Below are 125,644 nucleotides of genomic sequence, written 5' to 3' on the forward strand. Positions count from 1 at the left end.
ATAGTTGATTCAGTGCTTTCTCTGGCAGCTCGAAGCGACAACTGTGTGTTAGTTCCCGTTCCCTCATGACCTTTTCATGTGTGGTTTGTGATTTTTTTAAAAACATTTAAAATTCTTTAATGATGTTGGCATGACTTATGGTTGATATTTAGTCACATCTATTCTCTATAAGCCTGGACAGAAGTCTGAATGTTGTTATTTTGTTAACTACAAAAGAGAACAGCAGGAGAAAGAGAGACAAAGGTAAGTGAGAAATGAAGTTTGTTCAATTGTCAAATTGCAACTGTGGTTCAATTGTCAAAGGTATTTAAATTGCAACAGTGTTTTTTTGGGGGGGTTGGACTAACTCGGCATCAATTCAGAAGAAGTTAAGATGGACAGAGACAGGAGAAATGGTACAGATGTAATACAGAGGACTGGACTGGGAAATCCGAAAAAGATCGCGATTGCGGCAGTGTATGAGTGTTTCAGCACCCAGTTGATTCTAAATGTAGCATTTGTGTCTTTTGCTAGTGCCTTACCAGCAGCACTGTACCAACTGCAAGCAAAAACAGACCACAGGGATAATGTCAGGAGTTCTTTCCACAGCTGAAATGTCAATAACCCCTATTTCCCTGTGAGAAAATTTCCTGCTCCCTAGTAAATAAATTAGATGGGCAATTTGTCTGCAATTTGCCCTCAGTTTGCCTGCAGGGGAATCCAGGTCCTGAACTGAAAAGGCATTTTGGCGAAGATAAAAAACACACAGTCTGCCTGGAATGTTCATTCACTCTGGCGAAGCTTCATAGCAGCACGTTATAGTTAATGATCACTTTGACAAGGAGGCAGGGCTATTTGGTGATGCTGGACCTGTAGAGCTGGTGACCCAGGATGACACACCTACCAGCAAGAATTTGGAATCAAAGTGTCCAACAAGCCTGTTACTCATTCGGCACCGTCAGTGGAATTTTCTTCCCAGAACGATTAACAACAGATGGAAAAGCAAAATGAACCCTTTACCTTTTATGCAGTGCCTGCTCACTGCAGGAGCTGGGGTACAGCTTTGCCATGCCAAACTATAATTTTGTGTGTTTCAGAAAACGGCTGATTAATAAAATCTTTTAGTTTTAGGATTTAGTATCTTTCTTATTAGCTTCCAAAAGTGACCAAACTGTATTGAAAGTTAAAAAAGCTGAATTAATTAATAGTTTAATTCAAGATTTTAGTAATTTTCTTTGCATGCTGGATTACATACAGTATAAGTAATATGAGCACTGAAAAATCCTTTTCACTTGTAGAGGTACTCATTTACTGTGATGTCTTCTTGATAAAGATTTCTTCAGTGGACATCAAGTCAGCATTTCATTTTAACAGCAAACACAATGCTTGCCAACAGTACTTTGGCATTTTCCTACTCGATGTGTATAAAACCAGACTAATATGTTGGCCTTTATTTAGAAATTCTGGAATCCTTAAATGTTGTGTGATGTTAGTGTGAAAGCTAGTAAAAAACAATGTTAGCCGCTCTTATCAGTGCTATGAACTTGGGCTCTCAATCAGAGCAGGCTGTCAACGTTGTATCTTTCAAGAACAATGCGAGTCGGTGATTAGAACCAAAACACGGCCATTTATACCTTCCTGTGCAAAATGAATACAGTGAAAGAGTGCTTTTTTCCCCCTGTTCATGCATTGTGATATATTTCTTGTCACAGAAAAATAATGTGGAACAACAGAACTGGGCATGAATGACTGGTAACATTACAAGATTAACAGGCAGTGGAATTCTGGAAAGTTGAGAGTTTGTTTAGGGCTGCTGTCTCTCTCCGCACCATGAAATCAGGGAGGTACAATCCATGTCTCCTTCCTGTACTTACATATGAGGTCTAACTGCTAATTAGCGCCCATTGACTTTACAGTAGTGTTAAAACACACAGTAAAGGTCCTGGAAAAAATAACTTCTATGCTTCTTCTTCTATTCTATGCAAATCAATTGCCATGCTTTTACAAACTAAAACCATTTACATACAGTTACAGTCTCTGAGTGTTACAAATATATACTATATGTATTTATATATATATACATAAGTCTCACATGTTCATTGGAAGTGGGTACACAGTGGCACAGAGGTTAGCATTGCAGCCAAGTAGCACTGGGGCCATGAGTTCACTTCTGGACCTGGGGTGCTATCTGTGTGGAATTTGTATGCTCTCTGTGATCACGTGCGTTTGCTCCTACACGCCTAAGACATATTTAAAGGTCAAGTGTTTTCTCGGAAAATTGGCCCTGGTGTGAGTGTGATTGTCAGTGAATGCCCAGTGATAGACTGGTGTCCTGTCCAGGGTGTATCCCGCCATGCGCCCATTACTTGCCAGGATTTGGAAGTCACTTGTAGTTCTTATAAATCCAGGACCATAGGCCTAGCCTAGGTAAACAATACTCCTTGAACTGCAGAGCATCTGCTTGTATGAGTTCTAAATCTACTGAACTTTTACTGAAATATCCATTTATGGGCACTGCTTCATCCTGAAACAATGGCACAGGCAAGAGGGCCACTCTCACTCCGGCGTGCAGGAGGGGCTGGGCCAGGGAGTGACAAGGTGTTTCCCCTCACACACTCTGAAGAGCCCCCCAGCACTCCTCCAGCTCTCTTTCCCCAAACAACCGCAGCAGCAATGGACAAAACAGCAGGCTCGGCAGGATGTGCTATAATTGGACAGCTTTGACGCTTGACCTATTTGTTTCAGACTTATGTTTACAGGTCACGTTAGGTAGGAAATTAGTTTAGAGTCAGGCAACTGTTTTTTCTTTTCTGGCAGGGACAAGAAGGCAGTAGAACAGTAAATATGTCTCTTCTATGAAAACAACTATGGACATCCTGGCCTGCTTTCACACCGGGGGAGAAAATAAACAGGCTTTTGACTCACCGCTCCATGGCAGGCATGAAGCTGCAGAGCATGAACGCACTAAATTCACCAGGGGAGCATAGCTCCAGAGCCCAAGAACTGCAGGGTCTTCTGGGTTTCGTTCAGCCAGACCTGGAAATGGTGCAACTGAACTAATTCATTGTTTAATTACTCCAATTATAGCCTTTTTAAGGGTCTAAAGGTATCAGTCTGGCCTGGTGCTCTGAATACAGTATTGTGCATGGTTGTAGTTAGGCATACAGACAGAAAGAACAAGTACAAGTAGTACAACAGATTATGGATTCCCTAAAAATATAACTTGTTATTCATTACTGATTACTCTTCAAAAAATAACCTCCTGACACAAAGTCTTTGAAAGAGAAAATAAAGTAGATTTTTGCAGCTGCAGTGCATGTTGCAAACTTAAATAGCAGCCCAAAATAAAGGCAGGTTATTCCATGTGCCAGTGCCAGCATGGACTCTGAGTGGATCAGCCAGGCTACAGAGTTTAAAACACTTCTGTATCAAACATATCCTGTAACAGTCTCTAAGCTTATGAGAGTTGTACAGGAAGGAAGGAAAAGGAAAACACAGAAAAATAGAAATTTGAGCAGAGAAAATAAAGTTGAAGCAGGCGGGAAAAGCACACCGGTTTGGCTGGATTGTCATAGAATTAAGAAAAGTGAACAGCAGAAGTGCTGGGGTCAGCTGTGGCCCTCCTTGTCTCTGAGCTCTTATCAGCTAACAATCCTCTGCAGTTTTCCTCATTAAATCCCTGCCCTTGTCAAACCCAGATGTTACCTGTGCTTGGATTCTGACAGAATTGGTCTCCTGACTCTAACTGTGGTACTCATTGATTATTCAATTCAGTAAGCTCATCAAGCTGCTCTCGACACTAGCGTGGTGAAAGCAGTATTTCTTTTCAGTTCTAAGCAGTGAGTTCAGTACTTTCAGCAGAAAACCTAATGATATCATCCAGGTTTAATCACACTTGGCATGTTTTTAAGAGCAGTGAAACCGTGCTGTTCTGAACATGTTGTCTTAAATGGACAGTAATTAGCAAAATGTCTGCTTGGACAATTAATGACAGCACAATTTCTTGAACAGTATTGATTCATCTTTACATGGAAACACCTGAAAAGAAGTAAATACAATTCTGGCTACTGTGCTCACTAATAGGAATTTTGCTAGTTTAGTAACACAAACAATCAGAGTTCATCTTCAGCTGCATTTGGAAATTATCTGAGACAAAGATGGAAGGCTATAAGTTGACATTTATCCAAAGAAACTTAAAATCACTTAATATTTATTATTACAGTATTTCAATTTTATCCTTATAGAATGAACTACTAACACAAATCAGTTTCCATTATGCACCACAGAATAAACATATGGTTAGGGACCATTTTTAATCTTAAAGACATTTTGAATATATAAACCACAGCAGCAAGACTAAAGGCAAGGGAAATTAATTTCAGAAACAACCTGGTGGCTGGGGATTCAGATCTAATCACATGCCAGTTATCCTCACAGAGACACCAGAAATCCTAATGTAACCAAAGCTACAGGCAAGATAATGGCCAAATAGTAGACACATCCAGACTTTCCACAAACATGAATGATCTCAGCTGGGTTTCAAAACTGTCATGCGATCCCTCGGTTTAGGATAGCACCTCGGTAATTACATTTTAATCTGGAGCCACTTTAGAATAAGGTCAACAAGAGTGAACCGAAAGACTCTTCTGCAAATGCAAGCAATATGCTAATCCTCAATGCTGTTAAATACACTTATTCAAAGACTCACGTTTTGGTTGTCATTGATAAAGAGCTTCACACACACTTTCTGATTGACATTTTACTTTTATTATATGTGGTGATGGACAAAAGAAATGCAAGACACAGATCTAACTTGAATAGTTTAAACATTAATCAAAGAAAGTCATAGACATTGTGATCAAAATTTCTGATCATGCAATCATGATAATCTGTATGAAACGGGACTATCTGACAAAGGCTGGCCGATCCTGATTGACTCCTGTTGGTGGCACTGGCAAGTTTGTCCAACACAGCTGGGTGCCAGCACTGAAGATGTGCCATTGTAATCCTAGCAGTGCGTGGTCTTGCATTGTCCTGCTGGAAACCATCATTACCTGAGGCTGGTATCTGATTATCTATTACTCTTCCTTAGTCAAATTTAAACCACTACTTGTGTAGTGCTTCCAGTACTACTGTGGGCCTACAAAATGTTTTTGTCTGCTTAACAGACAATATATTGATTAGTAATTGTTCATGACCATGTTCAGTGTTCTTCCTCTTGATTCAAGCTGGTCTTTATTTCAAGAAAGTGTTTGGAGAAAAAAATGATTCTTTAAATCTCACCACAATCCCCTGTCTGGATAGCATTACACGCTTCCACTGTGAGATACACTGGTACAAAATAGCAGTAACGCAATTTAATAAGACATAATAATTGCTTACACTTATATAGCGCTTTTCTGGACACTCCACTCAAAGTACTTCACAGGTAATGGGGATCCCATCCACCCCCACCAGTGTGCAGCCCCACCTGGATGATGCTCCAGTCCTCTCCCCACACACCAGCTCTCAGTGGGGAGGAGAGCAGAGTGATGAAGCCAATTCAAGAGTGATTCACACTTAAGTGAATGACATTTGATTTGAATGGGGTACAATACATTGCACCTTGGTTTCTAATTGTGAAACCCACAAAAATAATTATGTGTTCTTTACTAATCTTGCTGTACAGTGATTTCTCTAAATACTCTGTTGTGACTTCCATATTTTACAGTATAGTTCTTTGGTCTGCCTTTAAAAGGTCTCCAACTGGCAAATGTAAAACAGGTGCAGAAATACTTATTTCTAATTAGCTTCACAGAAGTGTATTTCTTTCACTTGGAACACATTTTATGAGGTATTAAAGATCCTGAAAGGCACTGACAGTGTCGTTCCAAATCCCCCCTGATGAAGACTGAGAGCAACGATCAGGGATCAAAAGTGGAAAATAACTGCAAACGTCTCCATACGAAGACATTGCTGGATTACAGAAACACGCAACGCAATCTGAACCAACGACATCCTTCAAGGAGCACGATGAGGCTCTTGGGTCAGTTGACTCGAGGGCAAGAGAGTCAGTCAGAAGCCGCCCAGCAGGTCTCTGCAGCTGATACCCTAGTGCAGCCAGTTCCAAACTGTGTAATCATTGCTGTTATCACTGAGCATGTACACTGCCTGCTCCCTGACACCCTGCAAACTCATCCCTGCACTTTATTTCATGCATCGGTAACACAGGCAGGCATGTGTGATCCAAACGACGAGCTCAGACCTCTTGGTCCTCTAGTCTGCTACAGGGAGCTGGGGCTGTGGAGAGAAACAGACAAAAGTTTAAGAAGAGGATCTGTCACTTTGGAGCGTGCAAGAAAGGGACAGCTGCGATCCAAACCAGGTACTGTGCTTCTTCCCAGGCACACGCGTTTTAAGACAGATTGTCTCTGCAAACCCAAAAAAACACGTGGCGTCGAAGCACCAGCTCTCTTGATGAACAAAGCAAAAACGTCTCGCCCGTAATTGTTTCTCCATCTGTCCTGTAGTTGCCTGGCATTGTGAGAGATGGGCCAAGGTTTAGTACAGTGCTTCCTTCTGAGTCGTTTCCTCAATCAGCAGTGGTGAAAATGCAATAATCGCTGCAGCAGACTGACTTAGTTGTTTTAACTTCACTCCTCTCCGGTTCTAATTACACTGAAAACCATAGCCGTGGGTATTCACCTCCGTTACACTTAGCTACACCCGGATGAATGATAAGAATTAGATTACAGAACTGATTGAAGTTTATTAAAAGACTGTGGACCAGTGTGTTGAAATATGAATTGAAAAAAGGCACCCTTATTAAAGGGTGATCTTTCCTTGGTTACTGCCAAATAAAAGAGTAAGACAAAGTACTTCTTCCAAGTGTCTCATTTTTATGCTGTGTGCCACAATTCTTTGTTTCATCCATTAGTTTACAGTTATACTTGAACTCTGCAAAGTCTTATCTGTTTATCCAATCACAAATGGTTTGTTATCCACATACAGTTTGTTTGTGTTGATCTGATTATGCTCTGCACTCAGTGGGAGAAAACAGCTCAGGTGGATTGAGCCAGGATCAGGACTTCAGTTCCTTACAGTCTGGTCTTGGTGAGAAAGAGACCTGAGCTGCCCATATCATTAAAAGGAAGCTCTGTCTGTTTAACCAGCCTTTGAAAAGGAACTGCTTAAGAAATGCAGAAAGAAGTAGGTCACCTTCATTTTTAAAAGCCCATTTGTAAGACATTAAAGCTGTTTTTCCTTTGGAGAACAAACAAAAAACACATTTAACAACACACCAAATGGCTGTATTGCCAATGTCAAAGACATGTGTTCCTTGAGGAGAGTATTTAATGACTGTGCAGAGCCCTGCCTGAGGAATCTCCCTTCAAACAGATAATTTGGTAAACCACGTTTCCCCACCACTCAGTACTGGAGGAAGTGGCTAGTACACGGGTGGAATAATAGATACATTAGGCTGCCATACAAAGAAACAGGGATTTGCAATGCTTAACTTCATTGAGAAGCACCTTGAAAAGAATAGTAAGGCAACTGCGAAAAATCAATATCATGCCAGGTAATGACTGCAGAACTAATTCTCTTTTACAACGACAGTATGAGACCCATTTATATAGCAGGGCGTTTACTGGAGTATGGCACTTCTTGCTGAACAGCAGTGCTACACTCAGGATCAGAGCCCAAAACCCACCAGACAGACATGCCTGATACCTCAAATAATAGCTACACGATTCATCTTGTCCTGAAAAAACACAGCAAACCCCTGTTGATCCGATGCTCTTTTGTGGAAATGGAGACTAGACAGAGTGAAGTGAAGAGCATCTCTGTGCTATACTCCTGGGCTGTTGAACTACTCACCCATGAAGTCCTGTCAAATCGTAACTCAATTTAACCGGTTTTTACACTAATGAATTCTTGGGGAAGCGGTGCAGGCAGGGAGGGATTCATGAATAATGGCATAAAAACCCAAATAAACCAGGCAGAGGGGTGAGAAAATGACACCATTCTTTGCTCCTTTGAAAGACAAACTGCAAAGCCCACAGGAGCTTCGCAGACAGAGGCAGGGCTTGTGCAGGGTTGGGTTGGCCTGAATCTCTCTTTTGATCGTGGCTTCCCAGCTGACAGGCACTGGAGGCATTTTCAGACAGCTGCGACAACCCCTTTTGATCCCTGGCAGACTTCAAAGAAAGCCGTAATTCAGCTGATGAGCTGTCACGATGCCCACAAACACACCACGCCAAGCCAACCAAGGCTGCTGTTAATTACAGCATCCTAATTACAGGTGAGCAGGAGTCTGGGGCGCCAGAAATCACCTCTCACCCTGATCCTCGGAGCAAGAGAGACACCTGGATTTTCACGACAGCCTGAAATGAGCCCACTTGAGCCTCCATTCCCCTGTATAACTATCACGCCTCTGGGGAGGGAGCTTAGCGACCTCACCTCTAAACAGCAACAAAAGCACTGTGATTTCCTGGACCTACTCCCTTAAATCCATTCCTTCCAGGCCAAAGACACAGCCGACATACCACTCAATAGAAACAGAGGACAGACGGCCACTGTATGTCTGCAATTCATATACTTACATTATCCAAGGCCATGCTGGGCATTTCCTTGAGCTTGGAGTGGTGGAAAGCTAACAGGAAAGACATTTGTTGTCTGCACTGGCAGACCCACACCGTTATACATAAGGAAGAGGGAAGAAAACACCCCTGGGGTAAAAGGGCTCTGCCCATCCTGTGATTGTGAGGCTCCACTAGAGGTGGTGCCGCTGACATGGGGCTTGTGGAAGCACCCCACAACCTTGCTCTGCCCCTACACAGGAATAGGGAACCGTACTACAAATGGGTCTCTGGTAAAAGTCAAATCTGTGTATTTAGAGTCATTATTCGCCACACTTGCTTCTTTTTATCATGCTTCAAATTCAAAAACAAGGCATGTGTTTCATGACAAAGCAGTCGGAACCTCAGGCTCAAATCTCTTGTGGTGGACAGCAGCTCCTACAGCACAGGGTCCCCAGTCTCCAGGCTACTGCTCTGCCAACACGCCTGCCGTAGTGTAGTAACCTGGTTTTCCTTAGTGCTCTCCCACCCTCTTGAACAATATTAAATATTACTGAATCAAAGCTGAATGCTGGGAGGTCTAGTGTAATATAGGGTGCCTCCCCAAACACCCTAACATACAAAAAATCAACAACTGAGCTGACGCACAACGTGAACGTATGGCTCTCTGTGCGACAGATTAAAAAAACGGCTGTATCTGCCATCAGCATTTGCATCTGATTGTGAATAGTATTGTCTTAATTGGTAAAAAGCAAATTCATTCTTTAAACTCTAAATATGCTAAAAGATACATTTATGATATGTAATGTACAATGTGTATGAATCTAGAAATGTATCACAATGAAGATAAAGTTACATGTATCTTAACATTTGCATGGATCCTTATAATTAGACACTCAAATTCTGTTTTCTTCGTTTTTTGGTGTAACGGTCTAAGTTACATGCCATTATGGTCTGCTACTGGAGCAGCAGTGTCGGGGCTCTGGGCTTGTCATGGCAAGGTTCAGGGGATTGGAAAGCCAGCTGGGACACTGCTGTTGTAACTCTGAGCAACTTGCTCAACCAGGGTTTCTCCAGTTAAAGAGGACCCTGCTTTATAAACAGGTACTCCCCTGGGCATGTGTAAGTCTCAGCTGGCTGCTCTGGTTAAAGAAGAGAAGAGAATCTCACCTCAGAGACACACATTTCACTGATTGTTTCGTAGGGATGAAGTGAAGTTCATTGCTGTTCCTCTGGAAGAGCCACTGGGCACCGAGACAAGGAGAAAAGGCTTGAGGAAGGTGGAGAGCAGAGGAGTTAATGTAACACCACCAGGGAAAGGCAAAATGGAAAAACAAAACAATGAAGAAGACTGCACTACATACAGGCCATCCCGGGGCAGGCAGGTTCTCACTGGTCGAAAGGCACACTCTGGACAGGGACAGGAGCGCCAGGAATGCTCGGGCTTTCACTTAGCCTGACTGTTCATTCAGCCCACGTTTGAGCACAGCTGCCTCCCCCTCCCTGAAGAAGGGCAGCTGGCTCTCCTGGACCTGACCGTCACAAGACTGTAGCTGTCAGAATAGAACATCTTGAAATGTTTGAATCGTGAAAGGTTGTCGACACGTGGAGGGGAGTTTTCTTTTGACAAAAGACGTCCGTGTTTCTCCCTTCCACGGGCACCCTTCGAGACGTCATCGAAAGAGCGGCTCGTTTGATCCCCGGGATTCGGGCAACTTGATTAATTCCCCTCTTTGTTTACTAGGGAGGCTGTCAGGTAAATGCAGATGAATTATTAGCGATGAACTCCCTGACCTGGGTGTGTGTGATCTTTTGGCTACTTAGTCTTCGTGTTTAAGACCTTTGTTGTTTTATGCAGCTCCCAAGGTCTCTGTCGCCCGGTCCAGGGAGTGTAGTGCTTTCCGGGTATACACTCTTTAAGACATTTCCTCCCCAAGGCTGCTTGCCAGTGATTAGTGCCCCAGGACATCCATCAGCAGCCCTCCTCCAGGGGAAAGCGCAAGGCCAAGCCATTATACACAGACCAAACAGCCTCTCTGGTCCTTGATTATCCGAACAGAGAGCGTGGACAGATAAAGTTCAAGATACAAGAAATGTAATGCCAACTTTCTCTTCATATGCTCTCCCTCCAGAGTAGCAGAATGTTGTCGTATTTGGCACACTGGACTGACCACATTACAGAGAGAGGGGCTGCAGTTTGCTTTCACACCGGACAACATCCACCATGCCAGGGAGTCAGCACACACTCCGTTTTCTGAAAAGAAACAAAAGCTTTTCAAAAAAGATACAAAAGCTTTGTATCAAATTAGACTAAATAATACACACATTGACTAAGCCCACCAGGAAAAGCCATGTAATGTAAGTTTTAAACATTTAGAAGCAGGTTGATCTGCATATGTAAAATACTGCATTCATATTCAGGATGACAGAAAAAAGTGGCTTGTGTAGAGCCAAGGTATAAGAGACTGGATATCCAGAAAGAGCACGCGTCACTCCCTGTTGATAGCCAATCATTCTGCGTTAGGACATTTCATCTTGGTGTGAATTCCCTGCGATTGTCTTCCTTTGTTATATGAATGCATTATGATGTAGTATATACTGGACAATGAGTAAACCTGTGGTCTAATGTTGGACATCTAGTACCAGACCAGTCCAACAGTGGCTGGATGGCTGCACATGGTGTGTTATTAATGTGAGGTACAGGTGGGGCTACACACTGGTGGTGGTGGAGGGGGGTTCCTGTTACCTGTAAAGCGCTTTGAGTGGAGTGTCCAGAGAAGCGCTATATAAGTGTAAGCAATTATTAATTATAATCAATACTGTGCTCAGTTACCAAATGCAATGTAAACGTGATCTGCTCTTTTGGTAAACAACGTTCATTCACAGAATTCAGCAGATGATTCCAGAATTTGAAACGGAGGGTTATTCTGCCACAAACAGTAAACTCACAAATACTGGTTACAGCTCCTTTATTGATCTTTTCCGTAAGAATAAATTAAAACGGATGATCAACCTCAAGGGTTTAAAAATCATGGGGTACCCCTGATGGAAAAGGTCTCTATTTACCCTCATTGCACTCCAAGCTTTTCCAGGCAGTGTTTAAAACTCTTTGACAATCAATTAAACTGGACTGGGGATACAACGGGTCAGTGGGAGTACTGTGTAGATACGCTGTCTAGCTGGCCAGAAGTGGTACGGTCCCGGAGGCCTGAAGCTGGGAGCAGAAGGACAAGCCCTGACCTATTCTCTCTCCACTCCCCATGTTTACCTCAGTTCGAGCTGTCATTAAACAAAATCCCGGGAATGTGAAGTTAACAATTGCTGAATACATATGCATTGCCACTGTAACAATGCATGAAAGGCATGGCATGTCTGAATGACACCTACATTTACAGGACTATCCACAGGAGCTAAAAGAAACACATCCCTGTCTGTGATCCATTAGGTTCTGAATAGCTCTGTGAAGTGGGATTCACAATGGGATCCAGGACAAGTCCGAACACAGACCTGCTTCCAAATCTGTCTGTGGTCCCATAAAGAAAACTTGCTCCAGGAACATTCTTATTGCGTTTGCTTTTGCATTCTGAAATAAATGTCTTTGCAAAGCAACAAAGTATATAAATTGTGGCATTTTTAATGATCTTTGTGTCAGTGATGAGAAACGTGCACAGTCATGTCATAGGAGAGTTAAACGATGATTTTTGAAAATTAAAAGCTTCAGTTTTATATAATTGAAAAAATCACCCTGATTTGACACCCTCATTGGAAAAAAAAAAACATACAAAATCCATCCGTTTTCTAACCACATCTTGCAATTCGGGGTCACGGGGGAGCCAGAACCCATCCTGGCAAGCAACAGGCGCAAAGCTGGGAACACCCTGGATGGGACACAGACACAAACACAGACACACACTCCAGGGCCAGCTTTCCCAGACGCCAATCAACCTGCCAGACTTTGGTGGGAGGAAACCAGAGCACCCAGAGGAAACCCCCCAAAACACACAGGGAGAACATGCAAACACCACACAGACAGCACCCCAGGTCCAGAATTGAACCCAGGGCTCCAGCACTGCAAGCAAGCGTTGCTAACCAAAGCGCCACTGTGCCACCCAAAATGCACCATAAACTGTTTATAAATGTTTCCTCCTGTGAAAAAGGAGTCTCTCAGCCCTTGTAGTATACTCCATTATGTGGTCTTATTTTCAGTTCAGCTAAAAATATCCAGTTTTCTACTTTTTAATCTTATCTGAGAGGTTCTCTCCTTTAATTTGAAGCAGGAAATTTAGATTTGTGTTTAACTGGTTGCCTCAGAGATAGAACGTATTCATCTTATCTCATATTGTGGGACAGGAAGAAACCAGGGCAAAGGGCTTTTCTTTTTGGCTGCAAACTGCAGGCCTCTGCATGACTTGTTCACAAGTTCAGTACTTCCATATCTTTGAAGGCCAAGCACAGGCTCTCACCTGTCCTCATAAAGAGCAATTACTAATCAAGAAACAATACCAAATAATAACAGTGGTTAATAAAAACAGGGGTTGACAGGGGTTGACATCCTGTTTCCAAAGTTTAATCAGATTGACAAATATAGTTGCCAGAAGAGTCAAAAGAGCTAACAAGAAATATCCTAATATAATCCTCCCCTTGATCTAAACCCTGGATACAGTATACAGTACAGTAGTTCTCAGCCTTTATAACAACTTTGAGTGTTGTTTTTACCTACATCAATTTAAATTCATTGTACTGTGCAGTTGCACAACTAGCCAGCAAAATATTGACAGCATTAACGTCTATCAAACAGCATTCCTCATATCATCATTAAATATTTTCAAACCCTATGAATTAGCTTTAAGCAAGAACCCCTTAAATATTGTCTTGGATTGTGCTAAGCACAACAATACTGTCGAATCGCAAGATGGGACCCAATAATTCTCAGACCGAATAATTTGAATAATACTCAGTTCGCTGTTAATGTGTTTTAGATTGTGGTGTTTATGCCCTTGTGTCGACTTTAGGTCAGGCTCAGTAGTAAGTGCATTACGGAGCACCTCTGCCATCTGCTAAGGTAGGTAATGTACTTATTACTGCAGTATGAGTCTTTCAGTAACTGAACACTGTTAAGAAATATATAATGCTTTAAACAGCTTGGTTAAAGAAGCCAGACAAAAGAAATGTTTTAATAAATCAGTAACAGTATTTAATGGGAGTATCCCTTGATGCAGTAACAGGCAATGTCTCAGTTTGGTTGCCGTCACTGAAGACTCTCTCTTCGATGCTCCATCTCCAGCCTGTGTGAAAGGCAGTCCAGTTTGAGACCCTGTGTTTTCCACCCTGGGCAGCATCGTTATCGACATGCCAAGCCAAGTGAGCCCTGATGACCTATCGGAGCTGTGCACAATATTGCACATCGTGTGTCCTCCCCAGTGCTGAGCCCCCGCGCCCTTCTTGCTTTGTCTAGTAAAGAGCTCATGCTGTCTAACCAGTGTGGGGCTGAATTGAATTAGAGTTCCATTTTAAGTGGAAACTTTTGCCTTCTGCATTTACTTCGCAGTGTTGCGTGCATTCTTTAAAACAGACACTGGGCTTGATGAGGATGGAAGAAAGCCAAGAACTATGAAATGAAGGCTTCACTGTTTTGCAATACTCAGAAATCCCTGTCTCTCTTAGACACTTGGGTAAATGAGACTTTTGCACTTTTCAGGAAGAACAATCATAAAATCTAATTAATCATTTCATAATGGGGCAGATGAAAACAGAATTCTGAGTATACAGTATATATACTATATGATCTGCTCCACTGAAATATCTTAGTTGATAATAACATTCTCTCCAAAAACAGAAGTCCCTTGAAAAGCTATCTTCAGTTTGATTGCATTATACTTTATAAATGAGTTTTTATAAATGAGTATACATTTAGAAATATGTTTTTAAGGCTTCTTAAGCCTGAAGCCTCTGACACTTTCACATGTGAATCATTTTCAGTTACGAACTGGGGGGAATCACGTAGGTTTGGCTGGGTTGGAAATTTCCCTGCACTTCAATGGAAGCCACAGGATTCAGCTCAGGTTCTGATGTCATAGTCCATCAGAACACATGCGCTTGGCATCAGAACCCAGTGCTTGAGACCTGTCAGTGTGCTGTAGAATTCTCCTACAGTCTGAGACCTGGTCTGGTGCAGCAGAATTTACTTCTGTCTTGGAAAGAGTTATGTGTGGCTGTAACTGAATCCCAGCAGGGCCTCTGCAAAATGTTCTTTTAAATCATTTGATGACAGTTCCCATACTTGGACTGGGCATATCTGAACTGTGTGGCCCAGTCTGTGCTCTGAACTGCATCCCATTGCAAATGAGACGCTGGGGGAACAAGTTCAAGTACATAAACACAGCAAATTCTTCATTGAGTTCGTTTCTGATGAAGATGGAACACAGCTTCTTGGAAACAATCTCTTCTGATTCTGTAACAATTAATACCCTTCATAAAAACATACCCGATCTGCCGCCTTCATCATGCTTGGATCGACATGCAGATCTTGAAAACTGAAACAAGAAATAATGCATGATAGCTTAACATCACCAATCAAATGATCAATCAGTGCAAAGGTCCTGTTTGAACTACAATGGAACATGATTCTTTTATGTATACCCTCTGAATAAAAGTTGTATAGCTTTTATTTAAAGAAACGTTTCTATTTCTCACCTCCACTGTCCTATTGTTACAGTATCTGACTGACAATGAACTGTTTGCCATGAAAAAGAGCTTCGCTAGTTTTGCTGCGATGCAATTTCTAACTTGAACGGGAGGTGGACGGGGCGCATGTCAGTGTCTTTGCAGCACAGGGCTCTCATCCCTGAGGAGCACTGCAGCCAGGTCTTCCTCGTGTGGAGCTGGCTCCGAACAGCCGGATATCGCTTCCTCCCTGGCTTCCTGCCAGTCAGGAAACGGGACAGGGCGGGACGCAGAGCAACCAGTGCACAGGGGGAACTAGCGGAGCTCCCTCTCTGGATCCATTCAGAAGCACTGAGGGGCTTCCTGAACTGAAGTTCAGGCGGGGAGGAAATGAGGTGCTGACTCCAACAGATTTGAAGCAAGACATTACCAGCAAAAACAGGGGGCTGAAGATGCGTCTCTTTCCAACTTGGCAGAAAATGAAGCTACTGTATTTAGCCCAGTTCTCATTTTAATTGTTTCACTACTGAATCAAGGTCTTCTGAACAACAGAGAGAGAGTTCCTCAAACAGTGAGGTCTCTCCGGTTCAGCCCAGCTGCTGCTAGCCTAGTTAATTTGCTGCCCTTTTAACTGAAGGCCAGCTATGCCATGAGAAAACAGATGCACACTGTGCACGAGGGTTCTCCTCAGAATTTCACACATGTCACTTTGTAACCCTTTTTTATTTAGCTACTGTACATGTTGCTAATCTTCCTGTAAGCAGGACAGAAGAATGCCAAACATTTTCAAAACAGTACTGTAAGTGTATATTTCCACAAAATACTTTAAGAAACACAAAATTCCCTCTAAAGGACTAATAGGACTGTTGCAGATGTAACAGTGCAATATGTTTAGGAGTTGGAGCAAAAGGAATTAAGAGGTTTTCTACAGTGCAAAGCTATAGAAGGAAAGAAATAACCAACTACAGTAGCTGCTCACAGTAATATAGAAATAGGACTAATTTACCAAGTATTTTGTGATCTGTACACAGTTTTGTTTTTATTGTATAAGGTAGCCCTTGCATACTTGCAAAAAGTGATGCTACTGTGAAACTGCATTGAGCCTTCTACAGTAAGAAGAATCTCATTTCTGCAAGAGCTACCACTGTTAATGGACTGATCTCATTACAAGTTGCTAACAGCACAGCAGCATTTCACAAGTTCCCCAGTCAGTAACCTTCCTGTCTATTTCTTCAAATTGAAATCTTTGTTCTTTTGCCAGGTTTTGGGACACTTCTGTAAGCACCAATCAGTGAAAAATCTTGAAAAGTGTGCATTTGTCGCTACTCTCCACATTCGACTTTATCCAGAATATATTAAAACCTTTAGGAATTCATTGCGAATTTAATAAAGTGACATCATTAATTGAAAATAAAGACTGTACAGATTGTTCTGTACTTGTGTCTTGAGGATTCTTATCTATAGAAATGAAAAAATATGCCATAGAATAACTCATATTTTCAGATGGAAAACTAATTAAGGTTTAAGAGAAAGAAAGACAGTTAATCTCTTCTGTAAGTATTGTTTTAGCAATGTTATTTCACCCTGTAATCCACCTTCCTTACTGAAGCCCATGAAAGGGCTTAAAAAGGATCAGTAAAAGGCAGACAGGCCAGAACTTAGCGCACCATTCCACAGTTTTCCGCAAGAGGTTTTACATTTGCCTTAACTCCAGGGGAATTCGAGTCTGGTCCTAGGGAGCTATTTATTTCCAGCCAAAGCTTTTCAATTAATCGAGTTCAAATAATAATTTTCACTAATGGACCTTTTTGAAAAAAACAACAAACGGAGGTCTTTTACAGCTGATGATTGAGAAGATGCTATTTTTTTTAAATCTACGCTTACCTTTCCAGCTGAGGTCTGGGTAGAGGTGTTCAGGGTTTTCCAGTTCCTCAGCTAATTACTGCAATTAATGACACTGAGCTCTCTAGTTGGAAAAGGTCCTGAAGGCATGGCGACCCTCTAGAGCTGAACTTGACCTTTCAGCTCTAGAGCTTTGATTAAACATTTTTAATAAATTATCTTAATGAATTTGACCTGCTTTGACTTACTGCCAACCAAGAGCACTGTCTCATGAGATTGCTTCCATTAAAGCTGTGTGATTTCATGGGAAAAAATGGGTATTTTAAAAGGCTAAAGTGAAGCAGAACAGACTACTAATAAACAAAGTTGAATATTAAAGACTAAACCTAAGTATTTTGTATTTAAATTACAGCAGCAATGGTATATCAACCTCAGGCAGTAAAATAAGGTTTTTTGCTTTGTGTGTTGCTTGCCATCATTTTATTTATTTATGTGAACATGGAAATACCTTGCAGAAGTATTCACTCCCGAGCACTGTTCAATCCATTTGGTATTGTAAATCTTAGCTTACAACAGACACACAGTTAGTCATGTGGCCTCTGTCTGTGAGCAATAATAGTGGTGCACATTTTTTCAGAATAAATACATTAGTCTCTGTAAGGACTTTCAGTCAAGCAGTGAAAGTTGAAAGTATGAAGACTAAGGAACTTTAAAAAGGGATAAATCAGGAGAAGAGACAGTACACGTGTGAGCAGGTCTGTGAGTCCCACTGCCCACCTCCCAGATCACTGGCCCTCCATACGGTGCAGCCAGGCAAGGAAGAACCGGGTTAGCGATGTCCCTGTGAGGGCTTAGAGAATGAGAAACAAATCACAGTCTGCAGAGGCTGAAGTGGGAGAGACTATCCAGGAATCAGAACAGGCCCTATACGGCAGAGTAGCAGGAAAGACGTCATTACTGAAAAAACTGAATCAAATCCTGCGTGGAGTTTACAACAAAGCGTTTAAATAATTTGGAACATTTTGATCTAAATGCAACTCGTTTTATCTAATGCAACCAATACAGTGCATCGCTCAGTCAGCGTGTAGTGCATTTCTACTGTCAAGCATGGGGCTGCCTCTCATCTCCAGGGATGGAAGTTTGTTATTAAGGACTGAAAACAGGGATGTCTGTTCTCCTTTCAACAGCTGACTGATCCAAATCACCAGGGCAGAACTACACCGGAGTGACTTAAGAACAAGAAAGTGAATGTCCCTGAGTGGCCTAGTCAGTCCTCCAACTTCAAGCCTATTGAAAGCGAGGGAAGTCAAACTGCTGTCCCCATGCAACCCGACATGCTCGATCAGATCTGCCAAGACAAATGGGAAACAATTGCACCAAGTCAGACTCCCCCCCGAAAAACGTGTGGCTGCAATTACTGCCAAAAATACTTTCACCAAATATTGAGCTCACAGGTCTAGCAGATCAACACATTTCAGTTAAGGCTCACACTTAGTGTGAAAAGCTTCCCCCTAGAAGCCTTCAGTTTGGATATTCAGGTTTACAATCAAATTTAATTTAAAAATGTGCATGCATCATTTTATAATAAAAAAAAAATAGGACAACACAGAAAGAGCTGAAATAGTTTTGCAAGGCCCTGCACATACACCCATATGGGGTATTCCTAACCCTGCCTCCCTGTACATTAGGCCCGCTGTTCCCACCCCAGGGTAGAGTCCAGCACAGTAGGGCTCTGCTGTCTCCAGGCGATTATTTCAGCTATGTAAACAAATCGGCTTGACAAATCTCAAACCATAATCTGATCCACCTTCTGCAGGCAGGTCCCCTGCGAGAGAAATTTCGTAATGCCTGCCGTTCCTTGGCTGGGAATGTTTGCGGATTCAGAGAAATTCCAAACTTAATGAAGTCCAGATTGCAGGGAGGTTGATATGAATCCTGAGAGGGATGACCGCTTATCTGAGAGAAAGTGCACACACACTGGAAGCCCCGTGGAGCCCCTGTGTGAGCAGACCTGTTGAGCACTCAAATTGCTATGGCAACGAGGGCAGGAACCCAGGCCAGGCCCCTGTGATTCTTAATGTGACTCTACTAAAGAACAGTGCCCAAGAGTTTTACAGCTAAATTTTCATTTCAATCCTCTGGGAGCGAACTTACGAACACAGTGAAGCTAGCAGCAGACGTGCTGAATAATGTGACAGAGAACCCAGACATGAATTTCCCAAAGCTGAAAACAATTTGTCATTAAAGGATTCAGAAAAACTCAATTAGGGGTATTCTCAGTGGTGCATCAAAGTAAAATGGCAAAATGTCTCATGAATCAGAAAAGCATTAAATGTATTATGTGTAATCAATTAAATGCTTTGTTATGCCTAATGAGTTTAGCATTGAATTGCTCCTAATTGTGTACACAATGTTTTTCAGACGTATATCCTTCACTCCTGATACCCTGAAGACCTTTAGAGTGAAATCTGTGCGGTTCTTCCTTATTTAATGATGACATAGGTCAGAAAAACAGAAGTGACATGGCTACAGCTCTTCTTGGTCAAGCAATGGCCTAGAATGGCACTCTGAGGAAGAATGAAATGGGTTCATGTGCGTCTCAGGGGTCCAAGCTGGACATTTCTAGAAGCTCTGGTTTGTTGCCTGGTCTGGTAAAGCATCATGGTCTACTACTGATACAGGCAGCGGGTCACTGGGCAGAGATCACAGGACTATCAGGAAGCACGTCAGCAGGGATGCATTCATTCTCCATCTCATTGTCTTGGGCAATGGAAAGGGTGAGGAAAGGGTGAGAAGGTGACCACATGCAGACCAGTGAAGAACACTGATCTAAAGGATGCTAAGCTCTGGTGTGAGAGAACCCAAACTTTGTTCTACACCACTGTAAAATGTTTTCTTTGCATTAACCCTACTTTACTTTAACAGGAATGAGAAACATCACAGACCTACACATTCCGTTTTGATTCTGATCCATAGAGTTCACTACATTAAAAAACTAACCGAGTCTATACTGTCAAAGTAGTGCAGATGTTCAGAGAAGACTGCAGACATGGCTTCATCATCCAGGAAACCTGCATATTAAAACTGCACTGTTGCATGGGTTTTAGGACACTATAACACTATTACATATGTGCCATTTGTCATCCTGAAATTAGGGGAGAATGTAAGCATAGCAGATGTGTGGCATGTCAAAAAAAAGGAACAAAAAATCAGAGATTGATTTAATTTAAAAGGTTTAGCCAGTCAACACTATACCCATTTAGGGGAAAAAAATGGCTTGGCACTGCTAACACTCAAGCACTATTAAGCTGACAAGCTGATATTGAGCCACCAGGTTACTACAGGATACTTCCCAGGCATCCTGGATGACAAGTCCCACCTGTAGGGAAAGAAAAAACATGCAACCTGTCGGCTTCACCGCACCCCTCAGTGGGATTTCACTGGGTTCATATGAACCATGGGTCACCATTGACTGACTATCGGCAGGGAGCAGATGATACTTTGGTAGGATATGCTTTTGATTTACAAATACTGATCTGCAAACCTTAGCATTTAACACTAATGGCTCCACTGCCGATACCAACAAAGAACCATACTGACGGATCACCAGCACTGAGGCTCCAATTCCTAGTTAACCTGGATATAAACTATAATTCCACTCTGTTGACGCCAGCTGTGGAATTTTAGCAGGCTGTGGTGAGAACACACAGCTATGTCTTACATGCCACCTCAAATCAGCCTACAGCAGAGGAGATTTCATTAGGAGGGTGAACTCCACATGGGTCAGAGAAAGCTCAGTTCATGCTTACTGAGTTCGAACCCCTAGTGCAATAGTGTGTGTGAACATGTGCACTAGTGTGTTTGTGTGTGAGGATGTTGCCTGTGGCTCACAGAGTCCCCAGGGCAGAAGCTCTAGAATTCATGAGGGGGCTGTGGAGGACAGGTCAGAAGCTGGCAGCAATTAGCCAAAGGGAAGATAAACATGTTGGCCTGAAACGTGTCCACAATGCAGCAGGGCACAGTCCTGCAGCTCAAGGATTACATGCACACCCACTTCCTGTTTTCTCAAGAAACAGACTGAAAGCTGGAAGATGGGGTTGGAGAGAGGGACCCAGCCAAGACCCAGGGGTCACCGGAGGAAAGCGCATGTGTGAAGGTGTTTAAACATGAGGTGAGGGGCTCAAGTCGGAAATAGTGATCCCGAACAGATTCTAGTGCGTCAGCACTGGAGGCAGAGCCGCACTGATGCACGAGTGTCAAACACACAGAAATTCCAACAAGTCGCAAGATTTCAGTCTGGAAAAAAGGCCAACAAGAGCCCCAGCCAGGGCGGGCGGGTGACCCTCATTCTTATTCTGACAAGGCACACTGAGCACAGCAATAAATGGAGGAGGCCCTCTCAAATGAGTGACATGTAACAGTGACTGCAAAGCTCTGCTGTGAATGCGAAATCAAAAAGATTTATTAAGATACAGTGACATGCAGTTCTAAAGCTGGAGAAAACAATGGACATTGTTGAAAACTGTTATGCTTCTGTGATATTGCCAGCAACATTGAAATACGTTTTCTACCTTAAAATGATTAAAACAAAATACAGAAGGCATTTTCTCTCACACAGGAATTTCAGTGAGAAGAAAAATCACTTTTGCTGCTGAGTCATCATCTGCTGCATCCGACAATATCTGAATTTGGCTCATACCATAGTGGTAAGACAGAAAGTAGAACAAACTATCTGGTTCACGAAGAGCTCCGTTGTGCAGTTGACAGGTCTTATGCAATGTGCCCTCAGACTATCCGCAGAGCAAGGTGATGCAGGAACAAGGGCAGCATTTCAAAGCATCTTTCCTGTAGGATGACTCTGCCAGTTTCCTTCAGAGGGAAGGAACTTGCTTTGAAAAGGAAATGAGGGAAATAGAGAAAGCTTATAATTAGTTGTAGAAAGTGGGGGAATTCATATTTGCAGAGTCTAATGGAAGTGCCACTCACATCTGTACAGCTTGCAGGAAGGTGGTGAAGACTCGGGTTGAGAAAAATGCCCAGGCAAAGTCAAGACAAAATGAAATGTGGCTGTAAATTGCCCTTCAAATGGGACAATTAAGTCTTTTCAGCACCTCTGTGGGCTGCTGCTGTCAACACGCCATGTCAACTCCCTCCATCGATGACTTCCTGTGGGCCTCCCTGCTGAGACACTGGAACTGTACTCCGTTCACAAGGAACATCACAGACAACCGTTCGGAACAGTCAGAGAAACAAGTGTCAAAGATTAGATCTTAAGTAATAGTCTGTACTATAAAAATAAGTTTATTTTTGGAGAGTCTTACATTTGGCAGGTGGAAGAGTTATCTAAAGATTTTAATTACATGACATTATCACAACTTTCAAACAACCTCTTCCTATCAATGAGCAAACCAGCACTGCCAGTATTTAATTTGGTGTTTAATTACCTGTAGTGATAAAATGATCTAAATGACTCAATGCATCTGCCACTGATGATATTCAGTAGACTATACTTGGGAGATGAGGGCTTCAGTTGCTTCCATTTCATTATGATTAGGGTTGTCTGAAGTACTAATGATTATGATGTTAATTATGTAATCAACAGGATTCACTGCATCCTGGTGTATTTAGACATGCTAAAAAAGGAGGTTGACCTTGTCTGAGCAATGTTTCTTCATCATCTTCACTCTCTTAAGCAGGATTTGATCTACAGGACGTAAGACTAGGTATGTGAATAGGTGCCTGCTCGGTTTTGCACTGGCCTGTGCAGTGCACTTAGAAAAGGCAGAGCATCAGACTTCCCGTTGATGTACTGCAAAGTGGACTTACTGTAGGTAACACCAGAGCTTCCTTGAGAATGTGTTGCAAAGATGGAGTTTCTCAATAAACAGGGAGTCGGGTTCCAGCCTGTTTTCCTCAGGGACAGCTTGGCAGGGCTCTCATTGCAAGGGAAGGCTGTCAGGAATGGTCTCATTGGGGAGGGGGGTCCGAGGCCCAGGCCTCATGCCTGACACACAGCTCACAGAAACAGGAAGGCTGTAGTTCCCTTTGTGTCAGAAGGCGAACAGCTTCATCACCCCCTTCCTCGCAAGTACTTTTTAAAACTTTTAATGACGACTTAACTTGTTGTTCTGCTGGAGGTAGGAGGCTAGGAAAATGGTGTTTCTTATTTTTGAAGCTTCAGCCTGCCCTTTCCAACAACAACTCCCATTACATCAGACCCAGTGGAGGGAAACAGCTGGAGATATTTCAACATCTGGGTTTCACACAATCTGATCAGCACAGTACAGATGGTACTGCAATGTTTATACAGAATTGTTCATCAACAGGGAGCACTGTTCACAGGTAGCATAAGACATTGGGGCTATTGTACATCCACATATGGCTTTTCCTGCTAATTATCTTTTTATTTGTTCATTTCTCTTGGGTTGTGCTTTATTCTTAGAATTTTAGCAACCACTACAAAATAGAGTCCCTCCCAGGTTTACTAGATTAATTTCAATAGTGCAAAATCTTCTTACAAAACAGTCTTCATAACTCACTTTTCACCAAAGTAATGGAAAAATCAAAGTCTTCAGCTCTTTTTTTCAGGAACTAAAAATACTATAATAGTTCAGCCATCAGACAAAGACATACATAATGCAATTTCATATATTCATATATAATAAAATTCATGAGACATAATGAAAAATGTTGCCTTTTTTACACATTGTCACTCTCTGTGCCCTAAACTACAGATACAATATTTCTGTAAACCATCTTGCTAGTTTGACCAAATTGCCAAAATTATCAGCTCCATAGAAAGTGCTACAACGGCCTAGTCTTCAGACAACCTTACCTCATTGCAAGGTTTCATAGATATATGACTTATCAGCTGCCCTGGGAGAAGGACTAGATTGATCCTAGTGCAATTAACATACTGTAGAATGAGAAGTTGCAGATAAGGGGGCTAAAATGAACTGGACACCCAACTGTACTGTGCTCTAATACAGGAAGAGAGAGCAGACCAGCGGGGTCAGAGCTACCTTCGACATTCTCACAGATCACGGCTTGCAGTCGTGCTGTGACAACATCATTCTGCACACTGCTGGTTTCCTGACACGTTCATGATCTGCCAGAGCCAAAGAAAATTGCATCCAACACAGAAAAAAGTGATCTTTCCTCACTGCAAATATAGACCAGTCGCGGTCGTCATTGGTGAATTCGTTTTGGGCCCCGTTGTAAGTGAAAACTCTCCCCAGCAAGTGAAAGACAGATGGTGCCCAACAGCCGCTCAGATGTGTAGGAAACACTACTGTGGCATAATTATATACAGCCAAGAATAATTGCCTGCACATGGAAATTCTTCAATCAAAATGGGCCACGTATTAAATCTACCGTAACAGTCTTGTGCCCTGAAGGCTCACATTGCAAACGACATTGTGCAACCAATTGTGAAAACATTGTATGGAAATCCAGCATGTATAAATGTGGCATTGAGCTTGCTGCCAAGAGGTCTCCCTGCGCGTATGTTTTTGTAATTAGTCCTATAATAGCTCTTTGGGCTGCGAAGGCCTGCTTCAGACATTGGAGACCTACACCTCAGGATGTCTCAACGTAAATAGTGTCACCTACTCACAGGTCCGCCTTTCTCCGCCCTCCGTTCCCCTCCCTGAAGACAAATGTTTTTGCCACTTCAACAATTTAGAAACCTGATCCTGGTGGCTCGTGATGATGTTGACTATAAATCTTTTTGGTTGAATTCACAGGGCTAAGGCAAGCGAAATGGGCCCTTTCATTATTTAAAACAATGGAGCTCTATTACCTTCACATGAGCATAGTCTTACATGGAGTTACATTCAGCGCGGGTTCTTATGAATACTGTTTTTTGATCAGAACAGCACATGTTGAACTTGACCTCTTAGTTAATAGTTTGAAATTCATATCGACATTGTAATGATAAACTTATTGTTGTGCTGCCTTCTAATCTGCCTTCCAGGTGGGGCTGCACACTGGTGGTGGTGGAGGGGATCCCCATTACCTGTAAAGCACTTTGGGTGGAGTGTCCAGAAAAGCGCTATATAAGTGTAAGCAATTATTATTAATAATAATACTCTGATGCTCAAGGTGAAATTCAACTAAATGTGTTCTTTTAGCACTTCATTGTTGATTTATAGTAGTTGATCTACAATCATGTACTGTTACACACCCAATATTATTAATGAACAAAGCAGTTCAGCAGAACAAGACAAATCACAGGAAATTCCTTTTACACTGTAAATCATACAAATATCCAGAATCTGCTTTTAAAAAAATTTCGGCAGGCATATAGTCTTGGGAACGCACGGATTTTTAAAGGAGAAAGCCATGGGAATGAGGAGCTGTCCGGTATACAGTACAATCATTCCAGGCTACATTCAGGGTGAACAATTAATAGCAAATAGAAAGGGGGAAATTAGATTTCAGAAGTGTAAAGTTGCAGTGCAGGACATGTAGAAAGAGTATCAAGCGCAGAGTAACAGGAACCGAGTACAGGTCCTCACTGCAGGCAGGAAGGAGAAGCAGGCTGCAGGTGCAGCTTGAAGAGGTGAGCTGTGAGGGCGAGAGACACTGCTGTCTTAGTGCTGACGGGGCAGGGCGGAGGCTCTGGGGCTCAGGATCTGCGCCTGTGGCTGGAGGGCTGCCGGTTCATATCCCACGGCCGGCAGAGCAATCCTACTCCGCTGGGCCCCTGAGCAAGGCCCTTAACCCCAGCTACTCCAGGGGCGCCATATAAATGGCTGACCCTGCACTCTGACCCCCAGCTTCTCTCTCCCTGTCTGTGTGTCTCATGGAGAGCAAACTGTATATGGCCAATAAAGTGATCTTAAAAAGTTGACCCCAAGAGGGGAGCAGTGGGTACAGGTGATTGGAGAGAAGAAACACAAATCATGACATGACCACAGATTAGAAATCAAATAATATCTTATGTGGCTCTTGACTACAGGTGCTGTCAACACATTTGTTTAAGAAACGTCTCCAGTATCCAACTGGAACTTGTGAAAAAGTAAACTGGATGTTGGTGGGGGATTGAACCTTTTATTTGAGGTCAATTGAGTTATTAATTGATGATTGTTCTTCTCACAATCAAGAATGTTCCTGTCTATGCTGCCAAAACCTGTGATTTGCCAGCTTTGATCAGTGATCCCTGCTTCCATGATACACAACTAATACAAAAGCCAGTTAATGGACCTTGCAGCATGAAAATGTTGTAACACTTACAAAGCTTCGCTGTGCTCTTGCAAGGACTTAAAGAGAGTGGCAAGGCTCAGAATGGTACTGAAGATCATTTTACCGCCCCGAGGCAATGAAAAAAGCCAAACGAATTCTCCTCTTCAAATGGTCTGTCATTATCTTTTGATAGAACTTGTCCAGGCGCTGGGTATACAGTATAGCAGAAGACACATGACGGTTTCAAAACAGAAATCACAGATCGACTAATCGCACTATGGTCAATGCTGTGTTTCCACAGGGAAATTTTCCGCAGTCTTCCACAACATGAACTCCCATTTGAAGAATGTCAGTGTCCAGCTAAAACCAGAGGCAGACATCTAAAACCACATTGACTGGCTAACTCACCATCTCCGACAGCAGCTGGATTTCAGACCAGACCTCCAGACGTAAAAGACATTACTAGAAGCCACAATGCAGCATAAACTTAATCTGAGGGGCAAGCGTATTGTTTGCAGAGCTTAATCGTTTGTCCTATGGCCCAGGTTGTGGGTGTTAGGCTATTCAAAATAAAACTGTGACGTACGCCCAATATCTTCTGGCAACACTAAGGGTTTTGTTGTTTTATTTTAAAATAAACTTTAGGACAGTCTCATTCTTCACCAAACATCTCATGGCTCCACCAGAGACAATAATTCAGCCCTTAAAGCTCCAGAGGAAACACCTTCTCCTTTATTATCTTTCCTGCTGTTATCGCTGGCTCGGCTCTGCATCCCTTCTTAATCTTCACTCCAGTGAGCCTCGTGTGACAGCAGGCAGCTCCGCTCACTTTCTCATGACTAAAGCAGGAGCCTGGCTTGAATCTCCTTAACTTTTCAGATACATGTTTTTTTGTATATTTCAGTCACAACCCCCCCAAAAAATGTGCTGGAAGATTTCTAATTTCATAGCACTCCCTCAGAATGCCAAATGTCCTTGCAGTATGGTCTTCATGTGCAGCAGATCAGCTATATCCCTGTTCTATTTCAATCCCTTCCAGATTCTCTGGGTTAGAAGCCAATACAGGTGAAAATCACAGGGTTTATGTGCAAAATCTCTAAACATTCTCCAGATCACATCTGGCAAACCCTTGTCAGAGGATTTCAGCAGTCTCTTTAATTGTGAGGTGGCTGACAGGCAAGATAACCTGCTTGTTATATACCAGACCTGTCTGTTCTTTCAGTTTGAGTTGGCTTTGTTTTTCCGTTACAGTCAAGACTGATAAGTGGGTAGATCAGATTTCTGAAGGTTTACCATAATAAATTCACATGATATTTTTGCAGTTTTCTATGGTTTTACGATGTGCAAAACATGACCTCCCTCTGCTTAGGTTTTTCATGGATCTAATTATATCCTAACATGCTTTTTACATGTTAAAAGGTTAATTTCACACATATACACAAATTACTTTTAGAACGTCTGAAAATAACCTTTTGCAAGTATGGCTCCATTGGGTTTATGTATGGTTTCAAAGTCCCTTTAAATCATTTCTGACAGCAGTGCAAAGATGGATGCAGTTTCATACAATGTTTACCTATATTATCAAATCGGTCAATTCATGATTTTACCCAGTTGCATCCGGTTGACTTGTACCCAGTAACCTGGAAGCTGCAGGACTAATCACCATGCCATTGTGCCAGATACCTGATGCACAGCCTCACAGACAGAGCTGGAAAATCTCGGTAATTTAGTAACTTTCTTCATTTCCAGTCCCCAGGACTCCTAAACCAACAGACCTTGCATGGCTCTTGAATTAAGTATCTTGATAAATTGATTCAGTTAAGAGAATTATTTCTAATTAACACTTCAGCTGGTAATTAAAAACCAGAAGATTTAGGTCCAGATCTGAAGCTACCAGCTCAGACTCAAAAACATCCTGGTTCAGTTCTGAATTCAGTCTGTCAGGGAGGAGATACCAGCGATAACAGTGATACAGTAAACATGCTGCATAATGTTAGGGGATATCAAGTGCAGTGCTGGCAGGGCACTATACAATAAAGGCTATGTGTTCTAATTTGCTATACCTCCATCCATGTTTTTTCATAAATTTTCATAAAGAACAGCTGGAACAGGCTCATATTCCTGTGGCCCTTTTTAACAGCTCTAAAAAAATATTCCCTTGGCAGGCGAAGGTTTGCTGTTCCCATATTCTAATAAAACAACTTTGTTCTTTGGCATTTTGGGAGGCTGTGAGCTGTGCTGCAGAGCAATATTTGCATTATACTATGATCCCCAGCTGTAGTGACAACACCTTTTGATACCTAAGTTCCAACATATGTTTTCCATAAAGAGCCTGTGGGTGAAGACAGGCCGTAGTAAGACTGTGGAATCTGTGTCCTCCAAGAGTGCTCAGCTGTTTGATTTATTACAGAGAGGGACTCCCAGCGGGGAATTCACTACAGTACTCTATTCCAGTGTTGCTAGAAACTGCGACCAGGTCCTCTTATTCCGCAACCTTGATGTTTTCTACGTATACCATATCCCTTGTACAAACACTCACTTATACTGTAAATTGTGCTCAGTACGGTACTGTGAAAAAGATGAAGGTAGCAATTGAGTAGAGATGAACAGATTGCTAAAAGCTTGAAAGACGATCCCTGTGAATGCTATATACTGTACAGTACATCGTTCTTTGCTGTTTTTAAACAGATTTGTATGCACATGGGTTTCTTAGATACTTCCAGAACCAATTTCTTTTCACTCCAAATGTACAGTACCAATCAATTTCATCCAGCATATCAAATTTAGCCATGGGTAAAGAGACTGTGTTGGCAAGACTTTAGCGATTCAGACTGTCAGCATCATCAGACTGTCATATAAAGACGCATAGCAAGTATGGTTCATAGATGTCAGAGTCTAATGTAAATGGGACAACGTTGCAGAACTTCCAGAGTTAAGCCACATTTACTTTGAAAGAGCAGTCTTTCATCCAACCGTTTTCCATCAAGGGGATGATGGGTGCTTAATGGGTTAAGGCAAGAGGTAAGGGCCCAGGGAGATCAGGGAAACATCAGGGGGAATATCCTGCTGTTCATCTCGGTGTGTGTCGGTGGGGGGGAGCGAGGACTATGCAGTAACAACACAATGGAAGGAACTGCTTGTTGATCTGCAGGAGATAAATGAAAACATTCTCCTCTGTAGCCAGATCTCCTCAGGGGTTCTGAACGTTGTCTCAGATAGGGGCTTGAGAAGCAGCTTCCTGTTCATGTCCAGGCTGTACCCTGCATCACATCAGAGAGCCCAGCTTTCAGTGCCACACACTCCAGTGGGTGACCAGTTATCTTTAAATTACCGGCAAGTCCTGTTTGTGGCACATTTGTTTCATGTGGAGCTAAACTTAATCTTTTTCTTATTTCAGTTCTATGCTGGTGCACACACATCTAAATGGGCTCAAAAAGATGCATCTTACAAAGTGATTGGATTGCAACACGACAAGAAGTTGACATTAGGCCTTTAAATGGAAAAATAATCTGAGAACATTCTTAAACTAGGTCGTTGTGATAGAGTCTCTGTTAGTGCCTGGTTCTATCTGGAGTATTTTGCACTCTAAAAAAGTGTTCAAAACGATGGATATCACAGAGTTGTATTAGCAACATTTTCCTGTTTTGGGAGGTAGCAATTGCATTTTCTTATCTTGTCCCTAGATTCCAAGTAGATTTCACAAACCAATTGATCTTTTCCTCTACTATTGTTACAGAAAGCATATTAATATTGGTTCAGTTCTACCCCAGTTTTATTCATCTGTATTAGTAAACACCGTAACCTCACTAATGAGCAATATTAAATGTTACACTATAATTTGTGTGCTTAAAAATTGGTGTTATCTGGGGTGCCTTATAAGTTACCAAAATACTATATAGGAAAGTACAGAAAAAGTACAATTTATTATATCAATGTAAATGAAAGCATCGGTACAACAAGATGGATACAGGTTGAGCTGGAAAAAAAACCTCAACAGCACCCTTTAGGTAAGGGTGTACAGAGCAAACTGAATCTATGTGGAGGACCTAGATAAACCTCAGAGTTTCCAATTCCCAAAGGAACCTGTTTTTTTTTTACTTTAAATGAAGTTTAAACAGTAAAAGCAACAAATACTTGCTCTATACACTGGTAAATAATGAGTTGGAACTAAAGGCAAGTGATGGTTATTGGGGAAAAAAGAAATTTTCCATTTGAACAAGAAATCAGTGAGCCAATATTCTTAAAATTACACACTTATATACTACACACCCCTTATGTTCTTTACTTAAAAAGGTACTGAAGCATAATAGTAGTAGCAGTGTTGAAAAACATTGTCTTGAAAAAATGGCTAATGGAAACTACAGGTTCAACACCTGAAAGAAAGTTGACTAATGCTGTAGTTTACACAAAGATACACTCTTTTGATAAAGTGGATATTAAAAGCATCTGTGTTACAGTTATAGCTCTGTGAGCAGTCAAGCTCTGAAGTACACATCCTTCGTCCATATGCCAAAATAAAGCCTTATTTCTCTGTTATCTGGCCAACTGTTTGCAAAACAAACAAGCACACATGCTATACACCCCCTTCCCCTCTCTCTCCCTAATAAATGCATCTGGTTGGCATTTGACCTCAACTGTTTGACCAAGTTTCCTGTCCAGTACACAGGGATATGACTTATGGAAATGTCTGTGCCAAGACCCTTTCTCACAGTAGAACAGGACATTACAGTGCAGTTCCGACTCAAGAGCTCTGCACTGAAAGTACAACTAAACAGGAGAAGGAACAAGAAGAATACCCTAAATGGTTTCAAATTCAGTCATGCAGCCTTTTTTGGAAGACTGATTATTTTCATTCTACCCATTCATTTTAAAAAACATCTATAGGTTTTGTGTCTCAGCTCACAACTTTGTTCCTCTGGAACAAAGGAACAGAGTTCATTAGTTTAACAGAGAAGATGAAGAAGAACATGCTCACCCATTGGAGTCATCTTCTAATGCGCTGCATGCTCCATAATGCCTTACAGGAGAGTTAGCACATCTCTCAGTGACATCATCGCAGGTGCTCAGAGTCACGACTTGTTCCCGGAGCTCAGTCACCTGTGTGCTGCTGGTACTGCTGTTTGGTGAATCATGGTCATAGGTGGGACATTAGTCACTTGTGATAACGCTTGCACAAACACCACCATAAATAGCAACGTTGACAGCAAGTCACCTTACATATTCCCCAAATTTTATGTGGTCTTATATGTGTATTTCACACACTCTCTGGGTTTCCTTGTGGTTTCTCTCCTTTTGGATATGTCTGCACAGTCCACTTCCTTCTCAGTTGTTCTTCAAGTGATTCTACTCAAAGTCACTAGATCTTCTCTAACCTCTTCTCCCTTGGTTTTCATTAATCAATATCACATTGATCTATTCTGGGAAACTGATTGGTCTGTTTTCATTAGTCACCAGGCCCTGCAGCATTCTGCCCGCCTGATTAACTTTGAGTTGATCAATACTTACTCTTAACTCTTCACTATTCACCAAAACAAAGCACTGTAGTACTCAGTTAGACTCACTGTCACCCAGTCACAACATTCACTAAAGTCACTCAATTCAACTCACATCTGTGCTCTTACTCTTAATCTTCACAGCCAGTGACTCTTCTCAACACTCACTATCCTGGCTGATCCTGTTTGGCCAGGAACACTTGCACCCCAGACACAGCAGCAGCAGCTGGTTTAGGGGCATTTCTTTCTTGTGTCACACCCTCCAAGACCCCATCTGTCTGCTAATGGCGAGGCTGTGGGAAGAAGAAATGGTGTTGCCTTCCCAAGTAATGACCCTCTCATCCATGTACCAACATCTGCAGTCAGCCCTATTTCAGCCTCCTAATCCTGTTCGTTGGTAGAACACTTCAACCCCATTGAGCCTTGCTAAAAAAGTACCATGCAGTCTGCCTGTCCCACACCTGTGTCACCCCTCACTACAACCTTAGCTTCAGTATATTTTCTCAAGCATCCCCCTGTGAGTCTCACGGCCATCCCAGTCTATTGCAAATGAACCCTACCTCCTGCCCAACTGAAACGTTAGATGCACTTAGCCTCATTCCATCAGCCTTTTCCCATTTAAGTGGTGGCTCAATCACAAAGCCAGCTCTCACTACCTTACATCATGCTCAGATTATTGACATTGGCGCCAGTGAGCTCAGCCTGTGCTGTGAGCACAGTGTCATTTCTTGTTGAACCATTAAAGAACCTAAAAAGAGACAGAAAAGAAATTTGTCAGAACCTGGTATTTCAATTCGTGACACCTGTGGCTTGATGAAAGACATGTTAAACAAAATAAGCTATTTTTTCCTTTTTGGAATGTTTTATGTAGAGCAACAATTGTTCTCACTATTATAATTAACAAGAATAAACGTTATTTTATAAACACAAACATATTATATTGCAGACAATGGGCGCAGGACAGTTTACACCAAATCCATAATGGGGCAGGCAGACCCAAACACAGACACGCGCAAACACACACACTGACACCAGGACCAGTTAACCCACCGGCATGTCTCTGGACTGTGGAAGGAACCCTGTGGGAACACGGGAAGAACACGCAAACTCCACACACCCCGGATGTGGGGCTGAACCCAGGGCACTAGTGCTACAAGGCAGCAATGCCCACCACTGCTCCATCATGCTGCCCTGCAATCAGTAAACCTTCCTTTTAAAGCCCTGTGTGGCGTGCCAGTGACCCCCATACACTCACACAGGCTCTGCTGCTACAGCCAGCTGCTGCCAGCAGCCAAGCAAAGCAAAAGACTGACCAAACCGGGTCTAACAGCTGCTGCTGCTGCTTGCTCAGGAGCACAGACTCAGACACGGCAAGGGCAATTAACAGTAACATATTACATGGAGCCCGTCTTCAGGCCAGTCAGTCCCAAGGCACTGTGCAATACACTGTGCAAAAACATGTCAAGAAGCATTAGCACAGCAGATGTCAGATGTTTTGTTAAAAGATCCCAGCATTGCAGATACAGGTTGGGATGGAGCTCAAGAAGCAAGCCTGCGTTTGACTGAAAGCCAAAGCAGTGAGTTCAGAATAGGAGTGATGTGTTGTGACGGCCGTTTCTCCAGGGTGCGGTTCACATCACTGTGTGTCATGAAGTCAGTCAGCAAAGCATTGTGGTACCTTAACTGGGCGATAACAAGTATGAACCAGTATCTCAGCACCTTTAACAGACAAAATGGATCTGTACATTCCACCCTGTAAGTGTAGTAATTCCTGTACGTTTATGTACAGTTCTTAAATTTCAGCGGCATATCTATTAAGTCATGACCTAATGAAAAGAGGAGACCCCCCAGACTCAACAGCCTTTGTTTTGATGTATAGAAAACCCAGTGGCACCACATGACACACAAAGTGCAGATGGCAAGATGGAGGAAGCTGTGATTTCTTGGAAGGGTTCAGTTTCCTACAAAACATGATATTTATGGACTGAACCATACAGACAGACTGGTATTACTTCTACAAAGCCCCCTCTATGCTCTGTTGCCTGCAAGAGAGAAGGGCTTTAGCTCAGAGTGGCAGGAGGTTGGGAAGTCCTGTGGAGTGGTTCGCTGTGCTGTGCATCCTGGGTAGGAGCTGGGATGAATGACGGTGTGGACAAGCAGACCTGCTGGACAGTGTCCTCCCCTACAGAGGACTGCTGAACAGTGCCCTTCTCTACAGAGGACTGCTGGACAGTGTCCTCCCCTACAGAGGACTGCTGGACAGTGTCCTCCCCTGCAGAGGACTGCTGGACAGTGCCCTTCTCTACAGAGGACTGCTCTGTAGAGAAGGGCACTGCTGGACAGTGTCCTCCCCTACAGAGGACTGCTGGACAGTGTCCTCCCCTACAGAGGACTGCCGGACAGTGTCCTTCTCTACAGAGGACTGCCGGACAGTGTCCTCCCCTACAGAGGACTGCTGGACAGTGTCCTCCCCTACAGAGGACTGCTGGACAGTGTCCTCCCCTACAGAGGACTGCTGTTTATCCCCCAGACAGGCAGATTAGATAGACCTGCTTCCCCCGTGTTCCCTTTCCATCAACACTGGGATCTAGCGGGCGAATAGAGTTACACAAAAATGACTCTGTTCTCCAAACCAAGCAGGAACGGCGCTTTAATCACCCCCGTTGGGCTGATGGACACCATCTGTGTCTGTTGCTTTTTCCTTGCCAACCACAAACCACAACAAGGCCCCAAATCCCTACTTTGTTGACTTTGGTCCTCCTGGGTTTCCATTGTCATTGCGTGTGTCCTTTTCCTACTAAACCAGCAAGGCTTCGACGACTAAAAGAAAGTTCTGTCCTTCCTTGCCCTCTGACCCACTCTTCCAACGAGGGCTGTAATTAGAGGACTCTTATAATCGTGTTCCCAAAGACACTGAAATAAATTAGAAGAAGACAAGCACTATTTTGATATAAGGGTAGAAACGAAAAGTTTCATTTTAAATGTTTTTACAGCTAAAAATGTAGGGATGTTTGATGTTAAAGATAAATACATTTTAAAAATCTATTTACTGGTTTTGGGAAGGTGGCATAATAGTTATGATTGTACTGTACACCCTTATTATTTTTGCACACATATTTCTGCTAATTCATTTTATTAATTGAATCATGAAATCTTTAAAATGCCACAAGCAGTTCCTTCAATAATAAGAACATATATAAATCATCATTATCTAAAACATGTCTACATCTTCCTGTGGACATACATTTCTTTCTTATTATGAATACGTCACCCAAACCTAACAACGCTGAAAACAAAGGACAAAAAGCACTGGTACGCTGTGCAGCTACACACATCTTTTCAGTGAGGAAACTGTAAGTGGTGGAGCAGTGGTCAGCATCGCTGCCTTGCAGGTTTGTGGCCCTGGGCTGCTGTCAGTGTGGAGTTTGTATGTGCTCCCTGTTTGCATGGGTTTCCTCCCACAGTCCAAAACAAGCTGGTGGGTTAATTGGCTTCTGGGAAAATTGGCCCCGGTGTGAGTGAGTGTTTGTATCTGTCTGCCCTGTAATGGACTGGTGTCCCACCCAGGGTGTACCCTGCCTCACATCCATGGCTTGCTGGGACAGGCTCCAACTCCTCTGAGACCCTGAACTGGATAAAGATCCAATAGGAAATGGATGGATGGATGGAGCCTGTAGGTGATAGTGCCGCTGATTTTTGTTGAATACAAAATTGTGAGTAAAGTTGCATTTACTGGCTCCCCAACTCTAGAACACCTGAAAACTTTCCAGGCTCACCTATGATCCACTGAACACAGGTGAGCCTCTCCTCACTCAAAAGAGAAAAGCCCTAGGGTCTCAGCTGCCACTGGCACTGTGGATCTGGAGAGGGTCTGCTGAATTTCAAAGAGGCCTTAATCCTCAGCCTCCCTTAGTTTTACGAGCCCAGTGAGAGAGCCAGGTGTAGGGACACCTCCCCCCAATTCAAGCCCTACCCCCTGCAGGCTCACTGCACAAGCACAATTACTGAAAGTATTTACTGTTTTCCATCTCATTGAGCTCTTGCCTTTTTCATTTCTACCTTTGGGCCAGTTCACAGTTCACAAGAGAGACAAAATATAGCTTGTGTCATAATTATAGGTCTTAGGATCATTAACCGGGTCACTCGTTGTGTCAATGTACTGTACTTGTTGAAGTGTCATCAAATTGGCATAGGAAATTGTTTCACTTCTCCCTACATGTGACCTGCAACTGCATATCTTGATACTTCAGATAAAAAAATACATATTCCAGAGCTCCGCCACTTAAAAAAGTAGATGTGTTTTCCTTTTTGTAAAGTAGTGACTTCTTGTTTCTGATGTGACGGGGCAAACTGACTCACCCTCAGAGCTGACGCAGCGCTTTGCACTTCAGCCCACATGTTGCCCTACCTTTCAGCCGGCTGTTCGCCGGCATTATCACACTGGAAGCTGGCAATCTGCTATTTCTGTTCATGGTCTGGCTCTTCTCCGTGATCATGCTGAAAAAGGGCTCCTGGAACTAGAAAAAAAGATTTTAAAAAGTGGCAACACAACGCTGCTGATGGCAGAGCATCACCTCACAGTCTGGGGTCTGGGCAGTGATCTACTGCATAGCAAACCCACCAGGCACAGGAGTCTTCAGCACAGATTCCTGTGGAAAAGGCAGATGCCTCGTAATTCTGTTTTCCTTATTTGAGACTCAAGTCAAAGGCTTGTTGGATGGTTGCTGCAGACACTAATATGCTACCACTTCCTATGTCACTTTTTGCAATGAAATGTCCAGGAATGCCACAGTCAGAAGGGAGGAACACTACTGCTAATCACAGCCAGTCCATGTATAACCAGGTAAGCCCATTCCCGTAGGCTTTCTCCAGGCACTCTGGATTCCTCCCATCTCCCAAAGACATACTGATGGCTTGATTGACTATTCCATCCCATGAGGAAGAGGACTTAAGGTATTTTATTTAGATGGACCTAGATACTTTCAGCACTGTGGCACACCAGTGCCATGAGCTGTGTTCACAACCAAAAGGCCAAAAAACGAAGACTGGAGGATAGATTGACATTACCACCTCACTCCCCTCGGTTCTCCATAACACAAGCTGAAAAGCCAGTACATACCACACCGGATTGATCTGTATGCAGCGTTGGAGCTGTGTAGTGGAAGGATATCAGCAGCTGGGAATGTGTGGGGGTTCCTGCTGAGCTCTCTTCTCTCCTGCCCTGAGCTGCACTTAAACCCAGAGCACCAGAGGTGAAGGCTCAGTGAGCACCGCTCTCTTCCCAATCCTAAACGGAATGCTGAAATCTTTAATTGCCACCCATTAGTCACCCCCGTCTTCTTTCTACACCTCGGCCACCCCCTCCTGCTGGCATTGTTTATTTTTCATTTCCAAAACAGGCTCTTTGAGGAGGCAGCTTAACGTTAGGAGTTAAAACCCCAGCATATTAAAGAACTGCCCTCGATCCATGCACTGACAGCCACAGCGCTCTGCGTTACTTTTGACTTCCATTTTATTCCACATGTGTTCTGCATCATTAACATCTGATATTGGCTGTACCTCAGCACTCCATTCTGCCCCAGATCAACGGCTGGATTGCTGTATTCTGTAAACCAATGCATTAAAAGAGACTGACCCTGTTCTCCCTGCTAGCCTGGACTTTTCCAAGGATAAAGGCAACAGCCAAACGAATACAACAAGAACAGTAATAATTATCAACAACGAAGGCTGGAAGGTTCAAGTAAAGGGAATTCAACAAACATGATGAAGAACATGGGAGAAATGAGACAATGATCATGCTAAGTACTGCACTAGTACATTCCCAAACTGCGGACAGCCAAAGTGTTTATGTTGTGATGATACGTTGATCTACAGTCATCCCACAAACCCAGATTCAAACACATTTTTCCTAAAATGACCCTCAAGAGTCCTAAAAATGCCTTTTTTCTCTTGATCTCTTTTGGGATGTTATTATTTTATTAGTCCATCCATCCGTTTCCTAACCATTTTATCCAGCACAAGGTCACAGGGAAGCTAAAGCCTATCCCAGCAAGCAGTGGGCACAGGGCAGGACACACCCTGGACAGGACGCCAGTCCATCACAGGGCAGATGCAGACAGCCACTCACATCAGGGCCGATTTTCACAGGAGCCACTTAAACTACCAGTAATATTTTTTTTTTGTGGAAGGAAACAGGAATGCCTGGGGGAAACCCATGTAAACACAGGGAGAACAAACAAACTCCACACAGACAGCACGCCAGGTCCATAATTGAACCCAGGGCCCAGCACTGCGAGGCAGGAATGCTAACTATTGCACCTCTGTGCCACCCTATATTATTAAGAGAGTATTACAATATATTATTATTTCAGCAATAAAATATTTCTTGAATTGTTAATGAGGACTATTTTTGTAGTTGAACTATTTCTTAATTTTTTGGAAGTGTGTAGTTTGAAAGTTTTTATAGATTCTGGTTCCTGTAAAAAAACAGTGACTGGACACTCTCAAACATGTGTCAAGGTTTCTATTTTCTGCAGTCCGGGTGAATCAAGAGGCAGAGTTGAAACTCCAGTCTGTTTCTGTGGTTACCAGGACTAGAACGTTTATCATCTTGGTAAAATAGTGCACATTGCTACAGCTAGACAGACTCATTTTTATGGACATGAAAGACATGAATATTCTAAAAATGTCTGAGAGTCATGAATTAGGACCACTGTCTGAAATATTCAAATCAGAACAGCTGAGTACACAAAGATACAGAGCTGTGGGCAGCGCTCTGTCAGTGTCCAGGCCATTAGCTTTAATAAGATTCATTCATGCCAGACATCACCTTGATTAAGAAGCTGCTAGAGTGACACAAAATAAAAATCAATTCTGAAATTGTTCATTTGGACTGAAGTATTTGTGTTGAGGAAGTTTTTTTTGCCACATACCAAATTCTACACATTTTCCAGGGGTGCCTTTTTTAAAGTTTATGTCAGAGCTTCCTCCACTTAGACAGCAAAGGCATGTCTATTGCACTGAATTACAGCTTCTTTGTTTATGATTGATTCATATTGAATTTTTATATAAATAGCAGGTTTTAACTTGTTCCAGTTGTAAAAGCCCCTGCTTGTCAGTGATAATCCAAGAGCTCACCGTAAGTGAGAGTCCATAATTGATGTGAAGTCTCAACACACACAAATCAAAATAATGGAAAAAATGTAAAAAAGATACAGCAAGACATAGTTTTGCCTTTTGGTTTAAATTTGAATACTGCATTAACAAATGGCAACAAAATATCTATAGATAATAAGGTGCTGTAATAATGAGCAACAATTTAAAATTCAACCCAATCAGCAATGCTTGGCAGGACCATGAATTCTGGGATAGTGAACCATTGCTTATTGAACATCCACTGCAACAGGGGTGTCTGCCTAGTTGTAAAGGGGGCACCTCAGAGGAGCCAATCTCACCTAGCTAGCTCAACTCTGGGAAAAAAAGTACCATGCCATGCTGGCAAGAATGTGCTCCTCATTCTTTTCTTCTGATATACTGCACTGCAGACATCATTACTCCACAGGATACATTCTTGGTAATGAATTTTGAAGAGGAAACTGAACAAAATGCTTTTTATACAAGACTGGCGTATCAATGATCACAGATAAACTCTCAGAGCCCTCTGCATGCATTAATTTAGGACATGTGTCATAAATGTATCCTGTGTTCAGCCAGGTGACAAACGCTAAAGAAAACAGATCCTACAAAACACAGCAACTACTATGTTCTCTTCTTCCAAGAGAATAAATACATGGAAACCGGATATCTTCCCAAAGAAAATGAATCATTTACTATCACAACTGTCTGGTTGAGGGAGGATTAAGCTGAATACCACGAGTTACTTTGGTGCTTTGAAAAAAGCATAGATTTCCGTTGAGGAGGAGATAAATCAGATCATTTCTGGGCAGGAAGGACAGAGAAAGGGACAACTTGAATGATGCCCTTTGAGATGTAAATGGTTCTGGATTGCTGAAAGGGGCCCGAAAGCAGGTGGTGGCTGGAGAGGAAGCTTTATAAACCCCTGGTCTCTCAGCCGTACTCGCCGCATCTCTCCCTCTGCCTCCCTCATCCTGCCGAGCCAACACAGCCCCGCGACCGGCAAGCTGCAGGCTGAACAGGGCTCTGGCAACTAGAAAAATGAAGATTTCCATTCAGAAATGTACAGTCCCGTCACAACACATGCCAGCATCACCCGTTTCCGAAGGGTCAGGCTGGATAGCTGTGTAGCAGAACTGTAGTGGCTACAATGAATTGGCCAGCATTAACCTGATTGCTTCCAATACTGAAAAATGTCTTTATTTCAGATTACTTAACTTTTTTTCCCATGCATTCTCTCCAATTGGTATTTCCCAGAACATAAATTACACAGAGGATCTTAATTAATCATTGTATAGGAAAGATCTGGACAACACGTATGTTCTGATTCTGATATGTAAGCTGCTAGTTTAGCAGTTTCATTCATATCGTGAGCTCCCATAGTGCTGAGTGTTCAGCCAGAGTATCAGACGCAGGACAGATGTAGGTCTTTGCAATCACGCTGCAAGCTGACAGCTGGTTTGTACTGTTGAACAGCAGACAGAGGATACCCACAGACCCAACCTGCTCCAGCAGAGCTCATTCACATGTGGGCAGTGGGAATGTGGCTCATGACCTCCACCAGAGCTGAACGAGAGACCTCTGGACAACAGATCCCACCCTGTGATCCCAACACTCTTTTTCCCAGATAAGTCACAGAAGCATCCTTGCACCTTTCAAATGACTCTCTAGGATGGTTTCAGACATTTGCATCAAATCTGAATTCCTGCTTTGCCAGCAAGTTGAAAGTACAATATTGCGTCAATCAGGTATTTTCCTAAACCTAAAGTGAAAGAACACTGTAATCATGGGAAATGTAATCATGACTACTTCTAATCATTTGTCAATTGACATACAGTATAATCATATGTCATATAATCATGACTTTCAAAACATTTTGGTTCCAGACCATCATATTTTTTCTCAAAAAATAAAGTTCAGCACTCATTTTAGAAATCCCCGTATGTGAAAAATAGAAACCAACCTTATCTCTTTCTCAGCTTAGATGTGCTTCTTTTATACTTTTACGGTCATCATTAGAAAACGGAGATTAAGGATTTCTCTTGAGCATGAGGAGATTGCAAGAACAGCCTTGTCCAGCCCTTCTGCATCATTTACTCCTCACCTTTCTGCAATGGGTAAGTACTCCAGCAAAAGTAACTACTGACAAGTTCTGATTGACAGGATCAGTCCAGCGCAATGCTCTGAAGCCCACAGCCTGACGCTTGCCAAATGCCACTCTTATACTTCCCATCAGGCGTTTTCAGATGTGTGAGCAGCAGCTGGGAGAGTCAGGTAGAAAAGCACATGATCTATCCAGAAAGTGTAAATGCATAAACAGACATGACCCACTTATATCCGCAGCAAGCAATATAATGGGAGAAAAACAACGATTAAAAATATTCCTTTTACATCATTGCAGCTGTATTCCTTGTCTTGCAGGCACTGGGATGGACACAGATAGCTAATTAGACATTCTGCAGCAGTGTGGGAGGAAATCCCATTGAAGGTGGTAGTACTGGCTTCTGAGACAGGATGCCCGTTATGGCTTCACCTGCTTTTGCTGGTCGCCTACACACCAGTGAAGAGGACGAGGAACGGGGGTTTTTCGACACAGACGCTGGATTGAAGTCGACACACAAAGCTGGTTTTATTGCTTTTCGTGGGTCTGGACCAGGAACTAGCACTGACAAGAGGGGGAGAGATTGATGTGTTCTGTCAGGACTGCAATGCCTTGCGTGTGTGGTGCTGTTGGTGGCCTTTTCCTCTCTGTCTCTACCTTCTCTCTGGATATCCACAGGAAACAGGCCTCATGTCCCTCTCTTTAAAGCCCCCCTCTTGATTTCAGACCACCTTGTAAATGACTGACCTTCTCATGTGCCTCTTCCTGCTGTCAGCAACCCGATAAATCCACTAAATTCACCTTCCTGGCTCCTGTCTCCCACCAGTCAGAGAATGAGCTTTCTCCTTTTTCCTTTGCTATGTATTTCTGGTATTTCAAGACCGTTCACACACTGTTCAAGTGTATGGAGCACCTTGGGAGCTCATGCCAGAACCTTTCAAGGCACATTAACATCACTTGGGACTTTTGTAGGTTTAAACCCTCAAGACAGAAGACTTGCTCTGGCTAACAAAATAAAAAAAGAGTTCTTCTGTGTATTCATATTTCTCTTTTTAGGGTGAATTCTGGTCACTACCGAAACCTGTATCGTAAAAACAATCCAATTTGACAGGAGATCCCAAGTGGATTGGCTGACGAAGGAATTCATTTGGAGCACAGATCATGCTTTATAATCGAGACATTGTTGTTTTCGAATCTTGGCATCTGACACAGCTAGCAAGGTAGCAGATCCACTCAGACTGTTACCAGTGACCTCCCCAGGCTGAACCCATCTGATCTGGAAAACTCTCATCATTATAAAAATGTCTTGTAATTAAGAAACCATTTGCTCAGCAGATGGATCTCTAATATTAATTTCCTGAGTTAACAGTACATTTAAAAAACTCAGAAGAATACTACGCCACAGATCACGTATTACAAAGTATGTTTCTGCCCGATTTCATCTGATTCTTGATTGGCTCCAGTGACTCCAACACACTAAACAGATGTCCTCTGGGCCTAAAGGGCAGTTTCCTGATCTATACAAACATGGCATAGGATGGAATCCCACTCCTCTTGGAAGCAACTCCAAGCATTTTCCACAATCATATATGCAGCCGATGTGATTGGTCTAATAGGCCTGCTGTAGACTATGAGCCCTGTTACACCACACTAGGCAGTCAAATATCCATCATGCATCATCTAACTGACTGACAGAAGAAATGGACCCAGCATTTTCCACAAGATTGCCCTGTTGCTGCATCTGAGCTACAGGGATCACTTCTGTCATGAGTGACACAGGGGGAAAGGAGAAACAAACCGCAGAACCTCCTTACAAAATTGGACAGACAATTGATTTTACAAAGCCTAGTGACCCAATTAAAACAGTTTTCACCACTAGGGATTCAATACTTACATACTAAATTCAAAGTAACAGACTCCTTCATCGGCCTTTAAAACTGGAAAGATTTGAAAAGCTGCTTTCATCACAATCATGGCAAAGAGCCTAACAATAAGGACAAGAAAGGATCTAAAGGTCACTGCAAAAATTGTTAGTACAGCATGTCAGAATTACAGTCTATTTTTGAAGTAATAGAGTTACTGCAGTACAGATTATGAACACTGAGTTTGCGAAGCTAATGGCATTTAGAAACACCTTCACCTCTCGTGAACTGGATATTACCACAACTATTTAAACTCATCAATCACTTGGAAAAATCATTGTAAGTTTTTACTGACAAGACAATTTACCTGTAGCCCCTGCCTGAAGGGGCATTTATATCAGCTAACCCTCCCACTCAGATTTTTCAATGAATCTTAAAGTCTGTAATTACAGGGAAAGAGAAAATAACTGTTGCCTTCCTCTCAGGGGTAGAAGTTATGCCTGAGGATCAATGAGCTGTAATTAAACTCTTGTGACTTTTACATTGCTCTGCCTTCAACAACTCATTTCCATCTCCCACCCCAGAGTGTTACAAGTGAACAATTCTTTCCTATGTTGAAAAACACAGTCCAGCACTACAGTCTCTTGTTGAGTGCGACACGACTCTTAAGTCTTCTGGCATCTCTGAAATCACAGGGCTGGACAGACAGGAAAGAGGCTGCTGTGACTTATGACATTTTTTCCAAATTTGTTGAATTACAAAATGTGAAAATCGGGAATGTTGTGATCTTTGTCCAAGTGAGCTGTGAGTGATCATGCAGTTATCATCAAATATTTGCATGTTTTCAAATGAAAATCTTTTAACTTTCCTTTCCTTTTGTCTTGGAATGTAACAGCTAATTACTGCTAAATGCTCTATTTTTTAAATGCGAGGCTTCTGGTGGTCGATGTGTTATGATGGTAACAGTGATTATAGACTGTAGGTCTTTTTACAAGGCGCTGAAGTGTATAAAATCATTCCAATTGCTCCCCCTACTGGCATATTGACTCCATCACAGTCATAATGAGCTCAAATTGACTCAATTGTGCCCTAAAAAATCTTGGCAGCTCTAGAACTTCACTTCCTCAAAACCTCACCCTTGACTGTAAAAATCAGGAGACCATGTTTCTGTATATGGTTTGCTCCACTTCCATTAGGAGACAGTGAACCGGGTTCTCTTAAAAAAAGAATGAATTCTTTGACAGCATATCCACCAATATTTGATTTGCCAATTTTGACCTTACAAGGGTCAAATTGTGGGATCAGTAAAGAAAGCACATGCAGTAAAATAATCACCAGTGGTAAACCCTGAAGCCCTTGCTTCCTTCAAGAAACAGCTGGAGGAGACCATAAAATCAATACACTAGCAGACAGGCTAGACAGTCCAAACAGCCACCTCTCACCTGTAAGCGCTCCGGGGATCTTGACCTGCTGCAGCAGTGTCTTGCACCAGCGCTCTTACCCGGGAACAGCTCCGTCATGTCATCTGAGGGTCACTGGGGCTAAGAAGGAAACATCCCATTCAATGCAACTGCGCCTCTCTGGTCCGCTGGTCCTGGGGGCTGGGAAACAGGGTGCTAAAGAACTGAGGTTCCCACAGCTATATCATGCAATATCAGTCTGCAAAAGCAGTGAACAGTGCATTGCTGATCGTGAACGATTGTCTTTGGCCATTTGACGATGCACCAGTTATTAAGTTGTGTGAATGGAAATCTGAGGTTATACTTGCATATGTAATGTGCTCAGTTATTATCCGTACGTGGTGTTTATCTGTTTTCTATCCAAACATCCATCCAGCAGCAAAACATTTTTTGCCTGATAGGACCCATCCACAAGGGAACAAATGATTTACCGCATGAAAGGCCTCTGCTTTAAATAAGACGCACGCTGCAACGACATCGTCATTAATCACCGCGATAGGGAGAAGAGAGTTAATGACATTCATGCATTCATGTTCACAAATACTTCAAAATAAGGTAGAAGCTCATTAGCACCATGGAGAAAAAAAATACTGTATTTATACAAAATTGTGTTTAAATGCAATAGTTAATTTTTTGAACAGTTACCCACAATGTTAATACCTTGCATTATATATGCAATAATATTGTCCCGTGAAAAGTAGCATTGACTTTAACAGAATAATATCGTCACACTCCTCCTTTTGGAAAAAAAAATAATGTAAAGGTGCATGTGTACCATCTTCTGTATACATGAAGTAGAGCACAGTGTCAGTGAGCATTGCTGGGTTAAATGCATCTTTGTTACCATTTCTGTGACAAGTAGAAATGACACGGCTTTCCAAACGCAAGTTATTCTGGATGTGAAACTGCAAATAATGTGCTGTACACGGGTGTTTGCCTACTCTTTAAACATTGAATGGAGTACATTTACAATGCCTTGACAGTCAGACTTACACCGACTGTTGGCTTACTGTTACCATTATTTACTAATTACATTACTTCTGTCCTGGAGTCCTTGCATTGGTTTCCAATCAGGTTTTGTGTCAACTTCAAAATCCTCACACTCACCTATAAGGCTGTACACACTTTGGCAACTCAGTACCTTTCTGACTTACTGTATCTTCCTACTCCCAACATCACAACCTTCATTCATCTGACTCTGATCTCCTGTTCATCCCGCAAGCCCATCTACATATTATGTGTTACAGAGCCTTCTCTTATGACACCTCAAAGCTCTGGAATTCCATCCCTAAGGGTATCGCAGAGTCATCTATATTGAGCACTTTCAAATCCAGAGTGAAAACCTTCTTCTTTAGAACAGCTTTTACTCAATCGGATCTGCGTTTGCCTCTTGAATCTTCTCCTGTGTTCTAAACCTTGTTTTCTATTCTATAATGACAAACATTTTTCTGTTACTGTAAAGTGCTTTGAGAAGTTATAAAGACAACATAAAAGTATTAATAATCATTATCATTATTCTAAGTATTATTAGCCCTCTACATGTGGGTATGATTTTAGCTCTTTAATAATGAGTGCAACCATCTGTTCGCTGAAATATCTCTTGGGCAACTATGCCGGCAGCCTTTGCAGCTAAAACCATCTATTTCTACTCTGCAGTCCAGCTGGCTTTTTCTTGTATCTGCAAGATAAATTGGGTGGATTTAAAAAGAATTAAGACTCATCGTAGGAGAACATAGGCAGAAGCAGTTTTTAAACGGCAACAGATGTTTGTTTCTATTCCAACCAAAAAAGAAAAATACAAAAGGCTGAGGACTGTATCAAATTTATTCCTTGTAAATGCATTTTGTGTGTACAGAAACAGCATTAAATACAAGAAATCTAATTTCTGATAAACAAAACAAATCACATTGCTATACACTCTCTCAAATATAGGCAGCAGACACAAGAAAAAAGTGTTTGGGTTCTGGAGATGTCTGAAGGAGTATACTAACAGGGAAACTCAGGTCAACTTATTAACAAGAAGGTGGATCCTCCTGAGCCATCAGACTGTCTTTCATGTGGCTGGATGGGAGGGAGTCCACTGGCAAACCCAGCGGTATAAAGATCTCTCACCTAGTTCTTGTTGAGTCAAGAATCAGTGTGATTTTTTCCCATTTTATTTGAAGGAGCTCCCTAAAAAATAACTTGCATTCTGTAACTGGGAAAAAAAACAACTGTAAAGTCAGAAAGTGCAGTAAATATAATGTCAAGCTAAGAGGACTGGGCAACCAGGTTAATACAAACAACAAACCTGCAAAGAGTGGCTGTCAATTTTAAACTTCTTGCCAGGTCAAAACATTGAAACACAGCTAAACATGGTGTAATCTCCCACTGGGAGGGTGGGAATACTAATTTCGGTCATGTCTATCAATTAACAAGATGAAAAGTTTGTAGAAACCCTTTCAGAAGTCCCACCTGAGAGCAACTGTGCGTTGTAATGTAGCAAGATTCTTCCTTTAAAAACATTAAAATAAGAAGTGGGACACAGATCTGGTACTTGACGATCCACCATAAAACTGGCGAGGGGTTTCTTCGAGAGAATCACACGCTCTGGTTTTGGCACAAACAGGATGATCGTTCACAATACACTGGAGATCAGGATCATCCTGAGCCCAATGCACTGGATCATTCCGATCAGATGTTGAAGATGCCGTTCTGATGTACAAAATGGAAGGTGGACTAAGGGATAAACTTGGACCATCTGGATTAAAGAGAGTTTAGCCTAAATTATCCAGCCAGACAGTTTTGAATCCTCACCCTAATGTACTGTCATTTCTTAACGTCTCCACAGGTCTTTGGTGCATCTGACAGAATCCCACAGTGTAAGAACAGAACCCATTCTGCAGTGGACACAGACCTTGATTATCTAAAACATGCCGGAACAAGAACACATCCGTTTTGTCTGTCACTGGCAGAAGATCACCTGCATCTTCATTAGTGGGAACGAGTTTTAGTTGCAGTGCTTTTCAACTTCAAACCCAGGAAAGCACTATAAATCCATGGTTTAGCTTCTTATTCTCCCAATTATTAGGATCTTTTGGTTACTAGCATTACACAACAATGCCTCGATGCCTTTTGATCTTGGCTCACAGAACATGTTTCAAACATTCTTATTTTACATTTACATTAAAATGCAAAGGTGAAGTTAATGTACCAATCTGCCAGTTACACTATTCAATCTTTTATAACACTTGACTGTTGTTTTTTTGTATGATAATTTAGTAAACATCATCTGATCAAACAGCAGGCAACTGAGAATCTTATTCTGATATATGAACTGCTGGCTGTATAAATTTAGTTAATAAAATTATTTTAGTCACACACTGGCCATGTCGAATCTGTGACCCACAGCTCCGCATGCATTATTAGTATTTAATTTCATAGTGTCGATTAATCAATACATCAATGTACATGGAAAATGAACAATTAACATTTGTCCAGCCTTAAATTAGTTCGAGGAAAAAAAAAAATGGGAGAGATCTGTAGGTCCCATGGAAACAGGGCTGGGGAAACACTGGTTTAGCGATGCTGCCCTGAGGGGGGCCAGCACAGAAGAGAACAGCATGGAAAGGGGCTCTCACCCAGCTACAAGTAACTGGTCTGTATCTGTGAGCCAAATCAAAAAACTGGAATACGCAAAACCTGAACAAAGGTGCAAAAGCCAAGACATTTTTCAGTTTCCCTGATGGTCCCCAGCTTGAACATACATTGATCTCAATACACGAACGTAAAACAACAGAACTCAGTCTTTCATGGAATGTGAATCTGGTATTTGGGTCCCTAATGCTTAGCCAGGGTTAGAATTCAGCACTTCACAATAAGGATCTATAACAACATGAATCTACAATCCACCCCTTGTATCGGGTTTAAAGATGGACAGCCAGCGAAACGAATAAAAGACACAGGAGTGCCATATAAATTGTTTCTGTCGTCTTTGGTCACTATGCGAATGGAAAACTGGAAAACAATGATGTCCAGCCTAAAGGCTGAGGTGAAAATGAGGTTAGAAAAGCCCTGAAGTGTAACATACAAAGACGGCAATTAAAAGAAACTTTCTCCTCACAATAACAAGAAACTTTGCATAACAGCACTGAAGACCATGAGTTTCCCCGAAATAAAAAAAACTCATACATTCCTCACAATTAATAAAAATGCTATCAACATAGAAAATATTTATTTTTGATATACCATTTTAGTGTCATTATGCTCCAAGATTAAAAAAAATATTTGCATATTATATAAGGTTATATTACAAGAGTGGAAGGTTTTACAGACTTGGAAATTGTCTTATGAAACAAAAAAATAAAACATACTGATCCCAGGTATAGGCTGTGTTTTGTTTTGGAATGCCTGCCAAACAAGCAGACGTTAGACCCCTTAAAATCTCTACCAGCGCCTACAATTTGTGACAGAAGAGAAGTGGATGGACTTGAACAGCTTCTAATCCAACACCTGTCCTGTACAGCTGAAGTGGTCTAACGAGTACAAGAGACTTGAAAATGAAAACTTTCACTAAAACGTATCACTCAGTTTTGTGACTTCCTGTGGCCACCAAAAAGGTCTTTCATTGTGCTGAGGGCTGACTTACAAAAGGACTGAATGTACCCCTGGTGAAAAATCAACACAGTCTCTTCAGGTAATATCCATACCTTTGCCTAACATTGGGTTCAATGGATCTGGCCAGTGGCAGAGCCCAATATCACTTCTTCCATATGAACATCAGAAAAATAGCACTGCTTACCACTGTAATTTTCCTTTAACGCTGGGTCAATACTGTGACGCAGCAGCTGTTAGAGGGGACAAACCCACTGTCGACCTGACAGACAAATCAACAACTGGTCAATCTCGTTAGTCAGAACTGGACCAATGTCAGTGTGTCTAAGCACTACAGCAAAGTTCACAAGCCTCATTGACGCAATCCACCCATCACATTAAAGACAAGTGAAATGTATAAGGAAACTGTGCCTGCAGTCACAACCACATCATAGATATGGTTGCGTCACATTGGCCTCTGAACCCCGATAATTATCCACACTAGTTTCCCAGTCTAGGATTGTATTTAGATTTGATTATCTTCATCCAGGAGACACATGCATGTTCAATGCACTTTGTATTGCTGTTCTCACGCAAATCCCATAAACAGCAAATGTTTTTCTAGAAGCAGAATGACCTTGGGTCTCTCCTGCACTTCTGAGAGAACAAGAATTGCATAAAAGGTTAAGTACAGTTAAAAGAAAAATCCTGACTAGGATTAGCCCTTGAATGGTCACACATCAGTGTTCTGTGAAACACACCTGAAATAACACTGATGATCTAGGATATAATTCAAATGAAAAAGCCACCTTTTGTGTTGACATTCTGACGTCATGAATCTCACTACGGCTACTTCGTTCCTCCAAGGCTGGAAAAGATACATGGACAGATAACTGCTTTATCTTTTCCCTAGTTAAAGATGCTAGAAATCAAACTTGAGGTTTTGCAGATTACCAGCCATCGACCAAACATTACTCCAGGGAGCAGGATTCACTCCACATTCATTCCAGCTGATCAACTAACCTCACAAACACCCTCTACCGTGAAATGCAAAACCTGCTTAAGACCTCGATGAATTTCACCAAAGGGATACAACGAATGAAGACAAGAATTTCAAACTCCAAGAACTCCTACTGCTAGGGCATGTGAAAGCATGGGGCTTCTCGGAATGGCACTGAACCAGGCAGAAACCTCGCCTCACCAGACATGCAAAACATCTTTCGGCTACACTTCATCTGGGACACCTTTTCTAAAAGTGGGGGGGGGAAACTTTGTCACAAAAGCAAAATTTCTAAATCTGAAGAGGGACTTGACAGGCATTTCTGTGCACCTCACCTATAAACACTGTGAATAAATCAATATTTGTGAATAAAGCCCCTTCATGTGTTAAAACCCCACCTTCCATTCATCCATTTTCTAATAGCTTTATCCAATACAGGGTCGTTGCACTGGATAATCCCAAACGATTCCACTCAGTGCTGCTGTCTAGATCTTTGCCGTTACTGACCCGTCTGTTTTTGCTGGTATTGCAGCCAATGTTTCAAGACTGATGAACAGTGCATGAAGTTTGGTCACGTGAGCTTCAGAGCTCTGTGCAAACATTTGATTCACCCGTTTCAAAACGACAGGCTTACAGTGGAAAAGGCGCATATCTCATGCAGCTGATCTACGTTTTGCACTCGCCTCTGGAAAGCAGTATGTTGTCTGCCCTGAAGAAAACAGGCTTTAAGTAATCAGTCCTATGTGTGCTTATCTTAAGCAATATTCACTGCTGCTTTTTAGGATCTTGGTGCACAAGGCATTTTTAGATGCGAATGTTCAATTAAGCAATGCAAGATCAACACCAAAAATCCAGACCTAAAAAGCGATACAGAAATCCTCCGTTTCAATTTTTTTTTCCTGCTCCTTCTGGGATTTGCTTGCTGCTTCATAATTTCAGAGAGGATCCACTTTTCAACAGCCCCACTTTTCATTTCCAGGAGGTTCAGACATGTTTGAGCTATCAATGCGGTTACTGGAATGTGCCCTCTAGGGTTCTTCTATAACAGAAGGCTGCCCCCTCTAGTGTTCGCCACAAAAACCTGCCTTTGCCACCAAGCCACACTGCTTCCCCGGCTCCACTGTACACTGCAGAGGAAATTCCCCCAATAAGCTACAGAACCAGATTTATCAATGACCCTGAGCTGCACTGGCAAATATTCAGATGAACATTTTAGAAAAACCCTTCCCGTCTTGGTATCTTACGCAAAAAGAGCTGCAATGTAAACAGGACTCATCCTCTACTTGCTTTCAAGTCTCTTGCAGACTTGCAGGCACTCTGTTCTCACGCCACCACTGAGCATCTTAATGCTTTTAAAAGAGGAGAGACTGCTATACAGTGCAGTAGCAGTATCAGAGTCTTCCAGAAGCACAGAAATGGAGGTAGAGGAGTAATTACTTAGCTTCTGCTTCAAATGTCATAAAAACCGAAGAGTTTGGGAGTGCCATATTAGGAAAACAAAATGAATGTGGATTATTCAGGATTAGCTCCTGGGAGCTGAATTTCGTCTTTAAAACCCATGCTGAGTGAGAGGTTACTGTGCTGCAGTGTAGGTGGAACACATGCCTTGTGTTCCTGGCAGGAACAGAGTGGAGGATGTGACGGCCCTTCTGATTGGCTTCTGCTGTACATCTGCATGGGGTTTTGAGGGTTTCCCCATGCTTTAACATACTCGTATTTTCTCAATGCTTTGACTTATTTCCCAGGGGCTTTGCTACACTCTACTGTGGCGTTTCCATGGCAGACCACAGCAAAGCTTTAGAAGGGTTATAAGCAGGTAAACCTCTCGTTCACTCGCCCTGCTGCAGAGCTCACACCCCGCACCACATCCGGGATCGACACGCCATGAACTAACTTTTGCACTTGGCAGGTCTCGACCTGAAACAGCCCCAGTTTCTCAAGTCCAATTGGATCAGAGCAGCAAACAGGAACAGGCATGCCACGTCCCTCAGAAAATTTGCAAGGGTTACAGCGCACTGATCCGTTTGTGTCTGCGTTCAATTTGCATTCTGTTACCCAACCCGAGCTTTAGGAGATAAGGCTTGCTTATTGATGTCCTCCCCTTCCGTCAGAAGCAAATCCGAGCAGCACCTACTACAGCAGAAAATGTCCAGAAACCCCTTTCAGACCTTGGCAATTCCTGAAGTTACCTAAACTGCGTAACAGCTGGGGACATGTTTGCAGCTCAGGACTAAGAGAGAGAGAGTCTAGGTGGAATGGGTCATGTAAGACAAAATCTTAGGGAAAAGCAGGGAGGGAGGAGGGAAAAGGGAAAATCTCCCATGTGCAATAAGGGCCAGTCGGTGTATCCTGCACCTAGCTCCTAACTCTGGGGATGATCCTCACAGTGATGGCCAATAGCCCTTGGGTCATTTCCAAGAAAAGGTCCTCTTGCCTGTGTGGGAGTGCTGCTACAGGTACGTGTCCAGCTCAGTGCTGCTCAGGCTCTGATTGTCCTGCTGGGAGGACTCTGGCTCTGGCTGCAGGGTTGCGTCTGCCGGGAGTGATGGGGGGACACTTGGAATGGGGTAGGGGTTGGCGACCTCCTTCTTGGAGCCCGGGGCCTTCTTCAGGCTGCCCCTCCGGCCTTTGTCCTTCTTCTTCTCGTCCTTGGCGGGCGGCGCGTTGGACGGGGGCGGCTCCACGACGATGGTGGGATTCTGCCGGAGGTCCTGGCGCGTGTGTGGCTCGGCAGTTATGATTGCCCGAGCCCCGTGCATTCTGGGAGGGGACTTGTAGTGCAGGTCGCCGTGCGTCTCCTTCCAGCGCTTCAGCTGCACGTGGTGCTCCTTCTCGATGTCGCGCTCCGACACGGGCAGCTCCAGGATCTGAGAGAGGTGCGGGGCAGGAAGGGACACTGTTAATGACAGGCATGACAGGGTCATCAGAAGGACCCCGGTGCATCGTGGGGAAATTTCATCCAATCTTATTTCAGTAACTTAAGACCAATGGACCTTTAAGACCTATGGTGAAAACAGCACCCAAGCACAAATGGAAACTAAGAGGGAGTATGTTTTAGACTGGAATTAGGAACCACTATCTTTAAACAAAGGGCTGTGCTGGTTTGTAACAAACTGCTTGACCACCGTGTTGAAGCCAGATAACATAATAACATATTAACAAGATTCCTAGATCAATTAGCTACTCGTAACATAATGAAAACCGGTGGATGCAATACAGAGATCCCTGTGATCTCAGTATGAATACCTCTGTTTCTGTCCCCTTCTGCCCACAGAGCCTGGACAAGCACGTGCCTGCTTCCTGGTCTCTGACCCCGTGATGCTACACACTCGATCGCCTCATCCCATTACTGTTTAACAGGACCCACAGCGTAACTGCCATATTCCCGTCTCTCAGGAAAGCGGTTGTTAGAGGAGCAGCGCGAAGCTGCACGTTGCCCTGCTGTCACGTCAGCAGAAGAGCAGCAGAAGGGCTTGATCAATGCATCGCGGCGCAGTCAGGTGGCCATCAGTCACTACAAGTGGAGGTCTGTGGTGAGTAGACCTTCCTGCCCAGACCATCACACTTCCACTTCTCCATCCCTCTCTCCCACCCGCTGAGAGCTGTGTGTGGCGAGAGTACTGGTGCTCTTCGGCTGGCGTCCCATCACCCAGGTGGGGGGCCTGTAAAGAGCTTTGAGTGGAGTGTCCATGAAAGCACCATATAGGTGTAATATTGTTTATTATTTGTCTGTGTCACATTCTGGTGTCAATCGGGTTGGTTTGTGGAAAACCTCGATTTCATTGTTTAAAAGGACATGACTCCACTGCCGGAGAGCTCACATGAGATAAAGTCCAGCCTCTGGTGACAGAATGTTCTCTTGATCAGCTGGTTATATTGGTCCATTTCAATATTTTCAAGAGGCGTAACATTCATCTCACACCTCACTCGGTGCACACTCAACACTCTAAAAATGTGACTTAGTGCTTAAGTCACTTGCATGGATTTTTATCAGTTATGAATGATCAGGTAATCAAAATGGTGAGTGTTCTGGTGCACTATGGCTGCCGTCGCATCATCCAGGTGGGGCTGCACACCGGTGGTGGTGGAGGTGATCCCCATTACCTGTAAAGCGCTTTGAGCGGAGTGTCCAGAAAAGCGCTATATAAGTGTAAGCAATTATTATTATTGTTATTAAAATGATGCCGAAATATTTAATATTTAAAATTTGTTTGTCTTTATAAGAAATATTCATGCAGAGAGAGTTGACCTTTTTGATGACCTTGATATCAAAATATTGGAGAGTCTCATTGCTGTTTGACTAATAATTTGACATTTTCTGCATAAGACAAGGAAAAAAAGCAGATTGGTCTGATGCGGTGCCTGTCGCCAACAAGAGAGCCAGACCAGTGCCGGGGTATCCAATGCAAACCACATGTGATCCTATCCAGCTGAACATGGCTTAGCCAGTAGAGGGCAGCAAAGTCTTAGAAGAGGAAAACAAAACTGATGGATAATATACAGTATCTCCTAGAAGTGAACATAACTTTTGAATTTACTGTCTGCACCACCAGCCTGAACTGTTTCACAGTGTGGACTGCTAGAAAACCACCGTGCTCAGCTTATTGCAGGCTCTGAGGAAAGCAACTACTAGCTTAAAGATTCTTGCAAACCCCTTATTGAACATTTTGCAAATTGCTTGTCACACGTTTGAAACCACAGCTCTCAGTCTAACTGAAATGTGTCACATACAGCACTTGTTCAAGTTATTTTAAGAGGACATAAAGAACTGGAAATGCTGCGCTGAAGAGATGAGACCCCTGAGTGATAACGGATGTGCTGAAAGAATGCATGTTTGGCCAGAACAGAGAGTGGTGCTGTATTGCGATTATACTGTACCTCTCGAATGAGGAAACCCTCCAGCATGTATTTGGGGTCCACAGCTCTCAGCAGCTCCATGGTCTCATACTGGCCCTGACAAGCCTTCAGCTTCTCCTGAGTACCCAGCATGCACTTGAGGAGGACCAGGCCCACTCGGAATATGATCTTCACCCCTGCGTGTTGGAAAACATTGAAATACTGTTTATAGGCCTTCCCATTTTCATTGCCTTCTTGTCCAATTCTCAAACATCTGAACGGATCTGCATGCTTTTTTTCCTGTTCCCAATCTGAAATCATTAGATGAGCTCAGTTCGACGCGAGGATTCCTGTATCAGCATGGGAGAAACAAGGAGAGTGAATGCTTTCTTTGAATGTTTTCAGCAGGTTTTGTGTTGTGCGTCACAGTGTTACATGGGAACCAACACTAACTGGAAGAGCAGTGCATCTCTTACTGATGATACAGCAGTCCCTGCAGAGTTCCCAAGCCCAGCCAGCCCTGATGATGCTTGGACATGTGGACATCATGGCTTGGGAAGCTATAGTCACTCTAGTCTAATGATGCAACAAAGACTCAGACACAAAACATGCTCAGAGTCAGCGCCTTTAGTGTTCGATTTGCATGAGAACCCCACATGCTGCCTGATAATCTGTATTTTTCTGAACTCCTTCAATGTCTAAGCCTTCGTGTTCCCCTAGTTATTATCCTGACCTGTAGGGCTCTCCTACTTCATTGCTTCCTCCAAATGTGCTACTGATACGAAACCAGATGACAGGGGCTCATTCCCATAGCAGACCAGAAGGCTGCGATGCTGAAGAAACACTCAGTGCTGTGAATCCCGGAGAGGTCCAGTCAAGGGCCCGGCTCACCTTCGCAGAAGAACATGTCCCAGACGCGCAGGACGGACGCCCAGGGCAGGGTGCGAGAGAAGGCGCACATGAACCACTCGGTCATGTACAGGATGGGGTCGATCTTGTGCTTCTTCAGGTGTTTGTGAGCCGCTGGGGAGACGCGGCGCAGCAGAGCGAACAGGATCTCGCCATCCAGCTGGATCGCCTCCTGTTAACCCCAACAGGCACAGCTGTGACACAGAGCACCGGCAACCTCACTCTCAGACACCGCAGGGCCTTCCAGTCCAGAGACCAGCCGAGACTCTCGACACGAATTCAACGCAGGAAAAGTACAGCAAACTGCAAACAAATCTTTCTTGTAGTTTCCAGAGTAAATGTGGAACTAAAACAAAGATTAGGCTTTAAAGGCCACTAGATTTGCTATTAATGGAAAAAGAGATTTCTGCAAAATAAAAAGATGTTTAAAGCCAAACATTAAAAAAATTTCTAATACGGTCAGGAAGAGCATTTCAATGAGGAGGGGCTGCCGCTGAACAGGCACAGTCCCCTAATGTATGTTTCTACGTGATGAAGAAACCTAGAGCCAGCTATACGATGTGAGAGAATGAGGACGCGAGGGGATAGTAACTCTTGACTGTATACTGGAGACAGACCATGCCACACCTGATTGGTCAACAAGAGAATTTTAAAGTCTATCCTTCAAGAGACATGTACAGTACCCAGTGCATATCACTCAGTGTACATACCCCAGTCTAACATTTCTCACCAGGATGAGATTCCAATGTGTAAAATTCTTGTTTTCCAACATTAAGAAAAATATTCAGGAGCTCAGCATTAATAGGGACTTTCCAAACTTAAATGCCTTTTGGGAAAGACTTAAAAGCAATTGAGATTTTTATGGACCGATGTTTGCAAGCAGTATCTCCTGCTGTGTAGTACAGAAAACACTCCAGTTGTTTTGGCTGTAACTGTGTTTGGGGCATTCGATCTTACAAAAGGATGGCTGAAATTGCCCCCATACTAAGGACTGGTAAATGTGAAACTCAGTCTAATGGAGCAGGAATCAAGATCTGCATTTCTATTTCCCTAGAAATCTAAATGACTGCCTGAGGGTACTGTACCTTAGTCAGGTGGGAATTTAGCACAGACAAAAATATAAGGTAGCTCACAGCTATGATCATGAAAGGCGGCCATTGAATGAGGAACTGTCATTATATATTTAATACAGGAAAATTTCAGTCTTTGTTAATGATTAGTAATGTATGAAAGAAGTCTTTGTGCTGCATTACCATTTCTGTTGGCATTACAGAAGCCGACAGTCTTTTATCTGGTCATGCGAGAAGAAACACCGATGCTTTGTGGGCCCACAAGCTTTAACTTTGCCTTCCAGTGGTTTAAAAACTGGAGCACCTTGCTGACCTAGCTACAGGCTGCACTGGAGGTCAGATTCTCTGACTCAAGCCCACTGCTGCAATATGAGTGATTGGCACAGCCCACCTTTTACTACAGTTCCATTCATTCTGAACAGAAGAAAACACACAAAGCAGGCTGTGCCCAACAAGACTGGCAAGGCTGGAATTCGGCTGCTCTCTGCGCCTCTAAGCAGTTATTTCAAGACTGAGAATCTTTCTGAAAGAGGTACTCTGCTGCCAGAGGTGAATTAAAACAATACAGTCCAGAGGCTGTGGTTTGGACTTTTCAGGGACCTCTTTTGACTGAAATGGACAGTATTCAGGACTCCCAGGCTCTAGCGAGAGCAGTCAGTCAGAGGTTGTTGAGCTATCATCACTCTTCACTCTCTTATAAGGGAACAAACAAAACTGAAACCGCTCTACTGCGTATTACAGGACTTTTTTCTTATCCTTGGACAGAGTTGAAGAGCTGGGGATCCGGGGGACGCAGGCCACGCTCTGTGGAGTCCCTGGCCACAATCGAGGCTCAGTCGTCTGCATTTCTGCACATCGGAGCAGTGCGGGCTCACTCGCCCCCCCCCGCACACTTGTGGCAATAGCTCCATTGTTGCTCCCCGGGGGGGGGTGGCTCAATTCCGCCAGCAAGCTGGGAGTCAGTCTTTCCGTGTCTTCACCTCCAGCCGCTAACTGGAAAAGGCCATTAAGCCACAGACAGACTGGCCATTATTCAGAGCCACTCCAGCACATTAGTGTTCGTGTGTGGAGACACTGAGCATTTGGCTCACCCTATCTCTTCTTACAGATAGGCTGGATTTTTTAATTTATTGGCACCCTATTCTTTATTCATTCATCTATTACAGGAAATTCATTAATCTGAGGGGAGGGGGTTCCATATATTCAACATTATTAAAGCCTTGTTGACTGATGGCTTTAATCTAATCGGGATACCTGCTAAGTCAGCCAAGGATCTTTCCTCAGTTACACCACCCACAAGGTCTACCCACATCACTCTAATGACAAATCTGAAGCTCCTGAAGGTAGACATCAATCTTAATTACATGAAAACACAAACTAGCGGCCAACAGCCTTCTGATATCCCCAATTATTACATCTCTTATTCAACAAGGTCATGCATATAAATCACTTGTGCTTTCTGCTTGCCTTTTGTTCAGTGCAACTACAACAGAACAGCAGATGTTGTACCGACGTTCAGTACTTACATGACATGTAAATTACTGTGGATCTAAGTGTCGAGTTTTGACCAACTGAAAAGTTACACTCAGAAAGAAATAAGGAATGTGAATGGTCTCTTTCAACGTGCTCAATAGTTAATGCATGGTGTCAGGAGACTTATTTGGGAATCAATGGTGACTGGAAGAGCAATGTATCTGTTACCCATGATACTTTAGTCCCTCTGGTGCTTAGCAAATCCCAGGATTCAGATTCACTACAGGACAGGAAGACCTGGCCATCTCAAGCCCTGATGATGCTCAGACGTGTGAACATCTTGGGTTGGGAAGCTCCAGCCACAATACAGGCACTAGGCCATGATTTCCAGACTGTTTAGAGTTGGCACCCTTAGCGTTTGATCCACATTATAATCCTTCATGCTGCTGGAGAGTGTTGGAAACTTAATAGCAAAGAGACTTGTGCATTAAACAAAAACATGCTAGAGATGAATACTCCACTCTGATCACTGCAGGCCCATTTTGGTTGGTCTGATTAGCTGTGAAGTTCACATGAGATCAGGGTTCAAACTTACCAGCCCAGCACTGTAGTATCCAGGAAGGTACTTTTCACAGATCTGCACTAAGCCCCAGAATGCATCCTGTTAAATGAAACCAAAGAAAGAACACGAAAACAATTGTATTTATAAAGTGTCTATAGTAGACCGAGGCTACTAATGCCTTCCGCAGTCCCACTCTGTACATCAACCCAATGATATGCATATGCTTTGCATATGACCTGCAGCCAGGTTGAAGAAGTTTTGTTCAATAGACGTTACATGCTCAATTGTGTATCGCTACAGAAAATTTGTTTGGCAGCTTACAAAACTCTCATTTTCTGGGAGCAATGAAGTCTTTATAACAAACAAAGCACACATCTTATTCCCTGGGTGACCTGCCCCACACATACACACCGGATACAGAATACCCCTTTGTTCCTGAAAGAGAGCCACGTTGTGCGAAGGTGGTGAGCTAACGATGCTGTCAGGGAAGCACGGCGCTCACCTCGGCCGGCATGTGCATGAGGAGGACCGCAGCGATGGGCGCCTGGGCCTGGCAGTACCCCTCCTCGGGCCGGTACAGGGTGTAGGCCTTCAGCACGCGGAACAGGTCCTGCTGCCTGCACACACACACCAACATCAACCCAGCGCCCACAACTGCACCTTACCAGTAACACCCACCCACCACTGCAACGGAAGTCTAAACCTGGAGAATTCCCCCTGGCCTGATAGAGCCTTGTGCTCCAAGGAGGACCACCAACACAAGGCCCCCCAGAACAAAGCTCAGACCTAACCTTGTATCTGAAATAAAGCTGCTCACTAATTTACAGAGTGTCATAAATTCTTAAACCCTAGCTCTGTCAATCATTCCCCTTCTAAGTCTAGGGAACAACCCATAAGTCACTACAGAGTACATTTCTAATGTATTTTAGATATTACATGCCAATGCTTTGTTTTTCTGCAAATGAACTGTCGCACAAATAATATAAATGACACTTGTGTGAAACTCCCCTCTAATCTACCTGAGACACTTGACAAGGGCAACAAAGTACTGGAGGGTACGGACTCTCAGGAGACTCCAGGGCTAACAATGGTTTCGGCACTCCTAGCGCAGTTAATTGAGCAGTAGCCATCAGCGGCACTCACCCATGACCCCCTCGTGCCACAAACATCTCATGGAAGGGGAACTGCCTGTGCAGGTCCTTCTCGATCACATCCAGCCATTTGGGGTCTCCTGGCTGGCTGTCCAATTCCTGCAAGCAAGTGAACACCCCATGTTCATCCCCGTGCACCACACTGCCCCCTACTGGTACATCATATGTCTCCTTTCTGCGTCTATTACCTTTAAATAGCCATGAGGATCCGTTTGCTGTTGTCTCAGCATACATTTCCTTCTACATACAACTTATAAAGGCAAATTTTCATACGGCCCAGGAAGTTTTGATTTTCTTCCAAAAACATCTTATGTATTTTGGTTATTCAGACTATCTTGAGTACTGTGGTATGAGGTGGTGGTACAAGAGTCAGGACCACTGTCCTCACACAAGCTGATAGTTCCTCTGCAACCAGCTGCAGTACTATGTCATCCTGTAAATACCTCTAGAAACCTTCCCATGATATTTTCTAATTTATTTTTTTTTTAGAAATAACCCTTTAAATAAGGGATCCCGTGAGGGCTCACTCTCAGTGCAGCCCTGTGACAACAGAGCACCCTCAGTGAAGCCACAGCACTGGGCAGGACCTGCAGGACGACACCATGGCCAGTCAGCATGGAGACATGTGATGCAGGCTCCGTCAGGAAGTCGCCCATGGGTTCATGGGAGGTGTAGTTCCCATTAGCTAAGACGGCACCTGTAAGCTCCAGTATCACAGCCAGTTTCTGTACCTGACTCCCCATGGCTGATGTTGGGCAGGTCAGGTAAACTAGTAGCTACAGCCTCTATGGGGAAGCATTAAGACTCAGTTACATAAAGGTGATAACCAAACCCTTTAATTGTTGCCCATCTGTTCTGCAAACAAACAAAAGGCTTAAGAGAGTCTACAACAGAAGCAGGCCTCTCCACAAGGCCCCGAGGGAGACGGGGGAGATCAAGAGCGAGAGAGGTGCTGCCATAGTCCGACCTGGAACTTCCTCTGGTTCTGCTCCTTCTTCACTTTCCCGCCAGACAGGTAGAGCCAAGCCCGGCCACGCAGGGACGGAGGGATGCCCTTCTGGCAGCGGAGCTTCACCTGCAACACACAGAAATGGGGGCGGCTCAAGACTGAAACGACACGGCGCCGCAGTACAGGCTAGATGGATGCCTGGGTGAGAGCATCCCCACCCCAATTAGCGAAGGACTCTAGAGAGAAACAACAATTCTAAAGAACTACATCTCACCCCTTACCGTCAGATCTGCACCCAGAAGTATTTATCATCTGGACACAGGTGAGCATTGCATGTTGTATTTTAAACAAACAAAGACACAGTAAGTTGCAGTTGTTATGGTGTTGTAAAATGAAAACATTTAGTGTTAGTCAAGACTAGAACACACCCAGAGCCTTTGGAAGTACCAAAAAAAAGAAGGTGTTGTTGCCCTCCTGGGGGAAGTGATATCATGCATTCTTTTATGGAACACAATCCGGTTTCTCCAGCAACATGAAAGATTAAGCTGTGCTTTCTGCGCTCTAGCCCTCGGCCAAATGTTTCCATCGCCCAGATCTGGGATGGACTTCGCAAAAAGGAAAAGATGGGAAGTGGAATCCTGCCCTATATTTGATTCTAGCTGCCCCTCACGTTCATGAGCAACACTGAATATCACTGCTGCACCAGTGGGACCGGAAAGGCAATCGGAGCAAAGCTGATGACTTTCATGTGCACTGCAGCAAAGCTAGTCTCAGAAAGGAGGATGGACTGATAGGACTGAAGAACTAGTTTGCAATATTAAATATGAAGACATCCCTGTGAATCCCCAAGAGTCTAATTTTGCTTCATTTCAACTTTTTATTTCAATATCTTCCTTTAAAAGGAAGTGTTGCTGTCAAAGATTGTCACTGCAAGCAAACCTTTTTCAAGGGTTTGAACCTTTTTCAAGACTTCATTTATTTAATGAATTACTGGACTGTTACTGTTACTGGACGTGTGGCACACAGACACTCGCTGTGCTGCAGTCAGTCAGGCTGATGCCTGTGCTCTGCAGATTCAAACACGGTTCAGTTGTGTTAAAAAAACAGAAGATAATACTTTGCCAAATACATAACATACTGCAAACTAACAGCCTGGACAGTAACCGTGCCTGAATTCAAGCCAGATGAAGGCTTGGTGAGGAAAGACTGCATGACTGAGGTCTTCAAAACCATAAGGCGGATTTGTGCCAAAGTTTTGGCCAAGTCTGGGCTCAGCACCCTGAACAAAAGACACTTCCTTCCATAAATAATGATTAGAGCTCCAGTACACAGGCATTCAAAATCTAAAAGTCTGATCATATGAAGAAACGATTATACGAGGACAGATCAAAGACAAGTGAGCTAAAAAAGGTAATATGCTCATTTATTCTCAATTATACAAAGTCTGCAATTTCATTATTTCTCATCTTTTTCGCATTCTCATGAATGGCTTCCTGACACTGTATTGGTTTGCAGATGGAGCTTTGCAGTCCATCTGCATTTTTGAAAGAAGCTTCAATTTTTTTGTTGGGTGGCTAACAATACAGTCAATTGTATATATAATACATGACATTGTGGACTATCTAAAAAAAACTGCAAAAAAATATAATTACAGAACAATTCCAAATAACATTCTCATATTAATTCTCAGCGCTCAGGGCTTCCGGATACAGAAGCGACAGGCCCTTGGACAAAGAGACTACAGAAATTACCAAGTGGTATTTGGTTTGTACATGGGATCTGTCGTCTAGGACACCAGAACCAGCTTTTCGAGAAGAGGGAAGAAACAAGGCATTCAACCTTCAGCTGAGGAACTGAGATACCACAGTATGACACAAGCCCAGGGGTGCCCCTTTACAATACAAAGCCTTGTTCATTAAAATGCATTGTCAATTTTATTTCCAAAACAATCCTGTAAAGTTACAAAAGCAGCACTTTGTTAATCTGGCAGCATCAGAAGTTCTTTGGACAAGCATTCCAGTTGTAGGTGATTCTTCTTCGGTTAATGTTTAACATTTCCATTGCTGGAAACAAAATGTAAAAACATTTAGTGACTCCTCTGCATCCCAACGCAACCCTGCAGCGCTCATTACAGAGTGTGGTAATGCATGTTGAAATGTCAAACACACAAAAAAAAGTAACGAGTTGACCCTATACTTCACATTTTTTATAACTTTATAAAAGAGCGTTGCCACCCTTTGGTCTTCATCGGCTTAAATGTACACAAGGATCTGAGAACAAAGCAAGGGAATGGTTTAAGTGAGACTCGGCAGCTCCGCAGGCACGGCCTGCCCCTCGGCCAGACAGCAGGCAGGCTGGAAGCAGGGGGGAGCCACAGCGCTGCCTTCTCTGCTGTCAAATGGGTGGGGGGGCCCATCGCTAAGGAAACGGTGGGAAAAAACCCCAGGAAAGGAAATGGCACGTGGCCGTGCTGACTTGAGAGATAGGCCTCGATGCAAGCCCGGTCTCCGAGAGAGCAGCAGGAGACTCCCTGCCTGGCGTGGGCTGGGCCTTCCCCGGGGACGCCACCACAGACCGAAAGCACGAAGCCACAGCTCTCTTGGCTCAACACGGTCACACTCCGACTGCGGCTACACGAGGAGAACAGCAAAATCAATTCTGACAAACCGAACTCCAGGTACACAACACTAAAGGGACCGAATGTTGTTCGCAGCTGGAGGGTATTTTTATGCCTTTCCCCAAAGTATCCAGAAGGCCCCAACCTGGCATCTGCTGCCCAAATACCACTCTTTTAACTGCTTCCCGTCAGTCTTCATAAATAAAGCTGCTCCTTGATTCAATTCAATTTATTTTTATATAGCGCCTTTCACAACAAGGTTGCCCCAAGGCGCTTAACAAAGCAAGTGACCATACGTGTTGTGAATACAACTTGATGGCACGGTCACATTCACGCATAACGAGCTGCAGTGCTACACCAGGAAGAACGGCCTGGATTATTTACACCATCGTTCTATCAGTAAATAAATTAATTCCATGAACTGGGAATGCATGGGCACTCCAGGTGATGAGAACAGGAGCTTGAAGCAAGCCATGCGGAATGAGAAAAGGGGTTTGCACACTCCTTCACCCTTAGCTGAAGAATGAGCACAGGTTCTTCTCATTTCCCAGCACTATGACCAGTCTCCTCAGCCGAAGATGGGGATGGTAAATCAGTGCAGATCTGGAGTTAATCTTTTTCTTGACTAGAGCAGACGGCAGGAAAGCACAGCGAGGTCTCCCCCACAGGGCCTGCTGCATGCTTAGAAATCCAAACACTTCTTGGCACAGTTTGCTTGTTGGCTTATGACTCAGTAATTCACATTGTGTGGATGACAACAGAAGAATGCAGGCTTGCGGGCTGTAACAATGGGGTCTTCCTTATGTTTACTGGCTGTGTGCGCTCTCTTTGGGCATTTTTACCCTGGGCTTTCCAAAGCACAAAAGAAAGGCGCGTTTCTTTTACTGTTCTAACAGAACTTTCACTTGCTACACCACAGCCTAGTAATTGAGAAACACTCCCCATGTGGGAGGAAATTTGTTTTTATGCGAGTGGATTATTGTTCAAACGCACAAGTGAGTTATGCATCAGAGAACTGGGGGCCTCATTTAGAGCTTCTCCTCACCCTACAGTGTCAAGAGCGTACTACAAGTGCAATTCCTCTAGCAGCGACATAACTTTGCAAATTAAAAGACGAGCAATTGAGAAAAGAGACTCTTCTCGTATATAAGATGCCACTGCATAGTTCAGTTCTAAAGATCTTGCTTATTGTGCAATTATAAACTGGAATTCCTAATGTAACTGAGGTGCAGCCTTGTGCTAACTGACTCGGCTAACAGGCAGCACTACCTGAGCAGGGCTTTTATACATCTGTAAATGAAGTTAGACTGATAAAGCAAGCACTCTGCATTCACACGGCTTGGCTTCAGCTCCTCCACAAAGCTGAAGATGAAGCACTAGGATTCGACAGAGCATGATCTCAAAGGAATGAACTACTCGGACAGGCTAAAAACTCAACATTTTCAGTTCTGAGCAGAGAAGTTGATGACTGTACCTCACGGGCTGGATGAGATCCTACTATTAGTGATCAACAATTAAATGAGTCAGAAGTGCCGAATTATCTCCTCTCATCTCAACAGTTTGCATGTGCTAACAATATGGTGTGTCTATATTGCATCTACTGGAGCGGTTCTGAACTGGCTCTGTAATGCTGCCTCCTCCTTCTTCAACTGTTTATTATCCAAATGTAACAGGGCTGTTCTCTCTTGTATCAGACATTCAATCCTCACTTTTGTCTTTGTGGAGTCTCTTCGCTTTTAACATGGCTAATGAAGTGAAAAGAAAAAAATACTCCAGACGTTCCGACAGAAAAAGCACTGCAATTGCTGAATTAGTTAAATGGGGGTGCGGGGTTAGGGGAGCAAGGATTTGACACATTAAAGCAAGCTTTTTGGAAACGGTGGAGTTTGTATGTTCTCTCCATTTTCACATTTCCTCTCATAGTCCTAAGACATACAGGTGGGTTCCTTGGCTTGTGGGGAAAACTGGTCCTGGTGCGAGCGTGTGTCTGTCTGTCTGTATGTCCTGCGATGGACCCTCATCCTATGCAGGGTGTGTCCTGCCTTGTCCAGCTCCCCCACAATCCTGAATTGGATAAACTGGTTTGAAAATGGATGGATGGAGACTAAACTGGAATTTAGCTTCTCCAAATGTCAGCTCTAATCAGTGCTACACCCTTCTCTGCCAAGCAAGGATTCAAGAGGCTCTTTTGTTCGGGACGCCGATGGTCAATTCAGGGGGAAAATCCAGGCGGATGGAGCTGGGAACGCCAGGAACAGCCCACTGCGACCGAGGCTCTATGGAAAATGTGCTGAGGCCAAGTGTTTGGAGAGAGGCAGAGCACACACGCTGCTCGATTTCCTGTCCCTGGTTTCCTTGGATGCCTCCCCTCGGTCAGGCTGCTGTCCACAGACACCTCTGAAGTGACTCGAGCTGACTCGGCTCGTTTGCGCTGCACAGCGAGCCAGGAAGGAAGGCCAATTACAGCAAGGCTCGGTGCAACGAGGCACATCAGATCCCTGTCTCCCGCTCCCTCCATGGGGAATCCCAAACAGCCCGGGAGAGCTTAACTACAGCCTTATCTAGAACAGCCCTAGACACTTTGCCCTTCAGCACGGACGCCGAGGTAGAGCAGGGCAGTTTAAAAGCAGGCGGGGTTCTTTTTAGCACTTCAGCAAGGTGCCTCAAGTCAAATCATTCCATTCCCTGCACGGCCCTGTGGCTCAGGATCTGCGCCTGTGGCTGGAGGGCTGCCGGTTCAAATCCCGCGGCTGGCAGAGGAATCCTACTCCGTTGGGCCCCTGAGCAAGGCCCTTAACCCCACCTGCTCCAGGGGTGCCGTATAAATGGCTGACCCTGTGCTCTGACCCCCAGCTTCTCTCTCCCTGTCTGCGTGTCTCATGGAGAGCAAGCTGGGGTCTGCAAAAAGACAAATTCCTAATGCAAGAAATTGTAAATGGCCAATAAAGTGATCTTTAAAAAAAAGTTAGTCATTCAACAGAACTGGAGGAAGAAATTTGACCCGAAGGCTTGATACACCAAAACCTATCACATGTTTCTCCAAATACAAGTTTTATTGTTTCTGCCTTAACTTTTCCAGGAAATTTACAAAACTTTCAAAGGTTTCCAGCTCCAAGTGTGCCTCGCGTCTTTCACACTCCAATTAAATCCTCTTGATATCCCAGAGTTCCATAATCAAGTTCTTACAGGATTTCTCTTTGCTCTACTTGCAGTCTGCAATGTGAGTCTAATAAGGGACAGTAGCTTCCAATTCATCTTTTGCATTTACACTGAAGTTTTCATCTGGACGGACCTCAAACGTTCTTTATATAGAAGAGAAATCCAACTTCATTCAGCCTTCTGGGTGATGGGTTTGCTATTGCGAACCAGCAACCTCAGTAGACAGACGATTAGGAGGAGACGGGAGAAATTGCTTAGGCAAAAGGTAACAAGGCCAGAGTGAATGTAGCCAGGAAAACATGATTCATACCCCCTTCACACTAACAGTGCCCATGTGATCCAAAGAATGGAGTTTTAGTTACTTCTAGCAAAAGATTCTTGAAAGAACAACTTAAAAAAAAGCCTGTGTATATCTGGTCCTTTCTTTTTCTCTTACCTTTACACATTTCAAAATGAAGTTTTTCAAAGCAGATATACAGAGCAATGGGAGCCTGTAACTTTTACATTAAGCACACAAACAGCGAGAAGGAATTATAGAAAAGCGCATTTTCATCATCTTCGGAGAAAGACCGACCGCACTGATATATACAAACTGGAGGCTTCTCTACATAGGACAAAAGTAGCAGTAATTCCTGACTGACACACAGATAACAATATACACAGATTTGTATTTCTTCCCTGTGACTTGGAAGTTCTATGATCTGTTACAGACATCGGGAAAGTCAAACCCTAGAAATGATTCCCAATCAAGACCAATTAAAGTTCATGTTTCTGTTTCCTATAGCGTTTTTGTGATCTAGAATTTAACTCGAGACTCTAGTTTAGTCTTGTTAGTAAGGCTGTTTCCAATGTGTCACTGTTCTGTGGGAACTGGCGTTTGTTACACAAAAGATTTACTAAGCACACCAGGTTCCAAGCATGCCCAAACTTGGTCAGGCCTTAGCTGTGTAAATGAGAAGCTGTGCAGAGGTGATGTCAGCTTCTAATATAGACTCTTGTTAAAGTTTTCTAATAAGTGAATATGTTGAAATGCCACCCACTCAGAGTCAGCAAGAGAACCATTGTTTGTGGGCGGGGGAAAAAAAAAAAGAGATGTGTTGCCTATACTTGTTCCCATCCAGAACGCAGGGGGAAATAAAAGTGTCCACAATGCACTGAAATGGGTTTTGCAGAAGAACACCTTGTAGGTCATCATGCACCTTTCAAAAACAACATGTCATATGAAGACAGACCACAAAGACAGGGCCACTGCAAGCTCACAGGCTCCTTGCCAGCCTCAGAGGTCACTCCTGCAAGGTTGGCAAGCACTCCCACCCATTCCCTAACAGCCACAGTCCGCTAAGGATGTAGACCACTTCCAAACCCCTGATGAAGTGAAGGCGTTCCCCCCGTGCTGGCACGACATGGCACACGTGACCCTCCTGGGCCACCACGCCCCCAGTACATGTTGGCGAGGTGCTGTAGGTTCTCACCTTCTTGTGCCTCTTGGCCATCCACTTGTCCCAGTTGTTCAGCATGTCCAACCACTTGGCCTCTCTCTGTCTCAGCACCTCGGGAGGGACTTCCTGCTCTCTGAAAGAGGAAGAAAAGAAACCTGAAACACAATCCCTTTCAGTTTTTTTTCCCCAGATCGGCCTCTAAAATGCTGAGCCCCCACACCACAAAGAGTTTTCAGTTTTCAAACAGTATAGATGGATTTCCATACCCTTGTTGAAGAAATCCTTCTCAATAAATCCAAAGAGACTTGTTACTTCATAATGATCACAAGGCTATCCAGACATATTGTACATTTTTAAACTGAACAACATCTACATATAATTACAGTTTTTGGAAATGATCCTACTGTAACAATGTTAATGCTATTCAGTATTATGTCACTGGCACCTAGACTGCAATTAATGAGGACTTCCTATGGTAAGTGGACTGCATAAAGAGCTTCTAAAACAGCTTCAAAGGGCAGTAAAGACTCTGTGATGTCATTTTCAACTGCATTGTTCCATAAACATCTCTGCTTTATGTTTACATTATCTTTGTCATCACCATGATTCAGTCATTAAATAACAAGGCCAGCTTTCTGTCAACATGACAGTTTTATAGCTGTATGTAAGATTGCAGTTTTAAGGGAAGATCAGCGAGAAGGCAGACGAAGTAGAACACTCTTCTCTAGAACTTCCTTGTACCGTATCCGGAGGAGTGCCCCTTCCTTATGAGGTTTGCCCATACTGTAAATACTGTACATACACAGTACAATACTGTATTGGACATAGAGTATACAAACAAAATTAAGGAGGCCCTACGTATGCATGAAAACTTTCAAGGTTTTTAAGGGATTTTTTATGCAACAAGTTTTTAGTTTTAAAAAAATCCCGTCTTGGCAACAAGCAGCTTGTACTGGGAGGGACAATACTATACTGGGGCTAACCTAACAATTTGTAGCTTACAGTAACTGCAGCCAAGCCAAGTGTGTAAGCACTGGCAACTCCCTTTGTCTGCTATGTGCCTTGACTGCAGGTCTGGATTATGGGAGCAGGATTTGCTCAGCCCAGGCTCTCATTAAATGGTGCCAAGTTGCACAAGCATTGTAATTTTCAGAAGACAGGCCAATGCACGGCAAGTCTCCACCTTAAAACAGGGTTTCTGTATCCTTAATTGGTGGGACTTCAGCTAGAATTGGAAACTGAATGCACTGGAAGTTTTCACTTTCTTAAATTTGATCAATTCAGTGTTATTTTGTGGTCTTTGTGTAGGAGATTTCAAATTAGAATGTATGAAGAGACCAACAGAGGTGCATGCTTGATATACAGGTTGAGCTCTGCTGACCAGACTTTGCTAGCCTGGGTGTGGAGTATGTCAAACTGACTGACTACAACTCCTTGATTGGAGACACAAAACTGGTTCGAGAGGCCAGCAAGATGCACTTGGCTAAGATTCCTGTAAGGCGCCGTGTGTAAAAGATGAATATGGCTCTGGCAGGTGGGTGTGACTAAACATCGTGTTCAAAGGGATTTTACATTGCTTGCCTCCTCCTGTTCTTTCTCATGCTCCAGAGAACACAAAAGAAGAAAATAAGCAGTCATTTGATAAATTGGGTTGTCTTAACCACATGTATCAATTACACTTGTTCAGCACTACTGTACGTGAAAGATGTTTAAATTACACACTGCACTAACAACAAGGGTCTATTCTGGTCCTTCTGCAACTGATTATTTGTAAGAATCATCTCACCACAGAGCTATACTGCTGTATTAGTATGAGATATTTTCACATCAACTCAGCCACTAGACAGTTAATACTTAAAACACAAAAATTCTAATATACTTGTGCTCCAGCCTAATCCAAGAAAAATCAGCAAGCTGTTAAGAGTCACACGCCAACACACACAGTATGTAAACTGCTTCTTTAAAACTGACAAGACAACAGCGAATTTCGCTGGGTCGGCGGACGGCAAAGAGGAAGTCCTGGCTCCGAAACAGGATGTTGTTCTGGAGGCTGAGAAACACAAGCTGTTTCCTCCAGTGCCACCCTCAGTCTCTACAGAGCGGCCAGCCGGATCACTGACTGCTGGCCTGTTAGGAAAACAACACCTCATCTTCTGACCAGCAGAACAGCAGCTTAGCTTGTTAACCGAAAAAAATGAAATTGGCCAATAACATTTTCCCCACCAGATTCACTATTGCTTGACAGAAAAGGAGGGGGACTAAATTATTTCTGTCTCTGTGTTGACAAATCGGGGATGAGTATATTTTGCAACAAGCAGTTTATCAAGCCTGAGTGAGACCGTGACTTGGAACATGCAAAAAGAGGAGGAGACTGTTCTATCTCAGAGCGCCTTGACACGGATATCTGTGAAAGAGTTTGTCACTGTTCCTCAGGGGACTACAGCGTGATGCACAAAGAAGTCCTGCAGCAATAAGATAAAGTCCAGGCAAGAGGCAAGCACGAAAGAGAGAGGAGCTAAAAAAAACCTCCGGGACAGAAGAGAATGAAGCCAAAAACTAATGTGACCTTTTCATAAGAGCAAGCGGCTCTGATCTGGCAATAACAAAAGGCCACTAGTGATCGTTCATGAACTTTTACTTTTTTATACAGCACCTGTACGTGGGGTACTTGATCTCAAACTAATTTACAAATAATTATCCGAATCACACATTTCCAGCATTTATTTTGCTGGATCTTTGACAGACTTCTGGAAATTGTATGTTTAATACTTTCTGTACAGTACAGTTTGAAAGGTATAGCCTAACACTTCCTCATGCTGCCCCTGTGTGCAGTGGCGAGGTTTATACTGGTGACCTGAGAAATGAACAAGGCATAAAATTAACAAGCAGTTATGAATATTATTGCAAGCAATGTAAAATATAAAAATTCAATGAGTATATCTGAAGAATGGATGTAGAATGCAAAATATAGCTCATCTAATGCTAATTCAATTCTATCAGAAGGCTTAACAAAATTAAGAGAGATTATAGCCAGCAACGTATACCTATGAGCTTTTCTAATCAGCACTAGAATTGGCCACATTACAACTTATAACAGTCCATGACAAGAAACCCGAGACAAACCTGTCATACCTGTTTGGTATATATATATGAATGAAATATGAATTTCTTCCAGTATGTGCAATTCCGACCAGTAATCAGCTACAAATTCGACGGTTTTGCTGGGTAATATGAACCCATTAGAATAATAAGGACCTGGAAATGCTAGGCTGGAACGGCAAAGGTGGCTGTAAAAGAACAAACTGTTCTTTTAGTCCTTGTGGACAACACTGAACATATTTTTTTTCAATGAAGGGTCGGATATCATGACTTTAGAACAAAGTCGATCTTGGAAAATGAATATGACCAAACCTTTCATTTATTATTCCCCATGTCCCCGTCCTAGATTTTTCATAATAGTATTTCATGATTGTTCTGTAGAGGTTATGGAGAATTTTAAATAAACATTGATCAGAGGTTCACTGAGAATACAGATTATATTTTTAATTTGAGCAAATCGGAGGCTGTTTTTAATCTGAAGGCCAAAACCAAAATGTCCTAGAGATGTCCTTCTACTCTTAACAAGGCTTTTATCTTCGCATTTAATATGACAGTGTTGTACGGACACCTGGGGGTGAAGGGTAGAATCAAACTGTTCTAGGATTGTGAGAATGGCAAGAAAAATAACTGGAAAAGAGCAGACCCAGGCCGGTCATTTACACCACAGCTCAGCTCTGAGAAAGGTGAGATGCTCTTCCACTCTGTCCTCAGTTTGTAATCCTCCCATCAGGCAGAGAGTTTATGGTGCCAAAGTCAAGCGAAGGCATTTAGAAAAAAGTCCTTTGGCTCCTGTGCAATAAAACTGCTTAATGAAGGTATTTAAATAGTAGTTTAACTACCACTTCCAGTTTATTTACTTATCTGGCATCTACCATTGTTATGATTTAATGCACCTGTATGTGATTTTTGTTTGGCTTGGTGTGTTTAATGTTTTATATTCTTCTTATGGGAGGAGACAGACACAAATGTCCACAGTTGTGGATAATAAAGTATCCATCCATAATTCTGAGAAAGGCTTTATGCTACCGGCTTTTGAAATAATGGCCTATAATGGCAAACTCTATTTCACATTAGGCCCTCATCTGATTCTTTGTCTCAGTGTTGTCTTGTAGAACATTCTTTATGGCCATTAGTAGTCAGACTTTGGGGAGTGTTACTGGAAGCAATGTTTTGGCTTCCTCCTGGCGATCTCCAGAGATATATAAATAGAAGAGAGTCAGGCTTACCCACATGTTCAGATGAAAGCCACAATGCTGTCCACATTAAGGGCAACAAATAATAGAAGAAAACCGACTAAACCCAATGAAAAAAAGTATTGAGTTTACACTATGGTGCTACTAAGGATTGAATTAAAATGGTTTAATAGTTATTTTCTTTAGGCTTTCAAGCTTATGAGCTAAAGCCTTGTAGTGACTTTCCAGTATTCCTGATATCCAGCTTCATCCTCATTATGCATTTGGATTTTCTGTCAGATACAGATTCACACCACTCTGAAGTGTTTAAGATTCCCTCCAAACATGTTTTTTTAACTTGTTTTACAACAGTGATGCCCCATAAAGCTTGAATTGAATGTAAAGCGAAAACCTTCAGACTGGCACCAGGTGAAGGTTCATTTAAAAAGAGGACTGAATTTAAGAACCACTGAGGAATCCAGGTGGCACAGCTGATGCAGCTGTGTTATGCAGAAGCTTCTCTCCTCCACCGGCCTGCCTTCAGGCACTTGCACTCCAACCACTTCTCGGAGGATGTGAAACACGAACAGGACATCCACTTCTGTAGGACAAGCAACCTCGGGCACAGCTAGACAGCAGAGGGGGAAGCCGACTGCCTTCCACATGTGACTGAAAACTGAGCCGAGCCCCTGTCGAGATCCTGCCGAAACAAACGTGCTCAAAGGCAAGGCTGCGCGCAGCCAAGCAGCCGCCAGCTGTACCAGACAACTACACGAGTCCATGCAGCTGGAGAGAAATGGTCACAGTGAAGTAATGTAGAAGGAAACTCTACAAATGCAGTCAGTACAGAAAGAAACGCTACAATTGTCATCTTATAGTGTTCATCTCCCCTTCTCTCCCTTTCATGTAGTTCACTGATCATGTTCAAAATGTCAGATATCCATATCAGTTCCACGAGGAGCTTTCAACGCTCAGTGTTCTGTAACATTAAAACAAATCACCTGTTTTTCCACCACACAGCTACAAAACAAGGCTCAGAGATATGGTGTTCCCTCTTCCTGCCTATGGTGCATTCCAAGGAGCTTCTCAAGAGAGTACAGGGCCCACACACACTTTAATCATGACTAATAGCTGAAATACAGGACAAGTTCATAGTTTATGGAGCCTCATTCTACTCTGTTATCGTGAGGAGAGAAACAGAGACCCTAACGCAAGTCACCCCTCAGTATTTTCTCCCAGATGATGAGGAATGTAATGATGGTTGATATCATTATCACCATGTACTACAATCACTGCTGGCTGACAAGCTGATGAACTGCTGTGCCATCATGAAGGACTGTGTGAAGTACGCTTACTGCACAACTACATCATTGTTTTGTCAACGTGTTTTAAAACATGCAGTGCTCCACACGGCTCTCGTGCCTAAACGTCAAAGCCCTCTCTGGCAATCAGTCTGGCACAAGATAAAAAGGTAATCTACATGTTAAATCTGGTTGTGATTTTGCCCATTATCTCAAGGAACAATGCATAAGAATGTAATTACCCAAAACAAAGTTTATGATGACTGCATACTGAACTGGGAAGAAAAGTCTTTGTTCATTTCTTCATTCAGGATGAGTGTAGACCTCCCTCAACTTTAAAGATTTTTCTACAGAACCTTGTAATTCCATCTGATTACAGCTAATTGTCTAGTAAAATACACCCAATTCCAGCACAGTAGGTTCTTATATAGAGGCAAACCTCATTCGACTGTTTACTTTGTGTCTCCTCAATATTGACTGTGACACGTTCGAGTATCATTTAAAGAAATAAAACTTAAAATCGGTGGTTATACTTGAGCACATCTGTCATTCATTCTGTCTAGTCAAATGGTATTCATCTGTGAATTTTCCTTGAAAGAATGAAAGAGAAAGTAAAAAAATATCCCACACGCAAAAGCGAAAAAAAGTTCATCTGGCGACCTCATCTTCAAGCAGCATTTAAGACATTTTGAGAACTTTTCCATTTTACCGGGGAGAAATGTATATTGAACAAGGCCAAGTGCACTTGAGAACCGTGTCTAAATACACGGCTTGCTGATTTACAGGGCACTAAAACAAACCGGCCGCAGGGAACTGGGGAGTGAGCCCCAGACATCTAGCGCCGACCCTGCTCCAAACTGAAAAAGCACTTCAAAAAAACAGGGCACATCACTCCATTCGGAATTCTTCCCCGCCATCTGCTCATCTGCTCATCTGAGTACAGTGAGCAGTGCTGGATCTTAAACCAGCGTAAAACGGGAAGCAGGAAAATATGGGGAACAGGAGATGATTTAGAGGCGCTGTGCAGCCGCAATCAAGCCATGTTTTCAGTTCTCCCTTTCTTTCCAAGTGGAAGGCTAGCCATGTCCAGCACACCTCCGAAGCAAATAGATGGGACAGAAGCCAGGCTGCACCGGACTGGCTCCCTGCTTCGTTTTCCTTCAACAGGTGCAGAGCTCTTTGCAGGAATACAGACAAGGAGACTACAGCCACATGGAAACATTCAAACAATGCTGCTTTAATACGACCCACATTAAGCAGCACCGCGATCAAAAGAAAAAGGAAACGACTGAATCTCGAGTCGACATCAAAAGCCGGTTTCGGGAATGTTAAAGGAAGTGCAAGCAGCACTACGTGGGTCTGTGTGGCAAGTGCGGGGGGGGGGGGGCACTTCCTTATGTCTTTGCTGGAGGCGTTTGTTCCGATTCACCTCCCAGCGGAGCCGGAGCCTGTCCTGGCAAGCAGCAAGCACAGACACAGCAGAGCCAGCCTTCCCAGAAGCCAGTTAAATTACCAGTATGTTTTCGGACTGTGGGAGGAAAGTAGAGAGCTCCCCAGGTCTGGTACAGAGACCAGGGCCCCAGCACTGCGAGGCAGCAATGCTGACCACTGCGCCGCGGCGCTGCCCCACATTAGAACATTTTATTCCTGACATTCAATTAACTAAACGGAATCGTACAGCTGGTTTCAAAAGACTGGCGGTTCCATTTAAGAACATGACCAGCTCAAATCCTTTCAATCCCAGCTCCTTCCAACACCCTCCGCCTGGGCGCAGTGTGCAAGCCGAGGCAGTCCTGAACGTGCCACACTAAAGCACAACAGGAGCCAATGCTGGGGAGCTCAGGGGACTGAACTGTGCAGTAAGAGCCTTAGTGGCACAGAATCCTGGCAGTGAGTGTGGAGTGGGTGGCCTGACAGGCATGTTAATAACATCCTCTGCTATTGGGCTGGAGTATAAAACAAAACTAGTTGTCAATTCCACCTTAATCTGTCACTAATTGGCTAATAAGATGATACCTGATTGGACTGGCCTTCCAGTTTTTTTTGTTCCAAGTGACTGTTAGTCTCTTTCTCCTTTAGTTTTACTTCTTTTTGTGAGGGAAGATTTGTGAGCGGTGTTGGAAGGGGGATCGGAAATGCTGTATTTTTCCTTCTCGTAAATTCTGCTCAGACCAAACACTGTACCGACAATATACGTGTTCTGTAATATTACTTTAATAACTGTAACTTTGCACCATGTATTTATTGTAAGTTTAAAAAACAAAGATACATGTAAAAAAATATTTGCCAATTATAAAGACTATTATTAAAGAGTAATTTTCTATCAGTATAGAAACAGCTTTTAACAAGCTCCTAGTCCTTGCATTCTGTTCCCCGAGCTGAATCTGAAAACTACAAGGCTTGTAACAAGGGCAGATCTTCTCTCCAGACATGCAGGACTTCAGCCAAACAAAGTATGTTTGACACAAACAACACCAGTGTAAATGTTACAGATAACTGAAAGGTGTTTGACATCTTAGTAACCATCTCCAAGCCTGGAGGTTAAGAGCTTCCTCTTGATAAACTAAAGAGCAAAGAGCAAAGAGCCAAAGAGCCAAAGAGCCAAAGAGCCAAAGAGCCAAAGAGCCAAAGAGCCAAAGAGCCAAAGAGCCAAAGAGCCAAAGAGCAAGTGCTCTTGTGAAAACTGTTTAACATGAGGAAACAAGAAGGTTAATCATATAATCAATACATGAGAAGTACAAAGCCCTTCAACCCTGCTGTTATTTTATTCCTCCAGAGCTTGATGGTTTATCCTTGCCTAACCCCATTGAGCACACATTTAATGAGAGAAAAGACTATTTCCTTCAATGCTCAAACGCAGCAAGCTGGACGTCTACTCAAAACCATTTTCTTGGCAGATGCAGAGCACAGAGAGGAAAACATCACAATATGCAAAAAGAAGCCATGACAGTCACCATGAGGTCAGCTGTGAGAGGCATATTCTAAAACCTCTCCAGTCTCCCACAAGCAGGGCCGCAGAAGGAATGTGGTGGTTTCACAAAAGACAAAACCTGCAAGATTGCTCTCCAGGTTACTTTCCATGCCAGCTCAACTAGATACATCGCTGGTGGACACAACGAGGTCTAAACCAAAATACTCAGGACCTGGTCACATTTTTGCACAACGCCCAGAAATGGCACACAGTGACTAAATCATTTCTGGATATTTCCCATAGTGCTTCCCATAGCAAGTAGTAGCTACTAGTTTACTCTGCCTGCCAGGGCACACAGTTAACACCAAACATAGGTTTCAGTAACCGTTATAAAGCAAGCAACAGATGTATTGCAAACGTACTGTATATACACCTACATATCTCCCCAAGTAGGGGATTCACAGAAATCAAATGAATATGGACATGATCTAACTTAGACTCTGAAGTGGGGGAGACCCTGAATTCATCAAGATCGCATGTGGAGCAAATGGAAACTCCCACTGCATTGCAGTATGATCTATGTCAAGATTTATAAGGAGCAAAGCTCTTCAGAGTTGCACTCCTTATACATTAATTGGGGCTCTTTTTTTTAGGCAAAATTACTAAAAGATAATTAGCCAGCCTTGTGAGGAGCTATAGCCCTTTAAGAATGGTGATGTTTAGACTGCCCACCCACAGACTTCTTGACTGTCAACCACAGCTTTGCCTTCTTATCCTCTTACATACTGTACACTACGGGCTTCAAAACCTCAAACCAGCCCCCTAATAAATATAAAAATCAAACGGATCACGTAAACCATGAGGCATGAAGTGAGCTGAAACAGTTCCAAGTTAGATAATGGGCTAAAAGAAAACAGGCAAAGTCCTGCTGCAGCTATTCCACCCAGGAACTGCTGTCCGCAGCATGTGCTCAGATTAACCCTGTTTAATGGTTAAGCAGGTTTAATTCCAGATCATGTGCCCTGAAGTATAAGGATCTCCCTCTCTCTGTCTAAATAAGGACTGAACAGTGGACAAAAAAGGTTCATCTTCATTCACTTCTTTGGAGAAAGTTTTACTCCGGGTCTTCTCACGTCCTGTGTTCTCAAATCCCCTTTGTTGCAGCCATTTTCTTGCAACAGACGGAGCTAAATGATAAACGTCAGTTAACATTCAGTTAACACTGGGGTTTTGTTCGAAAAAGTTACTGAAATGGAGGACAGACTACCTTGACAAAAGGAAAGGTTTTCAAAATGCAGCCCCATAAATTATAAACACAAGCACCACATTTCAGACCTGCCTTGCAAAGAAAACAAATTTAAAATTTAAAAAATATACATAATTGCATTTACAAAATGAAAAACAACAGCATGTTATGGACACACCACACTAGGTGAATTATGGCTCTTTAAAGTGAAGGAATCCTTTGCCGCACTGCTTTCTAGGAAAAACAGTATCTGAAAGTCCGTTTTAACTTTTATTTTAAGCACATTTAGCATGATTTTGTTCAAGCACACTTCCATAGCAGTGCACTTGCTGTCCACTTCTGTTTATAACTTAATTATAACAATTTGGTTATGTTTGGTATAAAATATTGGATATGTTTGGTATGTCATGTCTGCAAAAATGAAGGCTGCATGCTGATTAAGGACAGTATGATGAAGTCAGAAAGGTCCTTTAGCCTTCATTCCTTAAAAAATCTGCCTGTCTTTTTTTTTTCTTATCACCACTCAGGTACATCCAAATTAATAGCAGTCTTCAAGGCTGGCTGGTTATCTTGCAAGCAAACATCAGCAACACAGAATACCTTCCCAAAAACAGGAAATGACACACAGAAAGTGCCCCCACCCTGAAAAGCAAACCCTACTTCACCCCTGCATCCTGTTCACCCGTCCACACACAGGGTGAACAGGCTCACGGTCAGCAGACAGGTTCTCTTCTTCCCTGTAGCCGTGTGCTCTGCTGGCAGGCTTTGATCATGGAAAACAGCTTCACACACATCAATTGACTATTAAGCCAATATGCAACAAAGATTTCCTGCCCCTGTACCCTGACTGCAAGGCAAAGTAATGCCTGAAAGAGGCTTTTACGGGCCTCAAACATAGCTTAAACCAATGGGCGAGTTAGTCAAGACGTCTACTGCTGTAGAACCTACACAACCTATTTTGCACACTGTTTAAATCACACCTATTGTCTTGCAAATAGCAAAATGAATTCATATCTTACTGACCAACAAAAAGAAAACCAGAACCATAAAGAACTCAGAATGGCAAAGGCAGCAAGACTACAATCTTGGGTTCAATTTCTACCCTTGAAAACAGACAAATTTCCTTAAGAGTCAAATGCTGACAAGTTAAAGCAACTGAACTCTCCTTTGGCATTACCAGAGGAAAATACAGCAGTATGCTTCCTTCAAACATTTTCACAGGACACAACACAAGCTAAAATGTCATGAAACCTTTCTGTTAGGAGGAAATTCTTTCTAATGACCAACTGAACTGTAGGACATGAAGATACCAGGCATGTTTCAATAATTCACTAAAAAAAATCATAGCACAGTTATTGTTTGAGGTAGTGGCAAGTTACATGGTCTGCACTTTAAAACATCGATTTCTATACACTAATCTCCTTGAAAATAACAGCCAATGTCATTCGTCCCTTCGTTTTCATTTTCCTTAATATGTGCTCACTCAGATTACAGATAATCAGAAATGAGTGACAAAGCTCAAATCACAGAGCTCGTCTGATTTCTAACAAAGGCTGGGAAGATAAAAATAGAACCTATTTTGCACACTGTTTAAATTACACCTATTGTCTTACAAACCTAGCAACTTGAATAAATACCTATTTTTACTGCAATATGACACTGGGTGGTATATCATATTGTGGGCTGGCTGGGTATCAAAGTTTAGCTACAATAGCAGTTCACATCTTGACTGTAGACCTCAAGGTCTAACTCAGACAGCTTAAAACTCTGGGTATGTCTGAGGTATTAGCATAGATGTAGGTAGGCAAAGAAAAAGATAATTAAGGATCTCATCATCTGAAAATCAGGATGATTTACTGTGGTTTATTAACTTCACAGTAAATCTTCCAGAAGAAAGAATAAATATTTAACAGCCCATCAAGTGCAGTCTGAACAAGGGAGGCAAAGGACAGAGACAAACAGGAAAGAGGAGGCAGTAAGGGAGACGTAGAGAGAAGAAGAAATATCACCCTCTTCTTCCTCAGAACTTCGAATCGAATGAGAGAGGACCTTGATCTGATCAGTCCTGGAGACCAGACTGTGACTAGGTATTCTGAACATTACGACAGACGGCTCACTGTGCTATGTATTTTAGCAAATTCTGGTTTTCTGCACTGTAAAATCCTCAGAACAAAAGCACTCTCCTAGTCTGGAGACGCGTTTGTTTGGCATCCAGGTAGTGGGGAGTGAGATTCAGTTCCAAGTGGTAGCAGGTTTAATTTCTCTTTCTGACTTGTTTTTAGGTTAGTTGCAGAATTCTGGGTTTCTAGGTCTGTAAGAACACAGGTTTCTGAAATGCTTAAGACTTGTACATATTCCTTATCGTTTTGTATTGCGCAGTCATGTTGTGTTAATAAATATTTGTCTGGACAAGTCTCACTCAGGTCAGAGCTGTGCTAGAGAATAAAAAGAACCCGTGTGCCATTCTTCACATGCCTCACATTTTATTTAGCACGCGGTTATTTCCTGAACCCGCTAGTTTGTAACAACAGGAAAGCAGTCCTCCTCATCAGAGCTCCGGCCAAATGGAAAAGCAGGACAGCACTGCCTCCACTGCATCGCGACGTGGCACAGTACAGACATGGCCACCTTTCCAATCTGCAACATTCACATGAAGCAACACATTTCATTAACGCGTGGGTAGGAGGAGTATACTTCTCCACTACAGCATCTAATTAATGGCCCGCTCCACACTCAACACGAGCTCAGCCCCATTTCCACATCACCAACATGCAGCTGGCAAGTGTAAAAGCACACAGGTACACAGCTTAACGGCAGCGAGTCAACAGGCGTTTCAGATGTGCTCTTGGTAAACCGTGAGGAGGGGATGCACAAAAACATGCAGCATGAGGCACAAAGGCTTCTCCTCCATATTTACTGCTGGTCTGCAAGACCCAGTGTTTCCAGCGCTGGAGCTGAAGGAATTAGAAAAGCCCCACCTGGGTGATGTGACAGCAGACAGAGTGCACCAGTATGCTCACCACACCAGCTATCAAGGGGGAGAAGAACTGTCACGAAGCCAAACCACAGAAACGGGATTATTAGGATCATGACTGATCAGGGCTAGGGGGGAATTTGAACAGGACACCGGGGTAACTCCCACGGAGAGTCAGGACCTCAATTCATGTCTCATCCAAAATACGGTGCCTTTTCAGTAGGACTCATAGGATTCAGCAGGAATAATTTTGTATTTTAGTGATGAATTGAAGACGTCCATTACAAAGCACTTAGATCCCCATCAGGTTTTACATTTCTCATTAGTTTGAAGGTACTTTCCCCTTGATTAATTTTTCATTATCATGCAACTATAGAAATTTAGTCCATATAGGTATATTTTATTACAATGTATTTGACCCAAGATCCTGCACCTCCTAAAACCGTAAGGAATTAAACTGTTCTGTAACTCGATTTCTTTGTGCATTTCCAGCAATCATGATTTTTATAAAATTTTAAAAACAGTTGCCTATTCAGGCATGAGCTGGCCAACTGGAAGATCACACTACAGTCAATCTTAAGAGAGGTTTCTGAAACACAGTGGTAAGGCTGGATTTATACAATCAAAGAGCACACATGACCGAATCAAAACCAATTCTGGAACAGGTTAATCACGCGTGGAGTCAAGTCCATATTCTGCACAAGCCAAATACTTAGAAAATGCTTTCAGCAGGATTAGCAGGCACTCAGGCTAAAAAAAAAATACTGGCACTTTTAAAAGCAACACATATAGGACAACTCAGCACAGCCTGAGATGTAAAACAAGACCGTCACCTGTCTGATCTCCTAGAATTGCTATTCAGGATAATACACGATTAAGCTGCTTTAAGATTGTTAACAGGAGAGAGCTCTGCAGTGCTGTTCACAGATACACTGAAGGGTCTCTTTTCTCCTGCCACTGATGACTCCAATGCACGGAGAAACAGGAAACCATTAACTGAACACAGCGTCAAATATTACAGGCACGCACAGAACCTGCCTCTGAGACAGAAAACCATCCACTACGGAAGGGTCTCTATGTGAGCTTACAGCTCTGCCAGGCAAGATTTCAAACCACAGAATTTCAAATGTCTCTTCCTGGCACCCTGACTGCAATCTGTTTCTAATACCATGTTAAGAATAGTACACCTTCATTCAAGATCCAACACCTCAAATGCTGGTGCAACAGCAGTCAGGTTCCCATCTTTGTGAAGGATTCACCCAGCGCTCCTGTAACATCTGAAGGGGGCTTGCAGGCTGCTCTGTGATGAATCAGGGAGCCTGCTTGATTATTCAGACTCTGTTGATTGAGGCCATCTAACACTGTGAATGAATACCACAGACCTTAAATCAGCAAATACTTACAGAAAATACAGAATACAGAAACACACTAAAACTCTTATTAAAATTAAGGAACATGTGCTTCATCTTTTCAGGTCAGGCTGGATGGCCTTTACATGCACAGCTGCTCCCCAATCTAGACAACAGAGTTTTTACATGATCAAATCATGGGTGTAATCAACTAAATATTACACTACAGCAGGATGAATTCAAATTAAGGGTGTTGGCCTGTATGAATGGAACAAGTTCAAAATACCGTAAGCATTCAATACAGAGTATTTTTATCCCAATTATCCCTTAGTTAGGGTGTGGACTTCATTAGCTCAGATGCATTGCAAAAAACCCTCAAACTCAAGGATCATGGAAATAGAAGAAGCAAGGTGTCTCTTGCCTAAAACGCTGTAAACCTTTGTCCGAAACGTACATTAGCACACAGCATGTACGTGGACATGGGGGACAACTTACAGAAACTACACAGCATGTCTTTAAGCTGTAGGAGGAAACTGATGTATCTGCCAAACTTCTACAAGGCTGGGAGAGAACATGTGAACTCCACACACAGCCCCAGACCTGAATCAAATGCCAGTAGTGCCACTTGCCTGCCAATCTGGAAACAGCAAAGCACTGCAGCACTAGTGAAGATGATCAAATTAGATCTTGACATTTACGAAGCAGTGGTAAAGAGTCTTAGATTGCTGTGGTTCTGGAGTTGCTTTCATTATACTGTACATATCGACACGTCTTTAAACAGACGTGTTTAAACTCCTGGCTGGCGGGGCTCTCGGCAGGCTGCAGAAAGGCCACAGTGGGGCTGCTGTCACTGTGCGCCTTGGAGGAAGCATTTCTGCAGCAGCTTCAATCGCCGTGCTTAAGATGCAAGACGTACATGGATATTTGAAAGTACCTGAAATATGGCAGACATGCCATAAAAGGCACGTGGCAATATTTTATCCAATATGTTGGGAACCCTCTGCGATGGACTGGCCTCCAGCCCAGAGCGTATCCTGCCTTGCGCCTGCTGCCTGCTGGGGTAGGCTTCAGCTCCCCCGCGACTCCACAGTGGATGATGAGATAAGAAAGCTAATGGATAGATTTTGGAAACCCAGCTACTTTTCATTTTCCTCCACTAAATCAAGGTTTATATTTCTTTCAAAAGAGCTGGTAAGCCAACACTGGAGTCCTAGCTAACTCCCACTCTAGGCTTGTACAGCCTGGGCTCCTCCCTGACACGTGGGCGCTGCTCTTCAGTAGATGATGGCTGAGGAAGAGCTGGGTTTCCTGCAGTCCTGTACAGGCTAGGTGCGCCTCCTGGCCAAACACAATAACCTCAGACAAACGTAGACAAGAACCCATAGTGAAATACTGGTCCACTGACACAGCGTGACGACTTCCCAGCCAGCATCTGCGATGGTACATAATTGCAGAGCTCTCAAATCTCACACCTGCGTCTGAAAATCTCATGTATTAGCATCAGGTCTAGGTTGATTGGAAAAAAATAAAGTAATGAGCATACAATTTTGAAATTGTTTGTCACGACTTGCGATTCTGGCCTAAGTTTTTTCCTGCAGGAAACCCTGATGAGGCTCCCCTCCTGTATTTAACATGCTTGGAGATATTTTGGGATTGAAATCACTAAATAAACACAAAGACTTTCTATTACAATTATCTACGCACCAAGAGAATGTTCCCCATTAGGCTTCAGTGCCAGCCCTCGCCAGTGACGCACGGAAAGCTGTCTATCAGGTTTCAGCCTGTTGTGAAACTAGCCTGGAGATTCTTCCATTTTAATAGGAGTGTTGCTGTTATGATGAAATTCAACAAGCTCTTGCCAAGATCAAGTTTAGCAAACAGAATCCCATTGCTCATCAGGCTGGGATCCATAACTGCCTATTATGCACCAACAGGTTACACCCTGTCTTTTACATCGCAAACAAAACAGTGTTTTGATGAAAGAAAGCCTACATTTTTTCCTCAAGAAAATCCTGCCACTCCATCTTACTGCTGATGTGCTTCTCAACTCCCACAAAGAGAGTCTTCTTCAGCAGACCCTCAAAAACTGAAATTTTATGCATTTTAATCTTTTAAAATTCAGCAAAAAGTTCCTTACACCACACTTGATCGTACTGAAGATTTTTTTTTTTAAGGAAATGACTCAAATCACAAAGCATCCCCCTGAAAACTATGATTCTACGTGACAGTTGGTTTCAATTCCTTCGCTGACTGAAATAGAAAGTAGGCGACTTTTACAGCCATGAGGCCCTGGTCCCCCCCATCTCCAGACAAGCAGCGTTTCTGTTCGCCACTGCAGATGGAAAGAGATTTTGTTTAAAATATAAAGCTAAACAGCTCTTTTGTAGCAGCCAGATGGCATTTTAGCCTGTCTCTTGGCTATAATTAGCTAAGCTAGCAGATCTCTGGGACTGTAATTAAGAGATGAAAACTGCTTAATAAGAGGCTACAGACATTATAGGCCTCCCTACCACAACGACGCATAAAACAGATCTGTACACAGGGTCAGCAATAAAGTGGTCTGTTCTCATATCTGCTGAGAAATCTCTCTGCTGATGATCTGAAAAGCGTGCTATCGTAAATGAACATGAACATTCGAGCAACGATTTTATTCAAGGATGGAGTCGGCCTTTGGTACAATTGCGTAGCATTCTTTCTTCAGAATAAGACTGTTTCCACCAGTAACCAAGAAAAGAAGCACCAAAAAAACTACTGAACCTTTCAGAAGAAAAGCATTTTAAATACCCATGGTGATGAGGATTTAATACTTTTATAGCAAATCTTCAAACTTTTAGCTATTTGGGTAATTTTCCTTTAATGAGACCGGAGCTGTGCAGTCCTGCCAGTAACTGGCATACTGGCCTCAAAAATCAACCCTGTCAAACGTAAGAAAACCGAAGTTCCAAACCTCTGGCACATCTGCTTTCTCCTTCTCCCTCTTATATTGGCAAAGAGCTACCAAGCAGGCCACTTGGACATCAGACAGGTTGACTGGATGCCACAATCCTCATCAACCCAGTCAACCTGCTTGAAAACACTGCTCTCCTCAGCTGCCCTGGTGAAAATGTTAATTAGAAAATACTAATGTCAGGCAGGAAAAGCACTAAAAGTACAAGGAAAGTGAGTGAGGAGTGAGAGTACAGAAGTGCTGTAGAATACTGGGGCCTTTTCATTTCACTCAATATTCACTACAGTAGCTGCAAACAGGACAGGGTGATGTTCTAACATTTGTGCTCAGATGTGAACAGCGTTGTTCGATGGCACAGGATCAGCTTCGCTGGGATCAAGAGACATGGCAAATCAAGGCAGCAGTCCAGTCCGTTCGTCCGATTTCCAGCGTGCCCTCAAGTTCTCAGCAGCTCAGTTCTGCAACTGCTGTCTCAGCAGGAAGCCCTCGCAACACGAGAGCTGAAGGTGAACTTTAAGCTCTCACTCCCACTGTGCGCGTCTTACTCTCAGTGGGACAACCAAGTAAGTGCAAAGGACAGGCAGCATTACAAATCATTTGCACTTCCTACGACGATAGTGCACTGAAATCGGTGAATCTTTTACCACAACTGTACTGAACCCAGGCAGCCTGTGTCAATCCTATGTCAAAATGTCCAGATCATGTCAGAAGTAAACCAGATTTTTTGGAACGGTAATTGACTACTGGTATATCGTGCATTACTTCCTTGAGGACCCTCGGTCTCCATGTCCTGCCGACAACTACAGAGATAATTCCCTGCTGACTGTATGTCCTGATGAGAGCGGACATCTAGCGCCTGGACACATGGGTAATCTCTGGGGGGAAATGAAGAAGACACCATAACAGAAGATAGCAGACTCGTGGGCAATGTACAGCTGGCATAATATGATGCCTTTATCCTAGATTAATTTAATTTCTTAGAGAAAGAAGGCCTCTTTCACTGTAGCTAATGTGAGTGATCATGCCCTAACTATCAGGAAATGACTGGACAGGAACTAGAAAGAATCTCAGATTCATCAAAAACAATTTGGATGATCCACACTACCAGAAGAATGTTTTCTGGACAGACAGATAAAAACGATTTTGGCCACAATGAGAAATGTTTTGTGTGGTGAAACCCAAACACTGCCTTCCAACAGATGAACCTCGTCCCAGCCACCTGGCACAGAGCAGGGACTGGACTGGGGCTGCTTTGCTAAGCTGCCATCACTGACAGAACCATGAACTCTGTGGTGGGTCATACATTCACCAGCTGAAGCAACAAGACAATGATCTTAAACATTAAAGCAGATCCACAACAGGATCGCTGAAGTCTGGATCTAAACGACATTGAAATGTTATGGCAGAACTGAAACAAGTCGTTAGTGTAAGGAACCTTTTAAATGTCACCAACAAGAAGCAGTTCTGTATGGAGAAACGGGCCGGAATTCCTAAAAGCTGATGTGAGACCAATAAACAGCTACAGGAAACATCTTACTGAAGTCATTGCTGCTGAAGGTGGTGCCACTACTTACTGAATCTAAAGGTTCACTTAACTAAATAACGTGAACAAACAATATCTAACGTCTCGTTCTTAACCTGATTAAAGATGCATCTCTAACTTTTATTAAGACTTTCATGAAGATCCAATTACATTTCAGTGTAAAATATTAGAAATATGGACTATCCTAGGGTGTTAGTGAACTTTTTCTGAGTACTAAAGGTTTCAGAGAGAGGGCGATTAAGCTTTTGCAAGAAATAAACAATGTAAAAGCAAAACGTATCTTAGTAACGGAAGCCAGGAATTATTGGACCAAACACATGAAACGCATCACTAGTGAAACCAGTAACCCAGGGGACCGTGAAGTTCATCTGTATTACCACAGTCACTCCTACGGAATATAAACGCACATGTAAGCTGTTCCTAAAGCTCCCCCTCATCGCATTAAGGGCAGGTTAAGGAACACAAAGACGAACTGATTACAGAGCCAAGTATTTTCTTTATAAAAAATTCATGCTTCCTTCCTTCTATGGGGCTTCTACAGTAATCGGAGTCAAGTTATAAAATCTGAACCTTCTCCTAGTTTTCAGAAGAAAGGAGGATTTGTTTAGGATGACATTCTGAGTCACGGGCCCCACAAGAATGTATCCGAGTGTGCGATAATCCAGCAAAAAAAAAAGTTAGATTTTTAGAGAGAGTTTCTTCAGCAAGTTTAGTTACTGCAGCTCCCACAGCAACACAAAATCTAAGCTGGAAAAAAAAACAGATGAACCAAAAACAATACAAATAATCACACTGCATTCCAGCCGGACTTGGTCATTGCCTGGCTGGAGTGACCGATACAGTTCCTGCAACTGAACCACTCCAGCTTTGCTTGATAGAAAGCACAGCAGAATTTAATGCTGATGCTGCCTGCAAGAGAAGGAAAACAAAAAAATTAAAAAGGTTACAAGTGACTGGAGGGGCAGTAAGGGATGCATCGTGCCTTACGCCAGGTGCTTGCTGAAACAGGCTAACCTATTCAGCTTGATTGATTGGACAAATGACAGGAGGCCACTGAGCCCATTCAGCTCTTGATATAAGCATCTTGTTCAGCTGCCAGAGTATCAGCTAGACTCCCTCTGCTGCTGTTCTGCCTTAAATGCACTTCCCCTTAATTTTCACTCATGTCCTCTAGGCTATCTTACATTCTGGAGTTGAAGAAGCCCACTGAATCCACTATCAATACCCCAGAGTACACAAATACTTGAAACCATCCCCGCCACTGACTCCTTTGCTCAACGATAGAACAGATTCAGTTACTTTCTCTTCGCTGTGCAAGACTAGCACTATCTGGCCTTCCTCTCCTCACTCTCTGTATAACAAACTAGGAAATGGAAAATGTTGCTCCTATACTTGATTGCAGTAACAGCCACCTCCTGCACTGCAAACCAGGAAGCTTATACAACCTAATCTGAAAGAGTATTTCAAAACACAATTAGACCAGTAATTTTCTACAGGGATATCGGTTCTGCTGGTGTTGCACCAGGTCACATTTGATCACCACTTTCAGTGGCTTTTCCCCATCTAGTGTCTTGCAAAAAAGGTAATCAGGGTTCTTATCAAGCAAACTCCAAAGGATCCAGCTTTTCACCAGCAGTCAAACCCTTTTGTTTTCTCCCCATCCTGCTCCTGGTTCTTCTTTTCAGTTCATTTCCACCTTTCCCATGATTTAGCTGGCTCACATCCTCAGAATGGATCTAATCCCAAACCCGCCGAACTGGAAAGACTAAGACCAGCGACATCAAGCTATAGGCAACTACAGTCCAGACCAAAGGATCTAATGCTTTTTGGGGGGGTTAACCTTCCCACCTCATTTACTGAACAGAACGTCTGTAACTAAATTAGAAAAGTTACTTTTTCACGCAGGACACTAAAGGGCTGCAGCTTGAAAGGCACCACACTTTCGGTACAAGACACATTAGAAGTTAAGGCTGCTCAACACCTAACATAAAAGATCACCAACAACGTACGTCCGTTCAAGCTGGGTAACCTGGTGCTGTATTACACAGATCTAAAAGACTGCATAGAGTCAACCAATTTAGGAAACTGTGTCAAAACTATACCTGTAGTTACAGACTTAACCACTTTCGGGGACAACTAGGTGTTACGACTAAATATTTAACTTAAGCGCATCTTTAACAACTTAACAACCATATACACAGCATCTGGCCAGTGATTAGAAAACCTTTCAGTTGACAATATGATTACTTTCAAGTGTCTGTGTACTGACCGTACCATTACAGCTCTATCTGCATGTGCAATACCTGTGCAAATGCTGGCTCGCACCCCAGTATCTCTACGGTAACCAGCCACGTCTCCACGCAGTCTGAATCGTCCACTGGGGCTGCCCGTACCCAATGACTGGTCCCCCCAGCTGCTCATTAACAAGGTAATCACTTGTCAACCGTGTTCATCTGCTCCTGTATTCAAGTCGCTGGGTTTTCCACTGTCTCAGCTGTGCCCTTGACTGCTTTGCTAGTGGTCACTCTTTCACTTGCTAGGTTTCTAAATAGCGGTTCTGAATTCCCCTGGCTTGTTTCCTTGCGTATCCCCGGCTTCGAAAACCTTGACTGTGATTTCAGGAACTTCCCTACAGCGCCTGGACTGTTTTTTCTCTACCATCAGCGTCTTTGTCTTCACTGCTGAGCCCTGAAAATGGATTCAGGCCAGCTCTCAGAGAGCCGTACCACATCACGACTGTAAACATATGCTTATTCTCATCCAATACACTGCATCAGCGGACACAGGAGGCCACCTCCATCCTTCTGGATCACCTGCGTCTCCCAGGCTTACTTTGAGGCCAGTTCCAAAAGTGGGCCCAGGTGAAGCTGCAGCTCTGCGTGGTGCACCGAGCGGCTGGCTGGAGCCTGTGCGCAGAACAAGAGCCTGCGGTGCCGCACACAGAACAGACGAGCGCACATCTGCCACGGCTCCTCGGCCTGCCTGGGCTGGGGCTCCAGACGCCTCCTGAGGGCCGAAAAGCCAGCGAGACTGCCAAGAAGAACTTTCCACGGCTCCGGGGGAGGAAGAAAGAAACGCAAGAGGCCACAGCGAGAAAAACCTGGCCTTAAAGGAAAACAATCTGGACAGCCTCTCTTCTGGACGAGAGACACAGCTTCCTTGAGCTTTTTTTCTCAAGGTCTAAAGAGGTTGCAGAAAGTTGCCAATGCATTACTTTACAACGCTTAAAATCAGTTTTTAATTAGAATGTGACATGCCAGGACACAAATATGTATTATGACTGTCATTATGTTGTAAAGGAAGTTTAGCGGGAATATAATATTCTAAAAAAGGGCACGAACAGCCTTTCCCTTCTACTGAAGAAAGAAGACTACTGAATGGGTTATCTGTCCTCCCGTCTTCGTCCTGTGACCCCAGTTGTGTTCATTGCAAAACTGTTCATTTTCACTAACCGTTTTCTGGAAAACCATGAAAAACATGCTCTGAAGAAGATCTCAAGAAGCACCAAGGTCAGAATTAATGGCACACACGTACAGTAGACAAACCTGTCAGGACTGCAGGCTCACTCAGCAGTACTTCCTGGCCATGGCAGCTGGTGCCCATCAAGTAACAGGATTCACTCTGGATCAATAACTCAGCCAGACTGAGCTGCTTCGCATGGTCAGCTTTCCCATATTGTATCACAGTTCCTCAAAAGGTAAAAAACCCACACGGAAGACCCTCATCAAATAACTTCTTTTACCGCTTCTCCATCCCCATCCACAGTCTTGTCACCCCCTAGAATTTTGAAACTGAAGCAAGAAATGGTATTTTGACCACAAGGCCTTCATGAAGGCGGACTTGGATGTCATGCATTTTTTTTTTTGTTTTGACAGTGATCTTCACGCACTTTGCTGACAACAGCACCTTTGTGAGATATTTGAGTCAAACACCATCTGTGTTTGCAGAAATGTGGAAAAAAAAAGTCGATGTACAGTAAATTGTTATCAATCTTGGGAGTACGAAAGAGCTAAAAATGGGTATTCTCCTCACTCATTTTTTCTGACAGAGAAATACAGGTCACCTACATCCATTAAATCCACTACTCCTGAGTACACTCCCCTGATATACACGTACCTTTAATCACAATCCCAACTCCACCAAACCAAAGAGCCCTGCAGTGCCAACACCAGCCCTGGCCCTCGAGTGCCTGTGTTTTTTTGGGCAGGAGACAATGCTGTGATTGTTTTATTTTGTTTAAAAGCTAAAAAGATTTTTTTGCAAACTAGTTATGTTGTTCTGTAAGCAGCCGGGCCTCTAAAGAAATAATTATTCTTATAGTGGGAGTCTAAGAGCCACTCAAGAGTTACTTTAACACCTATGTCTCAACATCATTAACAGGTCACAGACAAACAGCTGCTTAAAAAAGAATCGAGGCAGCAATCGCTGAGTAACCAAGACGAGAAGAGAGAATTCAGTTCTGGCTGCAACATTTCTTGGCAACGACACATCAGCTGCAGGCTGTTTGGAAACTGAGAAAGAATGAGCTGCAGGAATGGGCCTCCTCGAGCAAGCAGTTTGGTGAGCAGGAACACTCAGTGGGATTTCAGAGCTCAGATGGAAAGAGACGCAGAAAGTGTAGCAGCGACCGGGAATGAGAACCACTGCTCAGATACAAGCCAGCGTCTGAGCTTGGAGCTCAGAGCCCATTGTTGTCATCACCCTGTGGAGCTCGACTGAGTTTGCTCAGCGTGTTTGCTTTGGTAACAGGTTAAACAGAGCCAACCATTTCAGAGCTCAAACATCATCAAGTGCAGTATGAAAACAACCTGTTTATGAAGCAGTACTGCTTGAGGTTAACCAAACAACAAAAACCATTGGAGGCAGGTGACTCTAAATGCTCCAACACTGGCTTACTGTCCTTAAGTCCTTATTGTTTAAAAGGGCCATATTTAGCTCTTAACTGTTCTGTTACAGAAGAACCAGACATGCTCTTCTTGCCATCACAGCTGTTACACGTCAGGTTACGGTCTCAGCAGACTCCGCTTTCAAAATCACTTTAACATGGCCAGATAGGAATCAGCAAGAGGGAAGCAAAGAGACACAAAGCAGGATGTGTTTAGTTTTGTTCATTTCTTACTGAACCTGTACCCTGTGATTGCAGTACACCTCTCTCAAGCAGCAGGCAAGGCAACCGCCGAACTAAACCCAGAGAAAAGGCATTTGCTGTAGGCATACAACAGAACGATGTAATTTTACATAACTGTACTCCACCCATACAGAGCTGTTCTGACCCAGCTTAACGCAGAGCTTCTGATCGTGATGGAATTGTCCAGTCTCTCCACTACAGGTCTGCAAACACAATATGCCTTCTGCTAGGCAGGCGAGCGTCTGCATCAGGGCCTACATGAGGTCAAGCCTGACTAGATGCCGCCATGTTTGTGCTGCTCCACGGTACTTAGTATCGTGCCATATATGCTTATTTTAATATGACAGGGCACAAAGCCACCTCACCAGGCTTTACTCAAGTTTGATCGGCGGGGTGCTCTGTGCCCATCTTCACATTGTGTTCCCTCCCACCAGTGCCCGGACCTGAAATACCACAAAAGAGCCTTGCGACACTAAACAAGTCCGGCATTAATTACGGCTGTTGAGTCATTACCTCGATGTCAACACGCACACACTACAAGGGCTTGACGCACAGCAAGTCTCAACAGATTCAAGCAGTTAGGCCAGGCAAGGAAGGCTTGGACTGCGGTTTAAGATAAAAGTCCGGGTCCAAGGGGTACAGGCGGTGGCAGAAGCTTTCATGAACACAGACCTAACAGATTCAAACGTCAAACTCTGGGACTGAGCCTCGATACTTACACAGCGCAGCTCCAAGCACAGAACAAAGCAGGAGACAATGCAATCCCATTTTCATATGGATGACTATATGCTCAAGCGTTTGTGGCACTGGATTGTAATTCAGTTCCAATGTCCAGTATCCAATTGGATTGCATTCCATTGTCACGAGCCGGAATACCTCACAAAAGAGGTCTTTTTTTTTAGCCCATTTCATTTTGCGCATCGAATGCAAGATCCTGCTACGTGGACTTGAGCAACTGACGAAAGTTAGTCACCGTGTTTCTGGCCAGTTAAGTATGAATTAAAGCAACATTGACATATAATCCAAGACAACACCCAAATGTGGTAACTGGTTGCTAAGAAACCATAGAAAATCCATTATAAATACTCATCCCGTTGCAAAGAAAATGCAGTCAGAAGCCACACTCGGGTGCGACCAACTCGCAAGCATTAACAAAAATGCTTTCAGAAGCCCTACTCATTAGGAGGAGCTTCAGTGACCTTTCAGCAACCCGAGTCTTTCCTAATCTTAGCTTTGAGTCAAGGCTGCCGGAAAGCCCACACAATCCTGACAAATTAAAGAATGAGGATATCTCACACTCAGACACAACTGAGCCTGCCCAGGGCCTCAGGCCCTCGATGGCAGGCTGGTGGGCTCACCAAAACAATCCCCCCCGACAGCCCACCTCACAGGCACAGCACAATGCCACCTTTTATCCAAGGCATGTTCCTATACTTTCTGAAAACGCACATAAACGAGCTCCCTTTTCCTTGTCAAGTCCTCACAGGGAATGCAAGGGCCTTGAGTGCAAAGTGTCGCTTTTGTAAGGACTGGGCGTCAGACGATGGGGGGGGGACACTAGTCCGAAACCTCTTAGGTGTGTGCATGAGGAATGCCTAACAGGGCTAGCTTTAGAAGAGAAAGCAACCGCTTTAAAGTCCCCCCCCTTCAATGCTTAAAAGAGTGAATTTCCCGTGTTTGCAAAAACGCTGACTATCGCCACCTTCCCCAGGGTGTTACTTATTTTGCACAGAGAGACAGGCCGCCTCTGTCGCCACCCAATTCGCGACACTTCACACACCCACACGACACGGGGGCCACAAGGCAGAGTGCGCGACACCCACTCCCAAGCAAAACCACGGTACACGTGGGTGACGGCCTAGCTTCACCAGCCTTCCTTTGGTAAACGCGCTACGAGTCTAACCCCCGGAATACAGGTACAAGTTTCACTGCGCTGTTTAGCGATAGCTGACAACGCCGGACGACAACAACAACAAGAAGAAAATAAGGCCAATAAAATGACGTGCTCGTCATAGCTACTCACGAGTGTCCCGTGTGCTGCTGGGCCCCTCCAATAAACCCATATCTGTCCGTCTGGCGCTCCGTGTTGGCGAAGCCGTTGACCTCCGAGTCCGACCCGAAGGAGCTGCTCTCCCGTTCGGCCAGACTCTCGCTCGTCCCCCGCAGGTTCTGCGGATCGGAAGACCGCAGCCCATTCTCAGTCTTGGCCATGACACCTCACCCACACGCACACCCCCTTTTCCCCCTGAACCCCCAAAACCACAGCGCTGAAATAGGAGGGGGGCTCTGCACCGTCTCCACCACCCCCTTCCCCTCCCCGGCCCGGCCCGGCCCGGTTCGGCTCAGCTGCTTCCTCCTCGCGGTCCCAAGCTCTTCCTCACGTCTTCACCCCTCGCCTCCCGCACAGCCCGGCCGCAGTCATCGCGCACCGAAACCCCCGCAACGCGTTCGCTTTAGTGGGCAACCGGTTAGCAACGCGCCGGGAAAACGACAAGGGCGACAACAAAAAGAAAAAAAAAAAGGGCAGAAAATCAGGATGCGAATTTCAATTAAAAGCGCAAGAAGTTCTCGGGGCAGAAAAAAAGAAATCCCAATTAACTCCAAGTCCGCCGAAACACCATGGCTTGAGTGTCGCACGTCTCGTTTTAGAGACACCGCAATCACGCAACTGCAGACGTGTGCTTGTCCAGAAACATTGCCGCCAGCGACGGCAACAGTGTAGCCCGAGTCTTCCCGGCCGCTGCGCTCGGAGCAGCTGCACAGCCCTGCGCGCAACACCAGCTCCGCGGCGCGGCGCCCGCAGCCACAGGCGGGGAGTCCGGCGGCTCGCCCGCACCCCCACGACAGGGAACTTTTTTTTTTACGATTGTTTCTTCGCCCCCGGTCTTTGAATCCCGCAGCTCTGGTCCCGAGTGGCTCCGCAGGCCGTGGTTTCGGAGCGCAGGGGTCCGACAGAGCCGTCCTCTCGCAGGTCCGATCGCCGCAGTCCCAGCCAGCCACCCGTCACCTCTTTTTTCTGTTGTTGTTAAGGCAGGGGAGGGGGGGAAATACTGGACTCCCCCGGTTCCCCCGTGTTTACTCTCTTCCACCGACTTCCCCAAATCCTTTCGCCTTCACAGCGCACACATCAAGGGGGAGAGGGTGGGGGGGCAGTGACGCAGGCCGCCTCTCGTTGCTTTCCCGATTAATCGCCGGGTTGCTACTCTTTCTTTGCCCAAACACAAACAAAATAATCGAAACCAACGCGTGAACGCGGCGGCTTCGCCCCCCAGGTCCGTCTGCAGCTACTGTACGTTGCCCGTGGAGCCGCCCGCGCCTGCGCGGTGGCGTCCTCTCGGGGCTGGACAGACCCGCCCCAGTCGTGCGCAGGAAGCCTGTGTTAGCGGGTGCAGTAAGTCAGTTAAGTCTATGCTGTGCTTACCGATACCTAAAGGCCCTCAAGGGCCCTCAAACGACCCGGGCTCTCGTGCAGATGATGTGTGGTGTGTTCAATGCATTTGCAACACGCCGGTCGTCGTCGTCATCTCAGCTCAGTCTGAAAGCGACTGCTCACTTCCTCTGTATGCAAAAAAGCTACCGAGGAGCAGCTAGCATGGGGTTTGGAAGCGGTAGGTGTTGAGGGCGTCTTGATTATCCCCGAAGGGCGACTTGTTTTACAGCTGCAGACAATCTAAAGAAAACCCACAAACCATACGCGTCTGCAGGCAGAAGATATTCCATTCGTCAAGCGAGGATATAGTCACAGGTATACACGAGAACAAAAACCTATTGGTTTTTAAAGCTTGCTCTAGCGGTATAGGATACAAGCAGAGCTTACGGTAGGGTATATTTAATTTTTCAAAGGTTTTATGATCAAGTTCCTCATAAAGGTTAACCCTCTGATTGCTGGCATTGAAGGCCATGCATGTCTTCAGATTGAGAATCGATTAATGTAAACAGAAGGCACAGTTAAAGGGTGAGTGCTCAAGCTGAGGTAATGGAATTTAAGTGTGAAGCAAGTTATACCCAACTAACAGGATTATTTAACACTAAATCGTAGGAGTCTTTAGGATCAAAGCATTTTAAAAAGACCAATTTCAGAACTGGGCAAGCACCTGGCAAATGATTAATGTAGACAACTACACAGTGTTGTTTAGAATTAGTCTATGCATTTGAAGATGCTACTTCTGAAGAAAATGGGTGCTTATCATCTTCAAGACATTAGGGAAACAATGGCAAACAGGATGTTAGAATAAATATTTAAGTGTAGAAGTGAAATCAAGGGGTATTGTTAATGTAAGGTGCACTCATGAGACTTTGTTTAGAAAATTGTGAACAGCATTGGTCACTAGAATTAAAAAATGCTGCTCTGGAATCAGCTTAGAGAAGATTAATTTTATACATTCATGAGATCAAAGAAATGGCCTATGCTCCTTTTTAGTCTTCAACAGAGAAAACTCTGAGAGGACCTGATTAAAATTTTGAAAGTCCTCGGAAGCAAAGACAAATTCAACCGCTGGAACTTCTTGCTCAACCACACAGGACACAGGTGTTAACTTTGGGGAACTGCATTTGAAACAGAGAAGAGGAGGCGTTGTTGACACAACAGGTTGCAGGAGGTTGGAGCAAACTATCCATGTTGTTGAAGTCGATGCTCTTCCAGCTTTCAAGATGCTGGATGAGATCTCGGATCAATTAGCTACTAAAAACCAAATGAACTTCATGGGCCCAACAGCCTTCTCGTGTCTGTAACCATTGTTATGCACTACATGTTTTCTCAAAGAACACAGCCTCTTCCCAGCTTCTCTAAAATCTGTCACTCAACTTGTTTTAATATGTAACCTGTTAAAATTAATAGCACTGTAGTAGCAAATGCATAAGAATAATTTACACAAGTCTGCTTCCTATAAATTAGATGCAACATATGAGTTGTGATAGAAACTAGCCCACGACACATTAACCCACGACTGTAACCTGAGACAATCAATTTTTTACAACCATAAAACAATACTAAATTTGTACTGGTAAAAAGTAAAAATCTTTTAATGAAAAGCATATTAGCTGTACAACTAGGCGTTTATAGGCCATTCTTTTCAATCTTGTAAAAGTAAATTGTTGTACATTGCAGTTTGTAAATGTTTTGCTGCCACCTTCCAAACATTCTAGGTACTGCAAAAACACCAGAAAAATTAGAAGAAAAAATTAAATCAGTTGCTGTTATTTTCAGTCTTTTGTATTTTTTCCTGTCAAAACACACAATACTGTTTTTTTCACATTGTAAAGTCAATATAAAGATATTACCAAAGCAAAATCAGCAATCTTGCACCTTCTCTCAGTCCAGAAGTCATTAGCTTGGTAACCAGAGTGAAAGCTTTCTGCACAGAGAACCAGATGACAGAGTCCTGCTGAACTCCACATTTTCAACAGCTATTTTTGAGAACGTCAATAAAGCCCCAATAAGATTGATTAGTTAAGTGTCTAATTATAGATCGTAGGTTTGAAACTGCACCACTTTGTTCTGTGTTCATGTAGCAGCCCTCTCTAAACCTCAGGACTCTGGTATTGCAAGTCTGAAAGTAGAGATCTCTCCATATCAATATACACTAACAACATTGAGTAATAATCCCATCCAGGTTTCACATAAGCAAATAATTAGCCTCTTAATCAAAGTTCTTTTATCAAGGAGAAGAAAATCCATGTCCAAATTCCATGTCTCAGTACAGAGTGCACTGACTCAGTCTAATGTCTTCAATAAGACCCAGCAGGACAATAAATATGACCAAGGGAGCCACTAGAATTCCTCATTTTATCTTAAGAGGAAATGAAAACCACAAGACTCCATGGTCACTGATTAGAAAACGATTTGCCTTACACCATGACGCATGAAAAACATAATGGAGCTTCTATACATAGAAACCCAGCAAAACTGGACAATAAAGGATTGCAATTAGGTTACAATGTAGACCATCTTGTCAATTAATAGACAAGTGGGGTCTCAGACTCTTCCTGGAGGGCCTAGTGCTGGATGAAGCTCAAGAGTTTTGTACATGTATTGGATTTTTCCAAGTTGATTTACAGGTGATCACTTAATTTAGCCAAGTAAATGTATAGTTATGTATACAATGTCAGAGACCGAACAGACATATCACAAATACTTCAGGTGGGGAGCTGCGTCAGCATGCATAGGCTGCAAAGGAACAAGTAATGGGTTTATTCCCTGCTGAGAAGAGAAGAGAAGAACGTTTCAGCTGTTAGGCAACACCTAAAGAAGGCTCCACAGCCGAAACTGTTTATTTTCTTCCCTTTTCACCATGGAATAAACCTTTACTTGTTCATTTGCATATTACAAATATGCAGTTAAATAATTAGACCACTTATGTAAGAAAGCTCAGATGGACTAAAAAGTCAATAGGCCCTCCAGGAACTGTTTGAAACTCCTGATCTAAAATGCAATTTGGGTTATATATCTGGAACCTCTTCATTAAAACTACATAAAAAGCAGCAAATAATTGTAACCCAATGCAAGGTCCCAGGTTTTGTTTTCTAGCCCTTATGCGAATAAGCATTCATATACAGAGTGTGATTGTGTGATCATTAGGATTATTCTTTCAGAGATAAAATTCAAAAGCAGCAGTAAAAAGACTAAGCTAATGGCAGATTTATATATTGGGTCTAAAAAGGAGTTAACACAGCAGCACATAATACATGAAAACTGGTACTGAAGTGATACGTGAAAATGAGGAGACTTTTATTCACATTTTTAGACAGAACTCTAATCTACTCAAGGATAGTACAAACGTGATACATTCTGAAAGTTCTTTTAATAGCTTTCAAGTTGAATTTGAAGCTAAAATAACCATGTAAATGTAATAACTAAATGGTATTATATTTATCATAAACTGTATTTTTTCTTATCCGTGTTAAGAATAATCCCATTCTACCTAATATAGCATAAACAGATTAATGTAAAATACGGTACATAAAGCAGGAAATTTTAAAACAGGATTGAAGAAACTATTACTACACCAAGGAGAAAAACAAAAATGAACATCAAAATCATGTCTTCTGTAGTGGCTGCTTTTCTGCATCTTTGGAGATGTGATCTCATGGACACCACTCTGCGTCTTCACCCTGACACACTTACTAAGTTAACCTACAGAAAGGCAACAGCACCGGTGTCTATGGATAGCTGTTGAATCCCATAAATCCAATATTCCAGGCTCACTTTTTCCTGCCACCCCTCTCCTTCAGAGCCAGATGGATGACAGAGCCGTTATTCATATTGTAGTAAGCCAAAGAGTTGGAGTCTTTGATGAAAATGCCCTGAAAGTGAGAGGAAAAATAAGGGCATAAAGTCATGACGATACTAGAAGCAAACAATGGAAAAAGGTAATTCTGAACTTTCTTTAGCAGTTAAGATATTTATCAAGAGGCTAGCCTGCCCTTCATATTTATTGCCCAAATCCAACTGTACAACATATCTGGTACCACCAAAACAGCCAGGACCACCTGATTAGGAGATGTAACAGGCATGGCTGTCTTTCACTTTCACAAAACTAACTGCTTGGCAAAGAGGTTTGTCTGTCATCAATCATCATTACCATCAGCAGTGACTACAGAGGTTTTGGTACTTTCATGTCATACTTATAAGTCTAGTTATCTTAAAGTTCATTTAGTTTTGAATGAACATGTGATTGCATGTCGTTACCTTTTGCACTATGCTATTTTTTGTACTTTAGTACTCGTATTCCATGGGTTCAGGAAAGAAGTTTTGGTAAAAAAACTTTTAATAGCAGTAGTTAAGAGAAATTGATAACTTGGAACAAACGTGCCATGTTGTAACAGTATACAGGGCAGATGGGGACAACTTACCTCATACTGCAGCTTCTGTTTACCAGCTGGCATTCCTGTAGCTTCGTGGATTTTAACCTTTATTACGGACACCTGCAAAACGAGGATTATAAATATATATAAAAACAACTCCATCACCCCTATTATGGATACATTTTTGAGTTGTGCCAAACTATCTTTTACAATTTGGTCAATATCTGTAAGAGGCATTTAAATTGTAAAAAAGCTTCTGGCAACACATCTAGCCAGATCTAAAGACTAACCATCCACAATAGTTTTAATTTCTGAACTGCATCAGAAAGACCAATTTTGACATGCTAGGCAAAAGTGTAGAGAAAATGGTTCATATTGCACAGTAAATAAAGCATTTTTGGTTTGTTCATAGGATGTGGTGACAATCTAGATGTCTGAATCGGTTTTGGAATCCAGTTGCACATGTGTGAAGAAATATGGAAAGATAACCCAACAGCACTGGCTGACATTTTAAATTTAATGCCGAAAGGGGAAGAAACAACTTCTTGGCTGTGGAATAAACCTTTACTTGTTCCTTTGCAGCCCACGCATGCTGACGCAGCTCCCTACACGAACCATTTTTAATTGCACACCAGTGCAGGGAACCGAGACAGAAACCCCATCTGTGTCAGAGCCCATGACTTGGATTCACTGTAACAGATGTGGAAATCAGATCTGTACCTGGTCGGTCAGTGGGAGAGTGAAGTTGAGGACCTGGCCACTGAGCTTCCATTCTGTCTTGTCCTGCATGTTGGGCACCTGCACCTTCACTGCGACTGGACCCTGAAAACCAGAGAGGACGTGGTCATAGTACACAGCAGCATTCAGGGAAATCGTGCATCAATACTAGGCAGTAAGCAAAACAGCCCTGCCATTAACCAAATGTAAATGGATTTTCAATGATCAACTCTAAACCCAACTTGTAAGTAAAAAACATACATGCTATTCTCACATCTTACATTACAGATCCATTACAGAAGATACAGCTTCTGTTGAGTACCTGGATGCTGTCTTTCCCATCAGAACAATGCTTTACTATGTTAAATGCTTTAGCACAAACAACTAAAAAACTCTTTGCGACATTTCCTGGCAAGCAGTTTAAAGGTGAAGCCAGTCAGCATTTAAACAAGCAGAAATAGTACAGAGAATGTATTTCCTAAAGTAAGCTTAGCAAGCAACTGGGAGAGAAACATCAGAAGACTGTACACAACACAGCCCAGAATGAAATAAAAAGCACATGACAAGTGGTCCTGCTCAGTTTAAAAGCCAGCTCCTCAATGTGACGGGTTTTCAGATACCTTGTTCCTGCGCAGGAATTCTTCCTCGGGGATCAGGCTGTCCTCGGTCTTCATCTTCTTGCTGGCGGGCTCGTCGTCGAGGGGCGGGGGTGGGTGAGAAGGGGGCATGGGCGTGGGCGCAGCGCTCGGGGGCTGTGGCACAGGAGGGGCAGGGACAAAGGCTGCAGGGGAAGATGCGACAAGGCAAGGGTTTCAGTACGTTCCAGTGAATTACAGCAAATATTCCACAACAATTACTAAAAACCTGATGTCCTATAAATTACTGTTTTGTATTACAAAGTAGAAGCAATGATGATCTTTTTGGACTTCGTAGCCACCTGATTTAGATTCGCCAAACTTGCCTTTTGAGTTACAACTTGTGCTGCCCGAAAGAACGTGCTTCTTTGATACACACATCAGGGCAGTTAATAATTTCCATCACAAGCTCCGCAGTGGCTTCTGGGAGAGCCAGAGTCAACTGGAGCAGTACCACATCTTTCGCCAACACCACTGCCCTGCCTGCAGGCGCCCTGCAGGTCCCAGGAGTCATTATTGCACCGGAAGCCAAGATCACCCCTGGGCAATCTAGCCACCCCAGTGCGCTTCCAGCAAATCTGTGCCACGGTCTGCTTGGGACATGTTCCAGGCTCAAACCAGAGTTTTAGTTTAATGTTTTAGGCACTTAGGAGCCCCCAGTAATAGGCCTCTTTTTACAATATGACCTTTAACCAAGTATCGCTTAGGAGCAATCGATGGTTTTACAAATTTGACAGTTATCTTTGGACGAGAGCAGCATCAGCTTTGTTAATTGTTTATGTAAATCACAATACAGTATAACAGACTGATCAGTGAACCAAAACTTTATTAGCTAAACCACAATGACAATTCCAGGAGTAAAAATAGTGCACATTTAGGTCAACTGAATGCTTTGTTGACCAAGAGGCAGACAGAGAATGTCACAGGTCATATCTAAAGGGGCAGAAATCAATGAACTGGATCAATACAATACCGTAAAGTCTGCAATCACATTGATCCTTCTCCAAGACAAGCATGACAGAGGTGTCGGCAAAATCAAATAAAACTGCAGTCATCTTCTCACTGGTGCAGTATCAAAACATCCAAAGTACATGTAAGAGCCTAAAACGGAACAGTACGTGTGAAACGCAACAGGAGAAGGTGGTCTGACACCCCCCTGGGCTGTCCTTACCTGTTGGGACCACCATGTGGGGCGGCCGGGGGGCCATGATGTGCGGCCCCGAGGGAGGCATGGGCACCACGTTGATGCGGGGCGTGTGGATCATGGGAGGCATGGGGGTGAGCACCTGGCTGGGGGCCAGCCTGACCACGGGCGCCATGGGGGGCCGCGGCAGCACCGGCACGGCCGACACCAGAGCCGCCCGAACCGGCGGAGGCATCTGCGCAGGAAGGGAGAAAGGTCTTGGCGTCAACAGGCCGGAGGGACAAAGACAGACCAGGCCCAGGGGGGTCAACGAGCTGCGCGGCGGTGCTGAGGGGCAGGCTGGGATATGCATTAAGCCAGTTTTTGACCAAACAAAACCCGGTACCACTATCTGTGCAGCATTCTGCAGCTCTGTAAATACCACCACGGTAAAAGGTGTAATTGGGGAAAAGACTGCCCAGGGTTTTGTTAAGTCTGTGTCCAAGAGGAGTACGATTACAGGGTCAAAACTATAGGGTGTTCACAGTGCTTGTTCTGTAAATCAACTGTTTCCCTTTAGACTGAAACACCAAAACAACAGCTTCAAGTGTATCCCTGAATCAGTAAATAGATCAGCAGTGCTGAGATTTCCAGTTTAATGGGAAACGGTGTTGTGAGGTTATTTTAAAGTTGGGAAAAACAAGGGCTGTTGTGTCTTGACTGCCTGCCTGCAGTGCTACACCATCATTTTGCCAACAGAATAGCACCTTCAAACAATTAACCAATTTTAACAGCATGGCCTACTCCTGTTTCGGGCACTAACACACCAGCAGTGACTTACTTGAAGACTTACCGCAGGGGGCCGAGGTACAGATGTGACAGGGGGAGCAGGGTTTGGGATGTTGGGGGCAGATGAAGGGATGGGGGGCTGCGGCATCTCGCTGGGCTTGCTGGGCCCAATCTTCTCTTTGCTGTCATCTTCCGGGACCAGTCCCTTGGCTTTATGGATGGCCTCGATTTGCTCCTGCAGAGTGATATTGGCCTGGGCTGCCTGCTGCGTGCGTGCCATGCTGCCCGAGTGTCCATCCCATGTCACCTGTCACCAACACAGTGGAAAGAAACGCTGTGAGACAGACCAAGAGCCAACCCAGCCTTGAACCTGGCAGCCTGCTCATTGAGAGATCCCACTGACACACATGGCCCTGAACTACTGACCCAAGAACATTCATTCCTAACCTCCAGTAGGCCACAGAATTCTTTCCTCTTGGAATAACCAAAAAGAATACCTATCTTGCTTGAATAAAGATGATTAAAACCACTAATTTCTCAGAGTCTCATGACAATTACAAAACACTTTACTAATGCCTGTTCTGAAATCTTTCTGAAAACCAGCAATCACAGCCGCCCTTACGACTACCGCCCTTTGTAGAGACATCAGCCCTATATAAACTCCTTAATCGGACACTCCGAGATAGCGAAGAAAAAAGCACGATTTGACCAAAAAGTCAACTCGAGAACCAGTATACCAGACCACCTTTCACCGGCGGTATTCCCGTCTGACTTGCCCTCCCCCCCGCCTCACCTTCTCCTCCGGTTTCTGGATCTCCTCCTCCCCGATCTTCTTGCCGATGGCCGTCTCCTCCACACCGAAGATGTCGGTACGGCGCTCCGCCAGCTGCTTCAGGCTGCTCTCGATGTCCAGCCCGGGGGCGTACACCTCGTCCTCGATCTGCCGCTCACGGATGCTGCGGTCCCGCTGCTCCAGCCAGCGGGGGTCCAGCAGCCCGATGCGCATGTGCTCCTGCATCTTGCTGGCGGGGATCTTCTCCCCGGTGATGGGCGAGATGAGGTACTCGTCCGAGGCCGGAGCTGGCGGCTGGGTCTTGGAAGCTGCAAGGCAAGGCAGGGCTCAGAGCTATCGGAACTCCCGGGCAGGACATTTTCATCGCTGATTCTGATTAAGGTGCAGTCGATAATATCAAAAGTAATTTGTACTCCGTATGGTATATTTATATTCACGTGGGGGTTTTTTTCCTGGGTGCTCCAGTTTTCTCCCACAGTCTGAAAACATACTGGATGGTTAATTGGCATCTCAAAACACTGGCCCTGGTGTGAGTGTCTGTGTCAGTCTGCTCTGTGATGAACTGGTGTCCCGTCCAGGGTGTATTCTCCTTGTACCCGTTGCCTACCGGGAAAGACTCCGCCCCCCCCCACCCATGACCCTGAATAGCAAGAATAGTTTAGAAAATGGATGGATCAATGTGTAGTCTCAATCCAAATGTGTTATTCAAAGATGCAAGATGAAAATATTTTATTGTACCCAAAGACAGAGAAAACAAAACAATAAGGTTTTGGCTTTGGTTTAAGCATTTCACTCTTCCCTGAATTCTAAGAACGGATTTCCTCACCTTTGGGGTCATAGTCCTTGCGGATGATGACCTGGTCAGGAGTAGGAGGAAGTGGGGGGGGCACGGGGTTGTCAGGGGGTGGCGGGACTTTCATATGGTCGTCATCATCATCAGACCCCTGTGGAGAAATAACGTACAGCTTTCAACTACCACCGAATTTCAACAGACAACGTCAAGTCAAACAGGCTTCAGGCGTAGAAGGTGGCATTTCAGATAGCGCCCACAATAAAATGCAAGAATGGTAACAAACAATAGCAGATCATTCGGCCCATCAAGCTTCACTCTTTTTCCAGTAGCTAACTGATCTGAAAACTTAATCCAGTTTTTTTTTCCCTCCGGAAGGTAGCAAGGGCGTCAACTTCAACAACACAGCTGGACAGCTCGTCCCATAAACCCCGAACCTTCTCCCCTCTCAGTATGGGAGGTTCCTGGAATCCCAGGAATGTATGCGATTGATTCCGAATCAATTCCAGAGCAGCAATATCCTTCTTGAATGATAGTGACCAAAATTGTCCATAATATTGTTACCAATGCATAGTATAGTTTTCATATCCCATGATTTATCAATACTCTTTTATTGATCATCGACAATTTCGACAGGCTGACCATCAATTATAGTATCCCTGTGATAACTATTTAACTACGCGAAGAGCGTCTCAGATCAGAAACAAACCTCTGTCTTCAGTGAAGAACCAGGCTGAAAAGCTTATTTCCATATAGTTTCCGTGTAGTCTTCTGCCCCCGGCTAGTGTGTGTGATCAAGGGCCGTCTCACCTCGTCCATGTCCTGCAGCTGTGTGTCCTGATCCGGCTGAGTTGGTGGTGCCTCGTTTCGGTCTTCAGCCTCATCCTCCTCATCCTCAGACTCCACCTCCATCTCCACCTCCTCGCTCTCCCCGAACTTCTCGTAGCGCTCCTGGATCAGGATTCGCGCCCCCAGCTCCTCCGGTGTGGTGGGAGGTGGGAAATGACCTGTAAGGAACCCAAAGTTAGATGAATATCGTCGAGAACATCTGTCTGGGCCTGGTCATGGAGGACCAGAACTCGCATGGTTCGATCTCTTCTATCAGTGGCTAAGGTTCAGCCTCATCTAATCACACTAAAACCTTAAACTATCTAAAAGAGCTCTGAAAACAAAAAAACTGAAGTCAGAAGATACAAATCTGAATATGAAACCCCCCTACTAAAACTGCCGCTGTAAGTACATTTTGTGCAGCAGCAGCAAAAGCTTTAAAATGCTCATTATAATCTCCCTCCCTAGCTTCCTAACACTGAAATCGGCAAACCGGAAACACGCCTCCTTTGCATTAGGGATGAATCTCCCATTCAGATCACAGTGCAGGGCTAGCAATGGGCCACCTTGTTCACTGGGCTGGAAGTCAACAGTCTCCACCACCACAAAGTCGTGCCAGTCAATCTGCGCGTAGGCCACCCTCTCCTTCTCCCGCTCCTCCTCCTCCTTCTTCCTCTCGCGCTCCTGATACTTGGCCCACTCTACCCGGTACCTCACCTGCAGAAAGAACGTGGATATCCTTATGGCGGCCGTTTTAAAGTTGTCTGACAGGAAATAAAATTAACAGGAAGAAAAGCAATAAGGGTGTTCTTCAGAAGCTTCTAACAACAGCCTTATGAAATCGAGGTGGTGACGCCACATCAGAAGAATCCCTTAGATGAATGCAGTGATAGTTCATCTACATCCACATCCTTGGGGGTGTGGATAGCAACATAGGGAACCAAAAGTGAAAGACTGTCACTAGCCAACTGCGCCTTCTGCACTGAATTTTTCTATTCATCAAAGCTCACACACACACTCACTAGTGTTACATCACAAGAGTTGTATTTGTTAGAGGTGAAACAAGGAAGTTGCTTTCTAGCTGTTTGCAATCCACCCTTTTGAAACTTAATCGATAAAAGCTCTTAATCGACGGATATGAAAGATAACAGCCCCGTAGATAGCTATTATGGAGTTCAGGATAATTGGCTGAGCCCTCCCAAAACAGAGACAAAACGTCCCAAGCCCGCAGCAATCAGGCTGGGTCCTGCAAGACAAGCAGGGCTCTACGCCTACTGTCGGCCATGCTGCTTGTCTGCACACGACTCCAGTCACTGAGAAGGTTCCACACGAGCTCTGGGCTACAGCTCACAGTCTCACCTGGTCCAGCACCTCCTTGGGATTTTCAGCCTCTCTCTTCAACTTCTGCAGCAGCCCTTTGGGAGGGATTAGGATCTAGAACACAAACAGTTCTTGGGATTACGACCATGAAGAACAGACAGATGCACAAGGAACAGTAAATTTAAAAGGTCCTCATTACTCTACATTTTTACCTAAGTGCATTCCCAAAATTTCTAAATCCCGCATTGGATTAAGTTTTCTGACCAAGTCTGATTATCTTTTCCCAAAAGTCAACGCTTAATGCCAACTGTATTTTCTAAACACAAACGGCTAGTTAAACTAATAAATATACATTATTAACTGGTTTGAGTATAACCTTCAAAACTGAGGACATTTTTAAAACATTAATTTGCCCACATCAAGACCGAGATTGGGATGTCATCTTGAAAGGTCACGTGTGCTGACAACAGGTAAAACTTTCTAAGGTTTATGTGGAGGAAATGCACCAGTGTATCATACTTGCTATTCACCCAGACAACCTTGGCCTAAACCTCAAGATCGACGAACAGATGTTGGGTACTGTATTCTTAATTTAGCCTTTATCTACAACCATAAACAAAATATATGCAACATGTACAAACGGCGACTGCTTAGTAAGTAAAGCTGGACAACCCAATATGATGTTTTCAAATCACTTGATTAAATTCTATGTAAAAACAAAACAGCACAACAAAGGTATAAAATGCATTAAACAACAGTGAATGGCTCTGTATACGATACTTAGCAATGCAAAGGATTCAGGCTGTGGTGAAAAGATGAGCTTTGAGAAGGTACTGAAAAGGGAAGGTAGAAGGTACAGTATCTTATATATTGTCCATGAAGTGATGAACACCTGGACAGAACTGCTCACACAGCTTGAGTCCATACTTATGAAAGTGGGCTGCTACAGTACATAACCTATGAAATGATATCACTAACTGTAGTTCCTGTCACTACAACATCATTAAATACCTTAACAGAAGAAGCATAAAATAAATGTCAACACTAAAGCAGGAGAGCGCCCCCTCTACCTTGGTGTACTGCTCCACCAGCTTGGTGAAGTAGTTGAAGAGGCTGTGCTGGGGCCGCAGGAAGTCGAACTGGTAGTTGCGCTGCTCCTTCTGCATGAGCTGGGTGAGGAACTGCCGCCCGTTGCGCGCAACAAACTGCGCTGTGAGCTTCACCACATCCAGGTCAAAGGCCGAGATAGAGGGGGGGTCGGCGATGAACTCGTACTCGGGAGGGGGCTCCTTCGGCACCACCGTTTCTTGGATCACCTGCGCTTGCACCTTGCAAAGATGGGAAGCTGTTAGCCGGGCTTGGGAACACCGTTCTGCACCTGCTGCTGTGTAATGGATAGTGTTAAATCAGTAGACTGTTTAAGCCATAATGTATGGATCAGAAACCAAATAACTTTTTTATTTTTACATTTTAAAGTTGGGCTTTGCGTTTTAGGCACTTAAAGGGCTCACATAAACATATCAGCAAATTATCTTTGTTCACTTGGCAAGCTATAGACATTTGCTCTTCCTGAAGGGGTGAAATGCCTCATAGGATGTGACCATCTGTTCAGTGGTGAAGAAACAACAGCACTTCTGATGCACCTATTAGAAGTAAAGTCCTATACGTTCCATTTGGTTGCATCACAAAATGACAGACGACACGTTTTTTTGCTCTGCTTTCAGAAACCCATTAAAATGAACCTGAGGAACTCAAGGGACTAGAACAGAACTATCAAAACCCACAACGACGTCGTTCCTTCCGAACCCCAAGGCCCACTGCACTTAGCCACAGAGCACGAGGTCGTCTCTGAGTGCGGGGGGCGCAGGGGGTCCCCCGAGCCTACCTTCTGCGGGAGCTGCTGCTGGGGCGCCTGCTGCAGGGCCTGCTGCTGCATGACCTTGGGCACGGCGGCCGAGGGCTCCTGCGCCTTCCCCTCCTTGAACTCGTTGACCTTGTGCCGGTAGTAGGCATGGTAGGGGTCGTTGGGGTTCAGGAAGTTGAACTTGGGGTTGTTGATCTCGTTCTGCCGAATCCTCGCCTCAAACTCCGGTCCGTTCCTGCGGGGGAAGGGGAAAGGAATGGATGCTGGAATCGTAGACGCCCTTACAGGGCGAGTTCAGAAACAACAACGGCTTGCAGGATATCGCACGAGGGTCCAGCCAGTGAGCTTGTTATGGTGACGTGACCCCACAGGACAAGTGCTCAAGTCTCCCACGGCGGGAGGCCACTCGTTGAGTGCAGCAGGATTCACTGCCGCTGTGCAGCTCAGAGCAGGGAGTAGCTGTAGCTGAGAGACAGCACTTAATTCCCAAGAGGAGCCACATGCATCTACTGTATCTTTTCAATTCAAGTCGTTCAATTCAAAGTTGCCTGTAATTTTGACAAATGCAGCTACGTTATGGATACCTTCATTAAAGAAAAGAGCAATTTTTGTCTTGCTGAAGTCAAAGCTCAAGTTCAACTTTGCATTAACTCCAAAATGCATTTGTGATTTTATGTTTGGTTATCTTTATTTTTGCCATACAGATTTTGTATTGTTCCTCTAAGAATGCATCGGCCTTTACAAATGTAATCATTTTTTTTAAACGTGACCCGGGACCTGGACCGCTGGGTTCTGTTGTACCTATAGTGAAATCCTCAGAAACACCTCAACACACAATAGAGAACTCATTAGTACATCCAACATGGTTCCAAAATGTGTTTTTTTTTCTTTTAGAGAAATAAATATAGTGCCACCTGGTGCATCAAGAGAGCTCACAAGTTATCAGAAGAAACAGCCTACCTGGCTACAAAGCTGGCTGTCTTATCGACGATGTTCCGGACCTCCGGAGGGGGGTAGATGATGCCCACGATGGGCTTGGAAGCCGGCGATTCCTCTTTCGCTTCATCGACCTGTGAAAACAGAACATGAATCCGATACTGGGGGCTACAGGTCACATCCACCGGCCGCAAAGAGACACGGCTGGGTGTAGTTCTTCAATGCATTGTGACACTACACCGCGAAATGTAAAAACAACGAAATCTCAAAACCCCAAAACACAGGCGATCAACTTCGCAGTACGCCCGTTCTTGCACAATTAGAGTTTAGTATTCGTGTGGCTCAACCATCCCAATATACTATTATCGCGCAGAAGATATTACAATTATCCCCTCGAATTACGGATGACCTCCACAGGTCTACCACAAAGCACCCGACTTGTTTTACACTAAGAAAAGTTCTTAGCTCAAGGGTGAAACTCCCAGAACATGTATTTACACTGAGCGCGAATGTAAACCGACAAGTTTCTTTACAGGAATATTAGAAAACAAAACTCTTTGGATTTGAAGTTACTATGGACACGTTGCGTGGACCAGAACACAGTTTTTGTAGCTGTTTTTTTATGTACAGTTTTACCCCGGGTAAACCACGTAGGCCCGCAGCGCTTCGCAGCTAGCCGTTACCTTATTGTTGGTTTCCGGCTGCACGATCTGCACCGGTCCGGCAGGCATGGCTGCGCTGGGCCGAAGACAACCCAAACCCCCGCGTTTCCGTGTCTTGGTGAATCACTTGCGTCCTCGGACTACTGAATCCAATTTTTCCTTGTATCCTCGATTCGCCGTATTATGGAAGCGAACGGAACAGTAATGTTTAAATATAAAAGGCCTCGATTACAGCTCTCTGCAAGTTAAGACCGCAACGAAGAACTCGTTTCGCGTAACTCTCGTAACCCGGAAACGAAAGGAGCTCCTCTTCCGGAGGAAGCTTGGGATTCTGGGAAATGCAGTTCTTGCACTTAATAATAATAATTGCTTACATTTATATAGCGCTTTTCTGGACAGTCCACTCAAAGCGCTTTACAGGTAATGGGGACTCCCCTCCACCACCAATGTGCAGCAATGATGCGACCAGAACACTCACCACACATCAGCCATCAGTGGGGAGTGTAGCCAATTCATGGAGGGGATTATTAGGGGGAAACGCCCTGGGATTTTTAATGACCACAGAGAGTCAGGACCTCGGTTTTACATCTCATCCGAAGGGCAGTGCATGTTTTACAGTATAGTGTCCCCGTCACTATACTGGGGCATTAGGACCCACATGGACCACAGGGTGAGCACCCCCTGCTGGCCCCACTAACACCTCTTCCAGCAGCAACCTCAGTTTTTCCCCAGGATGTCTTCCATCCAGGTACTGACCAGGCTCACACCTGCTTAGTTTCAGTGGGTTGTCAGTTGTGAGTTGCACGGTGATATGGCTGCTAGACTTGCAAGCAATTGCAATTTCTTGTGTACCACATATTTGAAAACCCCGCGTTTTATCTCAGTTTCGCCATAGTTTCCACAGCCTTCGCTGTTTCTGTCGTTGCTTTTCATTAAATAACAGTGTTTACTATTCACTGTTCTTCAGTGTGTTTTTGCAAAATTTAAAATAATTTTTACAGTTATTTATTTATGTTTTTATTTTGTAGGCGCCCTTATCCTGAGCTACCAACAGCACATATATATATATTTAAAAAAAATAAATGTATAAACGTTTACAGAAACAAAAACAAGCGAAAAGCTAACAAAATGAATATTTAGGCCAGTTCAAAATTCCGTGGCACTATAATTCTGAATATAATTATAGGTCGCCTTGGAGAAAAAGGCTACGTTATTACTGTTTTCATTTTTAGCAATTAAATAATGTCCGAGCCAGTGCCTCCTGATAAAATGGCTCGACAGCTGGGGGTTCAGATGATGTCATCCTCAGGCGACTTCCTGTCCGTTGTTTCCATGGAAATAGGGGACAACAGATGGAAGCTTGAGGATTTCAAGAGCATAACGATCAAATAAAACAGGGACGTTTCGCTGTATTTCATCGAACTGAAAACAGAAGGGCAAAAACACGAAAGCTCTAGCAATGACCATAGAGTAAGGACAAGTAAGTGTTTCTTGATGTATCATCTGATTTTTTACTGTGTCGGCAGCAAGAGAATGATTTCTGCAAATGCATTGGCTTGTCTTCTTTTTTTTTTCTTTTTTGGTTTGTTGTTTTTGAAAGCAGATGTAGAGGTGGCTAGCTAGACGTCAGCGCATCCTTAGCTGTTTTACAGCGGTGTCAGACGTTGCGTTTTTGCTAACTCCGCGTCGGCTTGGCCGGCGCAGGCGAGGTGTGACGTAAGAGACTTCGAGAGCGATGGTCGCCAAGCTGGATGTTAAACGGAGAGCTGTGACTTACTATAGATCTCTGAAGACTGCCGATTTAAGTGTCAACCCTGTTTCTAATGACTCCGGTGTGTGCTGAGTTTTGTTCGGTCTGCTTTTATGATTATTTAATCGACCCCACATTTAACCAGGAGACTACCAATTAGACATTTTATAAGAACATAAGAATGTTTACAAATGGGAGTAGGCCCTTTGACCCATCTAGCACATTGGGTCTTCAGTAGTTAATGCAGGCTTTTTAGAAAGAAACCGGGGAAGAGGCTTCACAACATGGCTGGGTAGCCATACTCCCACAACCCTTTAGTGAAGTAGTGAAGTGCCTCCTGTTCTCAGTTTTAAATAGCCAGCAGCCATATCACCCTGCAACTCACAACTCACAACTGACAGCCCACTGAAGCTAAGCAGGTGTGAGCCTGGTCAGTACCTGGATGGGAGACCTCCTGGGAAAATCTAAGGTTGCTGCTGGAAGAGGTGTTAGTGGGGCCAGCTGTGGGTCCTAATGCCCCAGTATAGTGATGGGGACACTATACTATAAACAGGCGCCGTCCTTCAGAAGAGACGTAAAACCGAGGTCCTGACTCTCTGTGGTCATTAAAAATCCCAGGGCGTCTCTCGAAAAGAGTAGGGGTGTAACTCTGGTGTCCTGGCCAAATTTCCCATTGGCCCTTACCAATCATGGCCTCCTAATAATCCCCATCTATGAATTGGCTTCATTACTCTGCTCTCCTCCCCACTAATAGCTGATGTGTGGTGAGTGTTCTGGTGCACTATGGCTGCCGTCGCATCATCCAGGTGGATGCTGCACATTGGTGGTGGTGGAGGGGAGTCCCCATTACCTGTAAAGCGCTTTGATTGGAGTGTCCAGAAAAGCACTATATAAGTGTAAGCAATTATTATTATTAATTATTATAAATGCATGTAGGCTCCACTTGTGCCCTTGGGTTTGGTTCATGTTTCACTGTTCCTTCTAGAGGTTTTGATAGTCTTCAGAACTGCAGCTCTGCGGTTTTCAATTTACCGTTTGAAACTTGTAAATAATCTCAAAATGATACTTTTTTAGAGCATGTTAAAAGGTTTAATCGGTTGTACTTATAGTCCAATGAAGCAATCACATGTGTACAAAGGAGTCACAAGAACCTGACCAGTGAAATCCTGGTAACTAACTCTACTCTTAATGGATTTTGTGATTATTATTTGTTTTAATTCATTTGTTAGCACATAATAAGCTCTTCTTAACAATACATTACAGTACATTCAAATGAGTCATGCCATGACTGTATTCATTTTCAATCCACCACACTAATATGCGATAGCAGCCAGAGGGTGTTGATTCAACAATACAGTTTCATAGTTGTACTCTATTATCGACACTATGAGGCTGTGGAGGTCTGGGCTATTGTGTGCATCGCAGTCTCAGCTGGCACACGCTTCTTCGAAGGGGCGTGGAGCAGCAGCAGCCTGGGAGGCTGAAGAAGATGAGCCACCTGCTGGGCCGGCAGGACTGCGTGGACAGCCTGCGGAGGGACCTGACTGACCTCCAGGGCACAGTCCTGGATGTGTTCTCCCGCACTGGCCCGATCCGCAGTCCCTCCTGGAAGTTCCCCAACAAGCTGTCCTGTAACCTAGACCTGGTGCCCCTTCTGGAGCAGTATGACTTTGTGGAGGGCGAGGAGGAGTTCAACCAGCACTCCCATATCGTGCTGCTGGAGCTGGTTGTGGACAGGTAAGGTTCTAGACAGCTGAGAACACTGTCTAAAAAGTCCCAGTACCCCCATGATATCTCTGCAATTCACTGACCAATAATTTGCCATACACTTTCTCAATCACACAGGGGAAATCTAGAAGATTAGTGTGAGTGCTCTCATATCTGTGGGTGCTTTATTACCATTCTGTTGAACACACAGCTGATTGTAGATTGAATAGAATATGAAAAAAATATTGTTACAACTCTAAAGCATGTGATTGTGAGGTGTCTTTGCAGTACCCCAATAAGCTCAGAGCCCTGCTGCTGTTCTGTCTGATTGTTTCTCTCTCAGCAGGGGGTATTACTCCTTTGACAGTGTTCATGTCAGCAATCCTGTGAAAGAAACAAAAAAAGCACCAGAGCACTGAAAAAGCAAGAACTCAACATCTGTTGCCAAGTGTCGGCCCGTGTCTGCTGGTGTGTGTTGTAGGCGTGATGGTGCCAGTTCCACTTACAGGGAGTGATGTTGTCTGTGCTGCCAGGCTGGTGCTGCTGCTGCAGAGTTTCAGTGGCTTCACCGAGGGCATGCTGGGAGGACAGAGGAGCGGTTCCCGCACCAGGGCAGCTGGCCCCTCCGCGTCCATTGGACTGGCAGTCAGATGCTGCTGGAACAACCTGCTCAGACTAGGGACCCTTCATCAATGCACACTCCGACAGGTAACTGATAAATCATAATAATTCATGATTTATTTGGTCATATTTCTGAAAAACATTACAAGATGTCTTAGTTCTTGAAATTTACAAACTTTACTCAGTTAGAGAAATATATTGTAAGGATATTGAAATCTGAATTGTTGAGAGAAAGTAAAAGATGTGAAAAAGATTTATAGTAACCAAGAGGTACTGTACATGATTGGGTGGTACTTAGCATTACTGCCTCACAGCACTAGGGCACTGGGTTCAGTTCCTGGGATGCTATCTGTGTGGAGTTTGCATGCACAGTAATTGACATTCTGTACTTATGCCTCATATTCATCTTTTCATCTCAAATCTGATTTGCAAAAACCAAAAATAGAAATTTGAACTTCTCTGTGTCAATTCGTATGGCACTGAAGCTATTAAGCAAATAGCTGTGTGAAATTTTCTTTTCTTAAAAAGAATAATGAAGAAGGCTTTTTTTTACATTGCAACTTGCTGAAAGTCTGACAGATAACTCACCTTTTTTCAGAATTTGAAATGCCCCTTTAAAGTGATTTAAATCTCTATGTTTATTTAGGGGAAAAAAATGGAGCAAGGAGCATTCTCCTTGCAGGCTGAGGAGCAGGTCCCTTCCAGAGAGAATGCAAACAGGTCAGCACCTACCTTAAAGAGTGCCGAGAACAGTAACTTGAGTTGCCCACTAAGCTCTGCATCCCACAGGAGCTCTGGTAAGGAAAGTACAACATGTTCCAAATCCAGTATTGCCAAAGACACCCGCACTGTAGGTTGCCAGACCCTGGAATCTGCCCTGGTGCCCTGTGATGCCTGTTCCCGCACACAGGCCAGCTTGAGGGAGGTGAGTAATGCCCTCATTGCTGTGTGCCAAACCCAGAATCTGCCCTCTTCGCTGTCCCGCTTCATGGAGGTGATGGATAGCTCCCTGGAAAACGGACAGCTGTCAGCCTCTGACCTGGCATACTGGGCATCGGAGCAGAGCAAAGACTTGGCTCGGATCAGCAAGCACCTGGCGGCGCTGCTGGGAACGGTGCAGCCCCTGAAGGAGAGCCTGGCTGCTTCAGAGGCCCAGAGGGGTGTCCTGAGGGACCAGCTGGAGAGGATGGAGAGGGTCCTGTCGCTGGAAAAGGAGGAACACCAAACTAGACTGCGGGAGTTGGAACTCCGGCTGGAGAAAATGAACGCCAAAAACACAGAGGTTGTGAACAAACTACAGGGGGAGCAGGAGGAGCTGAGGAAAGGTGAGGCTGAACAGAATGGAGAATAAACTGACAAATAAGAAAAGTGTTGCATGTAAACGTGCCAATCTGCAATTTCCCTCACAGGATTAATCTCTCTATCAATCCAGAATGATCAGTCGCTATTTAACTATCTAAGGAGAGACACAGCTAGTGTACAAGCATGATCCAAAAAGTGTGCTTGTGAGGACATTTGGTTGTTTTCACACCACAACCACACAGTGTCAGACTGAGGACACAACTCTCTTTGATAGGATCATAAGGGGTTCTGCTTGTGTTGGAGGGCTGAGTTGACTTTTCTCCAGGTTCTTTGGTTTTCCCCCAGCTCCCAGCTCTTGACTTGACTCTTTCCAGGGGATGTTTCAAAGGGAATATAAACTTTGATTTTTTAAATCCAAAAACAGACAGTTTTGCCCATGGGATTAGAAAAACAAGACCAAATAAGCATACCTGTGTGATGTTTTGATGTTCTCACAGGCATGGATAACTGGTACATTTAGCTAAAGCTTTCATAGTTTCCCAGCACCAAGTATTTTGTTTAAATTTTCCACCAAGTTCCTGAATAGTCATAGGAATAATTGCTTGTGTACAGATTTCTTGTTTCTCATAGCTGGGAATACAGTGGGTATGCCATTTAATTTCATATAGTCCGCTGATCCCCACTGCTGAAAAACTGCTTTGAAGCCTTTGGAACACAAATTAACTTCCCCATATTATTTGATCACTTTCAGCACATGGTATCTGTTTAATCATAGATCCACTGATAGTGGCCACTGTTTACAGACAGAACAACTTCTTAAAAATCTCTTTTTTTCCCACTGTTTAAAAACTTGTTTGGATGGAATACTGTAATATGGTTTCAGATGACAGAGTGAAGTCACAAAATCTTACTGTGTTCCAGGAACGTTGTCTTTGGAGGAAAAAAACTCAAAACTGAGGGAAGAACTAAGTTTACAGCAGGACAGCTTACAAAAACTAGGTAACATCTCTTTACCACTCAAGAATAATAATAATTTTTTTTTTAAATTATGCACATCCCAAACTTTGGGTTCATAAATGTTGTGTACTTTCTTACTTGCAAAGTGCTACAGCACCAAAAGCAGATCTAAAAACATTAACTGTTTAATTTGTTTGGTGAATATATACTGTAGACAGTTGAACTAAGTAGGAAAGAAATCTAGTCAAGACGTTTAAATCAGAGTGCTACAGAACACCCACTGCAGCATTTTGGCTCTAAATGAATCAGTAACAGGGTGGCATGGGGGCACAGTGGTTATCATTGCTGCCTCTCAGTGCCAGGGCCCAGAGTTTAATTACAGACATGGAGTTGTATCTGTGTGGAGTTTATATGTTCTCCCCATTGTTCATATGAGTTTCCTTCCACAGTCCAAAGGCATGCTGCTAGGTTAGTTAGCTCCTGGCCCTGGTGTGAGCGTGTGTTTGTGTGTGTGCCCTGAGATGGACTGGCATCCCCTGTGATCCTACATTGGAAGAAGTAGTTATAAAATGGATGAATGGATGTAACATTATAGGAGGTTTTGCAAAAGGCACTTTTCCAATTGAATTTAGCGATTACAATTCTTGAGTTATACATGTAAACGCTTACGTCTTTCACAAGAATCGAGTAAAAAGTGAGAGTGTTGCTGTTTTGTAGAGCAGGAGAGACAGGAGCTCCTAGAGGAGATAAAGACAAGGCTGGTGGATCGAGAGGTCACTCTAGGACTGGAGGAGAGGGTTCGAAGTCTGGACACAGAGCTCTCCAGTACCCAGCTCCAGCTGGACAAGGAGAGAGTCAAGTGCCAGAGCTTGGGCCGGCTGCAGGAGGTAACACCCCATGAGAAAGTATTCAATATAGTGGAACCACTCACTATCAGTGCCCGCCTAGGGCTGGAAACAGCATTAGAAATGAAAGACGTTGATATGCCAAAAATGTGAACTCACTGGCTCATTAAAAAGCAGGCATCACATTTCTCAGAAAGTGTAAAAAATAGGGATGTATCTTGGGAGCAAGCTTCCCAGGGAGTCTTGAGCATAAAACAGGTTTCAACATCTGAACACCATCACAGATTCTGTTGAACTGTTCAGGATCAGAAGTTGAAAAAAAACAATGAATTTTTCCTCTGTTCATTCACAAGTTCACAAGACACTAGAGATGTTAAATGGAGCAGGTTGGTGGGCTGTACTAACCCGCCTCTTTGAGCTGTTTGGAGGTGCTAGCGAGAGAGAAGGATGGGGCTTTGCAGTCTCATAGCCGTGCTGTGTTTCCTGCGCCGGCCAGTCCTTGCAGGCCAAGCAGAAGGCCCTGCTGCAGCGAGTCGATGCCCTGGACCGGGAGTGCGAGGAGCTCCAGCAGCGCCTGGCGGACAGCGAGGAGGGCAGCGCGGAGCTGCAGGAGCGGCTGTCTCAGAGCAGCCAGGACAGAGCCGGGCTCCAGGCTGAGCTCACGCGGCAGAGGGTACGTACCTGCCCACACACCGCGCTTGACATCAGCGCTGCAGGCTCATCAGGAGATAAGACACGGCTTTATTGTCCATCCAAAAGGGTGGAAATTTATCCTTGGCATCATCATTCAAAAGAACAGAAAAAAAAAACACTCAACATAAAATGCACATTGAAACAAACAATAGTTCTAGATATGCAACAATACATATATGCACATCTCGCTCTGCCCATATTACACTACCATTACATGTGAAAGAAAAATCAAAGAGACCTGTCTTTGAATTCTGCGGTGGACATTTGAGATTTTGAACAGGATACTTTATGTCTTTTTCCAGGTATTCACTAATGCATATTGCAGCAAATCGCAGGTGACCATTAGCTGAATATAAATTATACTTGATCGTGTCACAGTTTTTTTTTTTTACCAGTTATCCATGGTGCACGTTATGCTTTTTCATGTGTTTGCCATGATTCAGCTGTAATTATTCTAATATGGATTTACCACTGAAAAAAGTGTTATAGAGGAATACTGGAGCTTGAAATTGACAGGGGAATTGCTATATCCTACGTGGGATCTGAGAAGGATTTTGTTTGTTCGCTAGGCCCTGACTGAGGAGCTGCAGAAGGAGAAGGAACGTCTAGAGCAGAGTGTTGGGGATCTGCAGGGAGCGGTGTCCAGGCTGCAGGGGCAGCTCCAGGAGCAAGCCCAGAAAGAGAGACTGCTAGTGGCCTTCCCAGATCTCTGCAGTCCTACCCCGTGTGCTCCTCAGAGTAAGGCCAGCCTCTCTCCTCTACCTGTACACTGGCTGTTTCATTCTCACTGGATAAAGAGGCTTGTCCTGAGCACATAACTTTTGCCTTCTTAAGATGTTCAGTGGATGAGAAATGTGATATTCTTTGGCTTGTTTTCAAAGCATGTCTCACTGTGCTGTATGTTTTCTGTACCGTCTTCTCAGCCACAGGGGATGTGCTATTGGACATGGAACAGCAGATGCAGGCCAACTCCATAAGAATCAGTGTGCTGGAGGAGGAGAACTCCCGCCTAAGGAACAGCCTGAACAAGCTGAGGGACAGTACCCACAGGAGGGAGATGAAGGTGGGCATGTTCAAAATCTCAGGTCCTTAGTCTTCCAACAGGTACACTGTGGGACTTCTGCGTACTTTGTTGTAAATTAGTCTGGCTTGCTTTCAAATGTTCAATCTAAATGACTTTATTTACTGAATTACTAAAATTAGTAGAAATTAGTCACTTGACTGGTCAAAATGAAATTGATCTATCTTTAAATATAATTTATTTCAGCTTTACCTGTAAAAAGTGATGAATTGTGGCTCTCCGGAATAGGGTCAGGGAACAGCTGCTACAGAGGGATTTTTGGTTGATGCTGCTGTATAATGAAATAAATTGCACAGTGGTATCCTGTGCTGTACTGAAGCCATACTGTATTTCAAGCCACAGCTCCTAATATACAACATAACATTGTTAAACAGAGATGTTTGAAATACAAGCATGAACAGTGAAAAACATTTCCTAGTTTATCCCTGATCAACAACACTAAAACAACATTTAAAATAATGTATACTGAGCATCAAAATAAAGTCATCACAATTTATGCCTTTATGCTTTTAAATAAAGTACTATATGTACTTTTTGTATAATAATTAATTTCAATTTTGGATCTCTTGGAAATAGTTTGTAACTCATTGTGACTCGTGACAGTTTTGAGTAATGTGTTATTTTCTTTTAAGTAGAAAAATATTAAAGATGTATGAAAGTGAAATAAAGATTTGCAGTCATAAGAAGAAACATCTTTGCTGCCCTCTGCAGAAGTTTTAAGCAGAAAAACAGCTAAATGCACTGTGCGACACAAACTGTTCTTCCTGTGATTGATGATCTTCTGCCCTGCCCTGCTACTGCTCCACTTATCGATTCCTGTCTGTCCGGCCTCTGCAGGTGCTCTCTCCTCAGCAGCTCTGGTCACACGCAGACGTCAGTCTCACTCAGGGCAAGCCTGTCCCTGCAGCCCAGAGCCGCAGCACAGAGTAAGGCTCGGAACCCCTGCTGCTCCCTTTCCCAGTTATTCGAAACATTCAGTGTGATTCTCATCACTAACAAATAATAAGTGATCTAGTAAATTAGATCAGGTTCCTTCTTTTCAGAAGGTAGAATTTCTAAAAAGCTAGCTGGCATGGTATCTTCTGCCTGCATCTCTTCAATCACACCTTGCTCACTGCATCCCATCTGCCCTCTCCAGTGACAGAGACCCCTACAGTGGTATAGGACAGGAGCTGGGAGTCGGCAGGAAGGCCTCTGCTGGGGAAATACCTGGATACCGGGATCGGCGATCTCCTGCAGCTCCATCTTTATCGTCTCCATCACCAACGTCATACAGGCTGGCCCCTGCAATCTCTCTCCCAGAAGAGGCCTCCGCCATTAGCCCCTGCTCCCGGCTCAGGCAGGCTTCCCACAGCCGCAGCTCCGTGGCCCGGCCGAAAAGGAAGTAACAGGAGCCAGGAGAGCCGGAGGCACAGCCCCTGGACATCAGCTCCTTCTTGGACTTGTTTTTTAGTTATCCCTGCTAGACAATATTCAAGAGTGAAAATATCCATCATGAAAACAGTAATCATTCGTGAGTATCCGACACCAGGTGGCGCTAGTTTTGTTTGTGTGATAGTGTTCTTGGCTGTCTCTATTTGTGTTCCTACCTTGATCAATTCCTGCCTGTCCACCCTCTCCACAGAGGCTCTGGCTAGTAAATGGCAAGATCTGTGTGGATCACTTATCTTCACTTTTTATTTTGCACAATTTTCGATTGCAGTTCTCCTCTTTTTAGTTTGGACAACATCTTTTCAATTTGTAGGTCTACAGTTTTTGTTTGTGCCACATCTTTTTTATTTGCAGCGCATATGATTTATTTGCTTGCCTGTTGCACTTCTGGTCCACCGTAGTATGTAATTATTAGGAAAAACAACAATAAGGACATATACATACTTGAGAAGAACACAAATATTTTTCACCCAGTTAGATGACCCAATCTTCAAATCATCAAAGATCATTTTAAAAACATTGGTAAGTTTCTATGGTGGCCTCAACATCTTCAAATTCAAATTTTGTTGAATTGACGTTTAATATACTGTATGATATGCAGTCTGGTTTGCTGGTTCTGGTATTTTGACCCATATAGCACTTTAGAATTCACATTAAATTCTTTTCTGTTTTAAGTTGCTTTCATAACACTCAGCTTTTTACAAAACACTACTTTATTTTGAGAACTGTGCTCTGAGGGCATCTGTAGGACGAAGACTGAGGAACACATGACTGTGTTATATCCTCCTGTCTACAGATATGGGAAACAGAATATGAAAAGTAAAATGTTAAGCTAGTGCTGATACTGTATTTTCAAAGACATTTGTATTCCTCTATCAGTACAATTTTGATATCCACTCCAATTTTTAGTTTGGATACTTTTAGATTTAAAAGTAGATGGATGTCATTGGTTTTATATGAAAAAGGCTTTTACATTCTGTTTTTTAGGAATTCCTATCTTCATTGTGGGGCCTTTTCTATGCTCTTTTCCACACATTGGCAGTAAGACATTCCAACATATAAAAAAAGGCTTGGAAATACATCCATCTCTTACCCTAACCACTGTGCCACTCGAACTTAGAAATGTAATTTAAAAAAATAAAAACAATAAATAAACAAGGGTGGGCAACACAAAAACACAACTTAAAAAGAAACCTCCTTTTGCACAATGAATGCCCATGCATAATTTAAAAAGTTCATCCAACTGCAGCCTGCAGCTGCTGTTGTAGGCAGCAGCATTAAATGGTTATTGTCAGCAGTTGCATTGTTGCAGTACACCAACAGAAGACTTCTCTGGTGAGAAATCGTAAGAGAAGTAAAAGCTTAGTCACAATGAAAGTCTAATCTATCCCATCCCAAATGAGACATAACCTAAGACTGATTCACGCGTGAAATAACTGTGGACCAAGCTTTGTAGCTTCCTTTGCAACAAGGGAAGAGGATTGTTCATATCGCAATGGATTTTCTGCTGAGTGATTAAGGTCGGTTTGCGTTATGTGGCTGTCTGTTGTGAGCTCGACAAAGGGCTCCTTTCACTGCAGAGAAACGAGGACAGCCAGGGTATGACAAACACACCTATGGTTTCAAGCGCAGCGAGGTGTGTGTGCCTCTGTGGGGGTGGAAGGTTTCACTATGGCAACAGTACAGACAAGCAGAGCAAGTTCATGATGAATACAGGCCTCTGTTATCTGTCTTGCTGACTATACTCTGTCTGTTTGCCCACTCCTGTTTCATATGGGAAATTGTTTGCTGTAAACACAGCAGTAAATAAAATAGCTCAGTGTTTCATGACAGACGGGCCTGCAGCCCGCACTCATCTTGATGCTGATTTTTTAACAATTGGCCGGATCCCTGACACTTGGCCTCCTGTATGCTACTCTGCTTTTTTATATGACTACCTATTTAAATACCTAAATAAAGCAATCGTGCCTCTGGCAGCCATCTTAATCCGGCACTTCACCAGATTAGATACAAGGTGTTTTAATGGTCGCCATTTGTTTTAGTTTCTTCCTTTTCATACTGTGCACTTGGGCTCTGGATAAATTTCCCAACTTCTTAAAAAGTCAGCTACACTCACTACGTCTCATCGCTTTTAACTACACAGTTGAGTTTTTCCATTTTTGTGCCAGTATGCCCTTTAAATAATACATCGCTCTCCACAGCAGCATCCCAAGAGAGATGACTGCCTTCCCCTTTTCACTCTGAAAGCCTTGTTCCTGGAAAGCCTTTTGATATTCAGCCAGCTGCAGGAACATGTGATTACCATGGCCTGATAATATGACAAACTGACATCTGTGCTCTCATAGCAAGGGAAAGATGATTACAAGATGCTTGGGTAGCTTTTAGCAATGCACAAAAGAAATATCATACTGTCTTTTCAATTATCAAAGAGAATTTGTGGTTTATTTTTCTGACTTAGGCTATTAGTCTTCAAAAAGAACAAAGATGAACATCAGGCGCATATACTGTATACACTTTAGCCAGTTTTTAACATTGACCCCTGAAGCAAACAAAGGGCAGTTCAGAGAGAGCTGATCGTTACGTAGAACAATACACCTGGTCATTTGTGGCAAGAGCCAGGCGATGTTAAGCATACCCAAGTGAAATGTAAAATACAAATGTAAAATGTTTTACATTGTAAGTCTCCCTGCTCAACTGAAACAACAACAAAAGCTGAAGAGCTGTATTTAAGATTCCTCAGCAGAGGAGGTTGGTTAATGACATACAGTAGCACAAACTCAGAGTCTACATTATAGAACAGTACTTTGCAAACATATTCACACCCTTACAGAGTTTTCACATTTTGCTGTTTTAAAATTTGCAGTCATGACTCTTTCAGGTAGCAATTAATATTGGTATACACACAACCTACTCCACACATTCAAGACAAAAAATAGAAAGAAGTAAATAGATAACAGAAAATGAAATAGTCCAGATGGCATAAATACTCAGATCTCTTGCTGAAACAAATGTAAATTAATTTTTTAATTAAATTAATTAATTAGTCTGTGTGCAATGACAGCAGTTCACATGATTTCCAGAATCAGGTTATAGTTCTGCTTCTCATCAGCAGGGACTGGAGCATAGGTGAGGCCAAAGCTGCACTGGAGTGGCTTAAGATAATGTGAATGTGCTTGAATGTCTCAGCCAGGCCTGACGTGAATCCTATTGAGAATCAATGGAAAGAGCTGAAACCACTGTCCGTATCTGAATCTCTTGGTTTTGCACCAAACCAGTGTGTAAAGTTGGTAGAGACCTGGGGTTATGATTACAGCTAAAGTTGCTTTTGAAGACTTTCATGCCACATGTTTCAGTTATTTCTCTTTTGTTTTTGCTGACATTTACTGTAACTCATCTTACCCTTAGGAGTCTTCAGTTTGATCTTTCAGGTTTGGAATACAATATTAAGTGTACTTTCCTCTTGTTGAGGTAGTTTAACGCCTTCATGTACTCAGAAACCCCTGTGAAAGACCTATTACAGTCACATTAGCTTACTCAAGGAATAACCCTTTTTATCCACATTGTCTCAGTTCTCCAACCACCCCATTAGAAATGACTTTAGATCATTTACAAGGTTAATTCTTCCATAACTAACTGGCTTCCCCTAATTCCTGTCTTCAAAAGGATTAAAATCTCAGACATTATTCTAAATCCCTCAAGTGCTCTAATTAGAGAGAGGCCCTACCAAGAAACCACTAAAGGTACATTAGAAAATACCTCTTTACTGGGTGAACTGGTCTCAGAATGTCTACCTCGTTATGTTCGGAAAGCAATAACAGGACGTTAACTTTTCTCTCCTGGGATGGACGGGTGTCCTGTCCAGGGTGTGTCCCGCCTTGTGCATGTTGTTTGCTGGGATAGACTTTGGATTCCCTACGCCCCTGTAATGGATAAAGCTGTTCAAAAACAGACGCATGGAAAAGATCTGCATTCCCTTGCAATGGTATAGAAATAATGCAGTAAGTACCCGTAAAGGAGTTTACGATCCAATGAATAACTGGAATGAAGACAGCAAGACTTTTTTTTTTTTCACTGGATAGCTAAAATCTGTTCCCAAAGTAGTGGTGGCATCAGTGACCAGTGGCATCACACCTCCCCCCCAGTGCTGACCTCCTGTGTGCTGTGATGAAATGTGGATGATCACTGGATGGGTAGACTGGGTGGACTGGGTGAAAGATGGGGAGCTGCCTGCAGTTCCTCACTCTCAGCATGGCACCTGACACACCAAGTTGTTTCTTACTGGGGCATAATAAGACATAAGTGAGGATTCCACATTTCTTAAAAAATGTTCATGTTCTCATGTACTTCTTCGAATTTTGGAGCTGGCTTGAAGGAGACTTTTAAACATGAAAACATGAAAATATGAAAATAACACTGCCCAAAAAAGAAACCCCATCATCTACAGTGCTGCTTCAAAACATTTATTCACTAAATATCACAGTCTCTTGTTAAATAAATACAACAAGAAAGAAGGCTACCCAGGTAGGTATACAGGTACCCTACAGTCCATACAGCTGTCCCAGCAGAGGGCTGAACAGTGCTCAGTGACAGAGGAGACAGAGCAGTGAGAGAGTACAAGAGAACTGAGAGTGCCACCAGCTCTAGCAGCAATCGCCCTCGCTGTGCCTTCAGCGCCCAGCTTTACTCTGGAACAGTCATATGCTGGAATAAAACCCCATTACATTCAGGGCCAATACTGCTCCTTCCACCTCCTGCAGAACGGCATGAAATCCACTTCTGGATTTTTTAGCTTCCTCTCTTGCACTTCCACACTACACAGAAAACATCTCCCATAGTGATGCAGGTACAGTGTATTACAGGTATACAGTGTATTTCTTTATTCTCATCAACACTACTTCATCAGAGAGGTGAAAGAGAAGAACTTTTGAACAGGTTACTCCCTCAGATCTGGAAAGCTTTGAAAAGAAACCAAAATAAATACAGAAATAAAAAGACAACATCTTTTTAAAAACGACAATATCCGCAAAAAAGTGTTAAAAAGCAATCCGGGGGAGAATAAAGATCAGGCATTTTACTTTTTAACAGTCAGAGCTGCATGAAACATTTTCATTCTCATTCCTGGGAGTCATCTGGCATGACTAACTGGAGAAGACTTTAAACCTCCAGTCTATTGTGTATTAATTGACCAGATTAGGACCAATTAATAGAGTCTGAAATAGAGGGCTCATGAACGGTTCCTTTATGAGTAGATCAATCAAGAGCCTTTCATTTAATCTTACCCTGTGGTTACAAAGCAGTGAAACCCCTCAATCG

At 43.5% G+C, this 125,644-nt stretch overlaps 4 protein-coding genes across 5 annotated transcripts in view; 1 reads left to right on the top strand and 3 right to left on the bottom strand.

Annotated features, from left to right (window-relative positions):
* Positions 1–46,086: 46,086 nt before the first annotated feature.
* On the bottom strand, positions 46,087–94,977 carry tbc1d10ab (TBC1 domain family, member 10Ab). Its single transcript, XM_088935436.1, has 9 exons — positions 93,708–94,977; positions 68,048–68,147; positions 60,818–60,925; positions 59,843–59,949; positions 59,202–59,316; positions 58,733–58,798; positions 55,577–55,766; positions 54,728–54,882; positions 46,087–52,716 (listed from the first exon to the last, which is right to left on the bottom strand). The coding sequence occupies exons 1-9, from the start codon at positions 93,893–93,895 to the stop codon at positions 52,300–52,302; spliced, it is 1,446 nt and encodes a 481-aa protein (XP_088791562.1). The 5' UTR covers positions 93,896–94,977; the 3' UTR covers positions 46,087–52,299.
* A 3,413-nt stretch (positions 94,978–98,390) lies between these two features.
* sf3a1 (splicing factor 3a, subunit 1) lies at positions 98,391–110,252 on the bottom strand. Of its 2 annotated transcripts, none has more exons than XM_088935435.1 (15): positions 109,966–110,252; positions 109,307–109,416; positions 108,368–108,581; positions 107,553–107,810; positions 106,522–106,596; positions 105,729–105,879; positions 105,145–105,341; positions 104,371–104,488; positions 103,545–103,852; positions 102,816–103,058; positions 102,011–102,218; positions 100,825–100,985; positions 100,208–100,309; positions 99,536–99,607; positions 98,391–98,986 (listed from the first exon to the last, which is right to left on the bottom strand). In XM_088935435.1, exons 1-15 carry the CDS (start codon positions 110,011–110,013, stop codon positions 98,885–98,887), a joined length of 2,367 nt encoding a protein of 788 aa, XP_088791561.1. In that variant the 5' UTR covers positions 110,014–110,252; the 3' UTR covers positions 98,391–98,884. The 2 variants fall into 2 exon arrangements, with proteins under 2 accessions (XP_088791561.1, XP_088791560.1); XM_088935434.1 differs by having other exon boundaries at positions 102,804–103,058; positions 109,966–110,244.
* Positions 110,253–111,286: 1,034 nt separating this feature from the next.
* Positions 111,287–121,142, top strand: ccdc157 (coiled-coil domain containing 157). The gene is made up of 11 exons (XM_088935973.1): positions 111,287–111,424; positions 113,147–113,431; positions 113,935–114,109; positions 114,669–115,347; positions 116,246–116,323; positions 116,999–117,168; positions 117,623–117,799; positions 118,389–118,557; positions 118,743–118,882; positions 119,738–119,826; positions 120,039–121,142. Exons 2-11 carry the CDS (start codon positions 113,184–113,186, stop codon positions 120,286–120,288), a joined length of 2,175 nt encoding a protein of 724 aa, XP_088792099.1. The 5' UTR covers positions 111,287–111,424; positions 113,147–113,183; the 3' UTR covers positions 120,289–121,142.
* A 3,636-nt stretch (positions 121,143–124,778) lies between these two features.
* Positions 124,779–125,644, bottom strand: part of slc7a4 (solute carrier family 7 member 4) — a 17,163-nt gene continuing 16,297 nt past the window's right edge. Inside the window, exon 5 of the mRNA XM_088935972.1 lies at positions 124,779–125,644. This exon is cut by the window's right edge and continues 4,848 nt beyond it. The gene's annotated coding sequence lies outside the window, so the exon portion shown is untranslated.

Source organism: Atractosteus spatula, chromosome 17 (assembly GCF_055471065.1).
Source record: "Atractosteus spatula isolate fAtrSpa1 chromosome 17, fAtrSpa1.hap1, whole genome shotgun sequence".
Lineage (NCBI taxonomy): Eukaryota > Metazoa > Chordata > Actinopteri > Semionotiformes > Lepisosteidae > Atractosteus > Atractosteus spatula.

Excerpts from the sequence above, each read along its gene's own strand:
- sf3a1 (XM_088935434.1), bottom strand. The coding sequence starts at position 110,013 with ATGCCTGCCGGACCGGTGCAGATCGTGCAGCCGGAAACCAACAATAAG. Across the intron at positions 105,342-105,728 it reads CTTCCAGCCCAGTGAACAAG|GTCATTTCCCACCTCCCACC; the intron begins GTGGCCCATTGC and ends GGTTCCTTACAG. Across the intron at positions 100,986-102,010 it reads CCACATGGTGGTCCCAACAG|CCTTTGTCCCTGCCCCTCCT; the intron begins GTAAGGACAGCC and ends CTTCCCCTGCAG.
- ccdc157 (XM_088935973.1), top strand. The coding sequence starts at position 113,184 with ATGAGCCACCTGCTGGGCCGGCAGGACTGCGTGGACAGCCTGCGGAGG. Across the intron at positions 115,348-116,245 it reads GCAGGAGGAGCTGAGGAAAG|GAACGTTGTCTTTGGAGGAA; the intron begins GTGAGGCTGAAC and ends ACTGTGTTCCAG. Across the intron at positions 117,800-118,388 it reads CTGAGCTCACGCGGCAGAGG|GCCCTGACTGAGGAGCTGCA; the intron begins GTACGTACCTGC and ends TTTGTTCGCTAG.
- tbc1d10ab (XM_088935436.1), bottom strand. The coding sequence starts at position 93,895 with ATGGCCAAGACTGAGAATGGGCTGCGGTCTTCCGATCCGCAGAACCTG. Across the intron at positions 59,950-60,817 it reads AGAACCAGAGGAAGTTCCAG|GAATTGGACAGCCAGCCAGG; the intron begins GTCGGACTATGG and ends ACTTGCTTGCAG. Across the intron at positions 52,717-54,727 it reads AGGGTTTCCTCATTCGAGAG|ATCCTGGAGCTGCCCGTGTC; the intron begins GTACAGTATAAT and ends CACCTCTCTCAG.